The 144,179-nt window shown below is 41.2% G+C and overlaps 5 protein-coding genes across 6 annotated transcripts; 3 read left to right on the forward strand and 2 right to left on the reverse strand.

Annotated features, from left to right (window-relative positions):
* The first annotated feature begins 745 nt into the window (after positions 1 to 745).
* Positions 746 to 25,486, forward strand: rhpn2 (rhophilin, Rho GTPase binding protein 2). Of its 2 annotated transcripts, none has more exons than XM_030726464.1 (15): positions 746 to 951; positions 5,491 to 5,606; positions 9,301 to 9,429; positions 14,303 to 14,378; positions 15,168 to 15,245; positions 15,647 to 15,771; positions 16,522 to 16,688; positions 18,308 to 18,495; positions 18,621 to 18,777; positions 20,100 to 20,219; positions 20,334 to 20,528; positions 21,009 to 21,055; positions 22,881 to 23,027; positions 24,071 to 24,226; positions 24,810 to 25,486. In XM_030726464.1, the coding sequence occupies exons 1-15, from the start codon at positions 886 to 888 to the stop codon at positions 25,011 to 25,013; spliced, it is 1,971 nt and encodes a 656-aa protein (XP_030582324.1). In that variant the 5' UTR covers positions 746 to 885; the 3' UTR covers positions 25,014 to 25,486. The 2 variants fall into 2 exon arrangements, with proteins under 2 accessions (XP_030582324.1, XP_030582323.1); XM_030726463.1 differs by having other exon boundaries at positions 886 to 951; positions 21,009 to 21,085.
* Positions 25,487 to 27,893: 2,407 nt separating this feature from the next.
* On the forward strand, positions 27,894 to 82,843 carry cep89 (centrosomal protein 89). The gene is made up of 18 exons (XM_030725699.1): positions 27,894 to 28,146; positions 28,662 to 28,768; positions 29,260 to 29,406; positions 29,892 to 30,084; positions 32,839 to 32,890; positions 33,438 to 33,539; positions 34,364 to 34,612; positions 35,153 to 35,295; positions 36,544 to 36,594; positions 37,022 to 37,105; positions 37,819 to 37,922; positions 39,980 to 40,095; positions 40,914 to 41,094; positions 41,612 to 41,779; positions 42,988 to 43,129; positions 44,598 to 44,687; positions 73,102 to 73,250; positions 81,877 to 82,843. The coding sequence occupies exons 1-18, from the start codon at positions 28,105 to 28,107 to the stop codon at positions 82,058 to 82,060; spliced, it is 2,304 nt and encodes a 767-aa protein (XP_030581559.1). The 5' UTR covers positions 27,894 to 28,104; the 3' UTR covers positions 82,061 to 82,843.
* On the reverse strand, positions 55,212 to 73,202 carry LOC115777740 (E3 ubiquitin-protein ligase RNF182). Its single transcript, XM_030725711.1, has 2 exons — positions 72,964 to 73,202; positions 55,212 to 56,452 (listed from the first exon to the last, which is right to left on the reverse strand). The coding sequence occupies exons 1-2, from the start codon at positions 73,025 to 73,027 to the stop codon at positions 55,704 to 55,706; spliced, it is 813 nt and encodes a 270-aa protein (XP_030581571.1). The 5' UTR covers positions 73,028 to 73,202; the 3' UTR covers positions 55,212 to 55,703.
* A 4,245-nt stretch (positions 82,844 to 87,088) lies between the features above and the next one.
* LOC115778256 (multidrug resistance-associated protein 9-like) lies at positions 87,089 to 114,194 on the forward strand. Its single transcript, XM_030726316.1, has 29 exons — positions 87,089 to 87,136; positions 91,175 to 91,320; positions 91,451 to 91,597; positions 92,108 to 92,255; positions 92,532 to 92,756; positions 94,997 to 95,170; positions 95,637 to 95,784; positions 102,792 to 102,940; positions 103,152 to 103,259; positions 103,662 to 103,853; positions 103,936 to 104,007; positions 104,181 to 104,305; positions 105,277 to 105,349; positions 106,737 to 106,940; positions 107,196 to 107,330; positions 107,519 to 107,636; positions 107,746 to 107,844; positions 109,044 to 109,147; positions 110,367 to 110,549; positions 110,658 to 110,884; positions 110,975 to 111,112; positions 111,256 to 111,445; positions 111,525 to 111,614; positions 111,733 to 111,922; positions 112,477 to 112,636; positions 112,729 to 112,807; positions 113,170 to 113,283; positions 113,844 to 114,008; positions 114,084 to 114,194. Exons 1-29 carry the CDS (start codon positions 87,089 to 87,091, stop codon positions 114,174 to 114,176), a joined length of 4,044 nt encoding a protein of 1,347 aa, XP_030582176.1. The 3' UTR covers positions 114,177 to 114,194.
* Positions 114,195 to 117,048: 2,854 nt separating this feature from the next.
* Positions 117,049 to 140,903, reverse strand: abcc12 (ATP-binding cassette, sub-family C (CFTR/MRP), member 12). Its single transcript, XM_030720642.1, has 31 exons — positions 140,822 to 140,903; positions 138,624 to 138,685; positions 138,311 to 138,462; positions 138,017 to 138,163; positions 137,794 to 137,941; positions 136,774 to 137,010; positions 136,482 to 136,655; positions 134,745 to 134,892; positions 133,093 to 133,241; positions 132,675 to 132,782; positions 132,059 to 132,271; positions 131,899 to 131,970; positions 129,792 to 129,916; positions 129,229 to 129,301; positions 128,613 to 128,816; positions 128,315 to 128,449; positions 127,986 to 128,088; positions 127,274 to 127,324; positions 126,738 to 126,836; positions 126,523 to 126,626; positions 125,286 to 125,468; positions 124,899 to 125,125; positions 124,664 to 124,801; positions 124,395 to 124,584; positions 124,209 to 124,298; positions 121,617 to 121,806; positions 119,394 to 119,553; positions 119,212 to 119,290; positions 117,966 to 118,079; positions 117,554 to 117,718; positions 117,049 to 117,479 (listed from the first exon to the last, which is right to left on the reverse strand). Exons 2-31 carry the CDS (start codon positions 138,672 to 138,674, stop codon positions 117,387 to 117,389), a joined length of 4,122 nt encoding a protein of 1,373 aa, XP_030576502.1. The 5' UTR covers positions 138,675 to 138,685; positions 140,822 to 140,903; the 3' UTR covers positions 117,049 to 117,386.
* Positions 140,904 to 144,179: the final 3,276 nt, after the last annotated feature.

Below are 144,179 nucleotides of genomic sequence, written 5' to 3' on the forward strand. Positions count from 1 at the left end.
ACATTTTACTGCAGTATTAAGAGGAAGAATGAGAACAACTTTGTAAATTTAATAAAAGTTTATCATTGTCAGAATACTTTGAATTAGTTCATCACAGAGTTCAACATGTGGCTTCCTTTGGTCAAACAGGTCTGGGACATTTAGCACATCTTAAAGCCCTAAAATAAGGTGGAATTTACAGGAGAGCTGTATTTGGGCAAGAGCAGTTTAAATGTTTATTTCTTTTAACTGAGTGTATCTGTATCCAGCACTGGGTATTGGGTAAAAACAGTGACTATTTCAGTGACATTAAAACAAAGTGCAAGTGTAGTGGAATAAAAGACAAAAGAAACATATGACAATATGGACTGTAACAGAAATAAAAGAAACTTAATAGAAAGAAAAGGAAAAAATTCTGATTTTTAAAAATAAATTGCAGGATAGTAACTTCTGGACCAGGTTTTTCTTTTAAATATATATTTTTTCTGATTTTATAGCATCAATTTATATTATAAATTCAGTTTTAAGGTATTCAAATGATAAATAAGACCTTGAAAACCTGAATATGATGCATAAGTTGAGAAAGTTCTAGATTTTCCGGTTTTTTATTACACCATTGCGTAACCTGAAGTGAACAGGTGCGCTCCGCGGAGCTCGCCCGGGGTCCTGAAAGCTCCGCCCACAGGGATTGTTCTGTTTCTCTGGGCGGAGCTTCTGGATGTCTGCTGGAAAAATCTCCGGCTGAATGCAGAGAAGTTAGAGCAGCAGCAGCAGCAGCAGGCGGGTCGCTGGTACGGAGAGGTTTCTCACCTGTGGAAAAAAGCGCTTAATTAAAAACAAAAAAGAAGATTTTTTGTTTGTTTGTTTGTTTTTTCTTTGGAGACTCTCGGAGCGCGTGCCTTCAGGATGACGGACGCTCTTTTACCAAATGGCATCAAAGACGGCGGAGGAGACAACAGTTATTTCAAAAAGGTGAGTTTTTGTCTTTCGTCGGTTCACTTTGGGAGCAGAATGGTACACGTATCCCTACAATAGTGTACCCAGCGTATACTTCGTAGTTGAAACTGAGGAAATGGTGACTTGCGCTTAGACTGCTGTTGTTGACATGTCGCTGTTTTAACTTATTTAACTGAACGGCCCCGAAAGAACACTTTTTTACTTTTTAGTTCAGCTTATTGTTCCCACTTTAACAAGAATTAACTACTATCATATTTTTTTACTCCATATTACTGCGCAGTTGAAACTCTTTTGTAGTGTATTAGATGTAATAAAAGGAGATAAATGAATGTTTGGTTTCAGTCTTTCCAGTACAAAAGGCTGCAGACACCACAGCGCTGTCAGCTTCAGGTGTCTGTGGGTTCCTCCCAGAATAGCTGCATTTCCTGCACTTGCTGATAGTGGGATCCTGAAAGGGCAGTGGCCAAATATCCCACAGTCACAATCATCAACTCTGTTTGTTGTCAGGGAGGTGTGAGGATGATTGGCAGCTCTGTTGACATTCCTGGTGGACTTTGGTCGGTCCTGCCCAGCGATCATTTTAACAGATGTGTTTTTTGCGTTGATAAAAAGTTCAGTTTTATTTTTTTGTGAAAATGATCATTGTGTTTAAGAGAAATTAATAGCCAAGCAAAGCCGGAACCTTTGACCTTTTAAGTGATTGTATCTCACAGTTGCTCTCCTGGGAAGTGCTCTGGATAATATCATCAGCAGAGTGATTGGAATGAGTAAAAGGAGCACCCCTCCAACAGCATTGTGAAACTGAAGCTGTTTCATGCTGTAAATAAGTTGAATTGCCATTGCAGTTACTGGGAAACTCTGCAGGTTCTCTGTATCAGCCTCTCCAACTGGGTTCACCTTTTCAAGTACCTGCTACTGTAGCATTTTCCAGAGCTCTGAGTTTGTCCAGTTTGAGGCCATCAGGAAGGCAGCTGGCTGTGGGAGAGTGATTATCTAATGTGTTTTTGCTGGGTTCCCTGACTGCCATCCTGCGGTCTGTGCTTCATTCCTCCATATTGGCACTTCTGTCCTCAACTGGAGTGTTTTTATAGACAAGTTTGTTTAGATGGGCATCTGAACACAGTCTTTGTTTCTTTCAATCTCACCAAATCCCCTTCTGAACGCTGTCTGGATTTAGGCTCCGTGCTGCACTTCCTGTGTCTATAAAAAGGTCAGTGGGAGCCAGGGTCTGGCACTGCCACAGAACATGACGGGAGACTATAGAGCCTAATGCTTTAGTGGCAAAATGTTTAATTCTGTTATTATAAGACACTTTTCACTGTCCTTTCCTTTCTTCTACTTCTGTGTATTTCTGTGCTGAACATTCATGAGTTGTACTTTCGTGGCCTCAGCATAAAAACGCTTGCACATTTGCTGAAACCACAAAGTAATGAGTTCTGTGCCCTCGTTTTGTCATGTTTAAGAGATTTGCAATTTGGAAACTTCTGGTCAAATTTTAACCAAGTGAAGTCAAGGTGATCTTAACCTCCATTTTTGAGCCCGGCTCTCCCTCTTGGGCGAAAATGAGTTTAATGATTTACAAGGCCTCACCGGGTCCAGCGGATGCTCCAGGGAGCTGTTGTGGTTCAGGGCTTCCGTCCAAACCGGCCACTGTTTCACCTCCAGCTGGCTGGGGTCCGACTGTACGGGCTGCAGAATGGAAAGATGGCAGAACAAAAAGCCGAGTAGGCATGTTTCTTCTCCTCATCCTCCTTGGCCAGTGAGAGCATTGACGTAGCATCTGGCCTGAGGCTGTCCTTCAGCCAGACCACAGACACAAATTGACAACATGTGTCCTGGTTCACAAACCAGACGAGCTCAGTTGACTGGGCGGCATGCTTAGACTCCCTCAGCAGCGTTTGTATTGGAAAACGACAAATAAGGTGAAGCCATAAACAAATATTTACTCATACAGTAGTTCCCCTAAAATAAATATGTCTGTCTTTGGATTGAATTAAGCGTACTTTATTTTTGGGCCGTACGCACACTTGGAATGGATTCAGTCTGAAGAGTCATTTAGGGAAAATACAAGATTTCAACTTGTCACTACTCAAGTCTGGCAGCATGGTGGCGCAGTGGTTAGCACTGCTGCCTCACAGTTAGAATAACATCTAGAAGGTCTGGGTTCAATTCCACCTTTCCCTCTCTCTGTGTGGAGTTTGCATGTTCTCCCCGTGGGTCTCCTTCGGGTACTCCGGTTTCCCCCCACAGTCCAAAGACATGCGCTTTCTGGGGTTAGGTTAATTGGCCACTCTAAATTGCCCATAGGTGTGAAAGGTTGTCTGTCTCTCTGTGTTGGCCCTGTGACAGGCTGGCGACCTGTTCAGGGTGTACCCTGCCTTTCGCCCTATGACAGCTGGCAACCCTGAACAGGATAAGCGGAAGAGAATGGATGGATGGACTACTCGGGTCATCACTGAGAGATGCCAAGCAGGAGTTGTGAGTCTGTTGTTACCAGAACTGGGTCATGGGTGAAGCTTCTTTCTGGCTCATTGCCAGTTCTAATCACCACTTGTATAAACCAACTATCCCGCGAACCACTGCGCAACATGTTCTTTAAGGAAGCCTCAGTTATACAAGACCTTATTGATTTTCTGTTTCATGGATATGATAACGGACTGTACAGTCTGTGTTTTGCGCTAATGAAGTGTTTTGTACACTTGTGCAAAACAAAGAGAGAGGCCGTTCTGTTCAAGTATGCCAGTGGGTAGGAGGGGCTCGGTTCAGTGTGCGGATCAGTGGGTTAGTAACAGCAGCAGCAGGAGAACGAGCAGCCAAGTGGTTTAGCATGTGTCAGTTGATAGGATGTCAAAATGTTTCTGTACCGTAGTAACAAAGTACGTACATAGGAGAACTTACTGCTATGGTTAATATCATATGTGAGCCACTCCCTTGTCCTGGTGCACGCACCACACTAGTGATGTCACGATTGACGTGACAGCACATCACGTCTTCACCCTGCTGTCATTCCACAAAAATCTGCTGTGTCCTGCCACTCCTTCGAAAGTCTCAATACTTCTCTATTGTGCAGTTAATGAGACTTTTATCTGTGTAAATGGTTAATCATTACACTCAAGCGGCTCAAGTATTCGAACAGGATGAACCAAGTGGCTATAGCAGGCTGGTTGGAGAGTGCATTATGCTGTAACTAAAATATGTCAAATATGACCATTGTTGCAGTCATTTTACCTGCAGTGTTGAAATTTGTATGTGAGAATGACGTCAAATAGCTCTGCTGATTCATTTTACAGGAAGTCGCTGAGATAAACATCGACTGAAAGACTCAGATATCTGTAAAATATCTGTCAGGTGTGACAGCAGCATGTACAACTATAACTACACTTTAAAAGACTGTAATAAATAAAAAAACATCCCTTTCTAGTAGTATTATTTTAACAGCAGGATCCTCTGAGGAAATAATGGGAATGACATCATAAAGCATGTGATTCCAGTAGAGTCTTGAGAACTAATTAAAGTGTTAATAAAGTTAGGGTTCTGCTTTTGTCACAAAATGTGCCATTTTCTCAAGATTGTTTTAAATTTATTAGATTTCCAGTTTGGATTGTTGCTCTTCTGTTTGTGGGAAGGCAGTGAGGGCCCTGATGTGGATAGAAATCAAATTATGTGAACTTGTGCCTTGACACTTAAAACATAATGTTTCGATTTTGTTTCTTTTTATGTCCGTGAGTGTCAAGAACTCCTGAGTGTTTCTGCTGGAGAAACTGAGTCTCATTCTCCCGCTGACCTCAGAGTCAGTCAGATAACTACAGTGCAGAGGTGTCCCATGCTAATGACTGTAATCTAACAGGTTTTACTGTTTTGACTGGTCTCTTCACATCACTCTGTGTTTGACTATCCAAAAAAAATGACAGACCACACCTCTGCTGTTCAGTGAGTCAGTCGGTATGAACGCCTGGAGCCAGCTTATCTGAGCTGCTGTGAGTGTCCACCTATTGACTTAGTGAGGTGGGGGCATTTTTGATAGCGACAAGGACGCTGAGTACAGCTACAGTACATATGGGCCCAGTTTACGTAATCATGGAAATGAGAGCAGGTACTTGAGTTGAAGTCATTATAACAAGGTGAAGCTATTTCCACGCCCGACTTGAAGTTGTTTTTCTCTTTTATCAGAGACTAAATTTAGTGTAATAAACCTAAAATCTAAATAAGGAATAGAAATGTTGAGTGTCTAGTATTTTATAGCACATTGACTAAGCAATAAGCCAGATCTGGTGAATTGAAGTTCCTGGTCTGCTTCAGTCCTGATGTTATGGCTTTGGACAGATATCTGCACATAAACATGCAGAATCTGATTCTGGTAGATTTTTGGCATCAGAAGCTTTGTGGTTGTCTGAGAGCTACAGAACAGTTAAAGAGGGAAGCCATTGTTACATCCAAAAACGTTTCTCTATAGTATGTAAAACTTTTACAAGTTTTTTTTCCATTTATTACATTTTCAGAAGACTTTTTCAGCATCTGTTGATATGATTCTTCCTATTTTTCTGCTTGTCTCAGGGCTGCAACCCATTCGCACAGACCGGACGCAGCAAACTGCAGAACACGCGAGCCAGCCTTAACCAGCAGATAATCAAACAGATGAGGATGAGGGCTGGAGCTGAGAATCTGCTCAAGTAAGAACAAACTGATTCATGCATGCAAAACTATATATGGGTTCACTTCACGTGTGTGTGTGTGTGTGTGTGTGTGTGTGCTTTCTCATTCTAAAGTGGAAATGGTTGAAGAGAAGAATAAAGGCCATAATGAGTTTAAAAATGCACACATGCAGTTCTGCATCTCTTACATCAGTATAGCTAGCTGTGTCACTGTGCTGTATGGCACTGCCGCTAAAGTCTACCAGATATGTTGATGTATCTGGCCTGACATTTGTCATCATTCTGTCATGAATTTTTGTTGGTGAGACTTGAGATGGCACAGGGGAAAATGATAGTGAGAGATAACAATCTCACAGAGGAGCATTCTTTGTAATCTGTGAACAAAGAGCTTCTGTGACGTGTGCTTTAGAAGGATCCATAGAACATGTGTTGTTTTAGGGCTTTTGGTTTAGTTGTTTTGCATTTGTTGTACTTGAGATAATTCTTTATTATTTATATGCATTTATTTTATATTCTTTATTCTACTCAAAAAAACAAAAACTAAGCATCAGGGAGAGCACAATGGTGCATTCTTTATTGTTAACATTAAAGATTAAAGTTTCATATCTGTCTTTGTCTGACTCAGGACAGAGGATGAAGTGCTTTAATGAACACTCTTACACTGTTATTACTTCACCACAGCCTGTTACAGTGTGGGGAAAAACAAGGCTGTCATCAGGTACCTGGGTGCTGAGTAAAAAATAAGAGGGCCATAAGTGGAAATTTATTCCTTTTTTTTTTTAATAGTGATTGAGGCAGCACAGTGTTCCTGGGTTTGAATCCACCGTCTAGCCTGGGCCTTTCTGTGTGTGGGTTCTATCTTCTCTCCGGGTACTCCAGCTTCCTCACACAGTCCAAAGACATGCAGTTAGTGGGGTTATGTTAACTGGTGATTCTAAATTGCCCATAGGTGAATGTGAGTGCGAATGTCTGTCTGGCTGTGTTAACCCTGTGACAGCGGCGACCTGTCCAGGGTGTACCCTGCCTCTCGCCCTGTGGCAGCGGGGAAAGGCTATATGGTTATAGTGATTATAAAAACTCAGCAGAAAAACAGAATTACAGCCTAAAAAAAATTCCACAGCTGAATTCACAGCTCTGTGACACAGTATCAGCATGAATGCAGTATCATAAACTTTATAAAATCAGTGTTTGTTAGAGGCTTTCTGTGCTGGAGTCTTCCTGTTAGAGCATCTTCCTGGTGTCGTTTGTGGGCTTTGGCAGTGATATGGCAGATTTGTCTAGTAAACATCAGGACGATGCCAAGTTTATCTGTCCATCAGAAAGTGAAGGAGGTGTGTCTTTTCTCTAGAAGAATGAATTATTATCTTCTACCGCTGTGCTAGCCTCCGTGATGCCAGAAGATAAGAACATCTGTGTGATAATACTGCTGCACATGGATACCACTTTCAGTGTGTGCGCTTTGGGTCTGTCTAAGCCTGCACATTCCTGTAGCACTTCACATATTCTAACAGGCAGGGCCAGGGGAAAATGGACTCTGTGTATGTGTGTGTGTGTGTGTGTCTTTGCCAACCCACCTGCAGCCCAGACAGCAGCCTGGATGCATTTCTGAGTTTTGGGTATGCTCTCTGCTTTATATTTTTAAGGTCTTAAATCATAGGCAGTCTGACTGTAGGTGTACCTGTGATCTTCAATCTGTGGGTGAGGGTGTTCACTAGGAAACCCATTTCGTGCTCTGCTTTCCTTTTTTATTCCTTCTGTTTTGTTCTGCATTCCTGTCTCTGTCAGCAATGGATAGTCAGTCTGGTAAGACTGGTTCTCTCTTCTCTTCTCTTCTCTTCTCTTCTCTTCTCATTCTCTTCTTCTCTTCTCTTCTCTTCTTCTCTCTCTTCTCTCTCTTCTTCTCTTCTCTTCTCTTCTCTTCTCTTCTCTTCTTCTCTTCTCTTCTCTTCTCTTCTCTTCTCTTCTCTTCTCTTCTCTTCTCTTCTCTTCTCTTCTCTTCTCTTCTCTTCCTCTGAGTTTTAAAGGAGTGCTGCAGTGATTTATGAAGAATAGTCAAAATTAAAACAGTGGAGACCAAAAAAAAAAAAAGCACAGCATTGAACTTAATGTCTGTACCTCTTAAGAGCTTGGGAGCAGAGTTTTTGGGTTATTTTATTTTGAAAGTGTTTACAGAGCTCCTCAACAGATGCAGAAGGCAGTCTCCACAGGCTGATTAACACTCCTTGTGGTACTAAAATTGAATGTATGTGTGAAGTTGGTGGGGTCCCCCTTGAAAGCTTTGCGTAAAAGAGATTAATTATTTCTATTAGTTATGAAATCCACCATTTATCTTTTCTCAGATCAAAGGCCCTGAGGAAAAATACAGCACATTACCAATCTGCTAAAAGGATAAAACAGCTTTTCCAAAGATGTGGATAGAGAAAACCACAGGTGCTGGCATACAGTGGGATTCCCATGCACTCCAGGATGCTATTAGATATTTAAATGAGATATTAATGATAGCCTGTGGACTAGCTGACATCTGTTCTGTCCAGACCACAGCAGCTCTTCCTCCTCTACCCTGATCCTCTGACCAAACTCCTCAGAGGCCCTTCAGCAGGCCAACAGGAAGTGATGCAGCCTGTGTTAGAGTATGATGTGTGGGGTTAAAAGCCAGTGTATGGTGACCTGTTTATTTTAAATTGTGACTAATTGAAAATCAGACAGTTGGATATTATTAACAGTACAAAGGGAATCCGTTGAAGCTGATTCTGGTTAGATGTGTTTTTGTTTCAGCGCTTTAACCTTAGGGTAAACTCTTTGTTTTGTTTTTTTTCCACTCTTTTCCATCAACTCCTGCCTTGCAGCACTTCATCACATGTCACCTTTCATGCCTAAAAAAATGGCATCCTGTGTAATTACAGGGTAGAGGGAGATCTGGTGACAGAGACAAATGATCTGAAGAGTCTCGAGACTAACAGGTTTTGTGTGGGATGGGTATGAGTGGGTGTGCCATTAATTACCACTGACAGGTAACTTGTTAGGATTCACTGTGAAACATAGATAAATATATATGGTGAGACCATTAGAGTGTGTGTTTGTGTGTGTGTTATCTTGTGTCACCATGAATGCACATGAATTGCAGGTTGTTTTCATGTACTGACAATGTAACATAAATTCTGCATTACAAAGTCTCCATCCGCTCTGTGCTTGTGTGTCAACACGAACACACGCTGACACCCATCTGAGATATGACTGCAGGGTTATCACTGCTGTGCAGCATAGGCCTTACCTGTTCCTGCATACACACACGTACACAGAGATACGCCCAAAGACTCACTTCAAAACAAAAAGTGCAAATTACATTTTAAACATGTTTTATATGCGTGCATGCAGATATTTCTATCGCATTCTACTGCATTCAACACGATCAGGCTTTAAAGTCAGAGAAATCAGAGACCCACATGTGCTTTGTGCAGATACACATACATACATCTGTCATGCATGCGTGCTGGAGAGTAAAGCAAGTGTACAGCGGGCTGCAGTGACGCAGGTCTGTGGTCCAGAATAATCAGCTGCAGTGAGGTTTGGCTGGGTCGGGATGATAATAACAAGGCTGATCTATTTTTTTTTTTTTTTTTACTTCTCCATTTTTATTTCAAAGGTTTTACTATATTTTGTCTCATGTTTTATTTTGTCATTCTTCCCTCTCTCTCTACAATCGTGTGTGCAGGGCTACATCCAATAACAAGGTGAAAGAGATGGTTTTCTTGGAGTTGAGCTATGTTAACTCCAACCTGCAGCTGCTGATGAGCCAGCTGGAAGGTCTCAACAGCTCCGTGGAGGTCTACCAGAGCAGCCAGTGAGTACAAATATTACTCCTCTCTCTGCCAGTTCTCAATTTCAACAATTATAGAATGAAGGAAGTGTGAACTTGTAGCAGGACTGAAGTGCATGAGCCTGCTATACAGGCTTCTTAAGAACATTTGTGACTCATTTTGTGGCCTAGGTTGGTAGCCACATAGATTTTTCTTGTGTAGGTTCCTCCAGTATAAAATAGTTTTCTTGTTACTAGCAAGTAGCAGTTCACCTGCTGGCAAAAGACTATAATTTTCAGAATAATTGAGGGTTTAGTTTCTGGCTATTGAATAGCCTCATCACGCACGCAGTAGGTCTTTGGTGCCAGTCTTCTTGTAATGAGGTGAACACTGATACAGACTCACAAAAATTCAGTACATTTAATCTTGAATTGATGTAATCTGAGAATGAAACTCATTTCTCAATCCAGAAAGACAGAAAATTTTTGAATTACCATTAAAATAGAGGTGTAAGACAGCAGATCCACAGAAACAGCCTACAAGAGACAGATGGCTCTGGCACTCTTTCAGATGAAAGCCTCTCAATGACAGAGGAGGAAAAGAAGAAAAGAAAAGGGGTGTGGAAGGATACTTTTAGAAAGAACCATGAAGACAAAGTGCAAGACAGTGGTGTTGTTGTTAAACTGGACCGTCCGGTTTTGTAACACAATGCACACAGCAACAAGGAAACACTGAGCTGATTTATAAAAAAAAAAAAAAAGTCTTCTCTCAGTCAGTGTGATGATCAGGTATGTGCTGTGTGGGTGACAGTGTTTTCTTTCCAAATGCACAAACCCAGGCTTGGATGGAAGTTGTGGATTTTCTTGGTCATGTGTCAATGAAACTTTAGTAAGAAACAAAGGATTGGCTGATTGAGGAGGAACTGCTCTGATGGTGGTGACAGATTTTTATTTGAAGATTGGCATCTGTTTGTGTTGCAGATAATAACACTTCCTCGTGACTCCTAAATAACCAAAAGTGTTTAAAGTTGGTTGTTGGTAACGAATATTACCTGGGTATTAAAAGTAATCGTGATGTAGTGTTTGTTTGGATTTTTTTTTTTTTTAAACTGTAGGCCGAAGGGAATGGGTGGATGGGTTTTCCATTTTGAAACTACAAGATCTAATAAAGTTCTGCAACTTTCAAAAAGCTCTAAAAAAATAAAAACATGTAACTAAATTTGACAGATTTCCTCTTAGAGGTTCTCTCCTTGGGCAGCGCTGCAAGCCTTTCAGCACGGCTTCGATTGCTGCTGTTTTTAGCTCATCCAGTAGTTTACCACTCCATTCTGACCGCTTGCATTTATTGATCGGTGATGCATGCTGGATCTCGATGAATTTCTTTTTTTTTTTTTAAGTGTGACTAGTAGGGCAGATGGTGGGCGAAGATTGGGGCGCTTACTCTTATTCCGATCCCTCAAGACATTAGTCGACCCTGGGAGGTAAATTCATGGTACACAACTGTGTGAATGTCAGGGAAAAAAAAGTATGTTCTTAGTCATGTTGCTGAGCTCATGCCTGGACTCTAGGCTTGGACATAGCTGAGGGTCATAGCTGAAGAGCCAGCTTTCATCATCCTTGATGATTCTTGTCATTAACGTTAGCTCAAATGGTCACATGGTACACACACCCAGTACAGCAGACCATGTGTGATTTGTTGTCATGACTATCTCTATGTCCTTCCATCCTTGCACAACAAGATAATGAGCAAATAGGCAAGGTTGTGGCCAATAGGAGTGTGTGAGTAATGAGGGTCACTGATAAAATGTTACACAGCTGACAAAGTGTAAAGCTAATATCCAACTGTGTGTTCCTTATTCCAAAAACATTTGTAGAGATTTGTTGCGCTAAAGAGCTAGTTGGAGCTGTGTTGTAATTTCTGATATAAATCTGCAGATGACCTTATAAAATCCAAAATGCCAACTCGTATCGGCTCTGCAATAAGCCCAGATTAGTGTGTTCGGTCTGCAGAGTCTCAGTGCTGTAAGCACCAGGAGGCTTCAACCTGGTTGTAATAAATTCGGTTTCCTGTCTGCAGGGTACCAGGCAGGCAGGACTCCTTGTGTAAGAAAATGAACTTTGCTCCTAGGAATCAAAGGAGGCAAATATTTTTGAGCATATTATGTGTTCTGCACCGGTGTTGCTTATGATGTTTGGTGTCTTGCTTGAAAAAGCATAAAAACCTCCTCTTTTTGGACATCATGCAAACCTCAGATTATTCAGATCCTTCAAAATCACCAGCTGCCTCTTGGTGTAATTGTTAGTCCCAGTGTGATCTGTTGCATAAGATTGGATTCATTAGTGTTGGAACAAACAGGCTCTCTTCAGCCTTCTTATCAGGTTCTTAGAGAAGCACCTGCTTACTGCAGAGACAATAGGAAAGCACTGAAACGGTCATTGTGGGTCTATTTAAAAGAAAGCCCACACAGATCCAAAGTGTTCCCATAATCATATTCACAGGACCAGATATACAAAAGGCCTTACATGCAGGTGTATGGGTAGCTTGCAGTGGAGAATATTGGATATGCTGAGAAAGTCCTCTGATGTCATTGCCTACGAGATATCTCAATGGAGAGTTAGCCTCCTCCTCTCAGGCCGAAATACAACCTCACTCTTAAGTACAGAAACAAAACACCTGTCCCCGACAGTCTGTGCTTTTCCCATTAGTCCACTGTCTTTTGAATAGTGTCTTTCTGAAGGTATTTCTGTCTCAGGTCAGATTCAGCTGGTGTGTGTCATGAGCTAATGCGTAACAGAAAGCACATACAGTCTGTGTGGTGTAATGGAGCACGTGCATCACAGACTCATCACTGATTACCTAATCATGAAGTATTAGAAAAGAAGTGGACTCATTAACAAAGTTGGACATCATGCTCATTGTTTAAATTTATGAGTGTAGCATTCCTTCGGTGTCACTCATAGTACCAAAGTGTTGCTCGTTCCTGCAGTTTGTGAACATTTCTGAGTCATCAGATTTAAAACGATGACTAATGAAAACAGTAAGATGATGTGTCAGCATGTCAGGACACCTTATTAATTTTTGCTGTGTAAGAGGGCGGTTTAATTTGCTCTCGTCTATTGCCCAGCTTATGTGACAACTAGTTGCTAATACTTTAATAACCCAGTCATAAATATCATCAGATTTTAAAATCTTAAGATGAAGTCAAACAGGTACATATTTTAGCATGGATATCAAGATAATTTCATAGTAGTAGTAATAATGATGTTTTGTAAAATATAATGCATCTCTGGCACTCATTTGCTTTCTATAAAATATACATCTAAGCCAACTAACTAACTACGGCAAATAAAGTTAACCATAAACCACTCAAACCCATAAAACCACAATTTTTCATTTTCCAAATTATTTTGAAACATGTGTTCATCTATCCCTCATCTAGTTAGAGACCAGTGTCAACTTATGCAATACACACTGACGTCTTTGACACATAAGAGTCAAAGAGGCTAAGACATCAGTGTGTACTAAGAAATCAGCACAGCCTGAAACCTTTAAAGAGTTTAAGCAGTGCTGGGCTCTGCGCAGCTAAACCCACAGCTTTCCTTCACTACTAGTTGTCTGTTCTGTGTCTTGGGCACAGGCTCTTAAGAGGTGTGTGTGTGTGTGTGTGTGTGTGTGTGTGTGTGTGTGTGTGTGTGTGTGTGTGTGTGTGTGTGTGTGTGTGTGTGTGTGTGTGTGTGTGTGTGTGTGTGTGTGTGTGTGTGTGTGTTTGTGTGTGTGTGTGCGTGCGTGCAGGGAGGGGGAGTGAGTCTCTGAGAGGCTTGTAACATTTCCCTGCAGAACAGAGATACTCATCCCTCACCTCATGGGCCCACCTCTGCCAAGCCAGCGAAAAGTCCAGTGATCTCATCTACAAAGACCAATGGATTAGACTGCAGCCTGTCTCGCTCTCTCTGTGCCAGTGTTACTGATGAATGAGGTTTTCTGTGACTCACAGAGCCAGAGGAATGCTGTCTTATCACTGAGTGGTGAACATTTGATGTAAAGAACAGTGTCTCACAGTAACAATGCACAGTAGTTCACCTTTACTCTCTTGGGGGGATGGGAGTTTACAGACAATTAGGTCATGTGATCCTTTTTAACATTGGTTGTTTTGTACCGCAAGTTTTTATCGAGTAATTTCAGATGTGGGTGATTTATTTTTTTAAACAGTATTTTAGTAACACCTCATTATTTTGCTCTGTGGGTTTAGTTGTTTTTTTAATGGTCTCTGTCTGATTAGAAGCAGGTTTCTGTCAGGTTATATTCTCTCAGCTCTGATAACAAGCTGAACCTGCTTTCCATGTGTCACTAACAAGGACTGCACCCCCCCCCCCCCCCCCCCCCCCCCCCCCATAAAACCAGAAAAATTTCAAGCCATTTCAGTCGCAGCGGAGATCAAACAGGAGCGTTTTATGGCCCCCTCTGTTTACTGTTTGCCAGGTTTCAATAATCGAAGGTAAAAGCCCGCCGGTGCCTAGAAGAACGACAGACTGACGCAAAGCTGCAGCTCCTGAATGATTAATCATTGGGAGGCCTCATTCACCTTTAAATCCTAACAGATTGTGTTCACAGCACCATCTGCCTAATCCTCACATACCCTCTATGAAACTACACCAAAGATTAAACTGAAATGCCAACTTTTCAACAATTAAGCTGTCAGTGGTGTGACATCTCTTTTTAACCATTAACCTGTGAAGGTATTAATATATTTTCCATTTGGCCTTATAGCATTAATTATTTTTTGTCCCTTTTGTATGAAAGGTCCTGCTGTCATACTACCATGTGTTTACTGGTTTCCCGTGAATATATTTCATACTGATTATACAGACCGTGACGTGACTGATCACCTACATATTTGTCTTTCTGTTTTGCCTGCAGAGAATTGGCCAACATTCCCCTCATCGCTTTGGGTCTGAAGGAGACAAAAGAAGTTGACTTCTCTGCTCCATTCAAGGTACAGAAGAAACATCCACAGTTTGACCTTTGCATTCTTAAACTGTATTGTGCTATAGTTCAAAAATACATACTTGTGTACATGCAAAGTACCACTTTTGATCATCAGTTGAATAAAACTGAAATATCATTCCTGTCAAAATGGGAATATACGTAGGTACGGAGCTACAAATACAGCAAACTGACCCACATTTTTTTAAGCAGCATTTTCAGTTTGGACTCACATCCTTGAATTATCACAGTGTTTTCCCCCCGTAAGGCTGCAGCTGCATTAACTTTACTGAATGTTGATTCAGGATGAGGAGATCACCTGATGAGAAAAAACGCTTTGTTTATAAACTGAAAGTGGGTCAGTAGTTATTGAGACTAGTAGAACTGTCGTAAAGAGGGTAAGCCTCCTCGTAAATGTCATGACGGCACGTTTATGGTGTGTCGCATCCTGTTTTGGATTGTTGACGGGCATATGTGAAAAGTTTTCTGACTGAGGTCTACGAGCGCGTTAATTCTGCTCTACTTCTCGACTGAAATCACGTTTTAATGACCCGCGGCCTTATTCAAAAAGCTTCCAAGCACAAAGAGTCGTACTCGCGACTCAGTTCTAAGAAATGTTTTTAAGTAGTTGTTGAAGGGTATATCTGGGTAAAGATAAAGGTTATTTATGCACATAGACATTTTGTAGTTAGTTAACCTAAATAACATTAAAAACTGTGCTGGGTCCATAAATGCTAAAAAAACAAACCTGTTGTATTTGTATGCTCATTTTAATTTATTTATTTTCTGTTTTCAATAGGACTTTATCTTGGAGCACTACAGTGAAGATGGGAAGAATTTTGAAGATGAAATTGCTGACTTGATGGACCTGCGACAGGTGTTTTTAATATTATACCCAGCATTCATGAAATGTCTGCCACACAGAAAACCATGAAATCCTGTCTTGGGAACTCACACGGGTTGGGTCAGTTACAAAAACATATTTCTTGTGCGGACAGCCGTGCAGTTCGTTCAATTTAATTTACAGAGGGAGTGAGAGATCAGCTTTGACATTGGAAATAACATCTTAAAAGCAGCATGCCATCTTTCCAATAACACTGCACCTGTTTCTTTAGATTTAAGTGTTTCTATTCCGAGTGGCACAAAAAAAGATGATCTTTTGTATTCATGCAATTGTGAAATTTTATTCTACATGTCTGAAAACTTCAGTACATGAAATTTTACTATCCTCAAGTCGGACGCCTCTGTGAACATATCCTTTTGTCTTTTATGTCCCAGGCATGCAGAACACCAAGTCGAAGTGAGGCCGGGGTGGAGCTGCTTGCAAAATACTACAGCCATCTTCCTCTGATAGAGAGCCGATTCTTCCCCCCAACCCGGCAGACTGGCATCTTTTTCACATGGTACACTGCAGTTATTTCTAATTACACAAACAAAGCAAGCAACGCAAAGCAATCTGAGCTCTGACAGAAAGGAAGCAGGTGAAACTGTATCCACTGATTAAAAAACAAGCAAAGAGGTGCCATAAGCACCTGTGCGTTCTTAAATCCATGCATCAGCTGGTGTGTCTCCATTGGAAAACTGACTGAGAAATAAAGTAGAAAAGTCTGACAGCAGCTTTTTGCCTCCCTGCTGCTTTTTTTTCCCACCACCACCGATCAATCTCGGAAGAGAAACTGTACTTAGAGAGAAAAAACAGTAGCCAGCATGAAAGACATGCCGACATATCAGAGACATCAGATAACAAAACCCTGCCTCTGGTTTTATTGGTGTTTCATACTCAAGACTAACAAAGGTGTCTCAAACTAGTGCCGACATTCTTCTCAGAGAGCTTCTTATTACTGTTACTCATGTTACTCTGTAGGTCAGTCAGCAATGGAAGGTTCTTACTGATTAAATGCACTTAATTCATTTCACATAGATGAAGATGAGCTCAAAGACTTTAAGCAGAGAAAATGTCCAAGTGAAAGCATTTCAAGCTAGTGAAATACACAAGAATATGATTGATATACATGCAAATGTAATATGAACACAAAAAAGCTGCTGTACTCCTGCTGAACATATTTTTCACTCCTTTGAACTGTTTTTAACACAAGTTTAACATCTGTAAAGGATTTTGTGTTGTTATTAATGTTGTGTTAACTTTCCTTTAGGTATGACTCCTTCACAGGAGTGCCACTGTGCCAACAAAACCTGTCACTGGAGAAGGCCAGCATCCTGTTCAACATGGCTGCCCTCTACTCTCAGATCGGTACCCGTGCTAACCGACAGACAGTAGCTGGCCTGGAGGAGGCCGTTTCTTCCTTCCAGAAAGCAGCAGGTATGCAAAGATAGACGTGATGAACTGATTATCTGGTGAAACCTTTCAGCCTGTGTTGATGCCAGCAGTCAGTTTGTTTGTGAAATGTTCCCACTAACAGAAACGTGGACCTTTTGAGTGTTGGCTGCAGAAGTGAAAAAGCAAATAAAGTTTATAGAAAATAAACAGTCACATCGGCAGCTTCCTTTAACTGCTCTTCACTGAGGCCCAAAAAAGAGCCAGGCACAGTGGTTCATTCAAACTGAAGCCTCCTTTTTCCCATGCAGTCCTTCTCTGATAACACAGTTCTCAGAAAAATTGCACCAGAGCAACACAGCCTTGTTTTTAGACTATTGGCCAGCCTCCACCCTCTGCCTTCTGTTCCGTGACGGAGAATGCATGCAGATGATGTTTCTCTGGCTTCTTGTCATGTGGCTGAGCTCCAGGAAGCACCAAAAACATGAAGAGGCTGTCCAACCCTCAAAGGTTTCAGGAAGTTTCTTGAAAGATTTATGACTTTGAAATGTGGGCAGTATTGCTCTATAATTACGGCTCTGAATATTTCTTCAGCTATGTTGCTTTGATGGCTTTAATTTAGGCCTGGGTGAAGGAAAACAATTATGTTGCTGCAAAGAACATTGTCACCAAGAACCTGTAGCAAACCAGGCTGGGAGGTGACAGGCAGGAATGCTAGGTGTAGCGCAGCTGCTGTGCTACGGCTCTTTAGCCAAAGACGCAAAAGGCGTTGTAGAGGAGAGGAGCCAGCTAGGAGTTGCCAAGTCTTATATGGATTCTACTGCGGCATTGCTCTGTTATTAAGTTGTCTACAACTCACTGTTGCCGGGTTTTTATCAGACAAACAGAAGGAATGCATTTTGAATTGGAACAGAGATGGCCTTATTGCTTCCAAAGTAATATAATGTTCATGTCTTGGCTCAGTTTTAACAGGCGCACACATTTAGTCTTACAGCAACAAGCCATTTGTCTGTGTGTAACCTTTTAAAACATTTGTTTAAAAGAGTGTCAGTAATTAGGGTTGAAGTACCAGCAGAAGCACATCTATCATTTTGTGGACCCCTAATTAAATAATTAATCTCAGCCCATTTAAAAAAATATATCACTGATGCCCAATCCATTCACTATGTAAATGGGTTGGGCATCAGTGATTGTACTACTAGTAGCAGAACTAACATCTACTGTCAAAGTCGAATGTGGGCGAGACGTGATGCATAAATACATCGTACATAAATCTCTCCAGATTTAGCTCACGCCAACCAAATCCCAAACTCGAGAGGTTCTGTTCTGAAATGATCATTACGATCGTGGAAGCAAATGGGGACTTGAATTACATGAAAGTCGCCTTTGTTATGTAGCTGACCCAGACTTGGTGCTGGGAAAGAGAGAGCTTCAGAAAGGAACCACAAAAAGCACAGGAAAAACACTCTCCATGTAGAGGAGTATTAATTTTTTCTTTTATAATTGAACCAAGATGCATACAGATTATGGTTTTAGAAGATTAAACAGTCTCTTGTTCACAAAGTCTCAACTAAGTCTCAGCTGAACTAAATAACTAACGCTGATCGTGTTCATCTTTGGAATAATTCGATTTCAATTTGTGCTGACCTCTCCTTCTTGCCCAGGTGTCCTGAATCACCTGAAGGAGACTTTCACCCACACTCCAAGCTACGACATGAGCCCAGCCATGCTCAGTATGCTGATTCGGCTGATGCTCGCTCAGGCTCAAGAGTGCTTGTTTGAAAAGATGGCACTGCCTGGGATCCGAAACCAGTTTTACTCTCTGATGAAAATGGCTCAGGAGGCTGCAAAGGTAAACCGCAGCAAAGCCACACATGCATGCATAAATACTGTTTCTTTTGCTGAAGACTTGGTAGGATATACTGTACTTAAAGTGATGATGTCACCGCAGTAACTCTATCATCCTCTTCGTGCCAGGTCTCAGAAATCTACGACCAAGTCCATCAGTGCATGATCCAGACGCCAGTAAAAGACAATGTCCCGTTTTTCTGGTCCACCATGTCGCAAATCAAAGCCAACCACTACCGCTCCATGGCACACTACTTTGTAGCTTCAGCACTGCTGGACCACCAGTGTAAGAAAAAATTCAGATTTTTGATGTAGAGGGATTTTTTGGGGGGGGGGGGGGTACGGTATAAGTGAAGCTGGGACAGCTGTTTTTATTCTTAATAGACACAAGTGTTGGTCTGGTCAGTCAACACAAATTAAATGATTCTTCTCTTTAAAAAATGGTTTATGTTGAAAGATTGTTAGCAAATTTCTATTCACTGATAAACAAGCTCCACACGCACTCCTTTAAGTTTTATTGCACTTCGTGTGTTGTAGTAATCTGGCTCTTGGTTGGTTATGTGTGCAGCAGTTGAGTTCAGATATAACAGGAGTTGAGCTGCCAGACTTTGAGCACCCTGGAATATCTGAGCCTTCTCTGAAAGTGCTTTCTCGGCCACTGGGTTGGTCATGTCAGTTGGCTGCCCTGTACCACAGCCAGCCCTGATGCTATTATATAACACCTGTTTGGGGATACACACAGACACACACCCACAGTGTGGTAAAGAGAGGCCATGCTTCCAGGAACTGTGATGGACGGAGAATAAAAAAGACAGCAAAAGAGTTCATGATGGAAAGGGGACGAAAAGATAGAAAATATATTGGGGTGAATAAACCTGAGTGCAGGTGCTCCAGGCTACATAACGGATTAACTGTTATGTAGCCTCTTACCGCTGTCTACATAATTAGGTGGCAAGTGAGAGAGAGATAAAGTGAGAGGAAGGGAAGATGATTTTCTTATCTTCTGCTCAAAATATTTTCAGCTTTATGCTGAGTCTATAATGCAGTTTCCTACTGCTGCACACCGTTATTGTGCTTAGTTTTTATTCTTTTCCTTTCATACTTCACATGTACATTTGGAAGAGATTAAGTCAAGAAGAAAGTGGAGTGGGTGGCTATAGTTCTGTGAATGTGACAAGACTGAATAAAGGGAACAACGGAACGAAGCAGCTTTGGGTCTGGCAGCTCATTAACGGATTCCTGTGTGAACACGGAGAATAGAGCAATTAACCACCGGACTGTAGAGAGGCCTCAACCACAAAGCAAGACTGAATTGAGATTGCTGTAGTAAACAGATTTAATCACAAATGCTTCCAAATAAATGCTCTACACTGTCTCCGTGAAGCAGACAACTGGGGAAGCTCAGAGAAATTTCTAGTGCTTCAGATTTATCTTTAAAATCCAGCAAACCAGAAGAGGAAGGACAAAGTTTGATTTTAATACATAGCAATCAAAATAACTGTAAATAATCCTGCTTGTAATTCTTTAACAATGTTGCATATATAATTGCATTTAAAAGCAGTTTCCCAGTTGCTTAATTTTTTCCTTTTTTGCGCTCTGTGTGTGCAGTGGGTCCGAGCGATGATGAGGACCAGCAGGAGAAGACCTTGTCACAGGTGTATGATTGCCTTCCTGACGGGCACACTCCTCTGGAGATCTTAAAGAACAAAGATGAACGTCAGCGCATTGGTGAGATAAGCACCGCAAACCAATCAAACCAATCATCTCTGTCCCTCCTCCTTATTGTTTCCTCCACTCCTCTCCTCCCCCCATTTCATGGTGAATTTTCTTCCCTGTCTGCAGGTAAAGCTCACATTCGTCGGGCCATCTTGGGTCACGAGGAAGCTCTTAGGATTTATAATTTGTGCAAGCATATCAACAAGTTGGACGTCCTGCAGGAAATTTTAAAAGCCAGTCACCAGCGTTCACTCGACAAGTACAGTGAAAATGAAAATGAGGAAGAGTTCGCAGATTATATGGCGGCCCCAGACATCATCTGTAAGTTTTTTGTTTGTGTTTTTTTTAAATAAAACAACACCATAACTAGTGAACATATGTCTGAGTAATTATGGGAAGCAAAGATAAGTTTCTGAATCATTTTAAAGTTCATTTGAGTCTCCATTCAGTGTCACTGGGGTGAAAGCTGTTCTGCCTCTGGTAGTCACAGAAACTGACCGGTCACCACAGCTAACACTTGACACTAACAAAAGGCACCAAAGCCAACAGAGACCAGTGTGTTGTTTTGGGAGGCTCGTCTCTCAGGAAACGGCTCATAAAAGGCTGCTGCATTGTCTACCACACCTGCTGCAATTAGCTTTGATAAGTGACGCTTATTTCCAAGTAGAGATGATGTAATGTTTATGCTGCCCGCTCCCTGTTCACCTCTCCACAGGGCAACAGCTGAATTGTGGTTGTGACAGTAAGCATTGTAGAGTGACTGCTTCATTTGTGTTGCTTTCTTTTCTTTTCTTTTAATAGCTAAAACAGAGCACAAAGCGGAGATGGAGGTTCCTGGAACGACAAAGGTGAAAGTCATCGACTTTTTCCAGAGGCTGGTATGTGGGTTACTAACACGCTTTACTCACACATTCCATACATTGTGGTTGGTGTTCTCACAAAGTGACATAAAATGCCTCTGGATTTGTGTTTTATCCTGTGGAAGTTTAATTAATTTATTTTTTTTAACACCCAGAGTGTATTTATTGTTATTTCTGAATACAGCCAACCAAGGGCAAGTCTCCTGGAAACTTTGGCACATACAAACTCCTCTGATGTGTTCAGAGCTTTCTGGACTCTTATCCAAAGCAACAAATACAAAACTAACACAAAACACTAATAAAGGTGCTGGTCCTCGCTTTAAGTCTGTCAGGGTTATGAGACATAACCCTGGAAATTTTTACAGTTCAGTGCTGCTGTTGAAGGAAACATCTCTGATGTTAATGAATTTACCTTGAGATTTAAGATTGGCTTCATTTTCCCTTGACAGTACCTCCCAAACTTTTCACATTCCAAGGCTGGAGTCTCTCATGCTGAATGCATTAAGTAATGCTCAGGGAGGGATGACTAGAATTATTTGTGTCTCTAAACCTGGAATCTTCTGTTCACTTCGTCTGAAAGGGATGTTTTAAAAAAAACATCCAGGAAATGATTCATAAAGGGGGTCAAGGGTCACAGCTGACATTTCCAGATAGCAGGTGAATAAGTACTTCTCTGGTACCTGCTGCAAAATCACCACTTAGTTCTTCATTAACAGTCACAGCAGCAAGAACATAATCCCAGAGATATGAAGAGGAATGTGAGACTGAAACATTTAATCCAGCATTATATCTCTGAACAATCACTCTGGTGATAACTGAAGCCAGGGCAATCGGAGCCGTCTTAGTGTTAGGCACAATTGAGTGTCAGGATTTAGTGGAGGAGAGATTTTCCCAGGAGATAACAAGTGTGTTAGAGAGAGAGCAGCCTAAATGGAAAGAAGGGAACGCTTGTTGGTTGGTTCTTCTCCATTCTGAAATATTTAGTAGAAATGTTTTGATATTATGAATATCAACTGATTACATTTGGCTGTAAATAAATGGAATGACCTGGTTTCTGCGTTGGTCATACACAGAAAGCGTGTGCGTAAGTGAAACAGCATACAAATGGGTGGAATGAGTTGTGTTGAGGTCTGGGCTCTGACTCATCCCTCCAAAAGGATCATTCTCTAGTGGGATTTATGTTCTGTATTCATATTCCCGTCAATGATTCCAGACTGTCCAGACCCAGAGGCAGCAGAGCCGCTCCAAATGAGGATGCTAAACCTTGTTTAATTGATTGGACTTTGGTTTTGCTAACTAATGACTCTAATGAGCTTTTATTGAGCCTTGGGGCTGGATTAAATTGCCTTCAGGGATCACATACTTTTTGCAACCTAAAATATGAATTTTAAAGTTATGTTATGAATATAAAGAAGAGAGGTACAGATTTGAATTTTCAGATTTGCTACTTTTTCTTCTACAGCCAAACTTAGAAATACGTTACCCTTTCTTGCCTAATCAGAGGGAAATATGACAGGCCTGCTAAAATAATTTCAGGTGTGTGAAAGGTGCAATTAATCCTTCACAATGATATGACTTCCAGCACCTCTGAATTACACAGGAATGTGGCCACAGAGCTTATCGTGAGTTCACTGCTACAGTAATATAGGTCAAATATTTGAGCATTAAGGACACAAGCAGAGACATTATATTGGATTTCCAGTTTTCCCCCTTTGGCATTTACTGAAATCAGACACAACAGGATATTATCTTCTTAAGTCAAGAATACCTGTAGCCTTATTAACCCCAGCAATCCCACGCTGTCTCCACTCAGGGCCCACTGTCAGTCTTCTCTGCCAAGCAGCGGTGGACTGCCCCACGGACAGTACGGGTCCACTCAGAGGACAGAGACCTGGGCTTCACACTGAAAGGAGACTCACCAGTCCAGGTGGTTTCACTGGACCCCCTCTGTGCAGCTGCTGTGAGTTAAACTCTATTTCCTACCACTGAATGAACAGGAGAAGATGGCTTTCCAGTTTCTGTCATTGTGGTGCCATATAACAACCAACATTTATTTGTTATTCATTTTCTGTACTGCAATAAGGAATAATTCATTCAAATCATTATGTTTAGTCCTTTTGAAAATGCCTTTTCTTTTCCAAACTTGAATGCTCGGTTAAATTATCATCACACACTAGTTGACACAACGTATTCTCTTCTTAATCTAACAAGCTAAACTGTTTCAGAGCACAGGAGATAAATCTTTTGGCTACATTTGGTGCTCTCGTCAGATTTGTTCAAAAACCAGATACATAAGTTTTGCAATATAAATTAATTGCAAAAGGATTACTAGCAAGGAGTAGCTTTGTCTGCAGTGAAAAATCTAACAGCTTGAATTTTCAGTCCTGCTTCCATGCAGAATATCAAATAAGGTTAACTTTGCAAAGTCTTATCTACTCAGTGAGCCTCTGATTAAATGAAGTCGCACTCAGAAACCTAAACAGGATTTCAGCCTCGAAGAATGTTTGGAGGTCCACCCCTCCTCCTCTTCCTCGGGCACTCTGACTACTAATTTAATTAAGAATCGGGGAGTATTTACTCGCTACAGGCCAGCAGTCTGACAGCTCATTAAGAGGTGCTGACAAAGAGCAGACTTTTATTAGACCCTGTAAGCTATGCAGAGAAACAGATTAGTAGTCTTGCATAAGCTAACTAGGTCAGACTCTTCATAACTTTTAATACTGTATTAAACAGGATTTTTATTTGGAATTGACTGGTTGGTCTATAATAGGTGGATGTGGATCACATAAGGTAGAAATATGTGAAATAATGTCACTGGGATAATGTGCTCTACTGCACACGAAGGGTGAATTATGCCTTCTTAAAAAAATAAAACACTTTAGACTAAACTTGAGGTGTTTTTCAGCTGATTGTAACTGTCTCAAAGGAGCTGAAGGAAAATAGTTTGTAAAGTATTGAGATATTTCATCCTTTAACTCCTTTTCTTTGTCATGCCTTTTTCAGGCTGATGGTCTCAAAGAGGGTGACTACATTATTGCTGTGGGTGACACAGAGTGCAAGTGGATGGGCGTGAGTGACGTGATGCGACTTTTGAAGGACGTGGACAAGGAGGGGATTGATATCCAGGTGGTCAGCATGATGGAAAGCAACCCCGCCATGGTATGCATTCTGTCCAGCGTCTTCAGTTGAACGGTCATCAGTGGGTTTTGTTTGATTAACAAATAATGACGGCAGAATTGGTCTTTGTTCAAAGTGACTGCAAAGTTCAGCGTTTCAGAGTTCTCCTTGTAGGCATCAGTGTAAGTGGTCTGTATCATTTCCCAAGAGAAACAGGACCTTGACTGTGACCTACATGCTGTGTTTGAAAAAAGATTACTGCTGTGTGAGTTCACCACCCTGTAGCCTAAACATGTGAACAAAGAGCTAAAATCAGTGAGGTTTAGACTCATCCACTGTGTGGCATCATTTGGAAAGAATAAACAGTGCCGGCAGATCTGCAATAAACGGCACCTCAGTGAAATTAAGTAACTGTATGTCAATTTGTTAAAAGGTGAAGCCGTTCTTCGAGTGTTTAAAAGGTGGTGTTTGTTCTGTTATGTGATGCAACCCCTCATAATTGTTCACAGTAGGCTTTTAGGATTAACTAATAAATAACAATTGTTTGTTATGTAGGACTGTTTGGGATGCAGTGAAAAAAAGCACCTCACTTTTACTAAATGTCATTTTCATTGTCTGTACACAGCCTACCAAGAGTGCCACCTTCTGTGGAAACTTGCCTAAGACCTACTCCATGATTTGTTTGGCCTATAATGACGACGACAAGAACTCCAAGTCTCGCAAAGTAGCCAAGAAGTCGTCGTTCCTCAGCTGGGGTTTAAAGAACAAGATGAAGAGTGCCAGCACCCTCAGCCTTCCCACAGCAGACAACTCCAGCACTCGGTCCTAGAATAAACCTTGTCCCACCTTCCCGAGCTCCAGCTCCCACAACAACGATAGTGCCCTCTACTGAACTAACTGCAACTCTTACTGTCTGTAGATATTGTGCAGTGTGCATACTGAGCCCAGTATACAGTACTGTGCTGTGCCCATACTGGACCTGTTTTGTGCAGTATCAGTGGCCTTTGGTGTTTCCACTGGAATATTAAGCAGTAGTGTATGTAGTATGTTGCTTTGGAAAGTGGCTGTGCCGAATACTGTAAATGGATCCCCGTGATGATACATGGGTGCATTCCCTGCACAGTTCTGCATCTGAAGCAAGCTGTACTGTACTTTAAACATAACAGACAAGCATTTAGTGCCATGCCAGTATATGTACAGCACAGTAAAACTGCACTGTGGGAAAAACACACCAGTTAGCATTGCAGTCTTTTTCTTTCCTTCTGTCTTTCTCTCTGTATAAAATATTATGTCTGTGTGCACACAGCACACAGACATAATAGTTGAGCTGCCATCTCAGTTCTTGTTTTTTTTTCCTGAAAGCAACACTCCAGATGAATTGAAGAAGAAAACAAAGTTGTGCAAACACACCCAGCACCACTTTCTGCTTGACTGCAAGGCAGTGATTTGATTGTGGGTTAAGCACTCCCTTGTTAGTGCCATTCTGTACAGATGTCGCTGTGCACAGTGCTGCATATCTGTTTCATACTGCATATGGGAAGGATTCTCTCGTTTGCCACAATTTTTATAGAAATCGGTGGCTACTGATCAGTTTTGGGGTTTGAAATTAATGTATTTTTTATATATATATATATATATATATATATATATATATATATATATATATATATATATATATATATATATATATATATATATATATATATATATATATATATATTAGTGTGTATATATTTAATAAACTATGTTGCAGTATGTTAATGATTGAGGGAAAACAAATTGTACAATGGAGTTTTTTTTATGTCTTGGGAGGGAGGCGCTGAATGCAATACTCTATAAGCTGCTAAAAAAAAAAAATCATATGTGTACCATGGTTATGTATTACTGTCATTTGTATTTGTGAGACAGTCTCTGAGGACTGTTGTTTCAGCTGAGTGCCATTCCTGGGACACAGTGTAAATGCACAAATATTGGTATTTTAGGTTTGCTTAATTTACCAGTTTTAACACAGACCAATATGCCTCCATGTCCCTGAAATGCCAGGATGTATCATTTACCCTTCTGATTCATCCCACCCACCTCACTAAGAAGAGCATGAGCTGTGTTTCTGTTGATGTGAATTTTGATGTAGTTAAACTTTGTTATGTCTGTAGACGGGAAGAATGTGGGCAGACTGATGACTTTGCTGCATCATACTTGGACAGCCAGTCACGCCACAGTGACTTTGATCAAATCCCACATTCGGGCTTCTACTCTTTATCTACCTGTCTTTATTCTGTTCACATTCCCCCTTTTTTACTGACACTTTGCCGTGTTGGACTGTCTCTTTATCTACAAAGTAGATTCTTATACACATTTGATAATCAAATTATTTATGTAATTAAAAAAAAACACAAAAATATATATTTACCTGTAAGCTGTAGGTTGTAGAGCTAATTTGTGACCGGTCAAGTTGTGAATGTTTTGCACGTAAGAGTCCTTGGTTTGTTTCTTGAATGTATCTAATGTAATCTATCATTGCTTAATCCATTAGTGAACTTGCATATTGCTGCATTTCGATGTAACAATGTTTTAAATTCTAAATGCTTTTAAGCAGTATCACTGAGAAGTTCTAACATTCTTTCCTGTTTACCTGTTACCTTGTCTTAAGTGCCATTTATGCTGAATCATGAAGGAAAATGCCACATTGTGTGTGTGTGTGTGTGTGTGTGTGTGTGTGTGTGTGTGTGTGTAACAAGTCTGCAGTGGATGCTTCATATTATGCTAAGTGTACTAACAGATGCAGAGGATATTAGTACACCTTTTTGTTCATGTTACAGTGCCTAGTTATCCTAAATGCCTTGGTGTATCTGCAGAGGTTTATGGTACCTGTTCTAAAGCTGTCAGGCTGCCTTTGCTCCTTTCTCTGTGCTCTGTCCTGCATAGCTGCTTGTTGGTAAGTCTTTGTATGAACTCAAATGTCAATAAAAAGGAATAAAACAGAAGGGGAAGATAAAATTCTTTAATTCTCTCTGTGGTTCCAGTTACCTGACAGGTAGGGAATGTGTGGAATGAAGTTTGACCACACACACTGGTGAACGTTTAGCACAGGATCACATGACATCCTAATCCACTGAAACTGAAAAGAAACGCCATGTGGTTAAATTTTACCCACTGATATTTTCTCCACCCATAGTCTGTGTGAGCCCTGCAAAGATAAAATTCTCTCCCGGTTTATTTTAGATACTGCAGGAAGCAATGTGTTGACTTTTGTCACTATTTGTAGACATTTCCTAAAGCAGTAAAGTGTTTTTTTCTTTAGCTGAAATATGAGTACAAGAGGGCAAAGAATACACCTTGTTTTTCCCGTTTATTACAATAACTGCTTTTGATATCTGAAAGAAATCTGGTTACAATTATATGTTTGCGGAGTATAGAATTCTATTTTGATGTAATTATTAAATTAAGCTGCTTTTGCTTTGCTTCAAGTGACAAGTACGTAGGCGATAGTTGACCCACTTGTAATTTTAGCGGAGGAGTTGCTCAACACCCTGTTCTGTTATTTAAAAGAGTAAATATTCGTTAAACGGTTTAATTAAACGGGATAACATCGTCCCCTGTTGGCCGAGCTGCCAGTTGGTAGGGACGTCGTTGCTAGGTAAATGAAAACAGTCTCTCATTGGCTTTTGCCTTCGAATGTAGCCAATCAGCGCTACTTTTGTAACGCGGTTCCTTCTTATGGTGAAGCGTCTGGATACCAGGAAAACGCAAGCAGCCAGCGTGTTGCATTTAGTTAGCTTATGTATTTTTGTCGATGGTTTTCGGGTCGACAGAGGACATGTAGACGTTTGTAAGGCTATTTGATTGAAAGGATGCGTGGCAACGGCATTAAATAACATTAAGTTTCATAGTGAACGGCGACGGTAACACATATTTCCAGTATGTTAAAATTCAGCTTTAGGAGGGAGAAAGACAAGGAGTTTGTAAGTTTCGCATCTTTTATGAGCGATATTAACCTTTTTTTGTTTGTCTGAGTCTTTTTTTGTTGTTGTTGTTGTTGCTTCTTTTTAAGGTCTTTGACATTGAAACCACGTTAAATTGATAGCTTGGCTTACTTAACAATAGCAGAAGTTCAGTATTTCTGAAAATACTGCAGCTAAATTTTGGTAATTCCAAATCAGTATTTTAGACATCTTGTGGACTACTTTTTAAGAGACTTTGAGTTTATTGTGCTTTAGCATTTCCTCTGGTGTTACCTGTAAAATAAGTAAAAATTTAAGGCTGAATGTTGATGCTGTTGTTTCTTCATTAGCTGAACACTTCACTGTTCATCATGTGGTCCTGCTGTGATTCTGTAATAATCCACTCTAATCTTTTCCCTGCTCTCCATCCTGCGCAGCCTCTGTGTTTTTCCCCTCAGTTTGAGTGTCATTTTATAAAAACCTTCCTGAAGCATTATGTCTGTGTGTCTCTCGAACCCTTTCTGTGTGTTGTGTAGAAGCATATAGCTCATGGTTTGATCCCTGCTGCTTCCATTGCTCCAAAGCCAGCTGTACCTCGTACCCCTCCCCCACGCAGCCCAAACCCCTCACCTGAGAGACCCAGGTACCTAACACTCTATTCATCACCCATAACCTCAATCATCCTTTCATGTTTCATGTTTCTCCTAAAACGTCTGTTTAACCCACATTTTCATGTTTGTTAGAGTTGTCATTGTTAGAGGTTATTTACCTAAATGTTGCACATTTCCCCCCAAATTTGAGGGTCAGTTCTGTTTTTCCTCATGTGAGGCTTCATTTGTTTTTGTGTCTGTTATTGCAAAAACAAATGAAGCCTCTACTTTGTGTAGAGATGGAGCATGGGTAAAGAACCCATGTAAATTTTGTGCAGTAGAGCACTGGCTTTGGCTGATGATCTGCTCTCCTTGTGCCCTTGTTGTTTCCATGAATGATGTATTTGTTGATAATCATCATCATCCAATCTCAATACAGTAAAAAATTCTGTATGACTCTTAAATTTGGATGCAATACTTGCCATGCATTTCTTTGACATTTCTGTTACACGTAGTGCCCCATAAAGCATGTTTCTATCTACAGGTCAGCCTTAGCAGCAGCCATTTTATCATCTTCACTCACGGGACAGACATGGGCCATCCCTCCTGCCAGGCCGAGGTCTTTATCCGAGAGTGGCCAGTCAGAGTCCTTCATATCTGAGCCAAACATCAGCACAGCACTTTACACCAGGTAGCCACCATATGGCAAAAGCAACAGTGTTATCTCAAGATTTTTTGTCACCACCAGTGTGTCAGAAAGAAGAAAACTGGTTATGTGAATTATGCCTTCTTAAAATAAATAAATAAAATTAATGAATGAGTTAGTAGTTAAAGCATTGTTTGACAAATTCTGTGATCTCTGGCAGGAATTTTAAGATCTAACGAGCTGTTAATAAAAGTGGGGCTTGACCTCGATAAGCCTTGATAAAGCAGACAGATATCATGTCTGCACTTTAGTTAGCCAACTCTGTTGGGTTTAAATATTACATTCTTTTCAGGCTCTTCAGCACCACACTGTCATAGTTTACTGAGACACTTGAATATGACCTAATTATTGGGGTTAATGACCAGTGTTCCTCACATAAAAAAAAGGTAAATGTGTGTGATGGAATAAATTTGTCCCTCTGCTGAGATACATCTCATTTTCTTCCGCTGGTACACGTTTACCTTCTGCAGAGACAGATGGTCAGAAGATTTGGTTAGCCGGCCTCGTCTGTCCTCCCCTGACCAGTCAGAGGGGGAGCTGGAAGACAAGGAAGAGGAAGTGGAGAATGAAGAGGACGGGGAGGAACATGTCTACCAAACTCTGGACAGAAGGCAGAATTCTTCACTCACAGAATCTGTCTACGCCCTGCCACTAAAAGCTAAGGTGAGGAACTACACAAAGAGCTGGTATTATGTGCATGAAGGTTTTGTTATATACTTTAATGCAGATTGTAAAAAATGCACTGATAATAGAGCCTGTAAGAGTCGATTACTGGTCATAAGACTAGCGGCTAAATGGGTGGGTGTGGCCAGTAGACCTTTTTTTTTATGACTGAGATCTCAGGATGATACTGTGAGAACAGCACAGGTGTAATTACTAGGTGTAACCCTAATAGTGGCATGTGTTACATTTAGTTCCAGGAGTCTGTTCCAGAGGGCAAAGTTATTAAAATCTCAAAATAACTTTAATCTTGATTAATCCTAAAATGGGAAACTTTTCAGGTCCAGAACAGCTAATCAGAATATTCCCCCTGTGCGAATGTTCACAGAGAGCTAAATGTGTCTGCGTGTGATGGAAAAAAACATCATCACAGGACTCTATCGCCACGATTCACGTTGGCAAGAAGTGAAAAAAGAACAGAGCCTCCATTTTAACCCAGAGCTGTCGTGAATATGTGTGCCAGTGCAGACTCCGACATTGTGCTAAAACTATCCATTTATAGTGTCGTCTGCACACTCATAATTTTTTCTTAAAGGTGATAAAACTGGAATCCCGCTGATATCCCTCCATATATTCCATTAATTTTTTTGAATGTGTTTATTCATCAGTTTGTCTTCATCTGTAACAGATGAATACGAGTTCTTAGATTACCAACAAAATGCAGCAAAAAATGACTGAATATGACATCATGGATTATCAGATAAGCTTACTTATGAACTTAGAATGTTTAGTTGAAAAGACAAAGGTTTAAAGTGACTCTAATAAAATAATTATATTTTGCTCAACTTGCTCAATTTGTGGCTATATGACAGCAATTTTTGATCAGTCTGGTCACAATATGACAACTGACTGGTAATTTCTTAGTATTTTATACATCTAAAGTTTCACCCAGTGAGCTTTATTTAAGCAGTAACTGTTTTAGTGGTGCGTAACTGGTTGACACCCTGAGATCTACTTTAATGTCCATAGAGTTGCTATGTTATTAAAAACATGAAATACTGTGTGTACGTGTCTGCAAATGGAAATTAGATTGTTGCCAAATCTGGTAGAAAGTGATCTTGTTTTTCTCTTATGAAATCAATGTTTTGTGCGTGATCCCTGACAAATACAGAATAAAACAAAATAAGAAAGGATATCTAATTATGGCCAGAGAATAAATATACAATTTCCAGAGACTGCTGTCTGTTCTTAATATGAAGATAGTTATTGGTTATTAAACAGATATCTAACTGGAATGTCTCTAAAGACTTCAAAGGCTCCACATGAATTCTGATATGACCTTTTTTTTTTTATTGTGTAAACAGTATGAATAAGAAAATGAAACCGTGTATCAGAAAGCTCCTCCAGGCTCAGCAGGAGGGCGATGTCAGCAAAAATCTCTGCCAGGGAGCAGGTCAGGTTCACAGAGTCGTTAGTAACTGAATTGAAGTTATCTTTGTCTTTAAAGGCCAGAGTTTCCCTCATCTCTGAGTTCTCTCTGAACCTATTGGAAGAGACCTCAGGGCTTTGTTTGCATGCTGGAATGGGTTTGTGAGACATTATAATTTTGATGATATGACAACTCAGAAGATGTGTTGTTAAAAAGTGTATTGTGTGTGTGTGTGTGTGTGCATGTGTGCATGTGTACTGAGTGAGTGTAATTATTCCTAAACATATTAAATAGGTTTTATTCTGTCTGGAGTGTTTCAGTATTGTAATCCCAGTCTGATCCAGTGGGAGGCGCAGTTGTACTCAGAATAAATGCTGCTGTTGCTGCTTAGTGCTAACTGGGGACATGGACTTACATGGTTTTACTTAATCTGTCAGCACTTATTCAGCTCAGTAGTCGTATTTGAGGACTTGGCTTATAGTGTGTGCAGATATCCTTTTTCTTAGTACTTGTACTACTTCAAATGGCCTTGAAAACTGTCTTTGTAGTTGTGATTGGTGGTAGTCACTGACTGCGGGACATCTGTAGTAGGAGCTTTTTCCAGTCTTGGTTTTAGCTGCACACAGTTAATTCTGTTCTGTGGTGCACATTTATCTGTAATTTCTCTTGTGAGTTATCTTCTTAATCCCCTTTGTGATTATATCCCCAATGTCTCCTTTTACAGACCCCTGGGAATGGGCTCCATCACGTTCTTGTTCTGTACTTGGGTAGCTCACCTGTAAAGGTCCCAGTGGGCTCTATTTCCCCCGTCGGTTGTCCTTCCAGGCTACGGCAGAGTCAGACTCTCTGTTATGACAGCCACAAGTCAAAGTGACATAGGACATGATGGTTCATTATGTCCCATATGATCCAGTAGTTTTACACAATGATGTAACACCTCTGCCTCTTCGTTGGCAGTCTTCATCTTTTGCTTTCTTTATGATTCAGTGTGTGGACATTGTGTTTGTTTCTAAATAAATTATTATTCTTTATTTTCCTTCAACACTGCAGCACTAGCCACTGAATTTATATCACAGCTGTGGCGTTAAATAAATTGTCTTCCCATTTTTCCTCATGCTTCTGTTTCAGCTACATGTCCTCTCTACACTCACTGACCAATAATTCCTTCATATTGTTTTCTAGGAACAGTACAGTTCAATATATATACCGATAAGATATTATCAAAGACCATAAACAAACTGGTCCAGGCTGCAGGGATTTAGTAATTTGTTTGAGAAGACTTACTGTACTAACTGCCACTTTATGTATTTTGCCTCTCTGTCTTCAAGTCTCCGACACCCCAGCCAAGTCAGAGGTCTCACAGAGGAGAGCCTTCTCCAGGTACTGACTTCACACCAATGCCAATAAGTGTATGAGCACCATAATAATAATAAAGAAGAAGCAGCTACTTTCAGCTGCTCCTTTGCCACAGCGGGTAGCGCCGCATGTTTGATGAAGAATAAGCAAACTGATTTTAAAATGTTCTCCTCCGCATAGCAAAATTACAGCTACACCACATTCTTGACTGTTTTTGCCAGAAAGGTAGAGCTCTTATTCAACTGACATTTAGTTTCATAACAGCCATAAGGTAACCTCATATCATTAGAGCTAAATGGAAAGCCTCATTATAGTTGTTATTAACAGCGCTACCCTCGGGCTTTTGGTGGTGGTAAATTAAAATGTTCTGTCTGTCTCTAAAATGCTCCGACTTTAATAACTAAAGTGGAGACATAATATCTGTCTGCTCTGTAACACGTTCAAGCTTTGCAGAAATTACACTTTTACATAACAGTTCGTTGGTGAAATTGGATTTTACTATAATAAAACCCTTAGAAATCAGTGTTCCTCGTGCATTTGAATTTATTTAATGATGGTTCGCATTTCACAGATTTCACTGAGGAGAGCAGTGGTCAATCTCCAGAACCCAAAGAGAAGAAAATGTCTGTGAGGACGAGTCCTGAAAACTGGAGACATGATGTTCCATGTAGATGTGGGTATTAAAGTAACCTGCTGTGTGCCTGCTTGTTGTTTCTATATTGCTTTTTTCTTTTGATGAAAAATTAATAAATATTTGTATATTAAACATTAAAGGGTCATCTCACTGTTTGCCTTTCCCTTCATGTCCTCTAATCCACCCCATGAAGGGTGCATGTCATGCATGTTAGCAAACGAGATATTACCTAAGTATGATTAGTTTGTGCCTCCATCATATCACTGTTTGCTGGGGGGTTACTGTGCAGGTTACCTGCTGCTTATGATTGGCTGTTCTGCGCTCTATATGTGCACAAGAGGGGAATTGTTGTGTAGATGGATTGTGAAATCTTTTACCATGTATGCACGACACTTATCGTTGTACCAATATAGTATTAATAAAAATATTTTCTATAGTATATTCAAATGAATTATTGTAGAAAGCATGTACTATAATGTTCTATAATGCCTGTTCGTACATTGTGTTCTGATTAATGGCTTGAGCAGAATTCAAGGTGAAATGCCACCTAAAATTATTATTCTCTGCGTGACATTGACTTTTTGTTGTTTTTTCATTTCTTCATTCAAGCACATTTCGTTTGAAACACACTCCCTGCTCCCTGTCTGCAGATTTAAAGAGTAGATTCTCTCATCTGTTCCTCATCCCTTTCCTTCTTCGCTGAATTATGTTACAGTTTTAGGGTTTGTCTGTCTGTGTCTGTTTTCTGTCTCTCCTGTAACAAAAAGCAACACCAAAATGACATTGCCAATACAGTACATGCTTTCTATCCATTTATATATTTTATTCTATTTAGAAAAAAGTATTTTTCTCGTCTGTTTCAGCAACGCCAGCCATGCTAATTGCTGACCACCCCAGGCAAGCAAGCCAAGCCAAAAGCCCCAAACACCTCACCGAACTGCCTCCAGAACCCAGCAGTAAATACGGTGAAGTGCGGAAGAAGGTAGTGAGGGACCGTCGGGAAAAGAACACAAGGATGGTAGACAAAGAAAAGCTACTAGAGGAGAGACTGCAGCGCCTGGAACGGGAGATCCGTGACAGCAAAGGCTTCTCAAACCAGAGGTGCTCTGCAGGTAGAGTGGAGGAGCCACTGGAGCTACACTGCACTTATGGAGACAATGAGTGAAGGGAAGTAGGGAAAAGATGAGGTGGAAGAAGGAGTAACAGGGGAAATGAAATAGAGGTAAATGAGACAGAAAGGAAAATTAAGCTGTGAGTTACAGCAGATGGATGAATTATGAAGTATGAAGAGGGAACTGGAGATAGTGCTGAGGGTAGAAATGGCACTGATCATTGGACTCCACAGCATGTCCTCAGCATGAAGAGAAGAAGAGGGAGTAATGAAAAGAAACAAGAAAGCACTTAGTTGGTACTCAGGCAGACCACATGTAGAGTCAAACCCATGTTGAGGAATGACCTCAATGGGCTGGCTTTCATTAGCCTGTCACTTCTTTGTCCTGAAAGATACATATAAAGCATTGCTTTTGTTTTATAAAGCATCAAGCCTTCAAATTTCTGACTTTTTGTTTTGATGGATTGCTTTGCCATCTGAAAACTGGCTTGAAACGACTTATTATGTTAAATATTCATAACCCAATATGCTTTGATTGCAGGCAGCCAAGCGGAGCTTCAGACTTTGAGGCAGCATGCTCAGGAGCTGGTAGATGAAAACGATGCCCTCAAATTGACAGTCCACCGTCTGAATGTGGAGCTGAGCCACTACCAGGCGCGCTTCAGACCGCTGTCCAAAGAGGAGGTATAGCAAGCTCAAGATAAGAGAGTATTTCACTGAAGAATAAGGGACTTAATGAGTATTAATGCACCATCTATAGTGCTAAAAAATGATGAGTCATTCTTAACCTAATTCCCAAACTGAATAAGACTCCATGGAACCTGACTGTTGCCCCACTGGAATAGTTATAGGCTTGCAGCTTGCTTGAGAGAAATCTGGGAAATGGTACTGCAGATAATGCCAACCAGCTCAGTTTAAACAACTCCTATTAGGGAGCTGCAGAGAGAACCTTTTCACTCAGTCAGTCTGTCTCCTAAGTTACCATATTTAACTTAAATCAGATACATGTGTTCTCCGGTTTTATCCTCATTTGCTCTATCAGCAGGTCAAATTATAGGCAGTTTTTTTTCTGTTTAATAACTGCCTTCCTTAAACGAATTTCCTCAGATTTTGTAGTGAATCAATACAATCAGTATATCAGTACATCTCTTTATTTTCAAAGCTTCATAACTGAGCTTTTAAGATACACATCCACCTTTGATCCAAAGCCCTGCTGAATGAAGTAAGGTTTTATTTTTGTCAGTCCTTCCATCTGATTTGTTGAACCAAAAGAGTTTCTTGTTACTGTCTGTGGCAGTCTCTCCGGTACAGTCTGTCCACATTATTGTAGGTTTAACGCTGCGGGAGAAAGCCAGCCTTTTGGTTTTAATCATGACTACCTCATGCTGTGTTTTCACACCAGGGGATCGCCTGCTCTCATCACTACCCGCTCGCTGCCTCTGCGGCTGCATGTCTCTGCAGAGGCTCATTACTGACGACTGAAGTGTGGCTGGAAAGAAAAAGATAAAGGAAAAAGAATTTTACAGGGGCGTAATGCAGTTATAAGAGATTGGATGAGTCCTAATCAGTTTAATTGGTTCAGTTAAAATGATCTGCTTTTATATTACATTGTCTATAGCAGACTGTGAGGGGCTCTGCTGTTTTATGCTGTTGAAGGCATTTTGTTGGTATGTTACATGCCCAGAGGTACAGTACTGATCAATAGAAAGTTGCTCTGATTGATTGTCTTTATCCTATAATGAAACATGTCCATCCTGATGAGAGATGTCTCTCTTTCAGTGCCACATTGCCACCATTCAGCCCATTCTGATATATTTAACTTATCTATGTGAAGGACTGCACTTATGACCTGTTAACTGTGGCTGCAGTGTTGGGATAAAAGCTCATTTTATTTATTTATTTTTTCCCCTTTCTCACTTCTTACTCATCTAGCACTCCAAAGTAGGCGGCCTACCAAACACGGGGTCTCCTCCTCCATGGATGGTAAGTATGAATGTATAACAAAACGGTACACTTTTATTAAGCAGATTAATTTGGCTGATCTTTTTTACTGTCTCGTGAAATGGATGTAAAATGTGAAATCCCAGGTTTTCAGTCTGCTGACAGTTGGTCCGGTAGCGTGCATAATCTTGCCCAAAACTGACTAAAATTTGCACATGAAAGAGATCGTGCATTATCTCTCAAATGACTATATCTGAATACCACATTGTCCATTATCTGTGCACAGTGACCAGAAACCAGAATAGAACAAGAAAATAAAGCTAATTTGCACCTGGTATTATCAATCCACTGTCACTGTTTGGATGAAAAGCCATTTTTCCTCCGTGAAATAAACTCTATAAAGAGGAAAAGATTCGTGGTGCTGATGCTGTGCTTAATTTAAATAATTTCTCTTTGTCCGTTTTCATAGGTTGACATGAAGCATTTATCTCCTCTGCTGCTGGCTTATGAAGACAGGATGAATGAGAAAGATGCACTTCTCCAAATCACTGAGGTAAAGTGTTTCATCTGCGTTTGTGTGAGTTTGAATCAATCATATTTTAAATCTTCTTTGTGGAGAATTGGTGATGCAATATCAGAGGCGGGAGCAGTTAACTAATATTTGATGCGCCACTTTGTATTTATGCAGTTCATGGGATGCAAACCTGCATTAAACTTAGTGGACAGATGGCATTAGTCAGGGTGCTAGCAGGATCTTATTAGACGAGGTTAACATTTAGCCATGCAAACAACAGCAGTCAAAACAAAATCATATTTTGTTCTTATGGTAATGTGCTGTTGAGGGAGTCGGTGCTGCATTTATGATGCTTACACCTGTCTGTACATGCAGCTGTGAATAAATGAAAGTCATAACTGCAGAGAGAACAATGACTGTATGTTAATACATGTGTTGTAAAGATGTAAATTAGTGTAATAAAACATGGTTCTTGCCAGTGAGCAGGTTTCTGTGCCCCCAGGCGATCCAGTTCCATAATAAAGGGACTTGGAACAGTTTCACTGGGGAAAGTGAGACCAGACTTATGTAGTGGGTATAACACTAACAGGACAGCTGCTGCGCCCAGTCGAAGTCTCGGTCAAGGATGGTCTCTATCTAGGGGTACCTTTAAGCCTTGGCTCAGAGGTGGTAGTACAGCAGGAGATGCATTTATATTTGTTTTGGTTTATGTCCTTGAAATCATAGGTCTTTGTGTAATTTGTCTGCTACAGGAAGACATGAAGAAGTTGCGTGTTCAATTAGAGGAAACCATCAAGGAAAATGAGAAACTCCAGGATGAAATTACCAAGATTGGAGCGGTCAGTCAGAAGGACTGGTAAGAAAAGACGTACGGTCTTTGTGTATGTGGGTTGTTTCAACACTGTGTGAACTTGCTTGACCATCATCACTCGTTCTCCTGATGTAATGAAAATGAAATGCCTCTTTTTTTTTTTTCCTTTCTGCTTCACTGCTGACCTGTTTTTGGGTCTGTTACTAAACATGATACTGCATTTAAAGAAAAAAGCTAAACCTTTGTGTTTTGTCCTTCTGTACACCCCCACCGCTGCTGCTCTGTCTTTTAGAATCATTCAAGCATGTAATGCTGCTGACACTGATTCCAAACAGCTCTGAGAACTGAAATTATTACATTGACTTTATGTGAACCAACAGAAATTTCAAAAGTTCTTCATGTATGTCATTAATGTCATAGACGTGATTTCTTGATTACTCATACATGTTGATACTCAATATATTTGTAGTTAAAATCCATTTTTATGATCCATGGCTGAGGTAACACTTCCAATTCATTTGAAGGCCAACAGTTGTCGGTAATCATGTCAACTCGTTTATTTAGCATTTTAAAAAATGAATTTACGTTTTAAAGTATAGATCATATTATTGAAATTACATGTGCTGTTCAGAGTGTTGAGATTTGTTCATATATAGTGGATCTCAACACTCTCCACTCTGTTACATATTCCATATTGTTAGTCAGGACATGTGGATACTTCTTTAAGACTCGCTGCCCACACCCCCACAGCTTATCCATGAAACAGCTGTGCTGGTTTGAAATTGCTGATTGTTTGATCTCAACCAGTCAGGTGCAGCATGTGTGTTGTGAGTTGTGTGGGTCACAGCATTTAGACCATTTACCTTGTGTCTGTTTGCAGCCTTCCAGGATTGTTGTTCCCTTTCTTTGCTTTCTGTGTTCTTCAAACGTGACTCTCTGGCTGTGATTACACTGATTCCCTGCTGTAATGCAGACATAAATGTTGGCCAGAGTGGGTGAGAATTTCTCCAGAACCGGTGTCTCTGTCAGCAGCATATTACTTGTGAGCTGTGGGCTGACATCTAGCTGATGCAAATCAGCTTCTGTCCACTGTGTGTGAAAAGGGAAAGAAAAGAAAGAGGAAAACACAGTGGGCTCACTCTCTTCTGCTCACTCAGAGCAGTACATGTGCCGGGGCTACTGAACATTGAACTTGGTGGTAGACACCATGTCGAGAGGGGGTCTGACCTCTGCCCTTCCACAGGAAAGTGGAAGGGCAGAGGTCGACCTTTTCACATCCAGGGAGTCGACACACTGCCATCTGTTCTTCTCACTGCAGAACAATCCAGACAATCCACCTCAGGGGTGGAACGCTGTAGTGCACCCTTGGCCCCAGACTCTCCTCTGTGCCTTTCACTCCATTCAGTCAACTTGCTGCAGGTTTTTGCCAGTAGGATTGGGGGGGGGGGTTATCCTCTGGCCTAACTCTGCAACCCAAGGCGCTATCTGAGTTCCACCTGTCCCAATATGTTGAGCTAAGGTGACTTCCCACTACTGGCTTAGACAAGCAGGTAGCTCTGCTCCAGGCTGCTCTGTGCCATGTCTTGCCAGGTATCAGCAGAGTCAGGTGCACTCAGACCATTAGGAAGACTGACCAGCTCTTTGTCTGCTTTAACCCTGCAGTTTTGGGCAGACTCTTGTCTAAGCCCAGGCTGTCCCACTGGGGTGTAGACATCATTAAGCAGGGGTATGCATTTTCAGGCACTCTCCTGCCATCCAGAGCATGGGCCCTCTCAACCCAAAGCGTGGCTACTTAATGGACTTTATGGAGGGTTGCTTCCCTCTTAGCCATTTGTGCAGCTCTGACGTGGTCACCTGGGTCCACGTTTTCCAGATTCTATGGTCTTAACGTGGTAGCCAGTCCCTCTTTTGGAGAGCAGGTGCTGGGTGTGTCTCGGCAGTATCCGACTGGTAATTGTCTTCGTGGTCGACCTAGCATCTTGGATACTCCATTTAGAGCCCCCCCCCGGTCTGATAACTGCTCTTTGTTAAATTAGCAAGTATGTGATGTGCTGATTTAGCATGGCCATAATCTCTCTCCCCCTCTTTCTTTCTCTTTACAGCCATCAACTTCAACAGCAGGCCTTTCTGGTTCTGCAGGAGAATCAGGTTCTCATTGATCAGCTCGAGGCTCAGCATGCTGAGGCCAAGGCGACTCACAGCAAACACAACTCGGAAGGTATTTGGTGAAATACTGAAAGACATCTGAAAGTCAAAAGATTTAATGCAGATCTATGCAGGTGCATCAATTTCAGAGTTAAGGCTCTAAAAGTATAACTTAAAAGATATAGTGTCTGTTTTTTTTTTTTGTTTTTTTTTTATGCCTTTTTTGAAAGGGACAACAGGAAGTGAGAGGGGAGAGAGGTCTTAGCCCTGCAGCATGTAGGACACATGCTCTAAAGATGTTTTTGAGCTTCGTTCTCATGACTGTCAAGTTTCCTCTTTTCAGAAGAAGTCTGAACATCTGCCTCATGTGATGGTGGTGTCTGTGTTAGGAGACTATAGTTTATGTCTTGTGTGAAACCATGAGACTTCATTTTGTGTTGTTTTCACCTACTGTGTGATACTGTAGGCTTTTAGGTATTACTTTTGGACATTTTTGTTGGCCCTTTGATCTGATCAAAATACCAAAAGGTTAGGCATAGGAGGAGATCATTGTTCAAAGGAGCCTTAAACAACATTAACTTAATCTTCATTTTTTTCATTTTGCCAGGCTGAGCCCTGCCTCAAGAATATGCACCCCTAAAATGTACACATTCACAATTTTACTGTCATCTTTGTAAAAGTGTTACATTCTGCCCTGTGGGGGGGTGGAAAAGACAACTGCTCAAGTGGCATGCGAGGAGAAAACAAAAGAATAAATCTGAAGGGCTGAAGGCACTTAAAATTTTTAAACTTACATTTACTGTCCTCTCTTCCTTATTTCTGTTTTGCTGTGGTTACATTTGATATTTTTAATACTCTCGTTTTCTTCTCCTCTCTTTCTTGTCTCCGTAGTGACCAAAGTGTCTAAGCAACTGATGTTATTAGAGGTGGAAAACAAGCGTTTGCAAGAGGACCTGGAAGAAAGCAGGAGGGAGGTGCAGAAAAATATGAAAGAGCTTCAAGTTCTGCAGGCCCGCCTAAAGGATGCCGTCACCTGGGACGAGCACTGCAGCATTGCTGGGAAACTCAGACGGTACCTCTACAATCTCATGTGTTATTAAACAAAGATGAATTAATAAGTATTACAGCCACTGCGTTGTTTTGAAGAGAGAGCAAGAAACTGTAGACTGAACAGTTTATATTAGCAAGCATTGCGCATTCTTGCTACATGTTTGTTAGGTAAGGCTGTGGAGAAAGCTTTGTTTACTATTATTATTTCAGTTTGCAGCTGATTTGTAGCATTGAAAAGTGGAGCAAAACAAAAATTACGACAAGAGCAGCACCTGAAGCACTTTTCAGCACAGTAGAAAGGACAGATGGGGTGTGATGAATAAATGTATGCGACACGGCGTCATCACGGCCCCTGGGATTTAAAAGAAAACTCATATTTCCACAAATGAATCAAAAATAAATTGCATAAGGATGGAAATTAGCAGGACTATTAAATCTAAAACAAATATCTGTAGGTTGTATGTTGGAGCGTTACATTACAGCTTTAACAGTAGATGCTGGCACACATTGTGACATAATTCTGTAAACTCTTCACTCAGACAACTGGAGCTACAGGAAATCAGAAATAAGAGTGAAATGGACAAATTGCTTCTGAGAGTGTCTAACCTGCAGGAGGAGAACAGGATTGTGGCTCTGGACAAAGCCCACCTGACTGCAAAAATAAAGGCAACAGAGGCTGAGCTGGAGCTCTCCAGACAAGCAAGCAGGTAGTAAATATACAGTGTTCTTTGTCTGCTGTTATCTCACACAGGAAACCTGGTGCACACCAGTGAGACACAGTTCTTGGAAGGTTTTCAGCACTGCTTGAGCCATTAATGCAAAAGAATATTATTATTACTTAAACAGCTGGTGTAGCCAATTCCATTTTTTCCATTTTGAAACGCTTTTGTGCAAAAGACAGGCAGCATGTGGATCTGTTGGAAGAAAAACTGGCATGAAGACTGGTACATGTATGAGTAATATAATGTAGAATCAGTAATAGTTATTTATAGCTGGGGCAGCTGAAAAAAAGCTCATAATAACTTTTCAACATATTGAAATTTAGGTGGTCTGGGAGTATACTTAGAGCCCTGCACTGCCTCTGAGCTCTTAGTTATGATTTTCAAAAATGACTCTCATCTGGGAAAGTCTGGCTGATATCCTATGTTAGGCGCACAGCCAGCATGCTTGTCTGGTGGATCGACGGGAGAGCTTTCTATTTTCATATAGTGGTCCTTTTTTCTTTTCCAGATTTCTGCCCACTGCTGCAACTGGTGATTCATTCCTTTATTGTTTTTGTCTAGGGTTTCATGGCCCAGCGTCAAATCTGCTAAAAAAAAACACACACACACACACACACACAAAAATTGCTTAACTAGAGGTGAGATTCAATTTAGTGCCATCTTCCCAGGTTGTAGGAAACCAGCAGAGTGCTCAGTAAAGACTTGGATAACTCTTTTTTTGGAGGTGGGGATAATCACACCTGCTTATCTCAGGTTTAAAAAAATGTGCTCAGTCAACCTGAAAAGTACAGAAAAGACAAAGAAAATCCTCAAAGTCTTAGTACTTGGTGTGTGATCTTACTTTATAGACAGAAGCTGAACTATGTACCAGTGCTAGTTTCTCTCAATATGAAGTGTGATGTTTGTCACAAGGTGTTTAATAACCAACATTTTCCCCCACCTTGTGCAGATGGTGTGATCTCAAGTATCATCCAGCAAACTTATTGTCCATCTTGTGTTTTCAACCCATCCATCTGCCGCTTTTCCTCTTAACCCCTGCTCCTTTCCTTTTACCACCTTTCCCCCCAAACCTCCTCCCTTTCCCACTCCATACTCTCCCTTTCTGTCCTCTCCTTCTTTTCTCTGTTTTTGTTCCTCCTTTGATTTTCTTTTACCCAATCCCTTCCTCACTCACTTATCTTTTCATCAATTAGGAAGGCTGAAAGAAGAATGAGTGCGTTGGAGCGACAAAAGGAAGAGTGTGTGTTGAAGGAGGAAAAGACACGGCATTACCTCGGTGCTGTCATTTCTGTGGCAGAACACATTTCCCAGGAGAGAGACCGACTGTTACACACGGTACAGCCGATACTACTGTAGAAAGATTTTGTACCACATCCTGCAGTTGTTACATGCAGAAACACGAGAGTCTTGGAATTAAATAGTTTAATGGTTTTAATGATTTAATAGTATTCATTGTTCACAGGTACTAATTAAGCTATTTGTGCTAATGCCAGCTTAGGTGGTTGTTAACAGACAATTGAACCAAAATGACAACAAAATTGAGAAGGTGAAGCTCGAAGGCAGTGCATTTGGCATTCCATAAGGGTTACAACAGGTCTGAAGGCAGGTGGGATTTAGGATTTTAAAACTAAAGACACCCAAAAACTGGCAGGTACAAATCAGTCAAATGCTACAGTGCCACGGAAACACAGATGATTTAACGAATTTGCCAGATAAAGCTGAAGCTCACATGTATGTGGGTGCTTGTAAGTTTATAAGAGCAGCTGTGTGGCATGATGCTGATGACAGTGTATTAAACCAGAAGAATCTGAGGGAACTTTTTCAGTACCTAACAGGGAATGCCCTCTGAAGGACAGGTGATAAAGGTGTTCACAGCAGGCATGTTAGCAAGCAACAAACAACTGCATACATTTAGGTGAGTGAAACTGAGCCATCATTAAAAAAAAGTCATATTTTTCCTCCAGATATAAAGAGCAAGTGTAAATATTGTAGGTAGTAACAACTATGTTATGCACAGTATTTAATTATAATCTCAGTGATCACAGACAAAGAATGAGTCAAGGGGCTTAGTTAAATAAAAGTCTATAATACTGTATAATACTCTGTATAATACTCTATAATACTGCCATAGCTAAATGTCTAGAGGGTGAACAAAAACCCATCATGTGTAGAGGGTCACAGTGACTTTTTTTTAAAGCTTACAGGAAGTGATTTATTTGGATTTTATGGGCATTATTTCATGAAGCATTGCGATTACATTTGTCATGTGAGCAGTAGAAATGTTTCTAAATCCAGAATTAAGGATAACTTATTGACCGATTATCTTTTTTTAATTATAGTTGCCTTCATTGTTTGGCTCTGTGTTTATTTGTGTCACTTAGCTGTAAAATTCACAAGATTATTGCAAAGTTAAAGTTTTATGGTTACATTTTTTTGTGTGTGTCTTTTGGAGTTGAAAAGAGCCACAACCAACCACTTATTACAATTTGAGTACAACTGGCATGTTGGTGCCTTAGCTGACGCTGACCTTTTATGAAATCTTATTTAACAACAGCAGTCTTTTTTATCCAGCTATCATATTTTACAGTACAGCTCTGTAGATTGTTGAAGTTAGGCAGTGTTTGTGCCTCACTCATTTGGCTGCACAGGATTCCTGTAAATTGGCAACAGTTTGACGTCTTTCATTCCTTTATCCAATTCTCCCATAATCCCTCACTTCCTTTATCCAATTGTGCATTCTGCCCTCCCTCTGTGCTCCTTTTTTAGCTCAGTAACCCACCATCTTCCCCGTCTACCTCCCTAGGCATCATCTCTTCAACAGGAAAAGCAGAGATTCATCAGCAGGCTTCTCAGTGGCACAGTTCGATTTGGAAAACTGCAAGAAGAAGTCAAAGTAAGTTTGTTTATTCAAATGTCACTTTTACACTGCAATCAGTTCCCCTGAAAGCCCTTTTTTTTTCATGTCAGTGCTTTAGAAAAGTCAAACCGAGCTCACTGGCGGGTTTGGTTTGTCTATAAAATATCTGCACATGTGATTAAGGAGGCAGAAATCTTGTAATTAATTCCCTGAAGCTGCACTGCTACATGGCAGGTAGGTTAATTTGATCTTAACCTCTGATGCCTGCTAAAATTGTGAATTACACATTTGCTTCATGTAGTGCTTCAGCTGATCAGACTGAAACAGAACAGTCCTCATGTCTGGTGTCTATTGATCAGCCCACTCTACTGGAATTGATAAACCACCTGCTTGTTAGTCTCCACTATGCAGAAAGCATAAAGTGATGAACAGTTGTGTCTCGCAGATTGCCTTCTCTCATGCTGACTTCAGTGGGTCTCTTGGACTTAATCTTCTAATTTTTAAGAGAGCATTCATTAGCACTGTGCACTGTAAGCATGTTGCATGTAAAGAAAACACCAGGATAAAGATAATGATCAGAAGTTATAACAGGTGCTGTTTGTGTTCTATGACTTTGGTCCTCTGACACGACTGCTATATGTTATTAATATTCATGCTGTCAGTTACTTTCTGTTTGTATGTGCTAATCACTGCTGTAAGTTTATGGGCTACATGTGGACAGAATTAAGACTGTATACAAAACAGACAGCAGTTTAAAGTGAAGAAATGATTACAGTTGGCGTTACATAACTGTTATATAACAGTTGGCATCATAAACAGAAAGATCAGATTCAGGTGGGCAGTCAGGTAAAGTGTGGCGGGAACGCTGAAAATTGTAGCAACTGAGCACAAATGAAGTAAAACTTATCTAAGTAGACTTAAATCAAAACGTTACCATTTAGTGCAGCATCTGGATGAACTGCAAAAAGGGCCGAATTGAATTTCAATTTTAATTACATTTGGCTTGAGATTAAATTATTCCATTTTGCATTTTCCTGCACTGCCTTTCAGCACGTCACTTTCATCTACTTTCATTCACTCACCAACAGGCCCTGGCTTCTTTAGTTCAGTCCAACATTACTTATTTGTTTCATTTTTTCAGTTGGCTTATATTTAGAGTTCAATTAAACTTAATTAAAGTTTAATCCAAAAGACGAGGCTTTATTTTTCAGGGCAGTGGAGTACGGGCAGAAAAGTAAAGATAGAGCAAGGAGCAATGATGTGATTATGATTGTTTCCAAAGTCATGCAGCCCTAGTGGTTGCATGACCTCTTTTTTTCTCCTTGTCTATTCTTAGGCAAAACCACACTGATCCCACCGATTCCCACAGAAATAAAATGGAGTAAATCACCATGACAGTGTTTTCTGCAGATATGAATCTTTCCATTGTGGTTGACAGTTGCCCTGCACTGTCATCTATTGTTCAGTTGTACATCCTTCTTTCTTAACTGTTTATTATGATGAAAAAAACATGACAGCTTTAGCTTTAGTGCCTTGCTCAGGGGCCAGTGGTATGTGTGTTCTGTCAGCAGCTCTTGTCAGCAGCAAGGTAAAAACATCTCAGAGGGTCTAACAATTTTATTAGTGTCTCTATAGCAACAGCTCAGAGAGCAAGATGTGTGTGTGTGTGTGTGTGTGTGTGTGTGTGTGTGTGTGTGTGTGTGTGTGTGTGTGTGTGTGTGTGTGTGTGTGTGTGAGAATCTCATAGGTGGTGATTAAACCATGAAAAAAGGAGAGCTGTAAATGTTGTGGTAAACAACATTTTTCCTCTCATTTCCTGGTAGTGAAACAAAAAAAATGACCCAACACATGAAGGCGGATTTCCACCGCAGAAGGTTTGTTGTGGTTCCACAGCAGGGATTGTCTTCAGCACACAGATGGGTTACAAAATGAAAGGAAGAATCAACATAAACTCTTGATAAAGTATCAACACTTGGCCAATACCTGCTGCAAGAAGAGCCCTAATGCACCTTGGCACTGATTCCCAAAGTCTCTGAAATTCTGCTGAAACAAATTCCAGTGGAACATTATTCCTCTCAAAGCTGATCACGGTAGAGAAAGGTTTCTAACATAAGTATTATCAAAAGTATGGACCGTATTATTAGTATTATTACTTTTGGTCCATATCGCCCAGCCCTACTTGTCAACACCGAACTATTCACAGCAGTTTTTGATTTTTCAGAAGCCTCAGTTACAGAGAAATTAAATAATGGAAATATTTGGTGTGATGTTGACCTGTTATTGTAAATAATGCTTCATCACAAATAGCGAGTTACTCAGATTCACAACATAATAAAGCAACTCCCATGTCAGGCAGGAAGGTGGCGGGGAAATACAGTGCACTCTAAAAGTATGTTCATAGTTGAGGAAAAGTTTATTTTTTTTATGTTTTAGTTTAAGTATTTGGTAGCAAAAATTAAGTGCTGCATGAAAACAGCAGTTATAATCTTTGGTTATTTAACATGCACTTGCATTTTTGCTATTTCACAGAAAAAATGGAGTTGCAATGATTGCCCCTCTTTCAGGTGTACAGTGGTTAGTTAAATGTATACATTTAATGACTGTCAGATCTTTCCTTTGCATCTTTTTGGTTTGTAGCGCACAGAAGTATAGTATGTATCCAACCTTATTTCTCTGTCTTTTAGTGGCTCTGTAGGGCTTACACATAAAGACCTAGGAAACCGACTATGACAGAAAAAGACCTCATCTATAAGGGGGAATAACAGTCACTGGGAACCATAGCAGAGGAAATGGATCCATTTGGTAAAGCAGTGTAGAAAGCTGATAGACTTCAGAATAAACACAGGGCAGGTCCTCCTATGGAACAAACTGCAGTTGATGACAGAAAAATGCTGAAAGCAGTCACTGATATCACCACCAGTTTGAGACTGGCTAGTATCACAATCTGCAGCTCAATCTGCAAGTTTAATGAAGTAATAAAATGTTTGGTTACTTAACATAATTCCTGGTTATTTGATAATAGAGTGAGGTGTGGGAATCGCCTTGGTGTGACCAACTACAGAAGCTCCAGTGACACCACGTCTGTTCGTGACCGACCTGTCAAGCCATGCTCAGGGCCCTGCCCCTCCTACTAATATGGCTGACCAGCCCCTCTGTACTCATTCTAAGTAGATTTCTTTCTGTACCCAAGCAAGGAGGGAAGTGCTGGTGAAACCCCTCACTCTGTTATCAAAGAACCAGAGGTTACGTTGAATAACCTGGCATTCTTTTTCTAATATTGCTCGGTGTTTCACTGTGAGAGATGTAGTTCTCTCCTGGATTGTGTCACCCCTCCTGAAGCTAAGCTCCAGCACTCCTCGGGATCTCGGGCTGGATCTAAGGCACTAGATTCCAACACTGCCTGAGCCAGGGATGACTGTGCAACATCCAGCCTATAAAAGTGCACAAATGCGTGTAAATATCCTGGACTGACACACTTCTGAACGAAGCCCAGGATGTGGCCATACCCCTAGTAGAATGAGCTTGGAGCTCTGATGGGCCCTGGAGCTCTTACAGTTACAGGCCAAAGCTATGGCCTCTACAATCCAGTGAGATATCCTCTGACAGGACAAAGGCCTGGCCTTGTGAGGGGAGGCCCAGGAAACAAACAGCAGATCTTATTTTGTGAATAATCTCTGAGCAATGGGCTCCCTGTGAACAGAAGACCCACTCCCCTGTTCAAAATACCTGGCATGTTGAAGGAGGAGGAATCTCCACACAGCCTGTGTAGCTGCAGGAAACGAGTACCACCCTAGCGGCTGGTATAAGCAACTACCGTGGAGTTGTCTGTTTTCACTAAAACACGTTGACCCCAGAGATATAGCAGAAAATGCTGTAATGCTAAGAGCACTACTTGGAGCTCCAGCACATTTATGTGAGCCTGTGCCAGCCTCTGGGACCAAACGCCTTTTGCTACCCTGCCCATCATAGTTGTGCTCCACCCTGACAGGAGTGCGTCTGCGGTCAGGATCACCCTGGATGAGACCGCCCCCAAGGATACTCCTGCAGTGAGAAATGCTGGGTTCCTCCATGACTGAAGAGCTGCCGTGTTATTTTTACACTACGACTGAGATAGTGGCAAAGGCCCAGATTCAGGGGCTGGATCCTTTTGAAGGCCGATTACAAAACAGCGAGGCAACAAGATGTCCAAATTTGAAGGCTCCTCCAAACGCAGCGGACAGATGCGTCCTTCTTTTCAGACATTTGAAGGATCAATCTAGTGGATCCTTCATGGCCCACACTATCCCGTGATTCATGGCATGTTGGTGGTTGTAAAATATTTTTTTGGAAAAAAATAGCAGACAGTTCAAGTGAGCCGGTCAAGGAATAAGCTTTTAAAAGTAAGTACTGGGTTTTATCTCATTCAAATATCCAGCGGTACAAATGTTAAAATAACAAAGAATCTTGAAACATTAAGTTCAGCAAAATTTCTGCTAAGTTACATAATTTTAGTGATTCGAGTCACTACTTAACACCGGTCAGGTCCCTCGTGCTTTTAAAAACTCTATTTAAAAACCTCGGCAGTATTAAAACTGACTTTGATGTTTCAGAGTTTTCACTCAGTTTATGTCATGTTTAAGGTCCTGTACAAATGCAGTTAGTTTGGTTATTTTGCTGCTGGAGCTCTGTCTGTTTGGCAGTGTGAAGCCAAAAGTTAACCGTTTTAGGAAGAAACAAGCAGAGAGTTCACTTTTCACATGGACCAAACATTTGGCCAGTGTACTGTGGGAAGACAGCAGTTAGTTTGTAATATTGCAACTTTGTGCTGATGTTTACAATTAAATTAGATCCCTAATAATAAGATAAGCAGTAAATGGAAATATGCTCCTTCTGTCTCTGTCAAAGCCAGCTCTTGGCACCTGGTAGGGTTGTGAGTTAGATTCTCTGGGTAAGCAGAGATTCAAAGCTCTTCCTTCTTGCTTTCTGCGAGTGCCTGTCTCTCATTTTCAGAGACCCTTGGTAAGGTAAGTAAGCTGCGTCCATGACTTCAGCCTTCTGAGCATCCCCCAAGCCTGGCAGATTCTCACACCTGAGACTGCAAGGCCCATTACATGCCCATAACCTTGGACTGCTCCCCTTGAGGAGCGTAGGATGAGATTGTTGACCACACAAATTTCATTGCAGAAGACCGGGTTTGGAGACCCTGAGTAAAACTGACAACCAGTGTTTTCCAAAATCTTTGCCTGATATGCAGTGCGACTGTATAAAGGGAACATACTGACTGTGTTGCATACTTGTGCATCCTTTGCTAAAGAGAGGCAATAGATGCAGTGAGGCAATCTATCTTACTGGGCAGACATATGTTAGAAGAAGCTGAAATCAACCTGTGATTAGGGTGAAGGTGATAAGCCACTGAAGGATCAAACGCTGAGGGTTCGGTCAGCCTCAGCTCACCCATTCCTTGAATCTCCAGTGTAGAGCAGCCCTTGGGGGGAACTTGCTATTGAAAGGGCTTGACGAGTAGCGGCTAATTTCATTAATGCAAGCAGTGATAGCTGGCAATTAAAGGCTGGTGGGAGCCTTCAATCAGCATTCTGGGCTGTTGGCCATGGGATTCCTAGCTTGGCAGCTGCCCCTTTGCATACCTCATGCTGTGCAAGTTGTTGTCCACTGCGGGTACAGATTTGGCCCCACTTGGAGGCTTGGACTGCTGGGCAGAAAAGGTGGAGTCCCCCATGCCCTCTAGGTCAAAAAGGTCATTGAGAATTAAAGTGTGTCCAAATTCAGAGGCTGCAGCCCCCAAAGGATGCAGCCTATGTAGGTGTACAAAGACTGTGAAAGCTGGAAGCGAGTGGCCATGAAATAAGAAATCTAGCCATCGTATCTGCATCACCAGTTATTCCCGCCCTTACCTCAGCGTAGCTCCTGTCACCTAGCAACCATGACAGTGCAAAAGACAGCTGAAAAAGGAGCCTTCAAATTTAGACAGCCGTCGTAGCCTCGCCGTGTTGTAATAGGCCTTCAAATGCAGCCTGAATTTGGACACAGCTATAATACGGAGAGGCTGGTCGGCCGTGTTAAAATGAGGGACGGGGCCCTGAGCATGGCTCCACAGGTCTTTCACGGACAGACATGGTGTTATTGGAGCTTTTGTAGTTGCTCACACCAAATCGATTCCCATAGTGAAACACCGAGCGAAGTTAGAAAAGAACCAGAATTTCTCAAAGTGATGTAACGCCAAAAATGCTGAGAAAAACAAACTGCGTGTGATCCAAACATTCCACCTCATTGGTTAAATATGAAGGAACTAATGAAATGGTCTGGGCATGCTCTGTATGGCTCTAACACAGGGGTGGGCTATTCATTTTCTCAAGAGGGCACATGAGAAACTGGGACTGTTCTGGAGGGCCGCACCAATAAGCTGAACTCAGTTCTGCTCAGTATTAATTTTAACTCTTTACAAGCTTATTGCTGCAGCCCTTCACAACAGTCCCAGTTTCACATGTGGCCCATTGGGAGAATTAAATGCCCACACCTGCTGTAACAGACAATGGTAGCAACAGAATAAATTCAGACGTGTACACAAATTTTTTTTGTTTGGCTATGCATGGTACAATTCTGCCAGTCTAATTTAGTGGACCTTGCTAAAAAGAAAGTGACCCTAAGCACACTGCCTGTGCAGCCAAAGCTTTATCAGTGACAGCCAAGCCCGTCGCTAGATTTAAAGCCTGTTGAGCTGAAAAGAAGGTTGAAGGCAGACATCCCCTCTAACAAAGATCAGCTGAAGGCTGCTGATTCGAAGCATTTCCACAGATGATAATAAAGCTTATCTCAGTGGTCTGCAGACTTCATGTTCTAATTTCTTCATAGGGCTATGAAGATTTATGACTGTTATTTTTTAAATAAGAAAATGTGTCTGTATATATAAAAAGCATGAAATAAAAGTTAAAAGCTAGTTTCTATCTCACTCGTATTTTAGTCTCAAATGCAAGAGCAAAAAACTAAAAAACAAAAATAAACAAATACACAGTAAATAGAATGGAAAAATAGAAAATAATATTCCCATACATTTCTCAAGGTTATGCTGAAGAATTTTCACTGCTGTCAAAGGAAAAAAAAAAAATCCACCGTTGTTAAAATGACTGGATAAATCAAACCTTTGAAGTTATCTGCTTCAGATGATAAGATGGTTTGGTGCACATAAACAAGACATAACTTCTCAGAATTGGAAAACATCTATGCAAAGATGTGTAACAGGGAAAAAAGCAGACAAAAACAGCAGTGTTTATGGGAATGAATGATGCTTGTCCCCAATAAAATCACTTGAGTCTCGAGTACCAGGCAGCACCTAAGCTTTAGGACCTGACCTCAACTCTGCATCAAATGTTGTCAAATAAAACCTCAGCATGACTTAATGAAGTTTCAGTTTTCAGTTCTTCAGAAGGTACGAGGAGTCCACAAAAAGGTTGCTGCACTTCTCTGAGCATTTCCACCAGCGTTACCTTTTTAAAGCCCAGTGGTTATTTTTCATGAAAAACATCAAAATGGAATTGTGGATGTTATTCCTTTCCCCTCAGCTTTTTACCTGCTAAATTCCCGTTTGTTCGTGATTTCATTGCAGCTTATGGGGACTTACTCTCAAAGCAGAGTTATTGAATAGGTAATTACTGATTGAGATCAGAAAGTTTTTCTATCACCAACTCTCAGTATTAATGCAAACTTGAAATACTACCAGAGTCCAACAGTTGCTTTATTTTTAGTGACAGGCTCTAGCTCTGTGATTACTGTCAGCCTGCGGTGACTGCAACATGTGCTGCCACCTAATGAGTTGAAAAAATAGGGATCTCGCATTAAATGTGTGCTATAAGGAGAAAGCAGATTGTGACCTACATTATTCATATGTAATTAAAATTCATGCTCCTCCATCTCCTGGATACACCTGAAAATGTTAAATATTTTAGTGAGTGCATGTTTAAATATAGCCGGGTCACAGGTCTGACCCATTCTGCTTGACGTCAGTGTGAGATGACTTTTTTTCTCCTTTATTATTCTCCTGCACTCCCCCCGCCTTTACAACAGCAGTCACTCTAAATAATAGGATCACATAGGATATTTATTTCTTCTACCCTCTTGTTAAGTTGACCTTTGACCCTCCTCGTTATTGTGCTTACTGTGCAAGAATGGCCTGACTGATCTCAATTTGGCTAATTGTGTTTGACAGCTGAAAACCAGAAACCACAGACTATGTTAATTAGTGCAATTTTCAAAGCAAGAGAAACAGTTGCTAAGGAGAATAATGACAGCGAGCTCATTGGATTACACACACAGAGTTTTCTCATACTGAAGGTTGTCCTATATTTTTAGCAATTTGATATTTTTTCCGACATAAGGAAGGAGAGTTGTTTGTTTTTTTAAATGGACGCTGTCACTCAGCTCAGGCAGACTCTGAAAGGCAGAGTCCTTTTAGATGTGTTGTTGTACAACAAGCAGGACAAGCATGCCACTGACATGAAATCTGTCATCTGACCTGCTGCTGATATCTGTCAGCACCAATATCTCAGTTTCTTCTGAATGTCAGCTACTCATTTAAGAACTGTTTCTTCTTTTATGTCTGTGTCCAGATAATCGTAGCTCATCAAGTCTAAACAAATTGTAGCTTATTTACTGCGTATCTTTGGGGAAAAATAGTATACCACTTAAAAAGAAGAGAGTAGAAATCTATCATGCTCAGACAGCTCTATTCAAAATGAAAGAAATTGTCCTATTTTCTCTTTGAGTATCACTTTCTTATGGGCAGTAATCTTGTTTTGTGAGTCCCCCTTGGACGTAATCTTGGTAAATTGAGTTTAGAGTGTGTAGAAATCATCTTAAAGATTAAAATTCCCACTTCTAGGAACACAGCTGTCTTTTGTGAAATCACAAATAAGCTCTTGTCTTTATGATTTTATTGGTTTGAAGCATGACAGCAGCATCTTGTCTCTCTGAGCTTGATGAGAAGTCTCACAAAAATCAGACAGGAGGCAGCAGGGGTGAAAGTATGCACACAAGCAACCTATAGAAGAAAATAGTTCCATTTATTTCATTGCCTAGTAGCATCTATCATAAGCAGAAAGGTGGGAAATCATAAAAGAAAAGTGTACAGCAACAGAGAGGGAAGTACTGACTGAAGCAGCTGACAAAGGAAATCCAAGAAATAGAAACATAGAGGCCTGAACAGCAGAAAATCATCAGGACGTACATCACAGAGAAAAGGTTTATCACTCAAATCAATTGTAAATGCTACATCTGCAGTTTGATGAAATGTATCATTACCTGACTTTAATCATTGGATATATGAAAAATAATCTTTCCAGGTCCCTCAGTTATCAACATTTTAACAGAAAAGGTTCTAAATTTACTCCTAAGAGTAAAGCAGAGCCTGGTTTGGAGTCTGTGGTACTCTCACACTCATGAAGCATCAGTCACAGAATGAAATGCCCCTATAAAGCTATTTATCGTTTTAACTACTTTATCTGGTGCTGGAAATGTCAGGCACTGCTGGGCACAATTCCAGCAATTAAAAATGTCTCAGAAGACAAATTTCTGCTACAACAAAACAAAGCTTTAAGGGAAATTTCTTTCTGCCACACAAAGGAAAAGTTACCACAGGCTTGGCCAAGAATAGCATTACGTTTGAAAGCACAGTAAAATGATTAGTTTTGTTTAAATAAAACTGAGTCATTATTGAAAATAGAAACACCACAGTTTTTGAGTCAATATTTCCAGATGTTACATGTAAGAAGAGCCTTTTTTGTTTACACGCAACAGATAATTAAGACAGCTGCTGCAAAGTGTGTGCAACTTGGGTTCGTCCATGACACTCCACTAACCATAAACAGTATCTTTGAGCAAAACAAGCTTGTTACCTGTACCAAAAATCAACAAGCAGAGCTGAACTGAATGGAGGGTGTGATGCTTGAAAGCGAGTATCAAAAAACCTGAGGTATGAGTCTAGTTTATGCCTCACATGCACAATTTCATTGCACAGTAGCCTGAATGGAGTGAGAGCGAGAGGTGCAGAAATGCTTATTCAATAACAGCAAGAACCTCATCACACCTCTGCCTGTGTGCTACTCGTGTAACGGAGAAATTATGGCCAAGTCACAGTTTTTTATTGGTGTTTTATATTTTGTCATGGCATAAACATTATTTGCATGCAGACAGGCCTTTTGAAAATGAGCAAAACTTGAATTGTTTTGGGATTCGATTCTTTTAAGCTGAAACATCAAGTCAGGTGGATAACATACAGGAAATGTCAAGTTGCTATGCTTGCAGAAATTCGCCGTGTGACCTTCCACTCACACTCATTTTAAGGAGCAGTGTTTCAAGTAAGACGTTAAAGTGTTGCAACAGAGTTGCAGCATCAACAGGCTCATCAGCAGACTAGTTCATATTAAACCACAGATGTTTTTAACCACTGACCAAACTCAGGATTGAAAGTTTTCTCTCTTTGTTGTTGGCAGCTGCTAATTAATTGTTAATTGGTTTGAATAGCCAGTAAATAAACTATTTAACTATTAAAATTCTTTGAAATTTGTATTTATAGTGTTGTTCATATCAGCTCTTATAGTCACAACTTTCATTTAAAAATGTCTGCAGCCAAAATTTTTGTATATAATGTTGATAAATGAGGGCCTGACACTGACGTCCGTCAGTGTTGTAATTATGCAAGTCAAGGATTAAAGGTGTGTTGTCAAATGCTATGTTAGACTAGGTCAACACACAACACAGAACGATTAAAGGTCACAGAAGTACATCACAGAAAAGTCGGTATAGGCTGCTGACAGAGTGTGTCAGGGGGTCTGGTTCTCTTGGCCAAGCTGGTGTCTCAGTTGAAGCAGTACATCTAACAAAAGCACAGCACATCACTGAAAACAGTCTTATTTTGGCTCACTGGCCCTTTATGTGCATGAAGATAAGTGACTGCTCAGATTTTTATGCCCGGGCAGGAGAAGATATCATCTTTACCAGGAGGCGTTTGTCTATACTAGCTGACTCTTTCCTATTCTAGGAGCACTGGGTTTCAGCATCCCATCAGCCCCTTGAAGAGCAGTCACACATGCCTTGACAGAGGCACTGGCAGAATCCATAGACCAGGCAAACTGTTAGGCTTGATGGCACTAAGCTTACACATACAATGCCCAGAGTCACTCTCTGGATCACCAGCAGATAGATTCCTAGAGGAAGTGAGCCAAAGTATAAGAAACCCAGCAGCCAGACCAGGATGCGTGGGACATGATTACAGAACTTGGACAGGGCATCCTGATCTGCTGGCCCATTAGAGCCTATAGATACCGAGTCCAGGCTTTGCTCAGCATAGACATCTGAGCTACCATTTTGGCTTGGGGAGTGTTGAGAGTCTCTCTGCACCTCCATTATAGTGATTACCAGGCAATTGGATGAGTCACGAGATGGACTGGAGGAGGAGAAACTTTTTGGAGTCAGGACCACTTCCCTGTTTTGATCAGAGTTCCAGGATTTGTCCCGCATTGCCAAGTGGGACATGATGTTAACATCATCGGGCAGGGCTGAAATCTCCTGCTCAGTGATCTCAGTCTGGTGTCGGCAAAAGGGGCAGGAGATGCAGTCTGCACTGTCAGCAATATCCAAGATTTTAATGAGGCAACGGGCGCAGACTCGGTGCAGGCAGTCCAAGATTTTAGGCTTTCGGTGGTGGACATTGTAGCGCTGATAACAGATTTTACATTCTAATTCCTCTGGAGGAGGAGGACAGTCCTTCTCCTCAAACTCAGTCTGAGGACAGCTCATCTTCAAGTCATGTTCTGAGGAAAAAAATATAGAGACAGATTGAGAAAAAAAAGAGAGGATCACATGTAACTTTAACTAGTATGCAAAGGAAGTAACTTTCGATGAGACTCAAACAAGAGCATGTTTGTGATTACAGTGTCTTGTATCTCTCTGCCCAACAGGAAAAGGTCAGAGCTCCTCTCTGACTGCTTTGACTCTGTGCAGCTCCTGGTGATGAAAGATTTATGATTTGGGAGTTGAATCAGGGTATTATACGAGTGCCCTTTGTGGCAAAGTAAGAGCCAGTAGTCTTATTGATAATCGGGGCGAGGTGGTACAGGGAGCTGCATTTTTGTTGATTCTTTATCATGCAGTGTTGATGCAGTTCTTAAATTCAATGACCAGCCCTTGAATCAAAGGTTTCAGTTTGTTACTTAAATTTGTTTTTGATGTATTTAGTCAGTATCTGTTGCATTATATAAATCCCTGCTAGGCATTTAATTTAGTCTGTTAAGACATGGAATGGTAGTCATTCAACTAAAAGAACTGATTTCTTTTATTTGGCATTAAATGTGTTTGCTGAATTACTCATCAGGCCATCCATTTTCTTAACTGCTTATCCAACTCGGGGTCACGGTAGGGCTGATGCCTATCACAGCTGTCATAGGGTAAGGGGTAGGGTACACTGTGGACAGGTCACAGCTCATCCTTCACACATGCGACCAGTTTAGAATCACCAGTGACCTAAAATACATGTGAAACTGGAGCACGTGGAGGAAACCCACACAGGCACACGGAAAATATGGAAACTGCAAACAGAAAGGCAAAACCAACCACAAAGGTTCAAACCAGCAGGTTAATCATGACTTAAATTTATTCTATTAATGAACATGATGCAATAGGATATTAATTGCTAGGATGTACATTACCAGTCAAAAGTTTGGACACACTGGGTGAGTGTGTCCAGACTTTTGATTGATATTGTACTGTTTGTTGTAACTAGTTTAACTAAACGTGTGTGTTCAATTATTTCTTTGTTGTAACAATTAAATGGAGCCACATTTGTAAGGAAAATGCATTTGTGGGCTGAGCAGCAGAGTTGACTGTGTGGGTTGCACCCATGAAAAACTTGCCAGATCTTCTCTGCCAGTGCCAAAAAGCTTATTCTGGTATTGACTCATGTTTTGAGGTTCTGGTACCTCAGGTGCTGACAATTTAGTTTATTATTGTCAAAGACAGAAATTGTACGCAGACTCACAATTTCCAACCCCACAAAAATTAGCATAAACAGGAAGACCTGACCATGTTATTTGTACTCTCTACAGTAGTGATGTACCAACAAAACGCCCCTGTGAAGACATATGAGGAAGGCTTGAGACACCTCAACACCTGGACTCTGCTCCAGACCTTTATTGTGAGCGAGCCCTCTTTGCTGTTGCTGATCCTGAGTGGGTTACAAGCTGTTCCTGGTTCAGGATTTTTTTATTATCATTTAAAGTGCTCAGTGATGAAATAAAATTATGTCTTGATATGATGAGTATTGCAGGAAAAATTATGTTATGGAGAAATGATGGTTATATGGTAGACTTGTTGAAACAGCACTATAATGGTAACCCAGTGGTAAAAGAAAGTACTGCAAATACAACGTGAAAAGCAATGCACTGGCCATCACTGTGAATGCTATTTCAATCTAATTCCACAGACACTGAGTTGTGATACAAAAAAAAAAAAACTGTACAACTTAACTTTTGTTATGGTCACATTTGTTTTGCATATTACAAAACACATTTGAGTCATAATGGGTTTTTTGGTGACTCATCTCCAGATGAAACTTTTTATTTTTAGCAAAGCGAAACTACCACACTGTGGATTTCTTTGGATGTCCCTGAGGGTTGTGAAATACTGTGTGTGATCACACAAAAGGGACCAAATACTTAGCAGGAGGTCTGTCATTTCCAGAACACCGTTTTATTTTGCCATATAAACTGGGAAGATACTTAACTGGAGCCTGGAGAATAAATACTTTTCTTCTTCCAGCTACAGATGCAGTAACATCAAGCATGGCCCCAGCTGCAGTCCTGGTTGTGTAAGTGTACTGATGTGCTGAGTCGTAGATGCATCCCAACAGTAATCAGCTTGTTTTGGGTTTTTTTTTTTCTTCATTCCATGCCACTGTATTGTGTATTGAATAGCCTATCTGTTTGATGGAATAATAATCTCTATACCTAAGTAGCAAGACAGGATGAGTTTGTTGGCAGAGTTCAGTCCACCTCGGACCCTTTTTACCTTGCACTTTTATACTTTCTGTTTATTAAAACTGAATGAGGTAGGAAACTCTCACTTTTTACAGGTTCCACTTGCAAAGGGGCTAATGAGCAGGCACTGTGTCAGCAGACTTAACACTAGCAACTATGGATAGACTCCTGCACTGATGATGTTGTGTCTAATAATATGTGAAGATGTTGCTCTTATCAAGCTTGAGGCTATGAAGACTCATGCTCAGCCAGTAAATGTAAGGTTTTGGGAATATTTCTCTTGCCTCTAGCATACAAATGTCGAGTGTCCTCGCTGAGGCTATTCGGTGTGGAAGAATCATACATTCTCTTACAAAATCAACCTTTTTGGAACTCTCTTGGCTTCTTAGCACTAGGATTTGTGCCACGGCCATGCAACTTAAATGTCATGTTGAGGTCAGACACAGCTGCTGTTCAAGGTCCAATAACACATTGACATTTTTCAGCCTTTTTAGAAAAGTGCTTGAGCTTGTCCTCCGGGACATGACTTCTGGTCCTTCATCGTAGGTATTTGCCCTTGAGAGGCACTTCAAATCAGGTAGTGCCCTCACCTGGAAATACTGGCCTTCATGCATGCTGTTTTTTAACACTCCATGTGTTTGGAGTCTACATCATGGTTATATTTCCCTAAAGATGGTTGATTCATATGATAAATTTTAACAGAGTTTTTGTTCTTGGCCTTTGAGCTGTGGTGAGTGACATGAGCAAACCTAAAGGTAAAGCCTGACTACCCTTACTGGCAACTTTCCCTCTACTACATCTTCAGATCGCTGTTGCTCTTCTGGCTCTACACATAGTACTCTTGCTCATCTGAGCCAGTTGTGCTGCTGGGACTGTCTCTGAATGCCTGTTTTTTTGCATTTAGAAGCATTGCTCTTCAGCTTTTTAAGGTTTCTGTAAGTCATCTTTTTGTTGCTGTTTTCTCATCAAATCAGGAAGATGATATAGTCCAAGGTGTTCCTAATTCTTCAATAAAGACTTGGATGTGTGTGAATGCAGTTAGCCATAAGCTGACCTTTAACATGCTAGCTCCCCTGAACAAAGCCCATGTGATGTCTGATTGTGCAGATGTGAGAATAGAGCAGCTAATATGCCTCCTGCATGCTCTGTCCACACAGAGTATTTCCAGTAGTGCAAGAATGTCTGTTACTTCTGTGTACTACATATAAGAAAGGACAACTGTGGAAAATATCCCAACCTGAATATCCTGAAATTATCCAAAGTGCGTGTATGAAAATTGCTGGAAATGAAGGCAAGTAATCAAAAGGATATAATCAGTTTAACTTCTCCTGTTTTAGCATCAACATGACAGACATGTAACATTTCCTAAATTACAGTGTGAAACAGTGAAATCCGCAGATGGCATTCCAGGCTTTGTTAAGGTCCAAGTTTATTTAGTTCAGTTCAAATTGAATCAGTGAGGTTTAGAAATTGCTTTTGAGAACTATAGTTACAGTTCATTCCTCTTGAATGGCAATCTCACCTCTTGCTTTACTTCTATATTTGGACATTAACAAGTCCTCCTCCTGTCATGAAAATCCTTTATAAAGAAAGGCCAGTCTTTCATTCATTCATGAAATATAGATTGAATAGGTGGATTTTGCACTGGTAATTGCCCAGTGGTCCTCTCTGTGACTTGCTGACTGTTAAATATTTAAGCCACCAGGCTGTTGCGTTAAAAGGCCTTCTCAAACATGCCAGAAAGGAGAAGAAGCTCTTGCAAGATCAATTAGGTAAGGTAGTTTTCCCCTGAAGTCCCATATGAATAATTGTTGTAAAGAGGGGGCTCCATGCTGGTATTGTGCAACATATAAAAGATCCATGTTTGTAAAAGGAATTTGAATGTTGGGGTTGCAGTTGTTTTTAAAGCCTCCTGTAGTTCTTACATCATAAACTAACTTTCATCCATTTTTACCAGAAAGCATGCATCACTGAAACCCAGCAGTGCCTTTCTCATGAACATTTTGGAGTGCTTGAAACATTAACAGTATTGTTCACATCAGCGTTTTCTTCTTTCAAGCTTATCGTCACCTCACTACTTTTAATGGCAAATCACAACTACCCCCTTTTATTATGCGTAACAGCCCCTTTACTGCCAGAAATCTGTATCCACTTTAGAGATATCAGTGGAGCTACACAGAACAAACCCCATTTTATCCACTCTTTACAAAACAATGAAGTTGTAGCTGAAATTATATGCTCAGGTCATATTTTCAAATCCACAGCTTGAAAAGACAATAATATGCATATATATTGAACTGTTGGAGAAAAAAAATGTGCTTTTGTTGGTTGAGCTAAGAACTGTGGTTTAAATAATTTGCTGAGTGTGCAGTTGTGAGGTTCCTGGTCTGTGAGGGGGAACATCCCTACTCTATGTGCAAAGCTGTTAATCACCACAACCTTCATCACCAGACAACTTGGCCCCCACAATATTGCCTATCTCATCACTTTGCAGTCCAACCAGATGAATTATACAGAGCAGCCCAGCTGTGCTGTCATCTGGGCCATCACACATTTGCACTGATCTGCTCTGGACCTACCAGGTATTTCCTTTCTGTTTGTGCTGCCAGATTCTGCATTTTTCAAGCTTATTGTTTTCAGCTAATATAACACAGCCGATATGTTAGTGCATACCCTGAAACCTAAGTGATGAGCTTCTTGGTGAATTTAGGGTCGTCTCAGTTTTCACAGAATTGCCAAATCTGTTTGCATTGCCTGCAGAAAGCATCTGTAAAGTGTTCTGATACATGCTGCAAATACAGAAACATACCAATACAGAAACACTGCGGGTAACCTCAGCTAGTGTTGCTCATATGGTGAAAATGTTACTTTTCTGTGTGTGCGCGCGCGTGTGTGTGTGTGTATGTGTGTCAGTCACCTAAATAGCCATAAGCAAATATCTTGTGGTCCTGTAAACCGTCCCAGTTGGCTGTGATCTGTCTCCCACTGAGAAGCTCAGCTTCATACTGTGGATGCAGTTGTGAACCAAGTTGGTGAAAGTGTTTGTTGAAACAATGATCACTGAGTAGAAAGTGATGGAAGGTGCCCTTTGGATAAGAGTAGTTGAGTAATTGAGGTAAATGAGATTAGATAGTGACTGCTCATATATAAGGGATTCCAAAGATAATGAAAGCGTCTCTTCTTATTAGCAGTACTTATTTAGCCCTAGTGTCACTCTGTAATAAATCAACCACTCTGGTCCACCAAATGAATATTGACCAAATGAAATCCAACCCCATCTTAGTGCATTGTGACTGACTTGTTGATTGAGTAGTGCCCCTACTGAGATCTGATTACACTGTGGAGAGCCACTCTTCTTATATCAGAATTTTCAGATACTGTAGATATAGTTGGGTCAACTCATAATTAGGGAGATAACGTTTTACCAAGAAACATGGTTTGATATGTTCTTGAGGAAGGTAGTACAGTCCGGATTACTAACCATTTCATAAGCATTCAAGAGGAAGCGTGCCCGAATCCTAAGATGCATAATTAATATAATCCTGCATACTTTCAATTTGTTGAAGGACCCTATATATTGCCAAAAGTAAACAAATGTATTCATAGAGGTGTCAAGCATTTGTGTGCTTGCTTTTTCTGTTATAAACTCTTGAGTAGGCGTACCTGCCCAACAACCTTCAGATGGTTATAGAATTCATTTAACTAAACAGAAAGCCCTTAACACACTCTGGTTAATACATGTAGATGCAACTGATAATAGAAACTAAAGGATGGGGGAATGAGCAGCAAATGCAATTCAAGTTAAGGAAAATATCAGCTGCTGCACATGAACGTGATAGCCTTTTATGCTGCCAAAAAAAAAAGAGTCTTTAGCCTTCAAATGTGCATCAACAGGCAACTGGGTTTCTTTATCATTGAAATCGACTTCACATTTAAGCGTCTGTTGGACTAGTTACTGTGTGTGAGCCAATCTACCATTCTGGTGCATTTTTACTGCATAATTAGGCCGTTATTGAGTCAGATACTAATTTCACACATGAAATTACAGCCATTTTGGTTTACCAAGAAGAATGCCAGAATCAGTCGTTTCAGCATGAGACCCATAACAACGTGCACATTATAGCCTCATTTGTCTTTGTAAGTCAGATGAGAACAGAGGGGTGAGCCACAGGACACTGGACCACTTTCTGTCTCCATTTCCTCAACATTGTGTTCTTATATCCTTGACCATGATTGTGATCGCGAATGTCTTTGTCAGACCAGCACACACATCTATCTTTGCATCCTCTATTGATGGTGTTTAGTAGCTCATCCTCAGATTTCACACAAGGTTGAAGCCAGTAACAAGTACATATTTTTAACATCAAAAACTGCTTTGAGCTACAAGTTTCATCATAAAATGGAAAAAAGACTTTAATCAGCAAGATAAAAGCTAAGCTGTATTATCACAGAGGTCTTTGCAACACTGGGCTCTAGACACTTGCGCCTTCACACCCAGCATTACACAAGTCAATACTCTGCATAGATCCTGGCAAGACAAACTGATGAAACACTGTTTACTTGCATTTATACCACAAAATACAAAGAAAATGGTATAGAGGTAAGGGGTCTTTTATACAAACCAATTCCAGTTGTTAATAAAACAGAATGTAGTGTTTTGCAGATTTTATAAATCTGTTTAATCTGAGAAAACATACCACTGGAAAATGTACCAGTGTACCAAAAATACCATTTGCATTTGCTTTTCATTGGCAGGTATTTCTTGGTTACTGGGTGGAGTTTTGATTAATGTCAGCCTTCAGTTTCAGTGAAGGCATCATACTCATTTGAGATAAAAACATTTACCTTAGGATTCCTGTCATATTCCAAACAGATGGAACTGAAATTCTTTAGCACTGTAAAATCTAAAGCATAATCATAAATAGCAGCACTTTTACTGGCAGACTTATCGTACAGCATGTACAGGATATGCCACAAAAAAGACCTTAGTGTACCTTGCTTTCCTAAACACATAAACATGTAGTCCAGTTGTTTGTGATACTGCCTTAGTCTGTGGTAAGTGGAGCGCTTACCCTCCCCATCCTCTATCCCTGTCTCCTACCTTCTTCCTTTCAGCGTGGATTGTTGATGATAGTTTTGACCTTTGTTGTCAGACTATCTGCTTGGTGATGCGTCTCTGAATTATGCCACTGATCCGAAGGATTATGATCACGCTGCTGTCGGCAGAGCTTTCATCATTGTTTATAACAATTAGGTGTAAAAACAGAGCTTTGATAAACTTTCTTTGATTTTTAAAATTGGTTTGTTTACAAAAGCAGTGAAGCATCAGCTGTTCTTTGTATTCATTTACCTTTGGCAATAAAATGTGCCAGAGCTTTGCAGGTACAGTATATTCTAGTAATCTTGAAGGTTTTGTTTTCTTGAGAGTTCTTAAATCCTAATAATTAGCATTATTTCTTGTATGCTTGATGTCATGTACTTGCACACATTGCATGTTCATTTAGTCACATCCATAGCTCTCCAATATGAAATATTTGGAAATACACCATATTTAGGTGCTTATATTACCATTAAATCAGCAGCCACCATGTAAATATCTTTGAATTATTCTAATGAATGCAGAAGCAACAATTCAGCCTGAAAAGTCTTGGAACAGAGAAACAATGCAACAATGGCAGAGGTGCTATAATCTCTCCATAGGTTAGTGCTAACAAGATGTGTAAAGAGGGATTTAACAAAAGACAAGGAAATTGGTTATAAAGTGTTTTGAAAAATGAAGTAAACAAACAAGCTGTGTTTAAAATCCTGTAAGGTAAATACATGGTGAACCATTCACACATATAATATAAGCAGTTAGGTTGTCACAGTTTTTGAATTGATTGTAGAATGAAAATGGATTTGTGCTTTAGTGTGAGGTCAAGCAATAGAGTTGCAGTACAGCTCTGATTGTAACCTGTGAATTATTGTAGGCGCATTAGCATAAACATTTTCACTCCCCTCCAAAAGTATTGGAATGAGATGTAAATACCTGGAAATAAAAGCTGAGCCTGTATCTTTAGCTTTCAGTTTAGTCTTGTCTTCTTTGTCTGGTTTGTAGTTTTACTTCCTGTCTCATTATCCTAGTTTGACCTGTTCCTTATTTCCCAGCTGTTTCCACTCCCTTGGTTAGCCCTTGGTGTGTCCAGATAGCCGTGTCTTTCAGTTGTTCTTTGTTGTGTTGTACTGTGTATCTCCCTATCTGCTTCCTTGTATGTTCTTTTTGTGCGTCCTGCGTTTTTGTTACCTTGTATTTTTGCACACTATTTTTGCCCCAGTTTTAGATTTATTTTTGGAATTCATATCATCCAAATAAATGGTTCGCTTTTTTGTTTTTAAACTCTGTTTCACCACATCTTGCATTCAGGTCCTGATTCGCTACACTTAGCAACATTATGACACTCAGGGTTTGTCATTGTGTACTGTGGCCCAGTTTCTGAGCCAGGTGTAGTTGCTTAAATACAGTAGAACCTAGCACGGTATGGTTTACTGAGCAATATTCATTCATTACACCAGGGTCGTGGGTTTGAACTAGTTTTAGTTTATGCTGAGTGGTGTTTGCAGCTTCACCCTGTCTTTGTGATGGTTTCATGGTCCTAATCAAAATGTCGAACACAAAAGTGCAACAACTTACTGTAGTTGTGAAGCAGCTGTAAAAACTATTAAGCTACGAACAAGTACAAAGTATACATTCCATGTATGTGAAAAGGATTTACATTGTAGCTTCACCTCTAAATCGTTATATGCCCAAAATGATAAAGAAGTGATAATCCATAGGAAGTGAGACAAGTGATCTAATAGAACCAAACCATCATGCTCTTTAAAGCTTGAACATGCTTCCAAAAACATGAGTCATAATAAATACTGTTATCTGTACTGTTGAATGCTGGCAAATGATTAACTCATCAGGAAAATAATTTTGTCACAGTAGCCCGTTCCAGTCCATTTCCTTTACCCCTGAAGAAAATGTTTACAATATGAAACAATACATACATCACAACCAGCATATATATATGTTTATATAGTTGTTTTGTCCAGTGCTCTGTGCTTAACTGGAAGTACTTCACACTTGGCAAAGTGGTTATCAGTGGGAATCTGAGTTTCTGTAAAAGCTCAAGGACACTGTGTAACATCAACCTCTATGGCTGGCATCCCAGAAATAAACCTTGCTTGCTCTGAGTCTGATGAATATTGCGAGATGATTCTAGGGTCAGATGAGACCAACATAAATTTGTTCAGCTCAGATGGGGTCCAGCATGCTTGCTGTGAACCCGGGCAGGAATTCTATGGTGAATGTGCAGTACAGAGGAGGGAGAGACCTGGGGCAGTGTCATCATGAAAGCCTGTGAATAAACTCAAATACTATCAATCTACAGAAAATTGACTGAAGATGGATAACAATCCAAAGCTCACTACCATAATTACACAAGAGTTAAAAAAAAACCTTAAATAAATAAATAAATTAATTAAAAAGTGTAGAAGAAAAGCTACGAGCTGGTCAATATGTTGCCTGACTAATCCAATACAAAAACCTTTGGGGTATTTTAAAGAGAACGGTAGAGCAGCACTACCCCTCCAGCAAAGAACAGCTGAAAAAATCCATTGATTGCACTGGGTTCCTACTATGGGGCCTGTACTGTTAAAATAGTTCAGCCAAGGCCACGATAAAGAAAAATATTTCCATCAATAGTAATGTGTATTTGACAGTATGGTTCTGTTCTGGGACTTTCCATGTGCACACAAAGGCAAAGCATTGCATGCGTCAATGACAACAGATCTAACATTAAGCCAGAGGCAGCATGAAAAAAAGTAGCTGGGTTGCAAAGTGTCTTGCAGATCTGCAGCAGCTACATGGAGACTAAATGAACCCTAAATGAGATTTACCAAGGAGCCTAGAAGGATATAGAATAGAATAGAATAGAATAGAATACAATAGAATACATTTATTGTCATCATACAAGATGTACAATGAGATTGGAGAGCTGAGCCCTCAGCTGACATGGACTGGGATTGGGCCTGACTTGGTGACCTGCTGGAATGGTATGCACAATTAAATACCAAATGCTCAATACTAGAACTTTTTATATATAAGAACACTGATCAGTTAAAATATAAATATAATTTTGAACCATTTGACGCTCAAGTGATTTTTGCATAGGAGTGTATATTCACTGGCAAAATTTTGCTTCACTGCATACCTTTAGCAATCAAACGAGCACCAACCAGTCACTTTGTACAGTACATTACTTTTACTTTACTTTGCTCCCATCCAGTGAATCCAAGTATTTCTATTAGATGCACTGAGATGGATTTGAAGTGTGGTCATCTGTTCATGCAGAATGCTCTGCATGGATCTGCTTCATTACTTCTGCTGGTGTTCTCTTTTGCTAATGACAGAAGATGACTAATTTGAGCTGAAAAGGTTAATTTGTTTACATATGCAGCGATGCTTTATAAATGGTTGGGTGAAATTATTGCTGAATTGAATTTAAACAGCATTTGATTTTGTGATTTAATGGATTTGATTAAAGGGCAAAGCATTGTTATTGAGGTTCTAAGGTGTTAATGAAAATAATATTGAGTTGTACCTGAAAAACAAGGATGGTGTACTCCGAAGCCTTTAACTGTGTTGCTGGCTGCAGCACAAATTTTATTTCAACATAAAGGAGAACATATGGCAGCGCAGATACAGTGCATGGTTGGTTTTGAACAGGTGGTAAGACTCAAAGGATGAATTTTAGCTGGTTTTGTATGGGTACAAATAAAAGAACCAAGTGATGGCTGTTCTAGAGAATCCATCCATAGGCTAGGTTGCCCAAGTGGGACGTTATTGTTATCAAATCTTACTCTGGATTTCAAATGCACCCGTGAAAATCCATTTAACCTGAGTTGAAATGTATATTCGGTTATTTTGAGCGTGATAGCTAAGCACACCATTTAACAGTAGGCTCTGCTCTCATCTTAGAGGAACAAAGTAGCCCAGTGCTAGCTTGCAAACAGGGATCAGACTGATAGCAAATCGAATCTCGTTCTCTGCATTCTGCACTATGTGCTCCATGATCACTGCGGTTCAACCCCTCTGTGAACATCTCCAGTGGGAAATGTCTGATTGTCCAACGGTCATGCTGATCAGCAGTATCCAGCTATGTGGGATGCACTCCTGACTGATTTATAATAGGTTGTTTCAAAATGGAAACACACCTGGCCACAGTGACCTGACAACATGTGATTAGTCTGATTAAGGTGGACAGTCAGACATCTGATCTTACACACATCAGGCTACAATAACATTTGATATAATTCATGTTTATGTTGAGGCTGTTTGTTGTAATTTAGTGCGGGGTGGAGATATTGTTGTGCACAGATGTGGAGCTCCTTATGTGATGCTTTCCATTAGCACATTATTTTTGAGATTTTTGGGGGAGGTAATACATTTCTCTCTCAATGTCAAGATGATAATAAAACCATTCACTGCCCTCAACCACCCCATCCCCTAACTCCAATCCCTCTTAATGAATTACAATTAGAGAAACCTATGTGAAGAAAATATACTGGATTTTTAGTATTTCTGTTGTTACTGTGTGGAGAAGGTCAACAGCCCCTGGGGTACAGCTAGAATAGGATCTATATTGGCTTTGTGTTGCTCAGCTCAGCTTGCTGTGAGGGCTAAATGTCACCGGTTGAGCTGGGCTGATGGCTGACTCCCTGGAGAGTTGGAGACATTTTGATTTGACAACATATAATACCGATTCTATTCATCACTGGGCTCAGCTGGGAATTGGTGTGCCAGCTGGGCAGAGACAGAGGCCACATTTAGGGCCGAGGCTCCTAACTGGCTAAGTGGCCAACATGTGAGGAGGCAAGACAAGAGTCAGATAAGTTTAAGATTAATATTTAGATTCTGCTTGTCGAGCAGGGATTTGGAGCCACCCTGCTGAGAGAAGGTCGGTGTCCCGCTGCTTTTGTGCTCTCAACGTTTGTTGATTACATCTTGAATGTTTCTGGCATGTTCTGCTTTTTATCAAACGTGTTTGCATGTGTTTGACTTCTCTCTGAGTGTGCACTGTAAATACACCCTGTGGACTCCACATTGTCTGGCCTTTCTTTTTCTATCTGTCCAAGGACAATGCAAGAATGCATTAAAAAAAAACATTATTGTACTATGTTAATTATTTTGGTAATCTTAGGGCATAATGAATATTTTAGTCAATGCATCTTAAGTGAGCTGGTTTATTAGCTACTGTTCAGTGGGGATTGATTAGGTTCTGTGTGGGTTTCTCAGACATTAAAAGAATAATTGTTTTCCTTTTTTTTACGAGTGTTTGTTTTTGTAAGAACAACGTTGATTTTAAGTCATTCCTGTTCCACGAGGAATAAAGAAAAAACAGGCAGACAACCACAGGGTGGTTGATGATGACATACCCATTAATAACCACATACATGTTCTCCTGCAGGAAGCAGTCAGCTTTGTTGGATTAAGTGGGCATGCCTATGGTGGTATTACAGGTGAAGTCTGTGCAAAATTGAACAGAGTTGTGCCTCCTGTATATATGTCATAATCCTCATGAATTTTGCTTTAGCTGTGTTTAGATTATTATTATTAATTGTGCTTCTCCATCTTACAAAAACACAGTTTGCAGTTTGTGCCGTCTTGCATACACATCATTGTAGAAACAGAGCAGCCTGGTCGGCATATCTTGCAGTCAGCAAGCCTAACAGATACCTCGAGTGAAAAACACAACCTGTGAATCTTTACAATTCCTGAGCAGATAATGCACTAAATATATGGATTGCTTAAAACTATCATTGCTTGCATGATAAAGATAAAAAGGGAACAAAAAATTAAAAATGTTTAATGAGAGAGATGCTGTCAGATGTATGCTGTCATCTGAACATAATTGTCATACATTGAAACACCAAGACTGGTATCTCTCACAATAAATAACAGTAATTGTCACAGTGTAATTATGGCTGGTTTATCATAGTGAGCCAGTCTTAAAAATAAAGTCAAAATGATTTAGGTTTTGTATTGTACCAGTCTGAAATTGAAAACGCAGTAGAGGATGGATGGCTGGGTGGGAGGATGGGGGTTGGATGGATAATAACATATTTGTCTTGGTAAGGCAAAAATATCTTCAATGTTTTGGTCTAAGAGCTATGTTTTAAATCAAGAGCCTGGACTGGCTTTAGAAAAATGAGTGGAAAATACATATAATTTATTATATGTGTCTATTACAGGGTAGAATGCTGCATAATGAATCTGCTGTCTAAAACATGAAGAACACATTTTATCTCGATACTATTTCTGTTAACTCAGAATTATTTACTAGTTCATGTTCAAGATGGCGTTGGTGTTATATAGTTATACATTTTAACTGTACATATAATATGCTATGGATAGTTTTTATTTACTTCTGTGTTGACTTAATTTCCTGTAACAATTTTTGGTATTTTAGAAGTATAAAATTAACCGATTGCAAAAGAGATATTATCTGACCTTTGCCGACATAGCAGCAGAAACAGTGTATGGAAATTAAGTTGCACTTAACTGAACCTATTTTACACACACATCAATTTCCAGCCTTGAAAAATTTGATGTAGTATGTGGTATCCCTGGATTAGTTCACATTATAGGCCCATTATACTCACTATTCTTGCCCTTGCATGCCAAAATTGACATTAATTCTGCTGGTGCAAGCATGGTGTTTAGCATGGGTGCTGTGGCCCATGTCAATTTTTATCACCATTTTAATGATATATCAATATTGTTCTTCTTCTCCTCCTGTAACGGTGTTGATGTGGAGGTTTTGTCTGACTGGCGACACCTGTCATTCAGGAGAATACCGCAGCGCTCTTCGGCGCTGGTATAAATAGTACAGAGCGGTGGTGACGTCACTGTGCGTGAAACATGACCAGCACGGGGGCTATAATAGCCAGGAGTGGCCGATACAGCCTCAAAATTATGCCACAATATTTCAAGGAAAAAAAAATACTGAAAAATGTTTGATCGATGATTGCAGCTCACAGGCAGCAGCATTTATTGATGCAAACAAATGACGGGCCTTTTCCATCTTTACTTTCCACTGAGCTGCTGTCATTGGTGAGAGACTACCTAAGTCAAAGTGTGAATCTATCAGCATAATGAAGCAGCAGCTGCAGCAGAGTTAGACTGAAATATCAGTGACACAGTATTATATACAGTGACAGCACAAGTCAAATGTAAGCACAAAAATAGCCTAGGTAGTGTTTTTCCTGGAAATTTTAAGTAAAAGTTAACATTTTAGTTTAATAATAACTAAAGTGACTTAACCTTGTAGCTCAGATAATAAACACTGAAACTGAAATATATCTTCTACCTGTGATACTGTATCGTGTTGGGTCAAACTTTTAATCAGCTCCTTTGCTGCCATGTAACCACATCAGTAATTCCCATCCACCGTTTGTTCCATGTGCAGCCTGCAAGTGCTCCAGCAGTGCTCAGCTAGATAGTTTTTCTTTTTAGGCCCCGCATCACCAGCTGCTAGTGTCTTCTGGGCCTTCATAGCTGGAATGTACTCAACAGTGTGTTTTTGCCTCAAGCGGTGAAACAAGTTTGTCGTTTCCACCTTCAGCAGGAACGGTTTTCTTGCATGTTTTGCAAACTGCTGTGTTTGTTGGAGGCTGTTGACGTGGCTTCATTTTTAGGCATTAAATAGTCATTGGAGGCTCACACACTGCTCTCGTTCTCTGACACGTCTGCACTTGAGGCGCGCTGGCAAATATAAATGCACATTGTCACTATATCATTGGTACGATCACAGATAAGGTTCATATCTCATCATAAGGCACAGCCCTACTTCACAAAGTAATCATGTCATAATAAGCTGTTGATTTTCTTTGAATTTCCCACTTGTTTGTTTTGTCACAGATTTAAGCTGTGGCTATAATGTAGTACAGACTTCCACATGTAGTAATATGAACACATTATTATTCACATTTAAATCAAGGCCTATTTTAGCAAATATAATTTATTTTCAGTTTCTTAGAAATGACAAAACTGTTTGCCACACACATATGAAATCATAGAAAGTGTTGCTTTGAGGCCACTGAGGAGACAAAGTTGTCCAGCATACATACTTTACAGCGACAGGACCACAGTTATTAAGGTGACAAAAACTACTTTGCATTTTGTTTTCATAAGAAACAATTTTTTTTTTTCACATGTAGAGCTACTTATTACATGTGAATCCTGCTTTCTCACGGATTCTGATTTCTAGCCTAAGGAAAAAGCATTTAACATCTGGTATTGCTTATCTGAAAACAGTTGAAGAGAGGCCTAATTTGAAGTAGTTTGAAGGTATTTTCACTTTTGCATCAGTCTGTAATAATCAGGAGTAGTTAGGGTCAGACATGGTTTGTGAGTAACTCATGTTTGGAGAATTGCAACCCACTGTCCTCTAACCAGGTACCATAACTGCTAGATTTAAAAGAAGAAGAAGAAAAAAGAGGTGTAAGGCTTTAGAAGTACAGCCTTGTATATAGCTAAAAATTCATCATCTGTATTATAACATTAAGCAATTTGCCTAACTGCTTCTCTGAAGAAGGTCTTACGATCAAATCCAGGCATGCCAGCTACTCAGTAAGCCATTAATATGTAAAATGAAAGGGTAAAAGAAGCATGTTTGTTTTACCCAAGCAGCCAGTATGATGAGACTCTATGCACACGCACAAATGCACAGGCTGAGAGATGGGGAGTACCACACACACACACACACACACACACACACACACACAGCCACACACTGTCTGTCCTTATTCAGACCTTGTTTTTCTCATTTCTAAGTTGTCTCTGCCTGCAGTGCCCAGAGCAGCAACACACATTATTTCTACCATCATTGTGTCTTTTTGTACATTTGTATTTTTCTCTGCCACTCAGTTTTTCTTACAGTCTTGTCTTTGGTAGATTATTTCTTGACTTTATCAGAGATAAAGCAGTCCACAGTAAAAATGAACCTGCTTCCACTTGTAGGAGTGTGTGTGCGGCACTATGAGCTGTTGTTATGAACTGCCAGCAGACTAACAGCTGCTCATCTGTAGACACAACGACTGAAGTAAAACTTTATAACAAACTGTTATTTCTCGGACACACACAGAGAAATACACACCCACAAAACAAATAAGCACCACATGCAGCAGAAGTACAGATGGATTCACACCATCCTCTCCACAAAATCTGCTGGTTTGTGTGTGTGTCTGTGTCTGTTGTTGTTCCTCACCTTGTCCCAGTGTGTGAGACACCCCCTCCTCAACTCCACTTGTCTCTGCTTCGCTGTCCTTCATGTAAATCCACCTCTCTCATAGCAACACTCCACCTCATTCCTCTGTGTCTGAGTGCTGCTCATGTGTATGTGCAGGTGTACCGGAGCCAGGCGTCAACCAGACTGGCAGCATTGGAGGAGGCAGCGGAGGGGAGGACGGCGTCTTACCAGAGGGAGATCCTTCACCTGCAGAGGCTGCTGAGAGAAAGACAGGAGGCTGAGGAGAAAGTGCTGCAGTCCAAACGGTAGGAGGGGTGCAAGGAGAGAGAGAGCGAGAGAGAGGGGGAGGAGGAGAAATGTTAGAAGGAAAGAGGGCAGGAAACGGGAGGAGGAAAGGGAGAGAATGTATGAATGGGAGGAGGAGGAGGAGGAAGAGACGATATGTGCGTGTGTGGTTAGGACAAAGGAGTGAGGACAGGGAGAGGCACCAGTGTGTATGCAGGTGCTCGTGTAGGCAGAGATGGAAGGCGTGCGCAGACAAACAGGTCACTTTAAGTTTTTCAAGTATCCACAGAGGCTGGGCCATAAATAAGAAAGAAAATTCTTTTATTTAGCAGCTACATCAACAGGTTTATTCTTCAGCTGTGAAATTCTCTGTTCAGCGCATACACCTCTTAACTTGAATGATGATGAGATATGAAGCTGTTTAAAGTAGGCTTATTTTTATATGTTGTTTTGCAAGTATGGTGTGTTTGCTCAACAGATGTTTTCTAAATTGCTTGTGGATTTTATTTCACAAGAGACTGTAACCAAAAGTCCATGTCTTTGCAGACTGTGTGTGTGTGTGTGTGTGTGTGTGTGTGTGTGTGTGTGTGTGTGTGTGTGTGTGTGTGTGTAAACGGCAGCAACACAAAGAGCAGAGGTGGTGGCGACGCCCATCAGGCCCAATGTCCCTTTTATTAAGTCAAATCTGTATTCACTCAGTTGTGCCAGATCAAACATATAAATCATTTAGACACACGCACACACACACACACACACACACACACACACACACACACACACACACACACACACACACACACACACACACACACACACACCATGTATCACAGCAGATAATAAATATCACTTTTCTCAAACATCAGCATCCTGTGTCACTGTATTTCTCTGTATTCTGCACAGTTTATGTATGTGTATACTGTATTTTTATTTTTATATAGATATCTGCTGACATCCCTGTAAACTGGTGGGAACAGCAGCAGATCACAAAGCTCCATCCTAAAATCCTCCCTTCACAAAAATGAGTTAGCCCCCCCCCCCCGGACAGGCCATTTCTCCCAGCCCCACAGTTCTCACAGATGCAGGACTTCAGTAAACCAGTAAATATGCTGGTATAAACATGCTTTTTGTTCTGTATACAGTGAATATTTCCTGCATACAGTATAGGACTTTTATTCTTTTGGACTACTTTAGTATGACACTCAGTGAACACTGACTGTTGTGCTTTGATGCTCCTGAAACAATCTATCGCTTCCCCTTTAGTCGCCTGTTAGTCTGTTTTTAGCTCAGTCTCTGGGCCAGCTGCCTGCTGCTATCAAATGAAAGCAAGCTAATCAGATTGTTAGAAGATCCTGTCCTGGTCTGCCCTGAGGGCATCTTAATGACAAATCACCCACGTTATCACAGGCATCACTAACCTACTAGCTTTACCACACCACAAACCGCTGTACCGCCGGCTCTGAATAACTGCAGTTACCCATGAAGCAGCTTTACCCAGTCATCAGAGCGCATGTGGTTGAATCTATGAATGACCTCCAAGTGATGGCAGCAAGAGAAGAGTAAATTTAGAATAAAGAATAAAGCTCTTAAGGATTTTTTTTTTGTGATACGAGGGGCATCTTCTTCTCCACTCGGGCATTAGGATATGATTTAAATAGCGATTGACTGGGCTGAACACAAACTTCTCAGAATTGAACAGAAGAAAATCTATCTCTGCCTCATTCGTTTCTCTCTGATTCACTGCTTTGTATTCTGCCCATGATACAGCAGCAGAGATGCTGATAGGTTGTGATTACCGCCTGCATGCTGAGTTCTGCGTAGCCTCCAGGGAAGCTGCATTGCCTGAGACTTCCAGGAGCTCAGGAGGGGATTGAGTCTTCAGATCACTTTTTTCCCCCTCTAAATGCAGTCCTGTCTTTGCCATACCCAGCCACAAAACACCCAGAAGAGCAGTCTTTAAAGAGGTAGCTTAAGTTTGTACAGTATTTTCCTCCTTTCCTCAGTTTTTGTTTGATTTCTTTCTGCAGTCTTCTAACTAAGACCTGAATACATAATTATGGTGTCTGTTGATAATACGTTTTTTTTTTTTGAGTGGGTGGATTTGAGCTCAGTGAGGGGTAATTGTTTGGAATTGATGCAATAGATTAAGAACTGTTTGTGAGTGGCTTTACGCTGAGCTGGATGTCGTATGTTATGCTGTAAAATAGCCATAAATCATAAATTAAGTTTCAGAGTTGCTTTAACTTTCGGTTCAGGTGAAATACAACAGCTGTTCTGAATTCAGTGCTGCTTCCTTCGGCCCTGTTAGATCTTTTCCCTGATGCTGCATTAATCTCTCCTGTTTTCACTCACAAGAAAATGAGAAGAGTAAATTGCTGACATTATTTTATGTTAATGTTGCGTACACTTGGAGACTCATACATAATTAATGCTTATGCCCAAGAATGCGGATAAACACATTTTAGCAGTCCTTAATTATCAGGTTCAGAGTAAAGGACCAGAAGGGATCTCGGCTGCTCCTCTGTTCCTCTTGAGTTACTCGTTTCCTGGTACACAGGTGCTGTGAACTTCATGATGATCATGTAGTGACCAAGATGTTTATGCTTTTGCTGGCTCATGAGATTTGTGGTGATTATATGGGGACTTATGTAAATCTGTTTTTTTCTAGTAGGTTTGTTTTCTGTCCTAAAGCATGAAGAAGAAGAGGACTCACACTGATGCACAGCAGTAATACTTTGTCCAGTCTACTCACATCGCTGACATAGATAATCCATAATCTTGTGTGGACCTGAATCAGCACTGAGATGCCATTTATTCAGTCTTTTTTTTTTATTATTTGGCTTTCAGTGTTACAAAATAATGTACTTTTCAAATACGGTTGCAGTGCACTGGTTTCATTTTATTCCCAATGCTCATTTGAAAATCTATAAATTATATCTATCTGGATGGATAAAATTAAATACGTACTGCTGTGACTTATTTCTCTTTAGTTAAGGACAAAGACTTGCTTAAAGTCATAATTAAAGACTGATAGTCTACTGTTGTTCCCTGTAGCTGTCTTGCAGCCTTATTTGCTTTATAATCCCCAGCTGCTCAGAATAACTCAGAATGATGTTAGTGTCTTCACTGACTGAGACAGGAGGGAGATGTTCTGCTGCAGAGCAATAGACCAAGTCCTGATGTGGCTGCAGCTTACAGAAGCTATTATTGTAATGGAGGTGCGCTGGGATAGCAGAGCTACTGCTAAGCCTGGCTAAATACAATAGGTCAGACTGCATCTGTGTGGCCCCGTGGCTCCCACAGCTATCCCACCAAAACACACACACACACACAAATGCTCCTATTGAATTTTCCATCTGTCGTGGTGGCAAGATTAATCTTTGTATTCTGTGTGAGTAGCCTCATAGGAAGCAGCAGTGAGCGCGGTTGCCTCGGGTAACTGTTTGGGTTGGAGGTAATTAGCAGACTTGTGAGGGTCTTTAATCACCAAAGGCAAAGGACAAAGTGTTTTTTAGCAAAAGTCATTCACTCAAAGGAACGTCGTTAATTAAGAATGAGATCATTTTTTCTCCACAGTCAGGTGGAATGTTCTCAGGATAAATTTGCAGTGTGAAGATTTTCTTTTTCTTGCCCATTTAGTCATTATAAAATTTTTACATCTGACTTTTATAATAAGTCTTCTCTTTAGTTAGGCTTGTGATGAATCACCAGGATCGTACTGTAGATTTGCCCCGAACTGTATTCGACCAGAAGCAGGAAGTCACCAATCAGCAGGAATCTTACACAGACGGGAATTTAGAAAGAAAGAAAAAAAAAAAAGCTTAGTTATTTCGATGCAATTGCATTAGGATTTCTTTTCTTCTCTGAGCCTTAAACAAGATTTAAAGGGGACCTTTTGTGCTTCTCTCTCAGACAAGCAGCTGAACAGATACTTTCATAACTGCACAGAACACAGAAAAACCGCCCACTTGCAGTTCAAACCTTCTTTTTGTTGCAAGCAGCCAATCAGAAGAAAGTTGGCTTAAAGGGATGGTGGCCTTCAAAGGAGAGCAGCTGGTTTCAGACAGAGAATGAACTGAGTGGCTGCTCCAAGGCCCAGCAGATATAAGATGAGCTCCTTTTGAAGTTTGAATAATGCAAAGCTACTTTAATAAGAGCTGGAGCATAATTAAAAACAAGGGCTAAAACAGTGATAATAACCAAAGATCTATTACAGGTAAACACAAGGCAACTAAGTCTGTGTAAGGCTCTGTCATCCAGGTCATGGTAGTCTCTGGAGCTTGAAAAAAAACGACTGAAATTTCAAGAAACTTTAAAAAAGGCCAAAGGTGGACTTCATAGAGACGTTTTGGTTTTGGCCTTGGGGAAAAGTACATTGAGGTGCTCTTGCTTGTTTCTGAAGCTTTACAGTCTGTTTCATGGTCCTAATCAGCAAATGAAGTTTGCTAAACTGTCATTGTTTGACGTTAGTTGTGATGTAACGGATGGTTTCTGTGCAGTACGGTGAGACACGGCATTAACTGGAAAGGTGTCAGAGTGCAAAAGGTAACGACAACATCAGATCATACACGAGGAATGAACTCTGACTCTGACAACATTTGCTGATGGAGACCTTCAGTTGTGATTGTAAGCTCCAGAAAGAAATCTAAAAGCCTTGAGTTGAAGTCTATTTTGAGGCTTTGTTTTTGTTTGTTTGTTCGGTTTAGGATGTTAGAAATTGTATTAATTTTCTTAGATTTAAAGTGCTTCATCAGAGTTCTGCCTAAATTTGTGACAAACGCTCAAACTGAGACCTGATCACAATACAGCTCATGCACAAAAAAAAAACATCTATTCAGTGTATCTAAAAAGTATATTTGCAACAACAGGACATAATAAGAAAAAAAGGCTGGCAAAAAAATCTTGTCCTTTTCGGTGAGGCCAAACCAAGAGCTAAAGAAATCTTGAGGTAATTTTTTGTTGTTGGCTGGACGAAACAGTTTAGAGTAGGTTCTTCTGAAATCGCTGACAGCTCCATATTAAGTTCTGAAGTGAGTTTTTTTTCCTGGGCACAGAAAACAAACTCAGCTGGTGGGAAATGAACTCAGATGGGTTTTTTTCCCTCACCTCAGATCACATCCACATTTTGGGACATCATTGCTCATTTTGTACCCGTGCTGTGAACAGACACAAATGTCAGCACATCTCACACTGAGCTAATGACGCAGAACAGTCTCTTCACTCTGAGTGTCTCTGAGTTGTTCTGGAAAAAAAGCTCCAGAAAAGTCGAGTTTTATGGTTTCTTTTTGGTCTGAATGTGTGAATGTTGCCACATCTGAGCCTCCAGCAGTCATCCCCCTCTGACAGTTATTCCCATATCATCTGAATGCAATGTAACACCCTGGCTAAGCAGAGTGATTGCTGCTTTATTTAGAAACACTCTGCTTTTCCCTGCATTGTGCCTGGTGAGTTAATTTCATGAGGAAGTGCTTTTCTGCTTTAGCTTAAAAAAAATCCCCACTGACATGGAGGTAAGTGTTGTGGTCAATGCGATTTAAAGCCTTCAGGGACACTGATTTTAAAAGCTTTATATTTTATTTATAATCTCTAATTGAGGGAGGTAGCAGTCTGCGTGTGTGAGATTTGTGATGTTTAATCCAAGTCTGAGCACAGATGTCACAAACAGCGATGATAAGCCCCCCGATTATCAGCACAGTCTAATTAACTGACTGTTCAACCAAAGGCTTTTTATTGAACAGATCATAGCTCAGTCTCACTGTAAATTTTGGCCTGATGCTCAGTCACTGCAGCACCAAACCTATAAAAAGTGTTTGTCCTGGTTAATGTGAAAAATCTCTTTGGTCACCAGCAGTTCTTCTTTTTTTTTTTCTGTTACATCTTCAGAAAAAGTCATTTGACTCTTGTTATCTTCTAACCTGTTAAGTTTTCTTTTCTCCATTAGAAGAGAAAATCATTCTCAGTTTACCACACCATATCCATCACCTACTGTTTGTATAATCATGCCTAATTTGACTGCTGGCTTGTCGCTGACATGAAGAACGCACATCAGCTGTCAGACTGCACTCACATGAATAAATAATTGGCCATTCATGTGTAGATTAAATTTTAAAAAAAGGTTGAACTGATGGCACTTGCTGTCTTTAACAGGTCAGGAAGACATTTAGTTATCAGTTATACTCGTGTTTGTTTGGCCAGTAAGTGCTCAGTGTGTCCTTTTGTGAATATTAAACCCTTGCTGATATGACTTTTAGGCTCATATGTTCACACACACAACTGATGGATTTTTAAAAATAATTTCTGGACTGGCCCACAGTGGATCTTATTCTCATAAAGATCACAATGTTTCAGTTTCTATCTAATTGCCCATTTAACTTAATGAGCTTTTCAGAAGCTGCAGTTTGTGTTGCTTGCTGGGATGTTCCTAATGTTTATTTATAAGAGTAAGGGAACCTTTTTAGCTGACCTTTCTATTATACAGCAGTGTTGCAATTTTACACACAATCTCAATGAATCTTAATGCATACTCAGTATTACTCATGCAAACATTTTGGAGTACCTGCACTGCGAAATTCACCCAAACCAACATCCAGGTTTCTGTTCTATTACACTCTCATTTGCTGCTCTACGTATGTCGATTTCAATCGTAACATACGATGCCTCTGGTGCTACTTTAGAGATAATTGGGAAAGGAGATGGAGCGTGCAGTTCCCAGCAGCCCAGAGTGGTGTCAGAGGAGGGCTGCTGCCACAGCCGGTGTGTCCCCAGGATGTCACCGCTGTCTGCAGTGGTGATGACAGTTTTACATTAGAAATGTACAGATACCTCATGTCTCTCTGTGCTGGCCCTGCAACAGGCTGGTGAACTATAAACACATGTACACACCTATGTGCTCATCCAGACATATACAGACAGATACACATGCAAACACGCGAGACTGAAAGTTATAGTTATTTAAATGAAATAAAGTAATGAAATGCCAATGTTAGTAAGCAACAGGGGAAGATCTGAGGAAAAATAATATTATTTTATAAAATAATAAAAAAGAACAGTCCACAGAAGACAAAGGGGTAGCTTGAGATGGTGTTGTCGAAGTCAAAAATAAGATAAGTAAAGCAACTGGTGACTTCCAAAATTTGACACATCATTATTTTCCTTAAACTGTGGTTTGTCAGCGCTGAGTTGCACCCAGACCTTGTCAGAGGGAGCCAGCTCAGAGTATGAGCACCATGAAAAACAGACCCCAGACCCCGGGGAGGAGGCCTGTTCATGTGGCAGTCAGCAGACAGAGATTGGTGTTCTGTATGGAAGTCAGTGAGTGACCTGTGAACTGGACTTCCCTAATCAGCACAGCCTGAGAAATCCCAACATACTGAAAACAAGTACGTAATAAATAAATGGGAAAAAAATAAAATACATATAATAATAATAATAATAATAATAATAATAATAAATGGCACTCGTAGTAACAAACTAAACAAAAAGTAATCAAAGAAATTAGAGATGCAAGTAAAGATTAAAGCTGATTATAATAATGCTAAATATGGGGAAGATGCTCAGGTATTGATAATCAGTATTGATACCTAACAACCAGACCGGGTTAAATTCAGTGCTTTTCTTTTTAAGGGAGGCTGACAGAGACAAGTAATCAATCATTGCTTTGGGTTTATGACCTCCTTGGTTTCATTGAGTTTGTTGCTTCAGTAATAACTCCAGTTAATCAGTCATTATGTTATTGGAATTATTTGCCCTTTGTTAGGTCGACCAGTAATGCAAATATGAAAAAGTATTTGACACCCTTTCGCTCCTGGTTTCTGATTTTTGTGTTGATTCAGTTCTGAACTGTGTCGGGTCAAAGAGCATTTAACCTGACACAGTTCAGTACTAAAGTAAGAAGATTGTGGTAAATCGCAGCACTTTTAGCAGGAGTGTGTTCTCCCACACGCTCCTGCTAACTGAAGATCTGACTGTCACATCACTGCTGGGAGTTTTCCTCCTCTTCTTTGGAGGGTTTGTAAACTGCTCTTTTCAGTTTTTACTGCAGCTTCTCAGCGGGGTTCAGGCCCAGACCGCCGAGGCCTTTCCAAAACTTGAGTTTTATTGTTTTTGTGAATTTCAAAGGTGGGCTAACTTTTACATGGGATTATTGTCGTGCTGCATAATCCAGTTGCACTTATGACATGGGATTCTTCAGGATTCATGTTACACTTATGACAAGTCACATAAAGAAGAGCAAAGCTTCCCAGCATTACAGCGCGTACCACCTGTTTGTGTTCTGTTTTTAGTTCATGACAGATGTAATATCTTCTTTGAAAATTTGAGGTGTTGAGACAAAATTCATATTCCTCGTGACGTGCTGTGCCTGAAAGATTTGAGCCAATTTCATGCTTCTAAAAATGGTGATGATGTGATTGAGCAGCTGCAATGGATTTTGTAACCGAGGGTGAAAATCAATTTTTTACGCAGGTCCACTTGGTATTTGATAACTTTATTAAAATACACAAAATTCTGTTTAACAGAAAAAGGGGGGAAAACTCAGCAGGGTATTGAATATTTTTCCACACCACTGTAACTTATCAAAAAAATAGAATGACTGATAAATGGAGTGACTGGCTGGATTTCTCGTCTCTTCTCCTCTCTTCACACCTGCAGGGAGATAGAGGAAGAGCTGGAGGTGGTGTGGCAGGCGGCGACAAGGGAGAACCAGCAGATGAGGGAGTCTCTTTGGGATTCCAAACTCACCGGAGACCTCCGCAGCCGGCCTGCTCAGGCTCCCGATGAGATCGTTACGTCCTCCCAGCATCAGCACAAGCATGGGCTGGATTTCTACTGCTGAAATACCCACAGCAATAACCTGCAGGTGTGCCTGTCTGCTCAAAATAGACCCTTCAGATAACTGTCAGCTTGTTATAGTGAGCATGTCAGCCTGCAGACATCCGGGAGCTTGACTTCACGTCTGATTGTTTTTCTATCAGTCTGATACCTGAAATTAGTCTGTAGATGGAAATGTTTGCAGTAACAAGTGGGAGGAAACAGTATTCACTAAACAGGTAAACAGTAAACAGGTAAAAATGGAAAATGTTATAATGACTCATAACACTTAGCTGATGAATAAGTATCTGTCCTTAGACAAACTTCCAATTTTTTTTTGCATATATTTGTATTTTTTCAATTATTCTCAGGGTTTTATGAAACATGCCAAGTATAACGTTATACAGGATAGTGGAGAGTTCAGTGGGGCCTTTTGAGTCCCTGAGCAAAGGTGGCCATCTGCTGGACAAATGCAGTAATAGCATTTTCACTGTCAGAGGTACAGAACAGGCAGACATGCAAAAAAAATGTGTTTACAGGTCTAAATTATATAAAGTGAGAGATGCCATTCACACACTTAATTTTTTTAATCCCACAGCATCAAAATGACTGTTGATCAACATGGCAAAGAACATAATAATAAAAAAGTTAAAGTATGTGCATATATGCTTGGTCATCATATTGTTACCTTTTTATTAAATATCTCATTATTTCCAGACTTTGCTGATATGCTTGAAGTTGTCAGTTGTTTTTGACTTGCAGTTGGATTTATTCTACACACACACACAGCAGTGCACTCACCATTCAGCTACCATGTTAATAACAAAGATTTTTCTCACTTATTTTATTTATAATATTCTTTAGCCACATGATTTTTTTTATAGCAAAATTGTTTTTCCACTACAAAGCAGCGGAGGCACAAAGGTTACACACTAACAGTCAACCAGGAAGTTTTATTACCCGTTCTCTGGGCTCAGTAGTATAATCTCTTTGCAGCCCTGCTATGTAAGACAACAATAAGGCAGAGCAGCGCAGACCTCTGCTGAAATAAAGAGTTTGCTCCAACATGTGTATGAGCTGCTAAAACATGAGGGACACTGCTGATAGCTGAGGTGGAGGTGGAATATGCAGCTTTGCAACAAATTACACAGTGTACTATTACTCTGAACAGATGGGTGGAGACTTAGTCTTTCAGTTGCATCAGTTATTGAGTATGTTTAACCATTAATCATATACCTGCTGACACAGGTCCAGATGAGACACAAGTTTTATTTATGAATTCTAGTGTTTAAAAAATTATTTCAACATTATTTAACAAAACATTATTTCTGCTTTCAGATGCACTAAAATGTGTGGATGTATGTTTATAAGGTGAATGGCAAATTACTGTCTGCTTCACCCTGTAAAGCCTGAACCATGAAATAATTGCCAGAAAATTCTAATTGTGTTTGTTGAACCTTCTGGCATTTTTAAAAAAAAGAATTTAAATGTTAATTTGTATCAAATTTGCTACATCTGGCATTTATTTTTCTCCAATTTATTGCTTAAAATGTATTGTGCAATTTATTTAGGTTTTTCAGGGGGACAAAGTCACACCGATGATGTCTCAAAAATTCCCAAACACTCGGATCACATATGATGGCATTACAGGGTTAAATGGTCACTGAGCATCACCAGTTTTCCAGCTTAAGACTGTACAGTGCTTACTCTGAGGATAATGCTGCTTCTTTCAGAAACACACATTTACATAACAAAGCTGGATGTTACCAAAAACAGTCAAAGAAGCCTCAGAAGAATCCTGAAAATAAATTTATAAAACTTAAATATCCTCTTCATCTCCTCAAATGAAACTCCATTAGCCTAATGAGACCAGGAAATTTGTGATCACAGAATGATGTGAAGTAATGTAATGATATTGTTTTCATTTTTGTGTGGATTTCTGGTAAAATTCCTTTTTATTTCATGAACCTTCAAACAGCTGGTTACAAATATCTTCTCATATTCAGTCTTTCTGGTTGAACCGGACTCAGCACACCACAAACTGCGTTAAGACACGTCACCCATTGCACTAACAATGAGGCCTCAGTGAGCAAGAAAGGATTTCAGAATTGTGAGTCATACTAAATCCTGTCAGGAGATGAGGAGGAGGAAGGTCAGAGAGCAGCGCAGGAAGGTTAAAGCTCACAGGAGGAGATGCCAGCTTTTGAGGATGTGTTCAAGCAAAAAGACAACACCTGAAGCCCGTTATGGATTAGAAGTATCGTGTAAGCTCGGGCTCTGAAACTGTGGCATTTGGTTTCCCCTGCACAAACTGCAGTACAGGACACCGGCCTGTGTGCTGAAGACTGTTTTCAGCTGGAGAACGTTTTCAGCTTTAAGTCTTCAGAGATGAGCAGACTCCTGGTTTGTGTTCTCTTACATTTTTTCAGAAACCTGGGAGCCTGTTTACTGTTGGATATAATCAGAAGTCTTGGTGGTGTGTGCAGTGTTGTCCTGCTTTCATAAAGAAAGAGAGGTACAGTTTAATGCACTTTTAGTAAATATAATATTAGTTATATAAATCAACAGAGCCAAAAAAACCTTCAGAGTCCTAGCTTACACATTGCTTCTTATCCATAATGGATGGTGGGTGCTGTCACTTTGTCCCTGCTCAGGCTCCTCAATAGATGGTATGTCCTCCTCTGAGCTTTCATCTTCCTGCTTTACTGTCTGGCCCTCCTCCACCTCATCCCCTGACAGCAATGAGTCAGACTCCCCTTCTACAGTTCTGAGTAAAATCCTTCCTGCCTCACTCAGCCCTCTGCCTCTTCAAGTATGGACATTGAAAACAGGAGTTAGTAAGTCCTGCTGTCCACCACAAAGGACACTGAATAAATCCTAAACCAAAAAAAGTTAATCTCATATTGAAGAAACAATTTGATTTTTAGCAATAGAAACATAATATCTGCAAAAACGTTATAATGTAACCTCCGGTGGGAAGGAAAAACTCCCTTTAAACAGGAAGAACAGCACAGTGTAAGACAACTTGGATAAAAAAAATCAAAAATTCAATTAAAAAAGAAAACAATGCCTGAATCACTGCTTTTCAAGGACACAGCTGGGAAATGTCTTATAATGAATATATTGCACTTTCTTTTTTTTAAATGAGCTTTTAGTGTTTGGTGACAGAAAGTGCTCCTTCAGCCTGAGACCTTGTTAATGGTCAGCTGAGCCAGCTCACAAGTGTAATCAATAAAAGACGGCTCCATGTTTGGGAGGTTTGTTTTTGCCAATTGTAGAACATTTCCACCACAACAACCTGAGAGTTGTACTGTCTGCACTCTATATTCTGTAAGCTATCTAACATTTCCTTTTTTTTAAGTGTATATTGATATTATCTTTCAAACATTTCATTAGGTGGTGTTTTGTAAATGTATCGTGTCTGAATTATTTTGCACAAAAAAATCAGTGTCATGAGAATAAACATTCATGTAAAAACGACCTCTGTCTAAATTACACAATGGAATCACTTTAATAGATTAAGCAAACCAGCAGTTTTATACTAAGCAAGACTGAAAAGGACTCATTCACAAACCATGAAGTTATGGTGATGATTCCTGCTGTTATGGCTGCAGCCTTCTTCTTTCTAGAGCTGCACCTCTTTCTTTTCTTCTCTCTGGACCTGGAGCCTCATCCTTTAGTCTCACTGGAGCTCCTGTCCATCCTATTATAATGATGTAAATATAAAAAAAAGTATATATGAGCGAGAGTTTAGCCAAGATGAACCATCTGGATGCCATAAGTCATGACTACATGAAAGTATGTCATTGCAGGCAACCAACAGATAAAAAAAACATACCTTCCAATAGAATCTATAAAGTATTCCCATTTTCTCAGTGATGGGCTTGGCCTGGTCAGGGAGATCATGGAGCAGAGGGATTCTGACCTCCATGCCTTCCTCTTTTTTTCCATACTTCCCAGGCAGAAGCCCGGGTTGCAGACTTACATTTTTCAAACACCTTAAGTTTTTCCATTTGAAAGAGTTAAATGTGTAGCATTTAGCTATTTCACTGAATAAAAAGATGGATGTTTTGGAGGGATATGAACCCATATACATAAACTTTAAAGTTGAAAAGGATACTTTTGCAGCCGATATTCAACAGTGACTACACACACACTTATTCACACTCTTGGAAAATATATAGGTTTTACATTCTGTGGTGCTTTCAGGTTTGGGGAGAAAAAGGGTGAAATGAGGGTTAGGAGTAGTCGACCTGCTAGCTGAAATATTTGTGACTTTTTTTCTGGTGCTTGTTGAGAAACTGAACATTAAGGCTTAGCACATAATTTAAGCCACGCTGCTAGTGCAGCTTGAATTCTTCCAATTTGTGTGGCATCCACTGTAGATCACAAGCAGGAGAAGCATTTGTGTATAAAAAACCTGAAACTTCTAATGATGTGTGCTGATACATATTAATACTGTATCAATTCATTCGTCTACTTATGTCCTAGAACAAGGGCATCATACCATGACTTGAGTGTCATCTCACACGGACATGTTTCTGTTTCATCTCCATTCATGAGCTGCTCTTGGCCTTTAAGGCCTCCAAGTGGTTGGAGGTTTTAAGGGCCAAGAGCATCATCCTATCCTGACCCTGTGCTTGAATGAAGCCAAACTTAGTTAGAATAATCATTTTCTTTTCATTTGGTAAACGCCACAGGTTACTTCACAACAGCACATTCTAAAGTCTGACTATTCTTTTGCCTAATATATAAAAAAAACAAAAACAGGCAAATATAACTGGCTGCTGATGAATAGCTCGCAAAATAACGTTTCTGTTCTCATATATTATTAAAATTAACTATTTTCTTCTATTTGAAAAGGAGAAATTTACAAAGACACAAGGTTGCAATTCACATTAACAAAAATCTTTTTTAAACAGCTGCACCGCTCATAGATAAAACACCCCTCTTACTGGGGGAAAGTTACAAACCTACTCTGCAGATCAAATCGATCAGCTCAGATCGATTAGTATAAAAGCGCCGCTAACTGACCAATCACTTCTCACGGAAGATGGCGTCAGCATCTGTGGAGCGTCCTGCGGACTTGGCTGTGAGGAGGGTAAGAGGGTCTCTTTGACTTTTTCACGGGCATCAGTGGAAGTTTTTAGCTGTAAGAAATGTAAAGCCCATTTTTCTTCTTCTGGGCATTTATATAGTGACGTAATCCTAAAACGCAGAGCACTGGAGGTTTGCAGGCTGCCTGCAAGAGTTCACTGAAAGCCTGAAGTTTGAAGGATGCCTTTCTTTGGTCCAGGAATAAATAAGCTAAACATGCATTGCATAAGAAGATATGCAAGCTACATATGACAAATACGGTTGTTCTTGTAATCACATTTACTTGTGCCTTATTGCCATGACATTTACTTAAAACCGCTGGAGATGTGCATGATCAAAATATCATTATTGATAAGTGGGAAAGTAGTATTTTAGGTGAATTTTCGTTGTTTATTGCGCCTATGGTTGCATCAACAATTACTTAGGCCTATGCTGTGAGTTTGATCATATTTGTTATAGTTTTCTGTCTGTGTTTGTGATTGGTTATGTCGTGCCAGCACCGCCCCTTTTGTGAGAACGCGCTAATGGCGAGATTGGAAAAACCTGCGAGGACGCGCTGAGTCCCCGCCGCGGTCCTCTAAGTTTTTGGTTGGATGTAAGATGAGCGCAAATGCAGTTTTCCTGTGGAGAGAAAATTCACTCAAAATATCTGTGTGTCTGTAATGCTGGATTTGTAATTTTTTGTAAGTTGTAAATAACATTTTGTGCGTAACTTCCAGTACTTGTAAATGTGTGTTCAAATACAAATATTAAGAAATTACGACTACAAAATAAAAGTACGCACACAAACCGTTAAATACAAATACACGAATCACCTGATACGCACGGACAAAACGACAGTTGCGCACAGTTCAGGTTACAGTGCACAAAGTTTTTTTTGAGACACATTTCACGCTTCCGGAGAGCTCCCGGATTCGCGCGTACATTGTGCGTTTAAATGCTGGTGGAAAGCTGGGTCATCTGAGTTTTGTTCGGAGTCTAGTGGGTTTTTTTTTTTCCCTGAACTTATTTCACTCTATACTTGTGCCGAAGTGGCAAAGACGATTTTCTGTGGAAAATGTGATAGCTCAGCACCCCTTAGTTATAACACATACACCTACATCTACTTTTTAATATTCTAAGATTATTTGTATATATGCATTTGTGAGCTGTACAAATGTAATTACTTGGTTAAAAGAAACGACCACTAGGTGGTGCAATTCTTCTCTGGCTGGGAAAACAGGCAGTCAAACTGAGAGGCACGAAGGAAGAGTAGGAGACTGTTATGGCGGGGTATCACGGTGGTCTACCCTCAGAAGCAAGTGAAAGTTAAAACCTGCACGATTTGCTATCCGATTATGAGTATTTTTATATTTTTAACCAAGTAATTGCATTTGTACAGCTAACAAGAAAAACAAACAAACAAAAACAAAACTCAGATGACCCAGCTTTCCACCAGCATTTAAACGCACAGTGTACGGACGAATCTGGGAGCTCTCCGGAAGCTGAAATGTGTCTCAAATTGCAGACTGTAAGATGATGTCTGCTGAAGGGTTTTGTTATTAAAGGGGACTGTAATGTTAAATTTATTTAATATTTGCATTAATGGTGAGACAATATTTCCATTGGTGTTGGTAGATTATTATTATTACCCCCCCCCCCCCCAATTTTTTTTTTTTTTTTTTTTTTTTTGCCTGTCATGTCTGGCAGATCTTGCCCCCAATTTTAATACAGCTATACACGCTACAAGAAAGGAGAGCATGGAATAATCTCTGCCATGCGTGTAATTTGCGGGGGGATAGGGGGGTTATGACCCCCCCCCCCCAATAATCTGATCCAATCACTATAACCCCCGCCCCCCAATAAAGTCACATCATTTCGATTTACAAAAAACATCTTACATGAATAACATGTTAATTTTCTTTTTTTATTATCAATTTTGGGTAAACTACTAGCGTGTTTAATAATTTGGTAATGTAACCCCCCCCCCCCCCCCCCCCCCCCCCACAAAAACTTGGTATCACCCAACCCGCTTTCTCTACCAAGCAGCGGCTTCACCGTTTGCCTGTGGAAGCAGCTGCTGGGAGTGGGTGTCAGTGTTGCCAAGTCCGCTTATTATAAGCGACTTTGGGCTTGTTTTTATCTAAAGTCGCTTGCAAATCTCGTGAGTCGCGGTTTGCGGTTTTTTGGGCTTGTTTTTGAACGTGGAGTTGCTTATTTGGGCTTGACTTTCTTTCCGAGTGAAACTCCTTGAATATCTCTCAGCGCCCTATAATAAATCAAAAGAGGAGTGGTAGGTAGTTTGTCCCTTCCAAGCCCCCGTTTCCTGTTTATCGCTCCTGCCCAAGTTGACCGGGCGCACACCCAAACAAACATAACAGTCCAGAGTGAGGAGGCAGCGCAAGAATGAGCTCCAGTAAGCGGGGAAAATATAGAAAACAATATAATAAAGAGTGGGAGAAAGAGAGCGCACTTACAGAATGGATCCGAGCTCCGATGGGAGACAGTGGCGCTAAAAGTGGGTGTGCACTATATGCAGTGCATAGGGGCGCCGCACAAGAGGGGGGGGCGCCCACCCAAACGATGTGACGAAATTACTTCTCTAGTCGGCATTTTCTGTATTTAACAGCTGTGCATATGAAATGATCAGTAACAGAGGAACGGCGCTGATTAGGCACCCCTGTGCTCCTTAACCTCCCCTCCTCCTGACCCCCCCCCCCCCAAAAAAAAAAAAAATTGTGTCCTCATACACCTCTGAAAGTAGCTGCGGTCCTAATGGGAGACGTACCAAAGGCATTCCCCAGATTTTGCAAGTGTGAAATATGTGCTCACCATGCTGATTTAGTTCAACATGCTGATACAGAGAAGCACACACACACACACACACACACACACACACAAAGACTGTGCACCCTTCTCTTCTATGAGGCTAAGAACCATGGGTTTGACTGCTCCACAACACAATGAGACAAAACGAAGTGAGCTATACTACTACAGAGCTATGCTGTTCAAAAGCGGCCTCAGGTTTACACAGTGTTGTGGGTTGCCAGTTGGGCTTCTTTTGGGTTTGTTTTCATAGAGCTGGTTACTTGTTTCTGTCGCGAAATCTGGCAACACTGGTGGGTGTAGTTTGAAAAAAATGAAGAGTGCCAAAAAGCGGACAACCAACAATTTTTCACTGTTGGTCGACAACACCCCTTGTAAAAAGCGGAAAAATCAAAATGAGGTAAATGTAAATGTATTGTTAGCTGATGATTTAATAACTATGCCGATGTGTATCAGACGCACTATGAATACCGGTTCAGGTATTTTAGCTCCGTTAGACCTGCTCCTCCTAATCTGACAGTGAGCCAAAAGAAAAAGAAGATAAAAGTGGTTATTTATGCACACGCAGCACAGTACAATACCTGTAATATGTAATAAACTAAACTCATTATACAAGTATATAATTTTACTCAAATAGTAAAACAAAACAGGTTCATGAAAGATATTTGTTACTGTTGGAAGAAATGTGAAAAATGTAAGCCTTTTCTTAATTGTTGAAGGTGCAGAGTAAATACAAAGAAAGTTAAATAAATACATAGTAAAAGCATTACAATGTATTTCTAATACATTTCTAATTAACTCAAAATCTCCTGAATCCTTTTAGAAAAGTAAATGATTTAATAAATAACTGAATAGTCAGAGGGCTTAACCCCCCCAATGTTGGACCCAAAGTTATGCCCTTGATCTCTGCGCAGGCTAATATTTGGTCTTTTATAAAAGTGGTTTGTGCAGAGCAGAGTGAGATGATGATTTACTGTAAAACTTATGCATACCATTCTTGTACTGAATATAGAAATATTGTTGCTCTCTCGATAGATGGATGGATGAATCTAAGTAATTAATTTTATGTAGTCTGATCATGTGCCTCTTTTTTTATTATTAGGAAGTACAGTTAATGGTTGTCAGTTAGTTCAAATGGCTGTTTTTTCAGACATGTTTTCATCTACTTTTTCAGGCATCCAGATTATTGAAAAAGTCAACATTTTGTTACTTTTGGTCTTTTTTCCTGATTCTTTAGAGGGAAGATGGGATCCATTGGGGAGCTGAATCTTTTGCCTCAGAAGATACAGATGCAGACGTCAGGGAAACGCCCCATTGTTGCCCACTTGGAAAATACCGTCGGAGCCTGCAGACCCTCAAACCCTTCCGCTGTTCCGCAACTGAGTCAGTGTCATTGACGAAAGAGAAATTGTTGATTGCAACATGTTTCCCAAATGAAATTCACTTTCCTTGATATGGAATATTTTCCTTTCACAGCACTCTTAATATGGGTTTGTTTTGTTTTTGTGTCTAGGTCCCACCCTCTGGATAATGCAGGTTTATTATCCTTTGCAACATTTTTCTGGATGATTCCCAAAATGTGGGCCATGTTCAGAAATGAGCTGGATACGTCCGACCTAAAAATGTCTGCTTTCGATGTAGCCGACATCAGTGCAAAAAGGTCTCGTTCTGCAAATTCACATTTTCTGTCATTTGAGCCATTAGCAGAATATAATGTTATAATGTTATGGTGTGTGGTGCTTTTTAAACTGGGGGTGGGGGGGCATGGGAAAGAAACATTAGAAGAACAAGATGATGCAGAACAAGGAGCCAAGGGTGGTATTACTAATATTAACAGGAAAAGACAAAACTGCCGTTTTATAGGTGGAAAAACTTCGAAGCAAATGTATTCTAGCACTGTCCATCTCCTCTCTGTCAGCTATGATTATGGCATCAGCGGTGAAGAAGGGCAGTACTTAAGGCAAAGGGCGCAGAGAGAGAGAGCAACGCCACACAAAAAACTTGGGACATTCATCATTATAGCTGCTGAAATTTGGAAAATAAGTCTTGGGAATAAGGTTGAACTGTCAAAATTAAATGTGAGACTTATTGTGGAAGGAAATAAATACTTAAATTATTGAAAAAACAGACTACTGTGAGTGAGCATGTTCTGATTGGGAGTGTTTTGCAGGCTTCAGAGGCTGTGGAATGAAGAAGTGGCAAGGAGCGGTTTGGAGAATGCCTCGTTGATCCGTGTGACTCTTCGCTTTCAAAGAACTAGGCTGATCCTGTCCATCACTGTCTCCATCATTGCCATGGTGATGGCCTTTTTGGGGCCGGTGAGTTGTCATCTCCAGTATTATTAAACTTTTAGTATAAACAGGCCCAGCTGTATGAACAACATATATTTACCTAAATATACCGTACCAAAAAGAAAGCTTTGGCAGGTGCATTTAAAAGAACAAAGTTCTGCTTCAGCCCAGTGATTTGTTCAGGGCAACTCCAAAACATACTGCATTAAGTTGTATTAAATGCTGTGTAAACAGTTTTTACATGTAGTTTAATGAAATCTGCTCTCTAAAGTGTATCAAACACTTTTGTCTCTGCCCCGTCAGGCTGTTGTCTATCGGCTCTTGGACTACGTTAATGATCCAGGACAGTCCAGCGGTGTTGGTTTGTGCTTCGCTCTGCTCACCACAGAGCTCCTCAGAGCCTACATGCTATCCTTGCAGTGGGCGTTAAACTTGAGTACTGCTGTCAGACTGAAAGGTGCCTTGTGTTCGGTCGGCTTCCAGAAAGTCATATCTCTGCGAGTACTTGGTGACATTTCAAATGGAGAGGTAAAGACTGATTTACACATGCACGGATAATGCAGTGCGGTGAGTATTGGCCCCTTTCCTGATTTCTTATTTTCTCGCATCTTTGTCACGCTTGGACGTTTCAGATCATCAAACACACTTTAATATTAGACAAAGACGGGGCTACTTTCAGCTACTCCCTTATCACAATGGATCCCTACAGCAGGTGGCTCCGCACACTTGATGTGGCAGTTTTTACACAGGACACCTTTTCTGACACAACCCCCAAAGGGATTTCTGTCTTTGGCCAGAATCACAGCAGTGACCTACCTGAGCAAAAGTGTAAACCACTACATTATGGAGACAAACTAATATTACACAGATAACCTGAGTAAATGCAAAGTGCATTAAAAAAAAAAAAAATTCCTTTTATTAAGGGCAAAAAGCTATTCATGCCTACCTGTGTGAAGTCATTGCTCCCTCTTGTTGAATCATGAATTAACCCGGGCCTGATGACTGCCAGACTTTTTGAATCAAGAAATTACTTAAATAGAACCTGTCTGTGAAGTGAAGCAGGCTAAAAGATCTCAGTATACACATCATGCCATAATGTAAAGAAACTCAAGAACAGGTGAGGAAACAGTCATTGACATCTATCAGTCTGGAAAGGGTTACAAAGCCATTTCTAAGGCTTTGGGACTCCAGAGAACCACAGTGAGAGCCATCGTCTACAAATCGAGAACTTGGAACAGTGGTGAACCTTCCCAGGAGTGCCCGGCCTACCAAAATTACTATGAGAGAGCATCAATGACTCATCCAGGAGGCCACAAAAGAACCCAGAACATCCAAAGAACTGCTGGTCTCCTTGCCTCAGTTAAGGTCAGAGTTCATGATTCAATAATAAAAATGCTGGACAAAAATGGAATCCATGGAAGAGTTCCAAGGAGAACCACTGCTGACCAAATGGAACACAAAGGATAAACATCTAAATGATCCTCAAGACTTCTGGGAAAATATTCTGTGCACCGATGAGACGTTGAACTTCTTGGAAGGTTACTGTTACATCTGGCATAAAACTAACACAGCATTTCATAAAAAGAACATCATACCAAGAGTCAGACATGGTAGCTGGAGTGTAGTGATCTGGGGCTGCTTTATTGCTTCAGGATCTGGACAACTTCCTGTAATTGATGGAACCATGAATTCTGGACTCTACCAGAAAATCCTGAAGGAGAATGTCTTGCTATCAGTTTGTGCCCTGAAGCTCAAGCTCACTTGGGTTATAGCAGGACGATGATCAGCAAGTCCACCTCTGAATGGCTCAAAAAAAAGTTTTTAAGTGGTCTAGCCAAAGTTGGGGCTTAGATCCAATTGAGATGCTTTGGTATGACCTTCAACAGGCTGTTCATGTTGGAACCATCCAATGTGGCCGAATTAAGATAATTCTGCAAAGAGTGATGAGAGATGCTTATTGTCAGTTATTATAAACACTTGAGTTCTTGCTGCCAAGGGTGGCATAACCAGTGATTAGGGGGCAATTACTTTGTCACGTACGGCCAGGTAGGTTTGGATTGATAGGTTCAGATCATTTTAATAACTCAGAGAACAAACACACAACTCTTTTGAAGTTGCGCAAGGAGGAGAGATCCGTTCCTTGAACTCAGCTCGCGGCTGAGCGGAAGTTATCTGTCCTGAAGGACCGCTTCCTGCGCAGCGCTTTTATTCGGACTTTCACAATAAGATCACGTGGGTTACACCAAACGCAGTTTACAGCATGTAATAAACAACATTCTTGGCTTTTTCCTTACCATATATGGTCGTAAGCATACTGTGACATGTGCGCATGTAACATGGCGTATACGAGACACGTATCCTATATGTGTTCTCTGCAGGCTGAGAGCAGCCTGCAGGTAACTACAACTTCCTTTGTAAAAAATGTCACCACGTGTTTCCATTTCAAACATAAAAACAACAGTATCATATGTACATAAAACAACTTATAGAAAATATACAAACATAAGATATGATAATTATAATAAACAGAATGGAATTTATACCATAACTCCAACAGGATAGTTTTTGTTCCCTTGATGAATTAATTGGGTTATCTTTTTAATATTAGTTTGAGCTGAAACATTTAAGTGAGACATGCAAAAAATAGGAAGGAAGGGGGCAGATACCTGTGTAGCTTCTGAATATCTTAGATTTGGTGTAAGATGTAAACGGGTGAAATCTGAACTTTCTGTTTTCCCTTTTTCTTTTTTTTTCTTTTTGAAATCTAGATTCTTAATGTTTTGACCAGCGTTGGACACAGAATTTTTGAGGCAGTTGTGTTTGGGAGCTTTGTGCTGTCCACCCCTGTGCTCTTCGTTATGTGCATTTTCTATGCCTGGTACATTCTGGGCTACACTGCACTGATTGGAATCCTCATCTACGTCATCCTTATCCCCATTGAAGTATGTATGTGCAGCTCATAAAGTGATATAAACATGAAAAATAAATGGGCTCCAGTCAATCACAATGGATATTTATTAAAAAAAAAACAAAAAACAAAAAAACTTCAGCATGACTACAAAATGTTAACTATGCAAAATTAATTAATATGGCAGGGTTATTTGTAACAATGCTTCTTGGCAATAAATCTTACACTGTTGGAAAGCTTGTTTATATCCCCTTAAATGGTGCCACATCTATAACACTAACACTATTTATTGACGAGAAGAATTGTTACAACAAAGAAATGATCATCCAAACAAAAATGTCCTTATTTTTTGTGCTGAGTTTATTTGGTATGCAATTTAATATACTTGACCCTGTGCTGTCAGAATATGCAGGTGGTGGTTTTTGCTTTCAAAAGTTGTTCTCCCACATCTTGTCAATCGGGGGACTAAAATCATTCTCTGAATTATTTTTCGTTTCTAGTATATCTTCACAAATCTCACAAACAAATTCAAGTCAGAAGCCATGGTAATAAAAGACAGACGTGTTCATACAATGGCTGAGATTCTCAACAGCATTAAGCTGATCAAGATGTACACCTGGGAAGATTCTTTTGAGAAGAAGATTGCAGGTAAGACCACCTGGCTGCACTTTCCATCTGTCTGGCAATATCACACAATATTTATACTTTCCCCTTTGTTTAAACATAATCATGCATGTAATCATGTTGCCAGATTCACAAGAGGACAGAGATAACTGCAGCTGCAACGCCTCACATCTAAAGCAACACGCCTACACAGAAGGGCTCCCTCTATACTTTGATCAAGCATAACATTATGACCACTGACTGACAAAGTGAATAACACTAATTATCTCTTCACCATGGCACCTGTTAGTGGGCGGGATATTAACATTTTGTCCTCAGAGTTGATCTATTAGTAGCAGGAAAAATGGGCAGGTGTAATGATTTGAGTAAATTTGACAAACTGTGACTGTCAGGGCATCTCCCAAACTGCTGCTCCTGTGGGGTGTTCCCAGTCTGCAGTGATCAGTATCTATTAAAAGTGGTCCAAGGAAGGAACAGTGGTGAAGCAGTGACTGGGTCGTGTGTGGCCAAGGCTGACTGATGCACTTGGGGAGTGAAGGCTGGTCCATGTGGTCCGATCCAATAGACGAGCTAGTGTAGCTCAGACTGCCGAAAAAGGTAATGATAGGTGTCAGAATACACAGTGCATCACAGTTTGCTGCAGATGGTGCTGCATCGCCACAGACCAGTCAGGGTGCCCATGCTGACCCCTGTCACCCACTAGGATGCACAACGGCAGGGGCGTGGTGGCCATCGGGAGACTCAGGAGGTTTCCCGAATGGTCGGTCATTTCCATGCTGAACCAGCCGGTGATCGGAAATGTTTTTTTTTTTTTTTTTTTTTTTTTTTTTTTTTTCCCATCCATCCATCCATTTTCTTCCGCTTATCTGGGGCCGGGTCGCGGGGGCAGGAGCCTAAGCAGAGAAGCCCAGGCTTCCCTCTCCCCAGCCACCTCCTCCAGCTCATCCGGGGGGACCCCAAGGCGTTCCCAGGCCAGCCGAGAGATATAATCTCTCCAGCGTGTCCTGGGTCTACCACGGGGCCTCCTCCTGGTGGGACATGCCCGGAACATCTCACCCAAGAGGCGGCCAGGAGGCATCCTAATCAGAGGCCTGAGCCACCTCAACTGGCTCCTTTTGATGTGGAGGAGCAGCGGCTCTACTCTGAGCCCCTCCCGGATGGCTGCACTCCTCACCTTATCTCTAAGGGAGAGGCCAGCCACCCTTCGAAGGAAACTCATTTCTGCCACTTGTATTCGCGATCTTATTCTTTCGGTCACTACCCAAAGCTCGTGGCCATAGGTGAGGGTAGGAACATAGATCGACCGGTAAATCGAGAGCTTCGCTTTTACATTAAGCTCCCTCTTCACCACGACAGACCAGTGCAGCGTCCGCATCACTGCAGAAGCAGCCCCGATCCGTCTGTCGATCTCCCGCTCCCTTCTCCCATCACTCGTGAACAAGACCCCGAGATACTCGAACTCCTCCACTTGGGGCAAGAACTCGTTCCTGAGCCTGAGAGGGCACTCCACCCTTTTCCGGCTGACTTAGAGTCAGTCAGTCAGTCAGAATACTTTATTGATCCCAAAGGGAAATTACTACTGTTACAGCTGCAACCGTTTCATTTAAACGAGTAAACCTAAAACACAATAACATACACTAAAGGCATAAAAGTATAAAGACTAAAGAGATATTTTGACTATATACACATCTAAATCTATACACATATGAAAATTGTGAGTGCAAAAAATTTTAAATAGGTGTCATTATATATATATGCACAGTCCTTTTTTGTACAATGTATAAGTGTATGTACAATGTACAGTGTATATAGTGTATGTACAATGTATATGGAAATTTAAACAATTTTATGTACAATTGAATACTGATAAATGAATGACACTGATGAACCACAATGTCACCTATTAAGGGAGGAGTTATAGAGTCTGATGGCCACAGGTAGAAATGACCTCCTGTGGCGCTCTGTGGTGCATTTTGGTGGGATGAGTCTTGCACTGAATGTGCTCCTGTGTCCCATCACTGTGTTGTAGAGTGGGTGGGAGCCATTGTTCATAATGGCCTGCAGCTTAGACAGCATCCTCCTCTCCGACACTGCCATAAGCGAATCCAGCTCCACTCCCACCACATCACTGGCTTTGTGGATCAGTTTATTGAGTCTGTTGGCGTCTGCCGCCCTCAGTCTGCTGCCCCAGCATGCAACAGCATAGAGGATGGCACTCGCCACCACAGACTCATAGAAGATCCTGAGCATAGTTCGGCAGATGTTGAAGGACCTCAGGCGTCTCAGAAAATAGAGGCGACTTTGGCCCTTCCTGTATAGGGCATCAGTGTTCTTAGCCCAGTCCAGTTTGTTGTCAATGTGTACTCCCAGATATTTGTAGTCCTCAACGGTGTCCACACTGACCCCTCCGATGGACATAGGGGCCACCGGTGCCTTGTCTTTCCTCAAGTCCACCACCAGTTCCTTTGTCTTTGTCACGTTGAGCTCTAGATGGTTCCGCTTGCACCATGTGACAAAGTCCTTCACTGTCCTCCTGTACTCATCCTCATCACCCCTGCTGATACATCCAACTATTGCAGAGTTATCAGAAAACTTTTGAAGATGGCAGGTCTCTGAGCAGTAGCTGAAGTCTGTGGTGTAGAGGGTGAAGAGGAAGGGAGAGAGGACAGTCCCTTGTGGGGCTCCAGTGTTGCTAACTACTCTGTCAGACACACAGTGCTGCAGCTGTACATACTGTGGTCTGCCAGTCAGGTAGTCAACAATCCAGGACACAAGGGGGACATCTACCTGCATCGCTGTCAACTTATCACCCAGAAGAGCAGGCTGAATGGTGTTGAATGCACTTGAGAAGTCAAAGAACATGACCCTCACAGTGCTGGCCGGCTTATCCAGGTGAGCGTAGACTCGGTTTAGCAGGTAGATAATGGCATCCTCAACTCCCAGGCGGGGCTGGTAGGCGAACTGGAGGGGGTCCAGAAATGACTGGACCATGGGCCGGAGCTGATCCAGGACGAGCCTCTCCATGGTCTTCATTATGTGGGAAGTCAGTGCCACTGGCCTGTAATCCTTGACGTCACTGGGTCGCGTCATCTTCGGGACCGGAACGATGCAAGATGTCTTCCACATCACAGGGACCCTCTGAAGATCCAGGCTCATATTGAAGACATGGTGCAGTACTCCACAAAGCTGGGTGGCACAGGCTTTAAGCACCCTGGGGGAGACCCCGTCAGGGCCTGCAGCCTTGTTTTTGTGGAGTCTCTTAAGTTGTCTTCTCACCTGGTCAGCAGTGAGACTAACTGTAGAGGTGGCGGGTGGGGGAGGGGTGGAGACGTCAAGAGGGCCATCACAGGAAGGAAGCAGGCTATTGTGAAGTGTGGGGGTGGGTGGGGGTGGAGTGGACTTCTGGAGACCGGCAGCAGAGCTGTCTGGACGAGGGATGACAGAGCCTGCAGTGTCAAACCTGTTAAAGAACAGATTTAGCTCATTGGCCCTGTCCACACTGCCCTCCATTCCCCTGTTGTTGCTGGTCCTGAAGCCAGTGATGGTTCTAATTCCACTCCATACCTCCCTCATGTTGTTCTGCTGGAGTTTCAGCTCCAGCTTCCTCCTATAATTGTTTTTAGCCTCCCTAATTGTTGTTTTGAGTTCCCTCTGGATCGTTCTCACCTCCTCCCTGTTGCCAGCCCTGAAGGCCTTCTTCTTATTGTTGAGAAGTGCTTTAATGTCCTTTGTTACCCACGGCTTGTTGTTTGGGTAGCATTTTACAGTCCTGGTAGGAACAATGGTGTCCACACAGAAGTTAATGTAGTCTGTGATGCATTCTGTGAGCCTGTCGATGTCCTGTCCATGAGGCTCACAGAGTGCCGGCCAGTCTGTCACCTCAAAGCAGTCCTGCAGTGCTTCATAAGTGTTGTCAGAGGTGCTGATTCTCATGCCGGCCGCTTCACACTCTGCTGTGAACCGTTCCACTGCGAGCTGGAGGCCACCCCCTGATGAAGCCAACAGGACTGCATCATCTGCAAAGAGCAGAGATGAGACTCTGAGGCCACCAAGGAAGAAGCCTTCCGCCACCTGGCTACGCCTAGAAATTCTGTTCCTCCTGTTCCTCCTGAATCCGAGGTTCGACTAACGGATGGACCCTCCTTTCCAGCACCCTGGCATAGACCCTACCAGGGAGGCTGAGGAGTGTGATCCCCCGAAAGATGGGGTGGTCCCTTCTTAAAGATGGGGACCACCACCCTGGTCTGGCAATCCAATGGCACTGCCCCAGATCTCCACGCGATGTTGCAGAGGCATGTCAACCAGGACAGCCCTACAACATCCAGAACCTTCAGGAACTCAGGGCGAATCTCATCCACCCCAGGGGCCCTGCCATCAAGGAGTTGTTTAACTACCTCAGTGACCTCACCCCCAGTGATGTTCAAGTCATCTCCTTCGTCCCCTTCCACTACAGAAGGCGTGTCTGTGGGATTCAGGAGGTCCTCGAAGTATTCCTTCCACCGTCCGACTATAGCCTCAGTTAAAGTCAGCAGCACCCCACCCGCACTGTAAACCGTGTGAGTGGAGCACTGCCTTCCCCATTCTGAGTCGCCTGATGGTTTGCCAGAATTGCTTCGATGCCGTCCAAATGTCTTTTTCCATAGCCTCACCGAACTCCTCCCACACCCAAGTTTTTGCTTTGGCCACTGCCCAAGCTGCATTCCGCTTGGCCTGCTGATACCTGTCAGCTGCCTCCAGAGTCCCACAGGCTAACCAAGCCCGATAGGACTCTTTCTTCAGCTTGATGGCTCCCTTCACTTCCGGTGACCACCATCTGGTTCGGGGGTTACCACCACGACAGGCACCAACCACCTTGCAGCCACAGCTCTGAGCAGCAGCCTCAACAATGGAGGTGCGGAACATGGTCCATTCGGACTCAATGTCCTCAGCCTCCCTCGGAATGTTGTCAAAGTTCTGCCGGAGGTGGGAGTTGAAGATCTCCCGAACTGGGGCTTCTGCCAGAAGTTCCCAGCGCACCCTCACAATACGTTTAGGTGCACCAGGTCTGTCGAGCATCTTCCCCCGCCACCTGATCCAACTCACCACCAGGTGGTGATCAGTTGACAGCTCAGCTCCTCTCTTCACCCGAGTGTCCAGAACATACGGCTGCAGATCTGGCGCCATGTGCACTTATGGACATGCTTATGTTCGAACATGGTGTTCGTTATGGACAAACTGGTTTGCACAGAAGTCCAACAACAAAACACCATTCGGGTTCAGATCGGGCAGGCCGTTCCTCCCAATCACGCCCCTCCAGGCCTCACTATCATTGCCCACATGAGCGTTGAAGTCTTCCAGCAAGACTATGGAGTCACCAGATGGAGCACTCTCCAGCACCCCGCCCAGCGACTCCAAAAAGGGTGGGTACTCTGAACTGTCATTCGGCGCATAAGCGCAAACAACAGTCAGGACCCGTTCCCCAGCCCGAAGGCGTAGGGAAACTACCCTCTCGTCCACCAGTGAAAACTCCAACGTACAGGCAGCAAGCCGGGGGGGGATACAAGAATACCCACCCCAGCTCGCCGCCTCTCACCAAGGGCAACTCCAGACTGGAACAGAGTCCAGCCCCTCTCCAGGAGACTGGTTCCAGAGCCCAGGCCATGCGTTGAGGTGAGCCCAACTATATCTAGCTGGTATCTCTCTACATCACGCACTAGCTCAGGCTCCTTCCCCACCAGAGAGGTGACATTCCATGTCCCAATAGCCAGTCTCTATAGTCGGGGATCTGTCCGCCAGGGCTTCCGCCCTTGGCCACTGCCCGACACACATTGCACCCGACCCCTGCGACGCCTCCTGCGGGTGGTGGGCCTACAGGAGGGTGGGCCCATGTAACCTCTTCGGGCTGCGCCCGGCCGAGCACCACGGGCTAATGCCCGGCCACCAGATGCTCTCCCTCGAGCTCCCTCCCCAGGCCTGGCTCCAGGGTGGGGCCCCGGTAACCCTATCCCGGGCAGGGTAAACTGTTCCCTTGCTGTTACAGTCATAGGGGTCTTCTGAACCGCTCTTTGTCTGGACCCTCACCCAGAACCAGTTTGCCATGGGAGACCCTACCAGGAGGACAAGCCCCCGGGCAACATAGCTCCTGGGATCACTGGGACACACAAACCCCTCCACCATGATAAGGTGGCGATTCACGGAGGAGTTTTTTTTTTTTTTTTTTTTTTTTAAAACCCATCTCCCCCCCTTTGCTGCTACATGCACACAGTTGTTTTAATGCTGCTGAATAAATGTAGTGTTTTTATACTGCAAATAAAGTTCTCTTGTTTTAAAATTATGGTTTGTTGTACACTCGGATAAAAGGCCTCTCCAAACCAAACTCCCGGGCTGAATTTAAACCCCAGCCTGCCCCTGCACAACGGGATGAAGGTAAGATGGAGGCAGTGTGGGCAAAGTTCGGCTGGGAAACCTCGGGTCTTGCCATTCATGTGGATGTTACTTTGACATGTACCACCTACCTCAGCATTGTTTCAGAGCACGTAGGTGTTTTCATGGAAACTGTATTGTCTGATGGCTGTGGCTTCTTTCAGCTGGATAATGCACTCTGTCACAAAGCAAAACTGGAATGGTTTGAGGAGCACAACAATGAGTTTGAGGTGTTTACTTGGCCTCAGAATTCCCCCACCTCACAACTTGCAGGACTTAAAGGACCGGTTACTAAAATCTTGGCGCAGATACCACAGCACATTTTCAGGGCTCTAGTGGACTCCATGCCTTGATGTTTTGGCAGCATAATAAGTCGCCATAATGTTATGCTTGATTTGTGTAGGTCCCAAATGAATATCACTTTATCTGCATTCAGTCATATTTGCATTAACTGCAGCTCTTTTTGTGTGTGTGTGTGTGTGTGTGTGTGGCCAGAAAGCAGACTGTTCATGTTTCCTAGTTGATCGTGTCTTAAAGGTTGCAGTGTATGAAATATGGTTGTTGTGCATCTGTGGTAGGGTGGTAAAGGTAAGTCTACCATTTGTATTTTTTTTTCTCTTCTCTCACAGGTTTAAGAAAATGTGAAAAGAAACTAATACAGAAGATCATTATAATCCAGAGTATGAACAACATCTTGGCCATCAGTGTCTCCACTCTTGCTGCTGTTTTCACCTTTCTAGTCCACACTTCTTTGGGGTTACCCCTGAACACATCTGCTGTGAGTATCACGGCTCTCTAGCAATACTTTGCAGTACAAAAGCCTTTGTTAGCATTTCCACTTGGTGATTTAGAAGAGTTGTTAGATGTACTTATCAGAGAATGGTGAGTAGACTGTAAGAAGGCTTGGTCTGACCATGTTGTAAGATTATTGTGTAGTGTCAAAATGTGTTTTTTTTTTTTTTTTTTTTTTTTTTTTTTTAAATTTCTAGGCTTTTACCACTGTCGCCATCTTCAACTCCATGAGGTTCACCTTTGCTGTCCTGCCCGGTTCTGTGAAGGCCCTCGCTGAGGCTATGGTGGCACTAAAACGATTTAGGGTAAGCTCTTCGTTTTTGTGTCCTCAAAGTCCATGAATAATAGTAATCATTATTAAATAACATGTCATTCATTTGTATTTAAAAGCAAATAATGGAGGAAATATCTTCTCCTCTAGTAACCAGTTAAAAGGTCATGCTGCTGAATCATAAGCTGGATTCATTTTAATCATTTACTGCTGTAGAACTCAGTTTGGACACACCAGGCCAACTTACAGTGCTGTGTTTTTATAGCATCTTTGTCTTTAAGTTCCTTTAAATATTTATTTTTTTTTTTCTGCCCTGGACTTTGATATTTGGAAAAACAATTTTGCTTCTAAAAAGCTTGAATGCAGTTGTAAATTCAGTGTGTGTCTGTGTGTGTGTGTGTGTGTGTGTGTGTGTGTGTGTGTGTGTCTGTTTCAGAAAATCTTACTGATCCAGAATCCTGAGCCCTACCTGATGCAGAGAGCAGACAGTGACTCGGCTATAGTGATGAGTAATGCTACACTTTCATGGCCCAAACCTCACAGCCAGTCAGGCTGCCCTCCCAGAACAGCCAGTGGCTCGACAGAATCCTTACCGACGCTGAGAAACGTCTCCTTCACGCTGCCCAAGGTGTGATCAGCTTTCAGTAATGATGACTGAGGTTATCAAAACTCTGTTAAAGGTAAAATGATCTCTGTGGTATCCCCTGAAGGGAAAACTGCTCGGTGTCTGTGGGAATGTGGGAAGTGGAAAGACTTCACTGATTTCCAGCATTTTGGAGCAGGTTGGTTTCTCTTTTGTGTTTCTGTCCTTTTTTGTGTAGGCTTTGCTTTTAGTTTTAGGTTTTCTCCCCACTGTTTTGTCTGCTTTTGTCATTCACATTGTGTTTTTTTCCTATTTCTATGTTGTCTGATATGTAAATGCAGCTTTTCTGCCTGCTCATTTTTATCTTTTTAGATGCAGCTTCTTCAGGGCTCCATCACAGCTGATGGGACATTTGCCTACGTTTCCCAGCAGGCCTGGATTTTTCATGGAACTATTCAAGAAAATATTCTTATGGGGGAACCTTTTGATCAAACCAAGTAAGTATTGTCTATTTTCTTCCATTTATTGCCATCTTCTGCTCCCTGTCAACCATCACTTTGTCTGGTTGGTTAAACGTGGCCCATTTGGACTCCATATCCCCAACCTGGCCTGGGTGGTGCAAGATGTAGTTGACCCTCAGTATCTGTTTATTTTGTCTGTCAGGCAGCTGCTGTCTGATGCAACTCAACACTAGGTACTGATCTGCTGACAGTGAGTGGGTGTGAGGTAGGGGGGCTGTGATGTGCTCAGTATTTAAAGCTGTTAAATATTGAAAGAATAGTTATACTAATGAGGGTTCTGTCTGTACGGTCACCCATGCTCCTCATTGAGTCTGTGGAAATGAGGCTTAGCCAAAGATTATTCTTTTAACTAACGTTGGTGAAGGCAGGCAACCACAACGAGCTTCTCTTGGTTATCTGACAGGAGCACCGCTACTGCCAGAGATGATAAATGGCACGACTTGTAACCTCACCGTCAACTTTACAGAGTGAATTTTCTTCCACGTACACTTTTAGTGAGGAGAAACATTTTAGGAGTAAATTAATAATAGTTCTTAAAATAAGATCTAAAGCTGCAGGTTTTTTTTTTCCTAAGCCAGGTTGTATAAGTGAGCTGAGATATTCAATACAACATTTTGCATGAAATCATTATTTTTTTTTTTTTTTGGCATGTTGGCAAATGATTTTGGGCACTTTTTACTGTCGGCTAATTGGTGGTAAATGGACTGGCATTTCTATAGCATCTGTCTACTCTGATGGATGCATCAGGGGCTGCTCGAGGTTTAGCACCTTGCCCAAAGGATACTTTGGCAAGCAGACTATAGACCCACCAACCATCCACTACCACCAGAGCCACAGCCACCCACAAATTGTAATTAATTTAATAAATGGCTCATTGTACTCCTCCTGAGTACACTATCCTTCCCTTAGTGTTAACCACTAAGGTGTTTTGCACTATTCCTCCACAGATACGACAGAGTTGTTGATGTCTGTAGCCTCAGAGCTGACCTAAACATCCTGCAATATGGGGACCAAACTGAGGTGGGTGCTTTCCAGCCTAACAACTATAAAACTCCTCATGAGTTGTTCATAGTGAGACCAGCCATTTTGAGTGACTTCCTTTTGGTTAAAACTAGAAGAATACATCCACAATAAATGGGGCAGGTACTGGACTGAAAGCAATAGGTTACACAGGGCAGGCTTTTTTATTTTTTCTTGTAAGCTCTTCAGTTTGTGCTTATAGGGAAGATGACCAAGGAGGACACCACTGTTGAAAGCAAATTTATAAAAAAAAAGTGAGACTGGAATTTGCCAAATTTCATAGTGACCATCCACAAAGCTTCTGGAAAAAATATCCTTTTGGACAAAACTGGAGCTTTTTGTCAAATCACATCAGCTCACAGATGCAAAAATGAAGCCTACAAATAAGAATGTACATACTGTGAAACATGGAGGAGGCTCAGTTATGTTCTGGGCCAGCTTTGCTGCATCAGCACGTCTTGAATCTGTGCGGGTTCAATGAAATCTCAAGACTATTGAAGCCTTCTGGAGCAAAATGTTCTGCCCAGTGTCTGTTTCAGATCGTGGGTCCTCAGACAGGATAATGACCTAAAACTCCTCTAAAAACAGCCAAGAATGGCTAAGAACATTGGACTATTCTGAAGTGGTCTTCTGTGAGCCCTGATCTAAACCCTACTGATCATCTGTGGAAGGAGCTGAAATATGTAGACTTGAGAAGGCACTCCTCGAACCTGAGCTGAGCCTTTCCCAGCTGTTGCAAGGTGAGAGGCAGGGTACACCCTGTAAAGGTCACCAGCCTGTCACAGGGCCAATACAGAGGGACGGACAACCTTTCACACTCCCATTCACACCTTTGGGCGATTTAGAGTGACAAATTAACCTAGCCTGAGTAACTGCATGTCTTTGGACTGTGGGAGGAAACACACGCAGACACTGGAAGAACATGCAAACTCTACACAGCGAGAGGTCCGGGCCAAGGTGGAATCAAACCCACCCTTCTAGCTGTCATTCTAGCTGTGAGGCAGCAGGGCTAACCACCACGCCACCGTGCTGGATTCAAAATCGTACAGCCATACCACCCTGAACCCGCCTGATCTCAAAATCTATTTGTGCATTAATTTGAAGCTTGAAGTATTTTCTTCATCATCTTTGTCAGTTTCTTCCTACAGTTGCTGCTATGAGTCTTTTTTTTCTCCTTAAACAAGAGTGTCTGTCTTTCATAGACAGTGGATTAATATTACTATCATAATGAAAATATTTCTTTTATTTGGAGCTGAGTACTTTGCTGCCTATTTTGCACTCTTTTTGTCAAAGATGTCTTCATTTTATTTTGTTGTGCTATGTAAAACCTGATTTTCATAATGAAACAGACCTTATCTGTAGCATTTTCTCCTCTTTTTGTGGGCAGATTGGAGAGCGGGGGCTGAATCTGTCAGGGGGGCAGAAGCAGAGGATCAGCCTGGCCAGAGCGGGCTACTCCAACAGGGACATCTTCCTCCTTGATGACCCGCTATCTGCTGTTGACTCCCATGTGGGGAAGCACATTTTTGAAGAATGTATAAAGAAGGCGCTCCGGGGCAAATCCATCCTGCTGGTTACACACCAGCTCCAGGTTGGAAACTGCACTGCTTTGTTCTTTAGTAGAGACTGAATCTGAGCCCAGCTTAAAGTTCTTTCTTACCAAGAGCTGGATTTCAAAACTTCAACAGTTCACCGACATTTACGTCTCTGTGTTATTCTGTATTTAAAAAAAAAAAAAGAAAAAGAAAACATGAGATCTGGGTTTGCATGACTGCTGTTTAGAAGCACTCAAGCAGAGCTGAGCTGGTTTTGTTAACATGGATCTTCTTCCTTGTGACCTTTCTAGTATTTGGAGTTCTGCGATGAGATTCTGGTTCTGGAGAATGGGACCGTACAGGAGGCTGGAAACCACAGGAATCTGATGAGAGCCAATGGACGCTACTCCCAGCTCATCAGTACCCACCAGATGGAAGAGTCCAAAGTAAGAGTGTCCTGCAGTAAAAACCATGGCTCTGTTACTCTGTCCTTATCACTGAAGTAGCAGCAAGACCTTCCAGCAGTAGCTCAAAAACAAAGTGGTTGGCTGCAAAGCAAAGATTGTGCATTCCATAAGTGTCGATATTTTGAGCTGTAACACAGTTTTTGTCTTTTTGTTTTTTTCTTTGTCAGGCTCGGAAAAAGGAAGATGAGGAGGGGGAAGAGAAGGTGCCACTTTCATCACAAATTACTGGCCAGTTGGAAGAGATTGAGCTCAGGCATTGTGCAGACACCGACACTGAGAACCCTGGTGTGAAAACATGGAAGAAAACATTTTTGCCTTATGAAAATACAAACTAGTCAGGATGTCTGCTAATAAAATGAGTCATGATTTTTTTTTTTTTTTTTCTTCTTTTAAGCTACGGTCCAGGCTGGTAATCATCTGGTCAGTCAGGAGCTCTCTACACAAGGTGCCGTCTCCTGGAGAACCTACCTCACGTACTGCCGGGCAGCTGGAGGTCCGATATGTACACATGGAGTGTTGGAGTTGTTTATGAAATTAAATTGTATATTAACTCTAGCAATTTTTAAAATACCACAAGTATTGTAATTTAAATATTTCATCAAAACACTGTAAATTACTGCAGGTGATTACTTCTTAAAAAAATGCTTCAAACTGTTCCAAAACACCAGAAACATCCCCCGCAGGTCTCTGATGTTTCCTCTGATCTTAACGCAGAGCAATTTGATATTAGCAGCTTGTTTGACTGGTGGCTCTTATGCAGGCAGATTCTTTTTGTTTAGAGAAATGCGCACTGATTTTGACAGATTGGAGGTGATTTTTAAAACCAAGAGAATCAATCAAAAATTAATCTTAAAATTCAAGTCCTTACTAGACTAACCTAGACATTTAAGTCCTCATAAACCATCTTATGCTTGTTTAAATCAAATGTGTGCTAATTGCCACATTCATAGTCACTGACCCCCCCCAAAAGTAACTGTACTAGAATACAGTTACAATTACTCACACATGCATTTACTTACCATACCACTTGCTTTTAAAAATGAACAGGGCTGACCAAAGTGCTGTACAATAACACCAAATATAAGATTTGTCTTATTAAAATTCAGAAAATTTAGTGCCATCCCCTGATGTCAGTAAGGCAGTTGAGAGGGTGGACAGAGCATTAGTGTGTTTCAGTGGGTAGGGACGCGGAGGTGGAATAGACTGATCCGAGTTGACAAGTCCAGGAAGTGCCACGAAGCAAAAAGATGAGCCGATTCATTTTTGTGCCAGAAAAGCACTGGAAGGGCAGGCCATATTGACCTTTAGCCTCACCACGCTTACCCTGGTGTCTGTGGCGCTTCCTCCAGTGAGGTGAGCCTGGAGGTCGTAGAGAGAAGCCGGTATTCCAGAGAAGAGCGGGGGCGAAGAATCTCGTCCTTTGTGCTGATACTGCACGAGTTTTCAGCAGACAGACGAAGCTCCAGAAGTGTTTGGCGATCATACACCAGTAGCAACTTGACATTTTGAATGACACACAAACTGCAAAAAACACAAACAAAATAAAGCAGGATAGATGGTGCGTCATACACACTGGGGTCATCTCTGGATACTTAATGAAAAACTCAAAGCAAATTATGTGGCTGTGTATTTTTGCACATAATCATGTACAAACAGGTGATTCATTAACTGCTCGTAACTGTGTTGTTGCAGGCTACATTGTTTCCTTCCTCACACTCCTGAATGTGTTCCTGTTGCTGGGATCCATCTCCTTCAGCAATTGGTGGTTCAGCATCTGGATGGAGAAAGGTGATGGGGTGAGAATTATTTTGTTCATTCTCACATAAAAACACAAACATCAGCAGCTTGGTTGAAATGTTCTGAGTGCGCCTGCAGCTTCTCACAGCTGGATTCAGAAAAGACTGGATGAGCAAGATTAAGAAATCCAGCAGTGATTACACAGAACTTTCACTACAATAGTTTTCTCTTCTGGTGGCGTTGGAGGTGAAGGTGCTTTTAGTAAAAGGACAAATGGGTGCTACAAAAATCTACATCTACTGCATCTTGCACAACAGCCAGAACAAACCGTTTCTGTATTTACACTTTACTAAAGTTGAGTTGAAAGTGGATCAATAATCCTTGATCTCAGAGCTGATACTGCTGTTTCATCATTCACATACTTCTAATTACATCCATTGTGAAAATATAGTATGCCTTGGCCTAACCTAAGCATTTTGCATGAGAAGTGGTTTAAGAATACTAATCTGAGACTGTGAATTTGCTGATTATGAACAGTTTGATGTATTGATCTTCTGTTGGTTTTGTCACTTTTGGTTTGACCATTGTACACACATCCCAGTTTCCAGGCACTTTTCCCTTACAATAAATACCAACTGGCTTTGTGATCCAAGCAGCACTTTGTCAGAAGCTTGAGTGTCAGAAACCTTCAGTCCAGCTGTGATTTGGCAGAGGAGACCAAACTGGCCTGAATGTCATCAGAATGCTGCTAACGTGGCAGAATTAGCCTTTCTGAAAGCATTTCAGAACGATTTTAATCAGAAAAAAGCTGAGCCGAAGGAAAAATGTTTCCAAGTGTATACCGTGTGTTTTCATCTACGGATCTTTCTATTTTACGTTACTGTATTAGAGGGTCTTAAAGTGCCAAACACAATGAGTCCAAAAGTCTTTTTCCACCACCTCACCGAACTCCTCACACACCCGAGTTTGTGCTTCAGTCACTGGCTGAGCAGTGCTCCAGTTGGCTTGCTGCCTCTGGAGTCCCACAGGGTAATCGAGCATTTACAGACATTTGTTAGAATATGATGATCTTTCTGGTTTATCAAAAGGATGACACCCCCCCCCCCCAAAAAAAAATCATATCTTGTGTGAAATATTTATGAATCTCAAATTTCTGCCTTTTGTACATGTAAAATAAGATTCTATTGTGTGATGAAATGCCTTCAGTATATACAATGACTCTGTTTGACTCCCCTCATTTAATATCTTAATAAAATGTATATATTGTTCTTATTCAAGACATCCAGTAACACAACCTCAGTCCAGGGTGACATCTCTCAAAATCCACACCTGCACTTCTACCAGATGATTTATGGTGTGATGGTGATTGTCATGGTTGTACTTGCTATTATGAAATGCTTCATCTACACTTGTTCCACCATGAGGGCCTCCTGCACATTCCACGACACCATGTTCAAGAAGGTACTGTGAAATTACTTTGTACTAAATACTTCTCACAAGTGTATTTAATCCACAGTTGGGAACATCCACTAGCTACAAATGAACTGATGACTTGTTTTCCCCTTGCAGGTTGTTGATAGTCCAATGAGTTTCTTTGACACAACGCCAACTGGCCGACTTCTAAATCGTTTCTCTAAAGATCAAGAAGAAGTGGAAACTGTGCTTCCCCTCTTCATGGATTCTTTCTTGCAGTGTTCTGTGCACGTCACATGTGCAATTGTTATCATCTCAGCTGTTTTCCCCACCATGCTTTCAGTTGTGGTTATTATGGGAGCTTTATTTGCCGTCATTGTCTTGTGAGTTTATGCTGGTTAAATCTATAAAACAGGCTTACTGTGACAGTAACAGGTCCTATAAGGTACTGTACACCTGTGATTTATCTGCAGTGTATTACGGAGGAGTATACGTTATATGAAGAAACTGGAAAATGCCAGTCGAACTCCCTGCTTCTCTCTAACCACCTCTACCTTGCAGGGCCTCAGCACCATCCATGCCTACAATATAAGAGACGGCCACATTAAACAGTAAGATTCTAACGTTTCTTACTAAGGCGTCACCTGGTGCTCCTGTAAATCAGTGTTTTACTGCACTGTAAATGGTGTTTCTTGGCCAAAATGGGGGTGAGGTGGGATATTCAAACTCTGCCTTGTCCTTTATTATATCGTAGGTTCAATAGCTTGAATGATGTCAACTCCAAATACTACTTCCTGTTTATCTCGGGCACGCGTGTGCTCAGTTTCTGGCTGGATTTCATGGCTGCTATTGTGAACTTGTCGGTGGCTCTGTTTGTAGTGCTCAGCAGCAATGACATAATCAGTCCAACCTTTAAAGCCCTCGCCATATCCTATGCCTTGCAGGTACATTTGGACAGCAAATTAATTTATATTCAGTTTACTTTTCAGACAGGAGTTTACAGAAGTTTTGTATATGATTCAGTTGACAGGCATCCTTCAATATGCTGTCAGTCAGTCGACAGAAGTGGAGGCAAGATTCAACTCAGTAGAGCGACTCCAGGAATACATCACGGTCAGACATCTCTCCTGCAACCGTACACCTGCCACGGTCTTGCCAAGACCATAGCAGCGTCCTAATAGACATCCCTCTGCTCACTTCCCTAAAACTGTTGTACTTGTTGTGTTTGCAGGATTGTAAGCCTGAGGCTCCCAGGCACATTACGGAGGCACAGATCCCAGAGGGCTGGCCTAGCAGTGGGGCCATCACCTTCAGTGACTATAAGATGAGGTACAGAGAGAATACACCTATTGTCCTGAACGGGCTTGATTTCCACATCCAAGCTGGAGAGAAGCTGGGCATTGTGGGAAGGACAGGCTCTGGTAAGGCCCTGAGTCCAGTACTTGTTTCTCTCATTGACTTTCATTCAGACACCCCCCCGCCCCTACAGATGGGAAGTGGTTGACCCACCCGTAATAGACTTTGTGGCCTAATAGCTTTAAGAACTTAAGATCATCATTTTATAACATGAAACATTGAACTAGTATTGACTCATGATGATTTTAGGGCCCTTATTTTGGCGCTGCACTAAAAACAGACATAAATCTGTAGTGTTATCTGTGTGGGCTCAACTCATTGTAAGTGAAGAGTTTGTGGCTGCCTCCCTGTAATAACACTGCTATAGACCACAGCTGCTGTTGGAACTATAATGCACTCGGCATCTCTTCTCTACTTTTACACTTTCCATGCATTTATTTCACCTGCCTTTCTGCATATCTTTGTCTCCAGTGCTGCATACTCCTGATCTGCCATCACTCAGTCCACCATCTGCTGAGTGTTGGTTATATTTGTAGTCTTTGTGGGGTCTTTTTGTGGTGCTGCATTGCAGCAGCTGTAGGTTAATTCAGCTACTCTGCTCTGTGCTTTGTGCCTTTAGGAAAATCCTCTTTAGGAGTTGCTCTGTTTAGACTAGTGGAGCCTGTATCAGGAACCATACTGATAGATGGAGTGGACATTATGTCCATTGGCCTGCAAGACCTGCGCAGCAAATTGTCCGTGATCCCTCAGGACCCTGTGCTGTTCATTGGTACAGTCAGGTAACATGGGTTAATCCATAACTCCCACACTGGTCTCACCACTGTATCAGTAACCGATTAACCAGTTTTGTCTTGTTTTTTTTTCTCTACAGGTACAACTTGGACCCCTTCAGTAAATACACTGATGAGGACATCTGGCGCGTGCTGGAGAAAAGCTACATGAAGGATTCAGTATGTTATTGGTACAACATGAAGCATAGTACATTAAAATTTCCATACAGCCTTTTTCATTGTTGTCAATAGTTTTTTTTTTTTTTTTTTTTTTTTTTTTCTGTGATTCAAAACTCATTGATTCTGCCCATTTATTAAAATAAAAATAAAAAACTGCATGCATCTCTGAGATGGTAGAACCTGCAACTTGACTGGTTGGAGACAGCATTCAACCATAAAGTGCTAATTATAATTTTAACTAAGGCTAGTGTAGATGGATGGTAATCAGACCAACATAGTTGAGGGGTAGTTATAACAGTGGTAAAATGAGTTGTGTGAAATATGATTTTTTTTTTTTTTTTTTTTTTTTTTTTTTCCCTCAGATCTCAAACCTGGAAGGGAAGCTGGAAGCACAAGTTTTGGAGAATGGAGAGAACTTCTCTGTAGGCCAGAGGCAGCTGATCTGTATGGCTAGAGCTCTACTCCGTAACTCCAAGGTCTGAATGCACATACATGCAGTATAGTGTCTGTAACTTTGTGTGTCCTCTTGGTGATTCCTTGTTAACTGGCCACAAACTGCATTCATTTGTTAGACAAAGCAATTCCATGTGACTCTGTCACCCATTGCCATCAAAAAGCTCCAAGAATAGGTCCTTAAAAATCAAAAGCTTTACCTGATTTTAATTTTTACCACTCAAAGGTATCCAGGCAGCTTCCAGTGCAATTTTTAGATCGCTCCTTGGAAGTCCTGTTAAGACCACTTGCATTGTGTGCTCTCAGGATTTATTAAGACCATCAAACTTGTGCAGAAAGTAAATGACCAAAATTTGTGTAGCCCAGGCTGGGTCTTGGGCTATGACTGAGCAGTTGGCCAAAGACAGTGTGTGTGGAGGGTGGGTGCTATTTATTTTCAATATATGTGCAGTATGAATTCAGCACCCAGTTGGCTCATCAACTGTGTGTTTGGAAAGTATCTGTATGTATTGCAATGTGTTTCCCATCCAAATCGTTTTAAAGCTGCCGTTTTGCCTACACTGTCTGTCCTGATGTTCGACAGATCATTCTGCTGGATGAAGCCACAGCCTCCATAGATACGGAGACAGACGCTCTGATCCAAAACGCCATCAGAGAAGCCTTCTGTAACAGCACCGTGCTCACCATAGCTCATCGGATCAACACCGTGATGCAAGCAGATCGTATTCTGGTTATGGACAATGGACGGGTAACAAACACAAATGCGCACAGATTAATGTTGTGCCATCCTTTAATTAAACTTACGAAGTGCTCTTTATGACAGGTGGCAGAGTTGGACGATCCAAACGTACTGAAGCAAAATCCGTTCTCTCTGTTCTCGTCTCTCCTGACTGCTGCAAACACCGTGAAGCTGTGAACCAAAGTAAACCTGTGAAGCACTCAGAGGTAGCAACAGCAGTACTAAAAGTAGTACTGTTAGATATGATTGTTTTCTCAGATCTCTAAGCTGGAGGAAAAGCTACAGGTTCCAGTGCTGGAGAATGAAGAACCTCTGAAATACTCATACATACATTTAATGTAGTATTTTAATGAGTATTGTGACTGGTTATGTATATTTAAAAATATTTATTTTGTTTTTCTCATATTTAAGAAGAGATTCTTTTCAATATATTCAGTAATGTATAATGTCTGTTGTGTTTTTAGGAATCTATATTAAATAAAATGTTCTACCTGCGTACCATGCTCTGTTAACTGACAAAATGAAGAGTTGCATTATGAATAATATTAAGCTGGAAGTGTCTTAAATATATTATATTTATATGGATACCCATTATTATTTGACCTCTGCAGTAAATCCTAATCCTAAACCCAATGACAGCCTATCCCAGTGGACGTAGAGCGAGAGGCGGGGTACACCTGGTACAGGTCGCCAGCCTATCACAGGGCTAACACAGAGAGACAGACAGCCGTTCACACCTATGGGCAGCTTAGAATCACTAATTAACCTATTAAGAACATTTGGACCACTAAAACTTTTCTTTCTGTTCAGGAATACAAATAACTGTAATTTGGGATCTCAATGGGGGTGGGGGGTGCTTTAGTATTTTTCTGCTTTATTGTAAAATGGTAAATGGAAAAATTCATGAATAGCAATTACATTTTAGAAATATTTCAATTAAACAGTTTGTGCATAGTGGTAGATTAACCATTTCCTGTTGCACTTTCCATATGGCACCACTGATCATCACTGACTGGTTTGTCTTGCCCACAGTTTGTCACGTCTCTCGTCTCCTTATGCTTATTTTTTCTGTCTTCTTTCCTCTCACCCCGAATCCAGTTGACTTGGTTTTCTATTGTTTATTTTAGTGTTTCGATAATGTGTTTCCCCATAAAGGACCTAAGGTTCATTATGTTTCATTTTGACACTCAGAAACTGATTACCATTGCCATGACTTGGAATTTCTTCCTGTCGCTCAGTGAAGAGATTTAAAATAAACAGCGTGTCATGGTCCTATGGTTTTGTGTTATTAGATATGTGAATTATTACTATTGTTATATCTGTGTTTAGGTTTCATTCTTATTCTGTTTGAAGCTTAGATTTCTGAGTTTTTCTTCTGTTTTTGGGTTTATTTACTCTGGTGGATCGCTTTAATTGACTTTATTCATTGTGACAGCTTTGAGTCCTGTTTTTTTTTTTATGGTTATTTATTAGTTACAGTTTTGCAATCTCACATTTTGGTTCATGACTTTATTTCAGTCAGCAGTAGCTTCTGTGATCCCCACGTGCGCTTCAGGATTCCTTTTTTGTGAACTTTCTAAGCAGCCAATTAACAGCTTTCTTTTTTTTGACATCGGCCTTTGTGTCCTGCATGTGGGTCCTCTCTCCTCCACCACCACCTACTTCTTCACACTGAACTTTAGATATTATTGGTTGCAGTAAAATATAAGACTGAAGCTGTTTTTTGAAATGTAAATCTTGCACCGGAGGAATTGACATGGTACTCTCTCCTCACAGCATCTGCAGGTGGTGTTAACGCTGTAAAATCTCCAACACAAGCAGTGATTGGATGCTGTGCGCCATTTAAGTCTCAGCTTGTAGCATGACTGATGTACAGTGCCTTGTGAAAGTATTCGGCCCCCTTGAACTTTTCAACCTTTTGCCACATTTCAGGCTTCAAACATAAAGATATAAAATTTTAATTTTTTGTGAAGAATCAACAAGTGGGACACAGTCGTGAAGTGGAATGAAATTTATTGGATGTGTCAAACTTTTTTAACAAACAGCTACTCATTTAACAAATGAGTAGCTGCTTTTGTAATAAGCAGTTGCAGGATGCAGCCAGCAGGTGGCAGCACACACAGTTACTGTATTTTCCGGAGTATAAGTCGCACTTTTTTTCATAGTTTGGCTGGGGGTGCGACCTATACTCCGGAGCGACGTATATGTGACATTTATAACACATGAACCAAAATACTCCAGCCACTTGACATCTCCGTGAACTGCAGCTTTAAGGCAGTCTTGCGTAACCTGTGGGCGCAGTGGATGATGGATGGAGAGCACAGCTTAACGGCAACTGGGAGAATGCGCCACCCAACTTTCCTGGAAGTCATTGGATGGATCAAGAAAACATGGGCTTCAGTGACAAACCATCCTGTTGGGATTCAGAAAGGCTGGAATAATTGGAACTGCAGCTGACGACGAGTCTGACTAACGCGACACAGAAGAGGAAGCGGCGCTTCGTCTACGGAGTGTACGGAATTGTTTAGAAGTGACACCGAGGATGAAGAATTCAATGGATTGATGGTTTGGTTAACTTGTTAGTATGTTCTTTATGCTATGGTTATCTGAATAACTTAATGTTACGTTAACATACCGAACACGTGTTCGTTGTGCGTCATGTAGCTGAATGTGCTACGTTAGCATAACGTAGGCGTAACCGTGTTCGTCCTGTTCTTTAATCCATTATTATTTTAAATTGCCGTTCAAGATGGAATTTCTGCTCTGGGTCTCGGATTCTATCAACCCCCCCCCCCCCCCCCCCCCCCCCAAAAAAAGTGCGACTTATAGTCCAGTGCGACCTATATATGTTTTTTTCTTCTTTATTATGCATTTTTTGGCTGGTGCGACCTATACTCCGGAGCGACGTATAGTCCGAAAAATACGGTATTTAAAAAAAAAAAAAAAACTTTTCCAACTGAAACATACAAATTTCCATAATTTATTACCACACTTCATATCAGACATTTTCACATGCTTATACTTCCACAATACAATAATTTCAAACTGTTTTGCAAATGTTGTGTATATTAAAACATTTAGTGGGAGCAAACAGACACGATGGACCTAAACTATAACATGTCATGAGCTGTGAAGGGAAACTCATTTAAGTACAGTGCTCATTAATTTGTGTCAGCAAACAGGAGCGATAAATACATAAATATAAAAACTATATTATTTTCTTTCCTGCACTGTTAGCAGTTTTCATCTCTGCTGCTCAGCTACACGTCATATAAACGCACCACAGAAGATTACAGTACCACAGTGCAGATTTGGATAAGGCTGTGTAAATGGGTAACTGTTATATACTATTATGTATCCACAGTGCTATTGTAGGTCCCCTTTGGTTCACGAGTTTATTGTACTGGCAGCAGTCAGGAGCGATGAGAACAGAGAGTCTGGCCTTTGCTTCAGCACATCTGGATGGTCTAACTCTGCCACCTGTCGAACAAAACACTTTGTAACTTTAAGTTAAAGATTGTGTTTGTCTTTGCGCAGTCGTGATTGTTCATTACCTGCCCGTTGTCCATGACCAGAATGCGATCTGCATGCACGACAGTGTTGATGCGGTGTGCTATGGTAAGCATGGTGCAGTCTTGGAATGCCTCTTTGATGGTGTTTTGGATTAGAGCGTCTGTCTCTGAATCAATGGATGCTGTGGCTTCATCCAAAATAATGATCTGCCGAAAAATAGGAGGGAAAATCAGTGTGGGCATCAGTCCTGGTTTGAAGGAAGAATTCTCATATATTATTATACACTCTGAACACACAAGTAAGTAATGGAATTATTGACGGAGAAATCACAAGCCAATGTGACAGCAGTGTCACAGCCAATTAACTCTGTGCTAGCAGTAGAACAAAATATGCAAATTAAGAGGCATCATCAAGAAAAAGAAACTATGCAAAGCTTTATATGTGTCTTCACACCTTGGAGTTACGGAGTAGAGCCCTAGCCATGCACATCAGCTGTCTCTCACCAACAGAGAAGTTCTCTCCATTCTCCAACACTGGTGCCTGTAGCTGTTCCTCCAGCTTGGAGATCTGAGAAAACACAATCATATTTAACAGTACTAATTTTAGTACTGCTATTGCTACCTCTCAGACTAACAAAAAGCAGATATTCACAGCAAAAAAACCCAGCTCAGCTTTGTTAGGTTTAAAGAAAAACAGACCACTAAGTCATATAATTCTTGTCTGAGTCAAGGCAGCCAAGAGCAAAACTGTTTGAAATCCTGAATGGACAGACTGGTTTCAGGCAGACACAGGCAACAAGAAGATCCTGGGAGGATGGCCCAGGCTGGAGAGCCAGGGTTACTGAGGAGCAGGGAACCCAAAGAGCTGACAGCCCCCTGGCACATGAACTGCTGGCAGTGCAGACAGGCTGGTCTTCTCGGGAGGGTTAGGGTTAGCCGAGAGTCAGAACAGGCAGAAGGAAGGAAGGAAACAGAAGCAGGAGCACAGGGGGGGACCTACAGAGAGGATTAAGATGCCTCAGACGCCTGAGAGGTACACCTTGGCCTCCGGGTGAGGTGCGGGGTTAAATAGATGGCAAGGACTGAGGATTGGCAGTCTCCGGTGGATGAACTGGTTACTAAAAGTTGGAGAAAGATGTAGCATGGACAGAAGTCTGCAAAGATAGCAGCTAGGGGCTAAGCTTGCTGGCTGAAGGCTAACTGGCAAAGAGCTAATCAGTTGGAGGCTGTAAACTAGAGATTATTCAGGAACAAGATCAGACAGGAGGCTATTTGGCTGACTAGAAAGGAGACTGAAGAATGATTGGTTAGCTGTTAATACCTCACAGCCTCCATGCTAGTCTTGGCTTAAGGCTACTCGAGAGTTCATATTTGCCAGAGAGGAGCTCCTGAGTGTATCTTGAGAATTCAGGCGTTAGTTCACTAGTAATAATAAAATGTAGGACATTGGGGAGAATGTAAAAGTCCAAATTTCAAATCTTCAGTGGAAGAATCATGCAGAGCAAGTCAGACAGTAAGTAAGCTGCAAATGTTAAACTACAGGAAACAAAGGGGAGAAGCAGAACAAACCAAACTGCATAATCAGCATGAAATAGTTTTTTGTTTTGTTTTTTTTATTGTAATTTGGATAATGGATTCAAAAGCCAGTAACAAAACAAAGAATAAGGCTGTACAGTCAAAGTAATGTATTAATAACATACTGAGTCTTTCATGTAGGTCTTCTCCAGCGCTCTCCAGATCTCCTCATCAGTGTAGTTATTAAAAGGGTCCAGGTTGTACCTGTAAGAAAAACAGCTGATTAACCAGTAACTGATCCGCAGCAGTAAAATTGGTGTGTGCTTGTGTACAAACTATAAACCTCTATGTAGTTGTGGTTGGCTACCTGACTGTGCCGATGAACAGCACAGGATCCTGAGGGATCACAGACAATTTGCTGCGCAGGTCTTGCAGGCCAATGGCCATAATGTCCACTCCATCTATCAGTATGGTTCCCGCTGCAGGCTCCACTAGTCTGAATAGAGCAACTCCTAAAGAGGATTTCCCTACAGACACAAAGCAAGATAATTTAGCATATAAATGTTTAAAGGCATAAAGGTTAATGGATGGACGACTCTCAGCTACATTACAGTAATTAGGAATAAAAAACTACCCCAGAAAGTTTTTCAGAAGTAAACAAGATAAGGGTGCACATCACTGTACAACTTAAAAATCATTTACAGGATATGAAATCAAGTTGCAGAAAAGCCTCTGAATGTAGGAGGAATGATGCTGAAAAACAATAATCAATAGAAAGCCCTTAAATGGCACTGCATTAAAAATAGATGTAATTCAGCAACAGAAATCACTAAATGAGCTCAGGAACAGTTCTGCATGTATTACAACAGCACGGCTGCACATTCAAAGAGTCAGGCGTCCAAACGGGCCTTTCTGAGGTGCCGTTTACACGAGACCGTTTTCATTTTGAAACGGTGTCGTTTTGATGCGTTTCGGCCTTCTGTTTACACGACAACAGAGTGAAAACGATGTGTTTAAGGTGCCGTTTACACGAAGCCATTTTCACTGGAAACGGTGTCGTTTTGATGCGTTTCAGCCTTTCGTTTACACGATGGCCTTTCAGAAACGATCCGCGTTTACACGAGGACATGTGAAACGATGAAAACGATGTAGTTCCCATGCCAGGCCACAAGTTGGCGTTGGTTTTCTCTTTGCAAAGTTTGTTTACGCAAGACGCGCATGCGTGGAGTGACACAGTAGGTAGTGCGGCAAATTGTTCATTACTTATAAAACGGCCAATGTGAGAGGTTTTGTGTGGACAGATGATGAGGTTGGATCGCTGCTGCACACAACGCTGAATTACAAAACGGTAAAAACACAGGAAAAGCATAAGAAGCACTCGTGAATCCGCGAGTACTGTTTATCAGTTTGCGCGTGCGCGAAAAACTGGCCGTCGCAACCATAGTGCGCATGTGCGAGTCGAGCGTTTTCAAATCACCCCGGTTTCAAGTGTTTACACGAAAACGCAAGCCGGTGCGTTTCTGAAACGCTCCACTCTGGACCCCGTTTCTGAAACACATCGTTTTCACTCTGTTGTCGTGTAAACAGAAGGGCGAAACGCATCAAAACAACACCGTTGTCGTGTAAACGCAAGGCCGAAACGCATCAAAACGACACCGTTTCAAAATGAAAACGGTCTCGTGTAAACGGCACCTAAGAAACGGGGTCCAGAGTGGAGCGTTTCAGAAACGCACCGGCTTGCGTTTTCGTGTAAACACTTGAAACCGGGGTGATTTGAAAACGCTCGACTCGCACATGCGCACTATGGTTGCGACGGCCAGTTTTTCGCGCACGCGCAAACTGATAAACAGTACTCGCGGATTCACGAGTGCTTCTTATGCTTTTCCTGTGTTTTTACCGTTTTGTAATTCAGCGTTGTGTGCAGCAGCGATCCAACCTCATCATCGGTCCACACAAAACCTCTCACATTGGCCGTTTTGTAAGTAATGAACAATTTGCCGCACTACCTACTGTGTCACTCCACGCATGCGCGTCTTGCGTAAACAAACTTTGCAAAGAGAAAACCAACGCCAACTTGTGGCCTGGCATGGGAACTACATCGTTTTCATCGTTTCACATGTCCTCGTGTAAACGCGGATCGTTTCTGAAACGCCATCGTGTAAACGAAAGGCTGAAACGCATCAAAACGACACCGTTTCCAGTGAAAATGGCTTCGTGTAAACGGCACCTGAAGTCCAGACCTGTCAGTTATTAAACAACGGCACATTATAAAACATGTAACATGACAAACAACAGCTCCTAACACTTGCACAACTTCTAGCAGATTTCATATCAAGCCAAATTCAAAACCATCATTATATTTCAGTTTTAACATTCGATATGGTCTCTGTACAGTATCTTCTATTTAAATATGATTGTGTTTAACATTACATTTTAAAGAGTGTCACAACTGTTTTGGAAACATGATTGCTGTAGCTTTGTTTTTTTAATACTTCATTATTTAAATATTTGTTATTAACAGGTAATATTCAAATATCCCACTGAATGAAAAACAAAGAAAAAGTAGCAGCTACTAAATTCGGGGCCTTACCAGAGCCTGTCCTTCCCACAATGCCCAGCTTCTCTCCAGCTTGGATGTGGAAGTCAAGCCCATTCAGGACAATAGGTGTATTCTCTCTGTACCTCATCTTATAGTCTTTAAAGGTGATGGCCCCACTGCCAGGCCAGTCCTCTGGGATCTGAGCCTCCTTAATGTGCCTGGGAGCCTCTGGCTTACAATCCTGCAAACACAACAATTTATAGGTTTTAGGGAAGCGAGCAGAGGGAAGATTAGATTAGATTAGATTAGATTAGATTATTAGATTAGATTTGATTGCTTTATTGTCACTGAACATTCAGTGAAATTTCCATTGCAGCTACCTTTTAAAAGACATATATACACAATACATAAACAAAAACAATAGTAAAATACACAATAAGTTAAAGTGTGCAGAATAGTGCAGGAAGGAAGTAATTTCCAGCCTCCCCCTTATTAAGGGCGAGGGATTATATGTGCGGCTGAAGAGGGGAGTAGGTGTGTGCCAGCAGGGGGGAGGGGGTGTGTGAGTGCAGTGTGTGGCTGTAGTGGGGGGGTGAGTGTGTGTGTTGCTGTTGGGGGAGGTGTCTGAGTGTGAGTAACTGCAGGGTGATGAGGTCTGTGAGGTTTGTGTGTGGCGCTGTGGGGGTGATGGCTCTGACAGCTCTGAGGAAGAAACTGTTCCTCAGTCCATTGGTGGTAGTCCGTATGTTTCTGTACCGCTTTCCTGATGGAAGTGGTGCAAACAGTCTGGGGCCCGGATGGCTGGGGTCTGTGACAATGGCTCTGGCTCTCCTTATCACCCGGCCTGCATATATACAGTCCAGGTCTGGGAGGGGGCTGCCCACAATGCCCTGTGCTGTTCTTACCACCAGTGCCATACCACACTGTCACATTAAGGCAGAGTCCGCTTTCACTTGTGGCCCGGTAGAAGTTCACGAGCAGCTGAGATGAGAGTCCAGCCTGTTTCAGTTTCCTGAGGAAGAAGAGTCTTTGTTGTGCCTTCTTCACCAGGTGGGAGGAGTTGGTGGACCAGGAGAGGTCAGATGTGATGTGGAGGCCCAGGAACTTGATGTTGTCCACACGCTCCACTGCCTCTCCGTCTATGAGGAGGGGGGTGTGGTCCGTCTTCCTGGACCTCCTAAAGTCCACAATGACCTCCTTGGTTTTTCCTGTGTTCAGCACAGGGTTGTTGGCTGAACACCACTGGGTGAGCTGCTGGATCTCCTCTCTGTAGTGGGTCTCATTGTTGTCTGAAATGAGACCTACTAATGTGGTGTCGTCCGCGTACTTCACCACCGTGTTCGTGGGGTGGATGGCAACACAGTTGTGTGTGAACAGGGGGAAGAGGGCTGGACTGAGCACACAAACCTGCGGCATGCCCGTGTTAAGGACCAGAGGGGACGATGTTGCCTCACCTATTCTCACCACCTGAGACCTGCTGGTGAGGAAGTCTCTGATCCAGTGACACAGGCAGACCCACCTCACATAGTTTCAGTGCCAGCTTGTCTGGGATGACAGTGTTAAATGCTGAGCTGAAGTCTATAAATACCATCCTGACGTAGGTGTTGGGATGCTGCAGGTGGGTCAGGGCTGTGTGCAGGGTGATGGAGACAGCATCCTCTGTTGACCGATTCCCTCTGTAGGTGAACTGAAGGCTGTCCAGGTCAGCGGGGATGGCGTCTCTAATATACCTCAGAAGGATCCGCTTGAAGCACTTCATGATTACCGGGGTCAAAGCAACAGGCCGGTAATCGTTCAGGCAGGTGATGGACGTCTTCTTCGGTACCAGTATGATGACGGAGGACTTGAGGCACTCAGGAACCATGGGACAGATTGAAAATGTCCAGGAACACTCCTGATAGCTGGTCAGCACACGTTCTCAGAGTCCGGCCTGACACCTTGTCCAGTCCTGAAGCCTTGCGGGTGTTGATCCTCCTCAGGGTGGATTTCACCTGGTGCTGCTGCAGGACAAGGGGCTGGTGCTGCTCCTCCAGCTGGGGGAGATGCGTAGCCTCTCTGCTGCCCAACCTGTTGAAGCGTGCAAAGAAGCTGTTTAAGGTTTCAAGCAAGGTGGGGTCGTGGCTGGCCAGTTGACTGCTGTTTTTATAATCTGTCAAGGTCCTGATGCCCCTCCACATATTCTGGGGGTTGTTGCCATTGAAGTGTTCTTCAGTGCGTTGCTTGTATTGGAGCTTGGCCTGCTTAATTCCTTTCTTCAGTTCTGATTGGGCCCTGCTATAAGCCAGCCTATCTCCAGACCTATAGGCAGTGTCCTGGGCTTTCAGCAGGGACTGTACTGTGCTGTTCAGTGCAGAATATAATATAAGAGTACAGATGATGTATACTCCTCCAGGTCTGCCCTACCCTAAATACACTCCAGTCTTGTACTTGTGTATGTACTTGTGAAATTTGGGAAACACAGCCTTCAGTTCACCATGGTTAAAGTCCCCCGCCACAATCACGGCCATCTCCGGGTTGGCGTTCATCTGCTCGCTGATCAGGCAGTACAACTCCTCTAAAGCTGACTTAGCATTAGCCTGCAAATTTTGGCCTCGAACTATGAAAGACAATGAAAGACGAATGGTTGCAGGAGACAAATCTGACCGTGAGGTATTCCTGCAGTCGCTCCACCGAGTTGAACCTTGCCTCCACTTCTGTTGACTCTCTTACTACATACTGAAGCATGCCTGTCAACTGGACAACACACACAAATTGTGATAAAGTACAAACACACATTTCAACATGACTCAGCAGTTAACCAAACATAATTGAATCTGCTCTCCTTATTACCTGTATGGTGTAGGACATGGCCAGGCCTTTCAAGGATGGACTAATTAAGTCGTTACTGCTGAGCACTACAAACAGAGACACCAGCAGGGTCATAGTAGCAGCCATGAAGTCCAGCCAGAAAGAAAGCCACCGTGTGCCAGAATGAAACAGTAAATAGTGATTGGAGTTGATGTCATTCAGGTACTTGAACCTACGATATGACAAAGAACAAGATGGAGTTAGTTGAGATTACGTTGCTGTACCGTGTTGATTAAAGAATGGTGTCATACATTTGTATGTGACTGTCTACTGTGTTGTAGGCATGGATGGTGCTGAGGCCCTGCAGGGTAGAGGATGTCAGTGAGATACAGGGAGAACGGCTGATATTTTCCATCTTCTTCATGTGACGAATACTCCTTTGGAATACACTGCAGATAACAAGAGATGTTCAGCAAACAGCACCTTAAACAACTATTTACTGTTGCACTAAAGCCCATTTTTAAACCTTAACTCTTATAAACTCACAAGAGAATGAGGCCAAACAAAACTCCAATAATAACCACAGCTGCAAGCATGGCGGGGAAGACGCCTGCGATGATGATAAGTGTGAATGTGACGAGCAGACAAAATTGCAGGAAAGGATCCATGTGAAGAGGAAGCACAGTGTCCACCTCCTCTTGGTCTTTAGAGAAACGGTTCAGAATTCGGCCTGTTGGAGTCGTGTCAAAAAAACTCATTGGACTGGCAATAATCTGCGAGAGGATAAAACAAACAACAACAAAATAATCATTATCAGCAGCTTATCGATAGCTACTTCATGTTGTGTACTTAGGTAACTTTTAATCATTAAACACTTAATCTGTTTGACGGTAATCAGCAGGGATTGCTGTGCTCTGGATGGTTTCAGGGTACCTTCTTGAACATTGTGTCATGGAGTTTGCAGGAAGCCCTCAGGGTGACATAAGTGTAAAAGAAACATTTGATGACAGCAAGTATGACCATGACAAGCAGCGCAACACCGTAAATCGTTTGGTAGAAGTGCAGTCGTGGATTTTCTGAGATGTCACCCGGATCTGAACTTTGCTCAGTCGACGACTGGGATAAAACAGACAAAATGTGTGACGTCAGTGCAATTTAACCCCTTGTTACAAAAGAGGTAGACAAACCACAGATAAAGAGAAGACTTCTAATATGGCAGTACAGAAACTGGGTTAGTTATCACAAACAGGAAGACTAAAAGTTTTGTTCACTGTGAAATGGGAAGATTAATTTGCAGATAAAGAATTTGCTAAATAAAGATCATAACACTCCAGCCCACAAACGTACTGTCAAAGAATGCTGATTATTAATGGTGATGGACGGGGTTAGGATCGAGCTAAAACAAACGATATGGGCAGACTAAGGCATATCAGTATTCTGTTCACTGATAATTCTAAAGAGACAATGATAACACAATGTGTCAAAACCACTATGAAATGTGCTGCTTGGATATCCTAGGTTCTTCCCTGACCATGAAATTAGCGCTCAGTTCTTCAGGTGTGCTCGACCCTGGAGAAGGACTCATACTGCACCAGGATAATGAGCTCATTCAAACCTCAGAGCTTCACAAGAACAATTTAAGACTGTAGAGTCCTAATATTCACCATCTCTCATAGACTTTCCTTGACCACCATCTGACCTCAACCCTACTAAATGTTTATGGGGCCAAAAATTCCAGACATGATAAGAACTTTGTCAGAAAACACAGTGGTAAGAAAGGTATCAAGTTTTACATGGAGCTGTTGAGTCTGTGGTAAAGGGCATGCTTTCCTTAAAGCAACAAAATGATCTATGGTAGAGGTAAATGTATAATGGAATAGTACCATTAGCACCACTACTGCTAGCTGGTGTTCAAGCCAGTGACCAATTATTGTACTGAAAGTCCTCTTGCAATATGTAGTATTTGAAGACTGGCTAACACAGATAATCTGACTTGAAACAATAAACCTGCTGGTGTTTGTAATGATCTTTATTGGATCCAGCTGTGGGAGGAAGAGCACCCACCGGGAACCCAGTGCCATTCCAATCAAGCTGGTGATCCGTGATGTGTTTATTTCTGTGTGCATGCTAGAAGGGGAGAGAGAGAGAGAGAGAGAGAGCGGATTCTCACCCCATTACCCTGTCCAAGCCAGAAGCTGAGCCACCAGCTACTGAAGGCTGATGAGCCAATCATGAGGACAATGTTCAGGACAGTGAGGAAGACCAAAATGTAGCCTGCAGCAACAGAGTTACAGCAAACCTAATCAACCAACATGGTGGTGGTACATTTAGAACTGTGCATTACTGCTAAGAATCACGTAAATGCGTGTGTGTGTTGTACCACACCTCCAGCTGCTTGACAGTATTGGTGGTAGGTTCTTAAGGAGACAGCACCTTCTGCTGAGGACTCTTGACTGACCAGCTGATCACCAGCCTTAACAGGAGCTTAAAAGAGGGAAGACATTTTAATAGTCATAACAGGATTAATGACCTGCATTTGCATCGACATACATCATATTAGCTTCTCCATTACACATTAATCTAAAAATGTATAATCTAGCTTGGCATAATACAGGGCATCACACAACAACTAAATATGTGATACTGAAGCAGCAGACAAAACAGGACACTGCAGCATTTCTGCAGTTTAGGTTTAGTATATAAACTGGCAATTTAACAGGTACATGATTGCTATGTAATACAATGACATCATAATATCTATAGATGAGAACCTTCAGGAACCTAAGGTGCCAATTTTGGTTGCTTAACTCCTGATTGTATAGGAGGAGTTTGCAAACAAACAAAGATTTTGCATAATAAAATTAAGATTATATTTGAACCCTGGACTGATACTCAGAACTGAATGAATTTGATAGACTTACGATTTTGGTTAGCTGCTGTTGCATGATCCTTTTCATCTGACATGTCGAATGCTGACAGGAAGCATAGAAGTCATCATGTTGATTGCATTTACCACATAGTACAAGACATACTATAACTACAGACACAGCCCCCCTACAGTGAGGGGAACTGGTGAATGATATGCTGTGAGGCATATTTTGCTGTCATAGATCCACTTGTACCCTTAGAGGGAAATGTCACTTAAGCCCTGACTCGATTACAGCATAATGTTACGATGTTCACAGATCTCAACCCAGATCAGCGGCAGATTTTGGAGCATGATGTTACATTACACACTCAGAACTCAGAATAATAAAATGTTGAAAACACATTGAAATTTATCTGATGTTTGTGCTAAGTTAATAGAATATCATAAGTAGCAATAGCAGGACTGCATGTTTGCTTTCCTGCCTGTTATTACTTAACAAAGCCTTGTTCTGATTTACAAAACTTTGACCTGCTCCTGGTCATAAGGTCACACTTTAACGGATAAACATGTTGACGTACCAGTGCTGCACATGCGCTGGCACAGCAACATGTAGAATCAATACCAGAAAATATCAGTGTGAGTTTTGACATTTATTCTAAGAAAAACTAGAAAAAAATCACTACTAAAACATCTAAAGTCTATCATGAACTGAAGCATCACAAATGATCCCAAATATAAAATTCTTTTCATCTTTGGTTTCATACCGGGGTTTTCTATCCCGCTGTCGGTCCGATGTCTGAGCTCAGCCTCGTTCAGCTCGGCGGCATCTTTGGATGACACATCCTCCTCATCCTCCTCTTCCTCATTCTGACAATCAAGAGAATCGAGAACACAGTGTTACAGCTCAGCTTAACATAACCAAGCTTATGGAATTTCCCCCCGTTGTACAAATGACCCCATTATGTTTATTGTTTTTGAACAAATAAAACAATAAAGAACAGGTGTGATGGCTGTGCAGTAGCTTAAATGATAAGAATAAACAATAAAAGTATAGAAGAGGTACTGTAGATTTTACCACAGGGCGCTTTCTTACTTCGGACTGTTCCATCTGGTAGTTGGTGATGAGTTGAGCGTAGCGTCCGTTAGCTTTCATCAAGGTTTGGTGGTTTCCAGCCTCCCTGATCTCCCCGTCCTCCAGAACCAGGATGTCGTCACAGAACTCCAAATACTAGAAGCCATAAGTGAGGACAACTGTGACAACAGTTGAACTGGCAGCAATAAGACAATCTATTTCATGTGTGATTCTCTGGGAAGATTTTGTTTTTTGAATGATTACCAGGTAAATCATTCATTCATTCATTCATTCATAAAGAATGAAGCAGTTTTCCTACCTGGAGCTGGTGTGTAACCAGTATGACTGATTTTGTTTGCAGTGCCTTCTTTATGCATTCTTCAAAAATATGTTTCCCCACATGCGCATCAACAGCAGACAGGGGATCATCAAGGAGGAAGATGTCCTTGTTGGAGTAGACGGCTCTGGCCAGGCTGATCCTCTGCTTCTGTCCCCCTGACAGATTCAGCCCCCGCTCTCCAATCTGCCCACAGAGGAGCAGAAAGTTCATCATGCCGCCACCAATAAGGTCCAGTTCAGTGTGAAATCAGGTTTTACACGTCACAACAGAGCAAATTAAAATAAGACATCCACGACAGAAAGAGTGCATAAAAGACGACAAATTGCTCCCAGCTCCTAATAATAAAATAATAAAAGGGGGTCTTACGCATTTATACTATACAAGACTGCTTCTTCTTCACATAATATTTGCTACTATTTGTTTTAGTTCAGCTTCAAACAGCTCATTATTTATTTTGGACGTCAATTATGTGTTTAAACGGCTCGTATTCACGACACAACACTAACTGCTGGATACTTGTTTATGCAGATAATTAATGCACTTTCACAGAATCACTAAATGATTTTGGCTGTTTAGAGGGAGAGAGAGCACCTACCTCAGTTTGATCACCGTATGGCAGAATCTTCAGGTCATCTCTGAGGCTACAGACGTCCACAACTCTGTCATATCTGTGGAGTAGCAATGCAAGAGAGCTAACTGACTGACGCTGAGAGATGTGCTGTGCATTGAACAGAACCATTTGAAAAAAATGGATGTCTAATGAGTCTAATAACACATGTAATCACCACAAGCACTGGTCTTTGAACACTTTTATTTTAAAAGCATTCATTTCATTTGCTCAAACATACAGCGCCTCGGGGCTGTAAAGGTACTTTTCTGCAAAGTCTACACTGTACAGAGTCTGAATTGGACTTCCTGTTGTAATCCTGTCAGATATTGAAGCTGACCTCTACTTTTGTTTGATTACCTTATCAGACACAAACTCAGAGAGATAAGAGGAAGTTCCTCCCAGCTGAACACTTTTCATGTTAACCTCATGAGAAAAATATGATCGTTCCTGAAAACCTTTGGCCTTGTTTTCATAGCCTGTAACATATTATTCCAAGTGAAAAGTCAAGAGTAGTAACAATAATTGATTTATGGTAAGTTATTAATTACTTGGCTTTGTCAAAATGTTCTCCCATGAGGATATTTTCTTGAACGGTTCCGTGAAAAATCCAGGCCTGCTGGGAAACGTAGGCAAATGTCCCATCAGCTGTGACGGAGCCCCGAAGAAGATGCATCTAAAAGATAAAATCAGGCAAGCAGAAACAAAAAAACATATTTACAAGTTAGAAAAAATAGGAACTGCCTTTTCTTCTTTCAGCTGCTCTTTTTAGGGGTCACCACAGCAGATCATCGGCCTCCATCTAGCATCTTCTCCTGTCACACAAAACCCTCCTTCACTACATCCATGAATCTTCTCTGTGGTCTTCCTCTTTTCCTTTTCCTTCTGCTTGGCAGCTTCATATTCGGCATCCTTCATCCAACACATCCACCATCCCTCCTCTGCACATGTCCAAACCATCTCAGCCTCCATGCTGCTCAACCTTAGCTGTCCCTCTGATATACTCATTTCTAATCCTGTCCATTCTGGTCACTCCCAGTGAAAATCTTCACATCTTCAGCTTAGCCTTCTATCTTTTTGTCAGTGCCACCATCTCCAAACCATCCATCATGGTCCAGCAGGTCTCACTACCAACACTCATCTACACCCACTCCACCCCGCCTGCACTCTCTTCTTCACCTCTCATATGCTCCATCTGTTGCTTTGGATGATTGACCACAGGTATTTAAACTGATCTACCTCCACTACCTCTACGCCTTTCATGTTCACCTGTCTCTCTCTCTCATTCACGCACATGTATACACACATTTATTTTCTGTCTCTGTTTTAGTGACTTTCATTCCTCTTTTCTCCAGTGCGTACCTCCACCTCTCCAGGCTTTCATTCACCTGCTCTGTAGTGAGAGTACGGAGCAGGCTTTCATTCACCTGCTCCGTACTCTCACTACAGATCATCGGCAAACATCATAGTCCACAGAGACTCCTGCCTGATGTCATCTGTCAACCTCTTCATCACTGTTGCAAACAAACAGGGCTCACCTTGGTTCCACCTTGAACCCATCTGTCACTCCTGCCACACACCTCACCACCGTCTCTCTGTCCTCATACATGTCCTGCACCACCCTCACGTACTTCTGTGCCATTGACTTCATGCAGTACGACAGTTCCTCTCTTGGCACCCTATCATGTGCTTTATCTAGATCAGGGATCCTCAACTCCAGGCCTCGAGGGCCGGTGTCCTGCAGGTTTTAGATGTGTCCCTGATCCAACACACCTGAGTCAAATATAGAAGTCATTAGCAGGACTCTGGAGAACTTGACTGCATACTGAGGAGGTCATTCAGCCATTTGATTCAGTTGAGTTGATTGAGTTGAGGATCCCTGGTCTAGATCCATAAAGCCACAGTGAGGCTCCTTCTGACTTTCCCTATACTTCTCCGTCAACACACTCAAAGCAAACAAAGAAGCCATACTGCTGCTCACTGATTGGCTCAGCTTAGCATCAACATCTCTTTCCCACATCTTCATGGTTTGATTAGTGAATCACTTCCTGATTCACTAACGTTTCTCCATTAGTCCTCCTCTCCCTCTCATTTTCTACATTCACTCGCTCCTCAAAGTACTCCTTCCATCTTCTCAGCACACATTCTCCACATGTTAAAAACACTGTGAATAACATGACGGATGACAAAAAATCATCTGACCATCCATTCACTTCCACTCATCCTGTTCAGGGTCGCGGGGGGGCTGGAGCCTATCCCAGCTGTCATAGGGAAAGAGGCAGGGTACACCCTGAACAGGTCGCCAGCCTGTTGCAGGGCCAACACAGAGAGACAAACAACCTTTCACACTCACATTCACGCTCTCAGTCACACCTACGGGCAATTTAGAGTAGCCAATCAACCTAACCCCAGTAAGTGCATGTCTTTGGAATGTGGGAGGAAACCACGCAAGCATGGGGAGAACATGCAAACTCCACACAGAGAGAGGGAGAGGCCAAGGTGGAATCAAACCCAGACCTTTCAGATGTTATTCTAACTGTGAGGCAGCAGTGCTAACCACTATGCTACCGTGCTGCCCAAAAAAATAGTGAAAAAAATATTTAATAAAACTATACAAAACAATAGAAGTGGACGAAAAAACTCAAAGGAGAAACTAACCTGTTCCAAAATGCTGGAAATCAGTGATGTCTTTCCACTTCCCACATTCCCACAGACACCGAGCAGTTTGCCCTTCAGGAAATACCAGAGAGATCATTAGTTTACCTTCAGCAGAGTCTAGATAACCTCCTCAGGTATCGTGATCAGAGGTAAAGCACACCTTCGGCAGTGTGAAGGAGATGTTTCTCAGTGTTAGTAAGGCTTCAGTCTCATCTGTCCTGTGTTCTGACACCCCATTGGCTGTGCCGGGTGGGAGGCCAGATGGGTTTTCAGGTCTGGTCCATGAAAATGTAGCATTTCTCATCACTATAGCTGATGCGCTGTCTGCCTTTTGCTTCAGGTAGGACTCAGGATTCTGGATCAGCAATACTTTCTGAAATATCCACACACTGCATTTACAAGCTTATTCATATTTTACCATTGATATTTCAGATTGAAAGTGAGATACATGGTGTGACTAGACAAAAGCAAAGATAAAAGTAAGACAGGAATCAAGGTAGCATTGTAACCAGATTTGTACTGTAGGCTGGTGTTATGTTTAAAGAGGGCCTGTTCTGCTCATTTCTAGCTCCATGTTTTTATTATTCTTGGACTCTACTAGAGTAGCTTTGCACAAGTGACTGTTCAAATTAATGCTTCTTTATTTATACTATCTTGCACTGCTTGGTGCAGCCCATCAGTTCATTCTTTTCTGTAACAAACGCTTTTGAGAGCAAGTGGCTGTGGGTTCTTTGCTTACACCCAGAGCTGCGTGCCTGAGATGACCAATACTTTACCTTTAATCGTCTTAGTGCTACAAAAGCTTCAGCCGTGGCCTTCACACCCATGGGCAGGATACCGAGGCAGAACCTCATGGAGTTGAAAATGGAAATTGTGGTAAAAGCCTGGTTAAAAACAAAGAAGTATGTTCATGTGATTCTACAATGCAAGCAAGCTGTTTTGATTTTAAATGGACCACAGCACTCTGGTTTTCCAAGATCACAATCAGAGGAATATAATAAACCCATATTTCATGTCTCATACCCAAACATGCTCTAACATTGGACTGCAGTTCCTAACTACAAACAGACTTCTTACTTTTTACTTGCTTTCTCCAGTATTCCGTTGTAAAGCACAAAAATTACATAAAGTCAGCATGGTAGTAAAAGGTGTTGTTCTGCATGTAGAGCATTGCCATACTGCTGTGGTACTCACATCAGAAGAACTGAGCTTTAACCCCAGCAAAGTGTGAACCAGAAGGGTGAGAACAGTGGCAAGGGTGGAGATGATGGTGGTGATGCTGGTATTAGCATTCTGGACATAACTGACCTTCTCTAAATATTTCTTTTCATTTTTCCTGAAGCCTGTAAGAATGGAAAGGTTTTGGTCAGTTACCTTTATCTTTAGTGGGCTCACATTTCAGTCTGCAGTTGTTTAGTGTGCACCTTAGTAACGCCGTAGTAACGAGCAATATTTTTTTATTCCCTGAAATAAACAAGAGTTCAGACTGAAGAACTGGACCTCACAGTGTCTAACACTGATAAGAATCCATCCTGAAGTTTACAAGATCATAAAATATTAACGCGTTTCACAATCACACATGCAATCTACTTGTCATAAGTCACAGTCAACTAGAAAATGCGAACGAGCATTCAGCTGCAATCCAAGAAATGTCCATAAATTTCCAAGGTAAATTGAAAGTAAGTCAGAGTTCAAGAGGTTCTCACAAACAACTGGATGTTTAAGAGGCAGATAAATTCAACTTGTAATGAAGGGAATGTGGTTAAGAGATATTCTTCTTATAGGTACATAAACCTACACAGTGCTGCACACCCTCAAAGCATCCATTAGTGAGACACGAAGATACCTTAATACTCATTTTGGAGCTACAGTTATGGCCAGAAGTTTACATGCAGTCATCATGGGGATGAATGTCAGTAATTTTTGGCTTTTAATGGTTTCTTTGAACTGTTCATTTTCCAGGATGGAATAATTGTACAGCTTACCTATTTAATGAAAAAACTAGACCTGGGAGCACAAGTTTGAAATTATTTTGGATTTTCTCTAATCCACACAGGGTCAAAATAATACAAACAGGCTCAAATATATACAAACAGTCACTTAAATATTTTATTAAGTGGTGCTGAAAGTTTTACAATGTCTTTTAACCTGACAAGGCCAAAGCCTATTTATATTTCATAAGCGATCATGATTGACTACAACTGGTAGTTTCTCTTTGCCAGCACCCATTGAATTGACCAATATTCAATGGGAAACTCCAAGGAACTCAGTGAAGCTCCATGAATGAGAAGTATAGATTTAGTTGGGAGGGTTTCTTGGAGTCTTTTTTAAACAACTGCAGATTCCAAGATCATCAGCTCAAACAACTGTACGAAACTGTACGCTGCCCACACGGACGAGCAAAATGCCTTCTGGAGCAAAGTTTAATGTGTGTAGTTTTGTGTATAGTTTTGACCCTGATTGTATTAAAAAAAAAATCCAAAATAAATTCAAACTGTACCCAGTTTTGTTTTTAAAAGTCATTATGGTGAATGATCATTCCATACTGAAAAAAAGAACAATTAAGAAAACATTAAAAGCCCAAAATTACCATAACATTCAAGCCCATGATGACTGGATGAGACCTTCTGATCTGCACCTTCTACACCATCACATCATACAGGTGTGATGGTGTAGAAGGTGTGAGATGTTGCACCTAAACAGTTCCAATCTTCTAGTGCCTGACTGTATGACTGCTGATTTTATGTTTAAACAAATGGGAGTTTATGAATAATATCCCTGATGTCTGATATACTGGTCAGAAGAAAAATGTATCCAGCTGGTCAACATGCAGCTGCTTGACTTACCTGCAATTTTCTTCTCAAAAGAATCTTCCCATGCATACATCTTGATGAGTTTTATGCTGGTAAGTATCTCATGCACTGTGCGAACTCTGCTGTCGGTTATCAATATGGACTTCCATCTGAATTTGCTTATGAGCCTGGCCAAGGAAAACTACAAACATCAAGAAAAACACATCGTAAGTGACCAAAGAAAACAAGCAGCAAAGGAACATATGTAAACATTGTGCTGGAAATGTTTTTAAAAAGCACCAAAATCACAGTTTTTCTATATTAGCAAATTTCCACTTTTGTCTTGTCTTTGGGTTTAAACTACGTTTTTCTAGTTCTTTACATGTAAACAAACTGAAAAAAATATTTTTGATCCCCAAACTTTGCTTTTGTGGTTCAAACAATGATTTTTCAAATTTGGCATTTTTCCATATAATGCAGTTACTAGTTCATAGAGGTTTTAACCTTTTTTTCACACTGTTTTCTCTTCAAAAACCTGTTGTGGAACTGGTTGAAGCCTCGGTGAAAAGCTATGGTGAGATGGGCTGCAGATTGCCAATGAAGGTCCACATCCCTGATGCTCACCATAACAGCTTCGAGGAGAATATTCAGAGGAACAAGGGGAGCGCTCCCACCAAGATATAATGAACTTTGAGCATAGATAACAGGGATCCTTCAATGAAAACATGGTGGGAAACTACATTTTAGGGCTCATACGTGAAAGTGAAAATTTGTTTCAGAAGTTTCAAAACTAAATCTTTGTGAATTTCAATATTTAAAGTCATTATAAAATCTATAAAAGCAAAGTTCAACAGGAATAATCTGCATTTTCTCTTGTTTTACAATAAAGATTTCAGCTATGCATTTTTTTCTTTGTTTGTTTGGTTTTGTATAAAATCAGACTGCCACATTCATATATCCTATTATTTTAATCACCTCATATAAAACACATACTTGTACTTCAGTATTGCTCAACATTATTTTTTTTAAACATATCTGATTTTGATGTCTCATGTGCATCCCTTGATATTTCAAAATAAATGAAGCAGGCATAATATCTGAAGTTGATTCAAAGTTATGAATTGGTATTTCAGAGCTAGTCATCGTAATTTTAAATGCGAGTACAAGTGTAAAATGGGATATTATTCAATGGCAGTCATTTGATCTCAACTCAGTGGAGTTTTCCAGTTATTAAATACAACACTGAACGCAGAGAAACCCACAAACAAGCAGCACCTGAAGGTGACTGCAGGAAAGGCAGAGCATCTTAAGGGAGGAAACTTAGTATTTGGCTATATCCATGGGTTCTGGACTTCAGGCAGTCATTGACTACAAAGGATTTAAAAAATGTAAAACTATCCATTTTTAAAATTATATTAATGTATCCATTTAATTTTGAGCTTCTGAAAATGTAAAAAACTACAAAAAACCGTAATTCCTAAACAGTGATGTAAAAAGTTTGTAAAACCCTGAAAGTCTTCACTTCGAGCAGTTATTAACTGTTGGATTTAAAATCCCCTGTGGTGGTGTGCACAGTGTTTGCAGGCAGGTGACATCCAATGATGTTCCCAGCCCAGTGATATGACCCTACCAGACACTTGAGTGAGCCCCAGTTACTCTCTCCTGCACACGGCGTTACAGTGCATGCAAGGTGATTTACAAATCACTGACTTCTATTTTCATTTGCAATTTATGATTGTACAAAATAAAATACTTTAAAATATATCAGATTTATAAACAACATGTACAGACCTGTATGGGGAAAAAGATGATGTATGTGAAGATTCCAGTCAGTGCGGTGTAGCCCAGTATGTAGCAGACATAGATAGTACACATAGTGAAGAGCACAGGGATGGACAGCAGTAAGCTCCCAAACAGCACAGCCTCAAACAGTCTGTGGCCATCGTTGGTCAAAACATTAATCATCTTGGTGGGAGACACGGAGGAAGTAAATTAGGAAGTGCATCAAAACTCAAATCAAATTAATTTGTAGCACTATTAAGGCTATGCTGTATCAACAATATGGGTGAGAACCAGTCTGTACCTCTCCCATTGAAATACCACTGTGCACCCGCAGAGATATGACTTTCTGAAAGGCCAGTGAAGAGAAAGCTCCTTTCAGTCTGACTCCTGTGCGCAGGTTCAATGCCCACAGCAAGGATATGAAGAAAGCTTTGAAGAACTCTGTGGTGAACAAACCGATGCACAAACCAACACCGTAGGACACTGTGGACTCCTCTGGGGTTTCAATGTAATTCAAGATCTTACTGACCAGAACAGCCTGACAGGACAGGACAGAAAGTATTTATAACACTTAAAGTGTGTGAATCATTAAACTCCAGTTGCATACTGTATTCAGGTTTACAGGTTCATGGTTTTACTGTCAGATAAAAAAGAAACAATTATGAGGTTCTGAAAGAGTCAGATGTATATAATGGAAATTTAAAGCACAATCATGCTGTCACAAGACTGTTGTAATGTCATCTATAAATATAGCTAAATACCTAGATTGTATATGATCACCTGACTAATATTGTTTTTGTCCCATTTTGCTGCCGAAACAGCCCTGACCCATCGAGGCATGGACTCCACTAGACCGCTGAAGGTGTGCTGTGGTATCTGCACCAAGATGTTAGCAACAGATTCTTTAAGTCCTGTAAATTATGAGGTGGAGCCTCCATGGATCTGACTTGTTTGTCCAGCACATCCCACAGACGCTCGATTGGATTGAGATGTGAGGAATTTGGAGGCCAAACCATAGCTGAACCTTTTTTGTTTTGTGACAGGGAGCATTATCCTAGAGGGGTGTACACGGTCTGCAACAATGCTTAGGTATGTGGTACGTGTCAAAAGAACATCCACGTGGATGGCAGGAACCAAGGTTTCCCAGCAGAACATTGCCCAAACCTGCTGGCTTAGCTTCTTCCCATAGTGCATACTGGTGATGAGCTAATGAGGCATGTACTTGCTAAACTGCTCAGGTGTGACACTTGGATAAAACAAACAGGTTTCCACCATTTACAGCTGGGACTGTTCATATTCTAATCTAAAAATGAAGACTCACCGGACCCAGAAATATTGAAATCATGGCCATAATTCCAGCAACGATAGAGAGAATCAGCCTGGTTTGTTGAAAGCGAAAGGTCACACGAACCAATGAGGCTTTGTCCAGGCCCTTCTTTGCCACTTCTTCATCCCAGAGTCTCTGAAACCTGCAAGGCACTTACAGTCAGGGCATATACTGTGACTGCATCACGTGACAGTAGTGAAATGTGAAGAGGAAAGACCTTTCTCCACTAGTGTCAGCTACATCAAAAGGAGACAGGTGTAGATTTGAGATGTCCAGCTTATTCCTGAAAATGGACCACATCATGGGGGTCATCCAGGCAAAAGTAGAGAAGGAAAGGAAACCTGCATTGTCCACAGGGTGAGACCTAGACATCAAGTAGACATAAAATGCTCTGTGAAAGAAAGGCATTAATACATGTCCTAGTATCCAGTATTTAAATGGACACATGTAACGATTCATCAAACAATATCTAAGTGCATAAATAATCAAGTATGTCATCATTGTCACTGACTGTGGTGAGGAAAAACGGAAGGGCTTAAGAGTCTGCAAGCTCTGTTGGTATTTCCTGAATGAGGAAGGGCGATGCGCTTCATATTCATGCACATAAACATCATCTGGATTGAAGACCTCAGATCCGGTTCTCCATTGGATACCATCGTCGGCCTAAACAGTCAGAAATGCAAAAAAGACAGAGTGATGGAATCAGATAAAAAGGCAGAAAGGATGAAAGACTCTGGGTACAGCTAAAGGTCTGAAAAAATAAGCAGGAAAACACGTCAGAATGCAAACGCAACATGTGAAGCTGCTGTTTGTTCAGTACTTACAAATGAGACTCCTCGAGTGTTATTGTTCTCCAGAGAATATTCTTTCTTCATTTTGTTCTATCCTGAGAGAAACAAAACTGCAGAGTCAAAATTATACTGGCCAACAGTATAATTTAAGTAGAAACGCCTAATTTGGGAGCATAATTTACCAGGATCAGAAACTGGAGGCTGCAGTTGTGCCTCATCCTGTCATGATCCCTGCCGTTGGCCCCCGTGCTCCTTATGTTTCTTTGAGTTGTGTTGTTTAGTTATGAATTAGGATTTTAGTTTGTCATTGTTTTCTGTTTAGTTATCTTTGTTGGTTCCTGTTTCCCTCATGTTGTCCTTCCCGTGGTCTGTGTTCAGGTGTTTGTGTCAAGCCTGTGTTGTGTTTTGATTTCCATGTCCTCGTGTTTGGTCAGTGTTCATGTGTCTGTTTTGTTTCTCATGTCTGTGTCCCTTGTCTCATGTTTTGTTCCTCTTCCCAGTGTTTCCCTGAGTGCTGTATTTAGGTTTCTGATTTGGTCGTGTTTAGGTTCCCTCTATGTGTCAAGTCTGCGTGTACCTGCTTTGGTTACTTCCTGTTTTATTTTGACAGTCTTTTGTCCTGTGTGCTTCAGCTGTGCTCTTCACCTGTTTCCACTTATTGTTCCATTTATTGTATTCTCCTCGGTCCTTGTTGTGTCATCGTTTGTTCCCCACTGTGTGCCGCTATGTGTCATGTTTATAGCTCAAGTTTATGCTTATGCCTTAAGTTCCTGCTATGTTTATGTCAAGCCAAGTGTTGCTATAAAGCCTAAACTTTAATATTAAGCTTTTTGCCTACTGAGTCCTGCATTGAGGTCCACAAGCATGTCACAGCATCAAACCCTGACACATCCTGCATTACAAGACGTAAGCAATGCACACACCCATGTCCCAACTTTTTAAAAATATTCAGCATGAGTCTATATTTTTTTAAACTACAGACTTAAATGGTTGTAAATCACATCATGATGTTTTGATTTAATTTGAAAGATTTTAATCCCCTTGTAAAAAAAAAAAAAAACTTTAAAAATAAAATGGTTAAATTGTAGCCAGCAGAGCTTTCTGATTTTTTGTATAATCTTGTTTGAAGAAAAAAATGCACTAAAAAATGTTCCTGTGTTGGATTATGGTATGCTGAGCTAGATAAAAAATAGAAAAAGAAATTTGATTTTCTTTAAAAAAATTCAATGGACATGAACAAGTCTGCGAAAGGTTAACAGAGTTAATATTGTATAAGCAGGAGAAGCAGTGCAGACATTATTAGATGCAGAAGCAGGTCTGACATCATTTCAATGGATAACAAATTCATTTCAACTACTTTCTCTTTTAACTACAGTTAAGTTTTAAAGAAGATTTTATTTAAAATGAGTGTAAATAAACACACCTGACCATGAGGGAAGCTTTTGATGAAAGAGTGGTTGAGTTCATTTGAGAGGGATGGAGGTGTAGTGGCAGCTAAAGAAAGGATGGGACCTGCTGGTATGCAGTTGAGGTCAGGACACCAGCCATAGGTCATGAATTAATATGAATGGTTGACTGTGCCAAAACCTGTGACTGGTAGTCTTTGTGGAAAAAAAAAAAGGTTTTCTCTGAGCGAGCAGGACCTTGAATACCTCCAATACGCCGGCAGGGTGATAATGACAGTTTTTTCTCTAAGTCTTCAGATGATTTTCAAAATTCACTCCCACTCTGTTAATGTTCAACTGAATGCTAAAAGGTCATGTCAGCCACTTTAAAGGCTTCATGTGTACCGCAGCAGCGAGAAACAACTCAGTTACATTTCGGCTTGTATCTGTTTAAGTGTTTAAGGTAGTATTTTCTTAGAATAGAGTTTCCAAATGCTATTTTTTGACATTGTCAAAGTTTAAGCTTTGCATGCACTGATTTCAGAACCATCTAAGCAGAACTTGCAAAATATGAAAAAAATGTAAATACAGCCATGAGGAGGTAACACAGAAACATTAGTTATTCTAACCTGATACGCAATTGAGGTAAACTATTCCCAGCAAAATGATTATTTATGCTAATGATGTTTTAAAAATTAAGTTAACTACAAAATATAAAGAACCAGTGAAAAGTGATGCAGCCAGAACTAAAATGCAAACTAGATCCACAAAACGGATTTTAACAAATTTAGAGTAAACACAGTGAAACGTTTCCTGTCTAAGTAGATCAAGAAAGCAGAACAATACCTGTGCGTGGAGGACAAGGAAGACGCACTGCTGCTACTCAACGCTGAATCCAAAGCAGTCAGTGGAGCAGCAGTTTACTCTGCCTTGCACAAGTAGCTTAAATGGAGCTCAAAGGTTGGCCTGTTCGGAGGTGATAGCTGTTGCTCATTTTAACTGGACAACAGCTTAGTCACTGTGACAAATCAGTTCAATTCAATTGAATGAAAAATCTGATTAAGATCTGTGTATGTGACAGTGTCCTTAAACCAACCTTACATTCAACAATTACACTAATAAAATCTGGACTTGAACTAGTTTCTATTTTCTAACTTAATATGCTGGGAAAATGATGCAAATATTCTGATAAATCTCACAAATCATATGATTATATGAGCATACAGGCTATGCTCCAGCTACAGTGGTAACTTTTTACATTAATGTATCTATATTTCTGGTAATGGCAGCTGGAGGAGGTAATGCGAACATGCCAACTGTCAATTCTGAAGAGGACTCGTAAAGGTTCCTACAACCATGCAGAGCAGGGCATCCCATTTTGGCATGACTAGATGTGAAGAATTCTCAGATCCTTTTTTCAAGAAAACATCAGTAAAATTTAACTGCAGAGTGTGTCCAAGTTAAGTTACTCGTATGGGAGGTACTGTCATGGTTACAGTCCAGGAACATGGAGTTATGATGACAGTCATTATTCCTTTCTTTCTGTCTATGTGAAACTGAGCAAGTTTAATTATTCGACATCATTAAGAAATCCAGAAAAAAACACTAAAGTAGTGCCACTGACTGGGCGATTTACTTCTTTTAGTAAGTTTCTTAAAATCATGTTTACTGGCATAGTTGTTGCTCACGAGAAATGTAACGCTGGAGCTGCCCCTGTGGTCCTGGATTAGGAAGACCTGGGTTGATTTACCAAGTGCATAATCAGCATCTTGTGGTCGCTCGGGTGTTGGGCTTTGCTTCTTATGACTGGCCCAGGACTACAAGCTAAGTTAAACACATATTTAAACTGGACTACTTTAACATTTTATTGTTGTGGTTTCTGTGAAAAAAAAACTTTGAATTTCATGAATGAATGGATGGAAAATGGATACTCCAGGCTTAAAGGACATTACCTTCACATTCACAAACATGCTGCTGTGTTTCGTTATGATCCTGTCTGACTGTGGAGACAGGAGATGGTGTCCAGACTGATGTTCAGGATGATGAAAAAAACTCACTGCTCCCCATTTAGAAAATCTCACCAGTCTGCAGACTCTAAAACCTTTTCGATGTTGGATGTTCACAGTCAGTTTCAGTGATGGCACATTTGGTTTGTATGCATTTAAATATTTGATATTTGGGTATGTAATGCATTCTCTTCAGAGCTCATTGGCTTATTTTTATATTTAGGTCCCACCCTTTGGAAAATGCAAATCTTCCACCCTTTACAGCTTTTGCATGGATGATGATCCCCATGATGTTGTGGAATCAGTGGGACATGTCTCCACACACCCTTTCTCCTTTAGCAATACGACTGATAATATTTGTAACCAAAAATACATTGTGACAATTCATTTGACTTTTTTTTTTTTTAATTTGTGTACAATGTCACAAATTTCTGTTTCAGTAGTTTCTTTAATGATCATTAATACTGATAACTCCATCAGTATGAATGGGATGTAAAATAGAGTTTGCTACTGTTTTCCCTATATTTGTTTTTGGCTTTTATAGCCGGCAGGGGGCAGTATTACGGCAGACGTACAAGTACGGCTGACTGTTCAGAGACCATGTGAAGTACAAAAAATGTAAACTAACGTCAAACTGGCATTTTAGTGTTTGTAACTTTATGCATGAAGAAATGAAGCTGACTGTCAGCTGGTTCAGGTGCAGCAGGAGGGGAAAGGTCAGAGAAACTATCAACAAGCAGTATTGACTTGCCCTCGTTTTGTGGTTGTCATCTTTATGGCGGTGTGTGTGTGTGTGTGTGTGTGTGTGTGTGTGTTGCTGGTGTTGTGCCAAAAAGCGATTGTCTGCCATAAAGTGATTCCGATGTTTCTATGTGCTCTTGTGTGTAATGTCTTTGCCTATATTGTTAAATAGAGTGCAGTCAACATGATTTATGAAAGGCTTATCTATAAAATGAAGAAATAACCTGTTTTGCAAGAATGGCTGAAGACGCGGTGATTGTAACATACCTACTCACCAACAATGACAATGAGTTGAATCTAACATCTAAAACAGGGCTCTTCAACTCCAGGCCTCGAGGGCCAGTGTCCTGCAGGTTTTAGATGTGTCTCTGCTTCAACACACCTGAGTCCAATATAGAAGTCATTAGCAGGACTCTGGAGAACTAAAACCTGCAGGATACCAGCCCTCGAGGCCTGGAGTTGAGGATCCCTGATCTAAAATATCCAGTACACCAAACAGAGAGTGGACCATCAATCTCACCTGCTGCCTTATTGCATTATTATTAAACATCTTCTCTGTCCAGTATGTAATTTAGAATGAATGACAAACCAAACGCATTTCCATTTTCTTTTTTTTTTCATGGATGGAATTACTCAGGCAGATATTTTTTAATATGGGATGCAAAGCATAAATGCATTAAACATGGCTGGGTTGGAAAGTCATTTAAGCAATTGTCACGACATATGTTAAAAAGTCTTATTATACACCTGAAAGGTGCGTTGCATTTTCTGGGCTTCATTTGGCTGTGCAATAACCCCTGTTGCCAGTAGATGTCATCCAAGTGTATTGAAAGTAAAGCAGGACGTGATAAACGGAGACCTGGAATAAGACACACACACAGATAGGAGACAGAAACATCAGGGAGTCAGGAAACATAACACAAGCACTCACCATGAATGAAACCAAACCGGAACCCAAGACTGTCCAGAACCACAGAAAAGAAATATTACAAAAACCCTGAGTCCTAAACCCAGGGACCATGACACACACACACACACACACACACATATATATATATATATATATATATATATATATATATATATATATATATATATATATATGTGTGTGTGTGTGTGTGTATGTAGATAAAGAATGGAGACGTTTGCAGGCATGCTGCCAGAGGGACCAGAGGACTGAGGTGAGACTGCAGCTTTCACACCTTTCACACACTTTGCACCACCACGCCCACACAGAAGTGTTCCCCATTTAGAGCCAAAACAAAACCCACTTACTCTCTCACCATCGCACGCTCTGAGCGTATACTTTGGTTTGTTTGTTTTAACCACTTTTCTATTTGCTAATCTCCCTTCATTAGAAGTTGAAGTGGTCATCTGTTTCTGAAATGTTCACTTGGTTGTGAAACCATTAGAAAAGCGACAGATTTTAATTTCTGTTTGTTTTTTCCTTCTCTTGA

This window comes from Archocentrus centrarchus, chromosome 3, assembly GCF_007364275.1.
Source record: "Archocentrus centrarchus isolate MPI-CPG fArcCen1 chromosome 3, fArcCen1, whole genome shotgun sequence".
NCBI lineage: Eukaryota > Metazoa > Chordata > Actinopteri > Cichliformes > Cichlidae > Archocentrus > Archocentrus centrarchus.

Coding starts and splice junctions, on each gene's coding strand:
- rhpn2 (XM_030726463.1), top strand. CDS start 886: ATGACGGACGCTCTTTTACCAAATGGCATCAAAGACGGCGGAGGAGAC. Junction 952..5,490: donor ACAACAGTTATTTCAAAAAG/GTGAGTTTTTGT, acceptor TGCTTGTCTCAG/GGCTGCAACCCATTCGCACA. Junction 18,496..18,620: donor TGGCTCAGGAGGCTGCAAAG/GTAAACCGCAGC, acceptor TCTTCGTGCCAG/GTCTCAGAAATCTACGACCA.
- cep89 (XM_030725699.1), top strand. CDS start 28,105: ATGTTAAAATTCAGCTTTAGGAGGGAGAAAGACAAGGAGTTT. Junction 28,147..28,661: donor GGGAGAAAGACAAGGAGTTT/GTAAGTTTCGCA, acceptor TGTGTTGTGTAG/AAGCATATAGCTCATGGTTT. Junction 34,613..35,152: donor AAACCAGAGGTGCTCTGCAG/GTAGAGTGGAGG, acceptor CTTTGATTGCAG/GCAGCCAAGCGGAGCTTCAG.
- LOC115777740 (XM_030725711.1), bottom strand. CDS start 73,027: ATGAAGGACAGCGAAGCAGAGACAAGTGGAGTTGAGGAGGGGGTGTCT. Junction 56,453..72,963: donor GTCTCACACACTGGGACAAG/GTGAGGAACAAC, acceptor TTTTTTCCTCAG/AACATGACTTGAAGATGAGC.
- LOC115778256 (XM_030726316.1), top strand. CDS start 87,089: ATGGCGTCAGCATCTGTGGAGCGTCCTGCGGACTTGGCTGTGAGGAGG. Junction 103,260..103,661: donor TGGCACTAAAACGATTTAGG/GTAAGCTCTTCG, acceptor TGTCTGTTTCAG/AAAATCTTACTGATCCAGAA. Junction 106,941..107,195: donor TGGTTACACACCAGCTCCAG/GTTGGAAACTGC, acceptor TGACCTTTCTAG/TATTTGGAGTTCTGCGATGA.
- abcc12 (XM_030720642.1), bottom strand. CDS start 138,674: ATGAAGAAAGAATATTCTCTGGAGAACAATAACACTCGAGGAGTCTCA. Junction 124,585..124,663: donor GTAGACAGTCACATACAAAT/GTATGACACCAT, acceptor GTCATATCGTAG/GTTCAAGTACCTGAATGACA. Junction 117,480..117,553: donor TGGTCATGGACAACGGGCAG/GTAATGAACAAT, acceptor TTTGTTCGACAG/GTGGCAGAGTTAGACCATCC.